This window comes from Plectropomus leopardus, chromosome 15, assembly GCF_008729295.1.
Source record: "Plectropomus leopardus isolate mb chromosome 15, YSFRI_Pleo_2.0, whole genome shotgun sequence".
Classification (NCBI taxonomy): domain Eukaryota; kingdom Metazoa; phylum Chordata; class Actinopteri; order Perciformes; family Serranidae; genus Plectropomus; species Plectropomus leopardus.
Genome location: NC_056477.1, coordinates 24,953,772 through 25,097,950, shown reverse-complemented (window position 1 = coordinate 25,097,950; position 144,179 = coordinate 24,953,772). Strand labels below are relative to the sequence as shown.

Sequence of the window (144,179 nt, the reverse complement as noted above, 5' to 3'; positions counted from 1 at the left end):
AATTTCTCTTCCGGTACAGATCGGCCAGCATTAGGTATTTTGAGCAAAACATTATCAGCTATTCCATAATGTAGTCAAGTCAAAGGCTCATTTTAATTACGTTTCTAACAAACAGCAACACGCTGGGCTTAAAAAATAAGCCAATGTGAAGTGACAAACACTGCAATTCCTCTAATGTCCACTTGAGGCTGGCTCAAAGAGCGAGTCAGTCCCCTTAGACCCCCATGTTAAAATGCCCAACTTTATAGCAGAAATAAACATGTTTACAGCCTGGTACTAATTATGATTTTGGGCTCTATAGATAATTTTCTCATTCATAAGTGTGTGGAGGGTGGATTTTATATAACTCATCCATTAGGCCTATTTTAGAGGCAGGGCCACTAATTGACAGACTGTCTCTGAGGGGTCACTACAGTCTATGAGTCAGATGCAGCCTTTACTCCTACATATTCCACCCTCTTGCCCAAATATGGACTCCAAAAATCCAAGATGGCGACAGTCACAATGCCAAACTCCAAACTTCAAAATGGTATACCATAATCCAATGGGTGACATCAGTCTAGCTACATTCATTCTCTTACAGTCTATGGTTTAAAATGTTGTAGAGGATAAGTCAAAGGTGAGCAGGTATTCTCAGATGCAAGTGAGCCACTGAGGGGTGGGTGGAGAAATGGGTGGGGCTTATTCATACATTTCTGCATAGTAAATGACCAAAAGGTGTAAAGTTACATAGAAGTCATTTTAAGCCATGAAGGAGTTATTTTTAAATGGAAAGAAACCTTCAAAATATGTAGTTTTGATGAAGTCAGCTTAGCTGTAAGTGGTCTAATGACAGCCAGGAGAGGAACTTTAACGTTGAGAACACCTTAAGCTCAAATCTGTTTTATTACATGATAATGTTTAATCTGCTGTCACTGCAATCAGGCAAAAAATATTAAATTCTCTTAAGACACAACTGTGTAACATAGCATTAATAATAATTCTGAAGCATGGGATATCTTTTCAGGATGAGACAATCACCAGCAATCAGATCTGATATTAAAAGGAGAAGATCATTATGGAGAGCTAATGCTGTACATTGTCACATTGCGATAATGATGACAACAGTGTAGTTTTCTTTTGATTTGAAGCTGGTTTGAAGTTTGCATCTTTCAGAGGCCCGTGTAACCTCACTGCTTTAATAATGGTGATGATGATGTCAACTCCTGCACATGAGAACAGGCATAGATGCAGAGAAAGAAGGCAGGCATGTGGATACGGAGCTTATATACAGTACAAAAGACTTTTATTTAATGCATGGAAAGGGATTTAAAAATGACATTAGTCGAACAAATATTCATTGCAGAGTGTGCATGTATGCGCGTGTGTGTGTGTGTCCATTGTTTATATTGCCTGTAACTATTCTATGCAGAGCATCTAAATATTTAATGGCATGTAAAGGCTTTTTTTCTGGATATGCTGTGTTTGCATATTTATATGCTTTTAAGGCTCCGCAAACAACTGTGTTGATGGCTCACAGTGGATTCAATAAAGTTGTGATTATGGGAAAGTATGGGGTTCTTGCAAATGGACTCCTTGTACATTTATCACTCATTTCACGGGGCCTATAATTCACTCTCTGGCCCATAATTTAAAAACACAATGCACAGCACATAATGCAAATGCACACGGGTCTTTGATGGATTTGTGTTATAATATGCATACGACATCCTAATTATTGCGGATGCTGGAAGGCCAGCACAGCCTGGGAAATGCAGAGCCAAATGCCTTTGTATTGATAGTACAGCAGGAGATAGCCCCAGGTAAACTTTTGCCTTTTTTCTTTTCTTGTCTTTTACAGTCAAGTTGTTATCGTGGTGGTGCTGGAAGCTGTCCAGACTAACTTTGATCATTTCTATAATCATGACCGTGGAGAAATCACCAAATATGATTGCTGTCCCGCATTCAGCTCTGCCCCCATCCCTGGAAATAAAAGCTGCAGAAAAGGAGGTAGGGTAGTACTTTTAGGGGAAAATGTGCTTCTTTTTTTTTCTTTGCTTTTTCTCTGACAGATCTTTGAAGTTATTTGTATCCTCAGGCACAGCAAAAGTACTGAGTGCGATAGCTTTTTATTTCACTGTAAGATTTGGTTTTTGTTTTGTTTCTTTTCCCGACTTTTTTTTTATGCAGCGCAGCATATTTTAGACACACTGATGGCGGCTGAGCCTAGGGGAGTTACAGCTTGTCTGTGTGCAGAGTGCACTTGTTAGGGTCTCTAGGTTCTAGCTGTGGAGTTCAAAATAACACTGTATGAAGGGAAAGATACAGAAAATGACATGACAGTCAAGTTTTAAAGGATATATTAAATTTTATAAACAAGTTTAGAAGTCTACAGTCGTGGTAGTGGCTCTGTGAGGTCACAGTGATGCTCTTAGGTAAGTGCAGATGTCATCATGTTAACATGCTCACAGAGGCAATGCTAACAGTTGATTCTTTACAGGAATAATGTTCTAATTCACCATCTTAGCCAAACATTTTTGTATGCTAACCTTTGATTAAAAGCAACAGACATGATTACCACCTGATAGTAATGGCATTTCTTGTTATCGTTTTTTTTTTTTTTTAATTATTATGATTTTTTTTATCATTATTTTTTCTTGGCTTTCTGCCTTTTTTGATGTTGGAATCAACGCCACGATCACTGCTTCAAGGACACAGCAGTAGAATGTGGGGTGCCCCCTCCACCAGGGACCCTGGGAGTGCCATTTTAGTAGAATTTTACATATTTGCCAATAAACCAAAACAACTGGATAATCACTAAAGTCAACCTCCTGTTGGAACTAGAGGAACAGTCAGGGGAACACCATTACGATATTTCATGTGATTCAGCGATAGCAATGACAAAATTTTGTGCCAATCCATTGAGATGTCAAGATATTTCACTGTATACTTGAAAACTTTGACCTACTGGTGGCACCACACAGATATTAGTGAAACGTCTGACATAAGACGAAGGGGTAACTTCCAGGGCTAACACCGAAGTGCCAATAACTGCAGTTCCTTGAATGGCCACTTGGGGCTGGCTCCAAAATGCCCAAATTTTATGCAGAACTAAACTTGTTTACAGCTTGGCTTTTCAGCTATTTCCTTGTTCGTGTGAACCATACAGGGGGTAAAGTTTTATATAATTCACCTGTGAAAAAAATAAAAGAAAAAAAAATTAAATGCTTGAATTATGCATAATTAAGGGTGTGGCTGCTTTGAGTGACAGGTGCTGTCCATTCGTTGGTAAGTTGCCACTATGGTGACAATGTTGGCTGACCCCAGTTTCACAGAGTATATGCATAGCCATAGCTCTCGTCATTTCGGTGTGCTTCCATTTCATGAAAGTTAATTGTACCATTTTGGTTGCCTAAAAGGTCTTGAGCCACATTTGGCTGTGCTGAAAGACCCTTTATTTTAATTTATGGTAAATATTTCCGTTTTAAACTTTTATTTTGCTAGTGAAAATTAGTGTTGGCTTTAGTTGACCAATAGATGTAAATGCACTATGCTAACAAGGCTAGCAACTGGCGTAACTTCACACTCTCATCCAAATATGGTCACTTCTTGCTCTAAAAAAAAAAAATGGCCAAAATGCCAAGGTTTCAAAACGGAAATTCACAAAGCAGTGGGTGAAGTCATGGTTGCTATATTCATCATTTTACACATTCTATGCATAAGACTAAAAAAAAAGCCACATGGTGGTTTTCGAGGAGAAGTCAGAGGACCACCAAAGTCATAGAATTCATCCTGTGACCATGAATGTTTCATGGCAATCCATACAATATTTGTTGAGATATTAGAGTCTGAACCAAAATGCTCGACCAAAGACCATTTTTGACGTCCCTACAGCCTTGTAACGAGCATCGCCAAAAATATGCAAAGCATTATATACAACACATTCATAATCACAACCATTAGTGGGTATCAATATGGTGTCATATAATAATGCAATTATGATATATTTTGCATAAAGATGCAGGTGTTAGATTGGTAAAGGGTTGGAGAGCATAATATAATTCACTGCTGACCTGCAGTATAATTAGATTCACGGGGAGCCTGATGTGGAAACAAGCTGGCAGCACATCAGTGGTCATTTTCAACAAGCTTCTCATCTCTGTGTCAGCTGTGAACTGTTGAGTGAGTCATTTTGGGCCAGAAGGGACAGACACCCCATAAGTTTATTGTTCAGACGGATGAGTTAAATACCAGTCTGAGCATACATGTCAATGAAATTTAAGGGTCATGAAACACTTTGTCACATTTTTGTGTTTGGTTTTGGAAGGTTCACGCTGCATAATTATGAATAAAGCAGCACAAATTTGGAACAAAAGGACTTATAATTAGCTTGTTGGCAGAGTTTTGGTTACATGTCATCTCAGTGGGGGATTCATAATGAATTCTGTTGCAGTCAGTATAACTCTAGTTAAGCATGACAGATGATCTGCACTCTATGTCATAATTGACCTCATCCTGTGTTGATACCACTTAAGACAGCAATCCATTTTGTCATGCACACAAAACCTCCCAATCTAGATCCTTCTCAGCGGTTTGATCAGCTATTTTCTCAGCCTGTAAAAACACGGCACCATGCAGCTTTTTTTGAAAGAGCTTTGAGACTTTCTGCATAAAGACGTCTGTATAGAAATTTCTCAGCACACTTGATATGAATGCTCTCTTAATCAAGGGTGAGTTTAGGTCTGAAAAGCTCTGAGTGTGGTTATAGAGGGGATGATTCTTCAGTGACAAAAGGTGCAATGTAGTTCACTGGAACATGTGTGTTGAAAATGTTTGCTTGATAACCCCAGGGATAAAACAGTCCTCCAGCCCTTTTTCTACCAGCCAAGCATGGATGGTTTACTCAATAGGGGCCTACAGGGAGCAGGCTGTGGGGCCAAGGACGCAGGGGGGCCTCCGGGCCAGTTTTAGTTTGAAGTTTAACATTTCTTTAAAGAATATAAAAAAAATCAATGAAAAAATAAGATTTGATTGTGTTTTGTTGCTTAAATACTGAGTATCTGCCAACAAAATACTTTTGATTTATGTTTGTTTTTCTTCATATTGTAGCTGCAAGGCATACTGAGGCTACAGTGACATTTGGTAAAATACAGCTACAACCTGCATGTCAGGCTTTCTTTGGTGCTGCCCTACAATATTCTGTACTGTGCTGCAGTATTTTGTATAATATCTGTAAAAAGGTGTGTTAATGTGCATCTATTGTGTTGGGAGGCTCTGGACAGGTGTGAAACAGCCTCTTTTCATCTCCACTGTGGACAAATACTGAAGCTGAAACGCAGTTTTTGAATCAGTGGCAACATGAGTATATATTTCACTTGCAAGACAAATAAGTGACTACAAAGAGACACGCAACAAATACAAAGTGACACAAAACAACAACAAGGTAACACAAAACAACCACAAAAAGAGACACCAAACGACCACAAAAAGACACAAAACAACTACAAAGTGGCACATAAGAAGTACATTGTGTCACAAAGGGAGTATAAAGTGACACTAAACCTCGCAAAACAACAAAGAGATGCAACAAGACTAAAAAGAGATGCAAAATAACCGACTATGAATAGAAACAAACAACTAAAAAAAACACACAAAACTACTGCAAAGTGACACAAAATGAGTACAAAGTTACACAAAAGGGATACAACGACATAAGATGACTTAAATGACACGCAAAACAACCATATGCAAAGCAACTAAAAGAGATACAAAAAGATAACAACTACGAACAGACACAATGACAACAAATAGATGTAAAATGACACAAAATGTGGCCACATCCTTTTGCATTGGGTCTCTTGCAGGTGGGGTGAGGGATCTTTTACATGTGTGTCCAGGGGCCCATTTTTCTCATAATCTGTCCATGCAACTGAGTATCACCGGATATAAAGCAATCTTTGCCTTACGTTCTAATATTTTTGCATATGATGATTGAAGCACAAACTCCAAGGTTAGCAGACACCCTAATCAGGAAATTTTTTCCAATTTGTGTTCAAACAAATATAGTGCCCTGCTCAGCATATAATAGTACCCAAGGTCTGAGACACCATGTCTGTAGTCTATGCACAACTTGATGAAAAGTGGCGGGAATAATGGCTTCTAATTGGAACTTTTATGGAGCCGCACAGCTTCACGTCTCATTCTTTCACAATTATATGACATCTGTATGGTCTAAAGTATCTGCCAGGGCCACAACATTATCAACATTATCAGGTGTGCTGATATTCAAGGCTGTTGACTTGGTTACGAAGAAAAACATACAAACAAACTATGAAAAAAAATTCTTCTAAATAACTCCAATAATGCATATGACTCAGTTCACTCACGATGTTAAATAACTATTTTCTCTGCTTTTTTGTTTTTGTTAGAAATGCATATTTAGGCTTTTGTAAATCAAATTTAAAGACTTGTGCAGTTGATTTGTCCCTGCTGAGAAACTGATTGTCATGTAGATCTCATTTCCTGTGAAACTGACTCCCACAGATTATAATCCACTTGATTTGAGAGTGGTTGTTACCGCAACTACAAAACAAATCAAAACAATCTGAAGTGCCACTCTGTTGTGTAACTACAAGTGCTGTTGATGCAACTAAATCAACCAAGTGCTCGTTACTAAAATTAGATTCAAAAAGCTTCATCAGCCAACAGTTCTCCTGTTTCTTTATGGCCTTTCCTCTTCTGCTCATGCATTTCCACACAGAAAACAGAACATACAAGCCATATTTTAAAAACTCTGTGCTATACTGTGTTTGGCCAAGTCACTGAGTTCCATAAAAAAACTTGATAAAACTTAGTCAATGAAAAAAAAATAAGTTTAATATAACTTCCCTGAGCATATCAGCTAATTAATTGATGGGGAACTTATCAAAGGAACCACAGTAATAAAGTTGCAGAAAATAATTAGTGCCTGCTTAAGCCTTCATTCATTTATAGCTATTAAGATTCTTTGATTAAAGCACTGTGTAGGTTGTCACTCATGGAGCGGAGGAGGAATTGGGAAATTAAATCTTTTTTTTTCATGTTAGTTAAACACTGTAAATGTCGACATCATGGTGCATGTTTCAAATCCACTGAAAGAGGTCTAGGTAAAACAACATAAAACCTTGCCCATGCTAATTAATTAATCAATTATTATTATTACCCTACATTTCAAAGTTATGAAAACATGTATTAAAGCTTTTAGTGCATCCACATAAAAGCAAATGTGGAGCATAAAGCAGGACATCAAAGAGGATGCAGCAATACCTGCAGATAGGATGGCAAAAAAAAAAAAATTCAGGCACCAGGGACGATGTAAAATGTCCCTAGAAATATGGATGGAAAGAAACAAAGGCAAAGTTGCAGGAGGGGGCTGGATCTCATAAAAACATAATTTATGTAAAATTGTATAAAATTGAATCTACCATAAAAAGGGGGCTGTAAAAACAAATAAAACAAAATGCTGCAAGAAAGCTATAAAAAGACAGTTGATAATGCAAAATTGTTCTTAAGCCGAAACTTAATATGGCTCCGACATGACATTAGTAGAGTGAACAGTAAATATTTAGGATGAGTAATGAGATAAAATTACAGTTTGGTACAGTAACGCTGGATTTTATGTATGCATCGTTGCCTGTGAATTCCTCATGCATGTGAAAGCAATCTGAATCCTGCAAGATAGTGGCGGACCCTGCCACTGACAATGACATGTGCTACTATAGTCTATCTTAATTAATCTATTTTAGTTATTTTAGTCTTTTATTCTGTCTCAGTCATGTTTAATTCTATTTTTATTACTATCATTTCTGTGTTCACTGCTAATAATCTCTGAATTGTGTTTACTCTTTTTGGTATGAGTTGTTGTTGTTACTTTTGTAATTCTTTCTCTCTTGTTAAATTCTACTTAAAATTGAGTCTGGTCTTAGTTAGGCATTATTGTTTGGCTCTTATGGCTATGTCGCCTCTGAAAGAAACCCTTCCTGCTTGTGCTTTGACTTGTTTTTCAAAGCACTCTGTGAGAGATGGAATTGTAGAATGTAAATATATTGGCGGGTTATGGTTCAAAAACATAAACAGTGTCAAAATTGGGGTTTGATTTCATGGAAATCTTCCATTCAATATTTTCTGTCCCTTTGTAAAAATTCCACTAGGACTACTTTATGTTTGAGAGAAAAGTGACAGATTGCTGAACGTATTTTCTAAGATAAGACAAATAACACCAACAAAAACAATTTTTGCTATTCATGCCAACACCCACACAGTCAAAGTCAAATCAACAGGTGCCAATAGCTCCTCGGGCTATCTGTGGGGGTTTCAAGGTCCACCTGCATGGTGCACCTAGGTTGTGAACTCTCTGTGACACCAACGTGTGAATGCACCTCGGCATCCATCCCTGAATAATTTGTGGGCTGCCAGCTGAACCAGGCTAAATGGTCTCCTAGTCCTTCAGACTGCACTCTGATCTGCAACTGGTCCACATTTCATGCATCTGGGACTGCTACGATGTTTGAAAAACACAACAGCATAACAGATTTCACAAATACGTGTGTGCTTAATAAATGATACACCACTCTATGGATGTTTTCCGAACCATTCAGTTTGACTGACGCGCACGGGAAATGACATATGCCCTACAACTTTAAATAGTAGCACTTATAAATATTGCAGGTGTCATGGCACCATACATATAGAATTTTCTGCCATAAAAAGGCAGATACATAAAGAGTAGTGTATAAATTGTGCCCAGGCTTCCTCCTACTTGCAACAAGAATTTTGTTACTGATATCTCTTTGGAAATATTAGTCATAAGATATTTTGTGTCATAAGCACAAAATCTTTAAAGTGTAATGTGCAGTGCATGAAAAATGAGAGAAATAGGCCTACATTAGAAACATGATAAGAAACATCCAGTGATTTGATACCGAAATCAAAGAAAAATGTTGGCAAGTGGGGTTGTTGAAGTCAGACTTTTTGTTTGTTTGGAGTTGCGTTTCTGGCCACCTGGCAAACTTAAGTTTAAAATTCACTTTTATTTTAGCTCTGTTTTTGTCTCCACCAACTGCTGAAGAAAATGTCTGTCTCTTGGGCTGCTTAATGCTCAACTTTAGTATGTTCACAAACTAGTTGCTAACTTGTCTGCCTGCTGTGGCTGAAAACGAGTTTGATGAGAGCAGAAAGACTAAATCAGAACAAGATGCGAGTCATGTAAGCAAAACAAAGAGCTGAAAGATGCTTAAATGCTCCATAAAGCCAAGGGGAACATAGTTGATTTTTTTCTGCGTGTTTGTCAATATAAGAAACACCTTTTATGCACATGGTCATTTGATTTGCTAATATACAGAATTTGGGAATAAGCACACTGCAGCTATTCCACTAGTTACAGCCATCCCTACAAAGCATTACCAAGTGTGCTGAGATTTTCAAGTGCTCCTCAAACTGATGTATTACAATCAAGACGTGTCTATAGGTTTAGAACAAATGGTAAGGGCTGCCAATCTTGAATATTCTCTAAGACAAAAGTGGTCATTTTATGAGAAAAAATGCACAAATGTGCTTTCAAAGAGTCAGTTGACTAATCATAAAGAGCGGCACAATCTATGGAAAAAGTAAGATATTTTGAGTCAATGAGTGGAGCACTGGAGCACAGGAGACTGGGGTTTTGTGTCCTGTGCTAGTCAGTGCTGGTTTATAATCCTAAAATTTTGTTGAGTTATTATTTTTAGTTTTCAGTGTGTATAAAGCTGCTGAATGCACACTGTGTATATGAACCTAAGCAAAATATTTTGTTAGACCTGTTTGTGTTAGCATCATACTTCAACATAACTATAACACCCATACATCCGTGTTTAAATAGTTGCATTGGCTGTTCACACTTCTGGGTGTAAGTAGTTGGTCATACACATAGGTGTTGATAGCATCGCCTAATTAATATTAACTAGAGCTACTTCAAGCATTTGTGGTGCATAATTTCTGTCCACATATTGTAATCTGCATTTCACAGTTTGTATTTAGCACCAGTGCCACCAAGACAAATTTCAGTGATGTGCTTGGTAAATTACCTCTTCTAAGAAACTGTGGATTGAAAAAGAAAAAACCAAAGGAGAAATTACTGATGCATACAGTAAGATGAACAGTTGTCAGGAGATTTAAGTGCCCAATGAGATATAACTCCATATTAGACTATATAATCACAGTCAGTTTTATCTCCCCTGAGTATGCATCACAAAGACATAAAATGCAGGCGCTTTTATGCTTTGTGAATTGTAACACATTCATTTCGAGAGCTTCCCCTACTGGGATTACTGATGCATGCTTAACCAACTAGGAACAATGGGGATATCAATTAGAAGAGGGGGCTCACCAACCTGTGTGGAAGCCTGATCAGCCTGGGCCATCTGCAGGCTTAAGCAGTCTCGCACATAGATCTTCCACTGAGCCAAAGCTTGCGGGAAAATGTTGAATTCACACCCCATTTAGCCCAATATTAACATAAATCATTCTGGGATAAACACTTCTACTAGACAGAACTGCACTGGAGCTGAGCAGTGTATAGTTTCCCACTTTACTACTTCCATATGGTTTGCCCATTTTTCCTTATTAATGATGCTTTTTGTAATTATGAGAAACTTTTTTTTAACTTTACAAACAACAAAGGATCTCAAATCTAAAGCCAGTGGGTTTCTCCACAAGGTTTATAGAGAATATTCAGTACAATTTTCACCACTTTCATGAGTGAAATACTTATTTATAAGCTAAAGCAGCAATTAGTTCCACCCAATCTTGTGTCATTTCAGGTAACTTGGAATATCCCAGCTTTTCCTTTCTTACACACAGTTGTAAGTGAAGCTTGAACGCCAGTGTAATTGCCCTGAACATTGCAATTGACATTCGCTATGAATACATTTGGCAGACGTGAAAATGATGTTGCTCATCTTTTATTTAGCAAACAGGTATCTCATGCTTGCAACATGCAGCATACTGTACCAGAGGCCCTAATTTACCTAACCTAACACTGTGAATCACCCCCAGGAATGTTACAGAAAAACAAGCCCAGGCAATATTACATTATAGGCCATCATGCTCTGCAGACTTATACATTTACTACATTATGAGTGTTATGCCATGTTTAGTATTATCTTGTCTTCTCTTACTTTTTAGATAGATAAATATGTGTGTCTTTTACAAAAACATATTTTGTACAATAAAACGTAGTCCCACATTATCCTTCCTGTTCTTTGAGATGTCGACGTTTTATACTAATGTTCTGGCAATGCCAGTTACAGGAGAATATTTTTCGAGTTATCAGAGTGAAGCCCTGAATTATTCATGTCAAGGAAGGTCTAAATGACAATGTACTCTCTAAAAGCATGTATGCATGTATTGGCTTTCCAAGGAAGCAAGAATAGCCAAGGACAAATCACATCTCTGCAGTCATTTGGCGGCGCAAGTCTGACGTGTGACAGCTACAATGACACAGGAGAGGCATTGTCGTTTCCTCTGTGATCACAAGCCTGATTTGTGTTTGGATTGTGGAGGGTCTTTGTGATAAGGTGTGAATACATACATTCATTTGATGTACGTATTACACAAGTGTGATGGTTCTTTTTGAGGGAGATTGAAGACAGCATTGTTGGTGTGAGAAAATGTTTTGATTACGACATTATGAAAACGAAAATAATATGTGAATGTGTTTCATACCAGTCCACTGATACATTTTACAGCCAGTTTCATCATTTGACTTAGATAGCAATCGCTGCTGTCTGTATGAAGTTCAATATGCACAGCACACATGACAGGACAAAACTACTTTTTTTTCCCATTGCAGTTAAACTGCAATGAGATTTTTTTTAATCTGATATGGGAAAAATCAAATAAGTAAGATAAAAAAAAATATTATTTCTCAGTGTTTCCTAGTCTGTTAAAGGTATACTGTGTAAGCTATGGACTGAACTTTAGTTTAAAACATTCAAAAAATGAAACACAAAGTTGTTTTGACATTATGTCAAAGATGTTTATATTGTGTTGCGGAGATGCTGCTGCTACTGAAATGAGCATGCTAACCAGCTAGCCATGGCCTGTTCTGTCTTGTAATACCTCTTGTACCTTGAGAGGCAGCTATGAGTCACTGTAGCATCCACTCTGCCATTAGTCAAACATGAGAGGATAAAGAAGTAGAGCTGAAGCTCCCAATTAATGGCACAGTAAACACATAAGTCGTCAGCGAAGAAAAGTTATATAAAGAAGCTGTATCAGAGGCTGATGATGACTACAGAGCCATCATTAGCACACTAATGATGGCTAATGACCTTTTATTAAATTAGTAAGATTTTCTATGAGGTGCCGGTGTTCTCTTTGTCTTCTGAATAAGATTTGCATCAAAACTTTCAGGTTTTTCTCATGCGCTGTCTGTATGAATACCTATAAAAAGTAATACTACTTGGCTGGTATGGCTGTAATCCCGTGACCAATGTGCTGATGGGAATAAACCAAGAGGAAGTAGTATAAGAAGTGGAAGTCTAGCAAATGTGGTAGCTTGGGATGGTGGAGCAAACAAGCATACACAGGAATTTCCCCTTTTGCCCTTGTGAAACCAAGATGGTGATATTTAGTAATTTAGGTAATGACACCATGTGGCCAAAATTCGATGTGAGAACGTATAATGCCAAAATCGATTCGACGTACAATACTGACGACAGATGATGTTGACATTTTATTAATTGTGTGTTGTTAAATGACAAAAATCTAACATCTCATGCCAATGATATCTTGATGTACTATAGTGACATTTAAGGTATAGAGGATAAAACTCAATGTCTGAATATTAACGTCAAAACAATGCTAAATTTTAACATTATCAGATCTTTAAAATATCATCAACCTGATTTTCATTCCAGCCAAAATTTAATGTCTGTCCTGACATCATATTGATGTTTTGTTTTTTTACCAAAACCTAATCTATGTAACTTTATTTAACGTAATAAGCTAATTTGTGTGGCAACAATTTATTAGATGTTGTACGAATGGTTGTATGAGGATACATTGAGACTTTTACATCAAAGTTACTCAAGCACTTTATCCGATATGAGACCAATATTTACACTGCCACAGTAACAAGATGCATTATTTGTCATTATTTATGTGCTGCTAAGAGAAACCTGTCTGGTTTGTTTCTTTGACTTCTACCCAAAAAATCCTCCAGTCAGCTGCAACCTTGAAATAGATGAATTGCCCAGACAGAATGAATATATAAACAAATACGTCTGAAAGCTGCAGTAATTTCTGTTATACTGAATGCCGATATAGGTCATTTAAGCAAAGCCGCTACTCCCACTCAGCAGTAACAGAAATAACCTTTATCATGATATCAGGACTCCAAGTAAAATGGATTTATTGTTATTAACTGAAATTACTTCAAAGCTCCACTGTAAAAACTATATTAGAGAAGACTATGGCTTTCGCTCATGTGACACAGTGTTATCAACAATAGGCAAGATGTCTGCAATCAGAATTATAGCCTTTACAGCACCCTCACTGAAACACAAAAGTTGTTAAATTCTCTCAGTTTTTTCAGTCTTGTGAGCCAAACACTGTTATTGTGCAACATAATGCAGCTCATTCTGCTCATCACAGTCATATTTCCTCATATCTTCCTCTGGACCCAGCACCTGGCCCACCGCAGCTCTGTGCATCTGCCTGTCCTGCTCCTATAAACAAAAGGTTCAATACATTCAGCTCTGCACAAACACTTCTCTCATTGCTCTACCCCGAGAAAAATCTAATCCTGCAGCTAATTTATTCATATCTTCCCATTTCTCTGTGGCCTGGCATGGAAAACAGAAAAGCAGGGAGGCAGTTTTTTTTTCTTTTGAAGGCCTTCCATTAAAAATAAATGGTCCTCTGATTCGGTAAAAAAGAAGGCTGGGATTGGGATCGTCTCCCAGGCAGAGTCAGGCAGAGTGAAGCCTTAACGAGTCCAACTTAAATATCTACTCCTCTCCCTATCTTTCTATTTTAGGTGTTTCTGGAAAAGAACATACGCGCTCAGCAAACCCTCACTGGTTAAAGGTTTTAAAAATGTAGTTGCTTAGTGACGACTCCGGCTGAGCTGGAGCAGAGGACTTCAGCAGCTTGCCATATGAATCTTCCAACTTCTATTAGTACAAATGAACCGGCAAAGTTATCCCCACAGTGGTCAGATTAAAATGTCAAACAGCTGTTTTATTATATTATATCATCAGTGACACGGCAGTAGATCTGAGAGTGTCACAACATTGTGCTTTGATTAGTTGAGCTTTGCTCAAAAAGACAAATAGTTTTCACTCCTTCCAAACAGTTTTATCTCTGGTGCGGGGGGGGGTAATGCTGAATACAGTCAAAAGAATAATCACACACTAAAACCTCACTCTAGCAAGCTTTATTTGTGCAATGTTTCAACTTGGCTGTGGAACTTTGGTGATGTCACCCAGAGAAGATCAGCACTGGGTTGAAATAGTGCCATATTAAAGTTATCTGGGAGCAGAAGGGCTTGAAAATAACTTGCTTTAAACAGATTTTAATCAGCAACTTTGTTATTTGCTGTGGTTGGCCTTTGTCAGGTGAACAAAGAGCATTATTGAAACATAACAGAGGTAAAGGCCATTTCGACCATTTCTGTTCCTTTTCAAAAGCGAACGTCTGACATTCTCACCCACTTTACACCGTGACTGGCCGTGCGGAGGTGAGAAGAAAAATAGGGATTGAACTTCTTTTCAGCTCTCTTTTTTTTTCATTTGTTACACAATTTATTCTGTACTTTTCATGTCGACAACCAAGTGCAACACATGAAGGCCTCGCCATTATCCTCGTATTTAGACACTAAATCGTGTCTCCAGTGTTGTAGCACTTGAGATCGGTCTTGGTCTCAAGACCACTTTTTGAAGGTCACAGTTTTATCTCACACTGAAATCCATATTTACTTGGTTTTTTCTTGGTCTTAGATAAAGAGGACTATGATTTTATTATAGGACCGGCTAAGACCACGATTGTGGGTAATCGCTAAACAGTGCAAAGTCTTGAAAGTCAGTGCAAGTCTTGAATAAAGATAGGTAAGTTGATTTCAGCTGCTTAGTTTTTGCATTTGTTTGGCAATAGAAAACAATAGAAAAATATTATTCATCTTGATTTTTGGGTATAAGATATTTCTAATAGTACACTTATGTAAATTCATTATGGCAATAAAATTAAGTGAATTAAGAGGAATCTTCATTTGTTTTCTGTGGATGTTTATGGTTAGGTGGTTCTTTCAGATCAAGGTGAGGAGTGCCTATTGTTTTGCACATTTCACATTTTATCCGAAGTGTATCATGCAGCCTTGAACTAACACTGTTCTTGGTCTTAACTCTGACTCAAACCCTCAAAGTCTTGGTCTTGGTTTTGATACACTCTGGTCTTAGTCCTGACTTGGTCTCTTGTCTTGGTAATGAAATGTTCTTGGTTTAGATTTAGAACTGTGCATCTCCCTACTCTCTACAACAAAAACACAAAACACTTTTGTCCCCAATGTGGTTGGTGTACAACATGGTGTACAAAGTTGTTAGGGACCTGGTTACCAATGAATCCCAAAACTTAAGATAGGCATCCCGGCACATCATAGCTTGACATGGCACCTAAAACATTATAGGCAGACATGGTAGGTAACTGACTAAGCATCACCATGTCACAAGTTTGGAGTGAGAATGAGTAGCCAGGGTCACTTTTTGAAAAAGAACAGGCTCAGTGTGGGAACAACTGTGGGCATGGTTTATAGAAACCAACATTGAAAGTTGACTGAAAATGAGAAACAAACAGATCCCAATGCTTTGTTACCCCAACCATCCACCACGACCTCCTCCCTGTGTGGACTTTAACATCACCGAAGAGAGCTCTGTCACATGAACATGTGCATGTGTTGTTTTGAGACAAAAATGACTGATGCTTTTTTCTGATCGGACAGTCTCATTCACACAAATTTGAGGGTTGTGTGCTTTTTATAAATGATCCATATGACTAATATAATAATAAATATGTATGGGCATTTTCTCATCTGCCAACTCTGTGGTTATAGTTTAGATAAGTTTAGGCAGCTAAAACTACTCAGGTAGGGAAAGCATAGGGGTATCTGTTCTTTGTGTGTTACTACTTATGTTAACTATAAATAACATTTTCCCTTATCAGTACCTTGACTTTCCCTGCTATACAGATGATGCAACTTTTTATGCCTCTGGGTAGAGTGCAACCCATACTTGATTCAGATAAGACCAAGTACACTGTGTTCTCTACATCTATGATTGAAGAAACCAGCTACTGTTGCCAGGAGACAGCATGTAAACTAAGGCCTCTTTCTTCAAAATGCGACACTTTCTATGTCCAACTATTCACCCTGACCTACTTGAGATGTTTCAGAACAACATAATGCTTACTGCACCTTTGCCTCCAAGTTAGAGTGGTCTTTTTTAGGCTCACAGGGAATATTGCCACATGCATGATTCAGAGGCAAATAAAGTAAGTGTTAATCAAGGTACCAGTCTGCCAGGCAAACAAATTCAAAACGGGCTAGGCAAAGGCAAAGTAACAAAAATAGTCAAATACTAACAGGCATGAGAAAGCTCACATCAAGAAACTCTGCTAAAACACTTGCTCCAAGAGACAAAGATGAACTGGCAAAGAGAGAGGGAACACTCAGCTTATACACACAAGGAGAGGGAAAGATAACAAGACACAGGTGTGGCAATCAGACACAGGTGAAACACATTAGGGGGCAGGGCAGATAATCACACAGGAGGGAAACTTGACAGGAAGTGGGCACCTAAAATGATATGAGACAGTGATTAACAAAATAAAACTAAGACAGGAAACAGACAAAATGAAGAAATAAACATGATACAGAAGCATGACATATTTTCATGGCCACAAGACTTCACTTGTCATTAAAAATTTTGTATTAAAGGCCCTGAAACACCTGAACTACTTTCTCTATCAATAGTTTTGGATGTTCAATATGAGATTGTTTTTTCTCTGTGCTCTTCTCAGTGAGAGTGAAAAACATGTTGTCACGCACTTCTATGCACCATCAAGGATTTGCATTCAACATTAACATTTGAACATTTGAAGTCTACAGTTTCTATTAACATATATATATATATATATAATATTGTGAATGCATAAAGTGCTCTATATATGAGTGCTCTCCTAAATTCGCAGCATATAGATACATAATAACAATGACGTGCTGCTAAGGCATATTTGTAGCTGTGAATAATTCATGTATTTTGAAGATTTAATGATGTGTGCATCATAGTGGATGGAGTATTCCTGGTCAGTCAAGGTCTCAAGCCCTGCCTGCAACTGGACTGCAGCAGAATGCCTAACACGACTGGCGGGCAGAGGATACCAGTGTTTTTGATGAGTGTGTGTGTTTTTGTGTGCCTGTGTGTCTGTGTCAGTGTGTGTGTGTTGCGCGAGGGAGCGGTCCTCAGATCACAGGGCCAAGGCTGCAAGCAAAATCCATCTTTAATTCCGACGTTGTTTATCTTTCCTCATGTTAGAAGTGCAAAAGTCTGTATAATGTAGAGGACCTCGGCAATAATTACACTCAATTTCAGTAGATGTGCAAAGGAAATAGCTCTCGGTAAATCCTGAAAACAATCTTTAACACCCTGAGAGGAGAGTGTTTACATCAAAGCCGCATCAATAATTCCACGCTGAGACTAATTTCCTACAGGTTAGACTTGTGTTTGTCCCTGACAAGCTCAGTAAAGACAGTGCAAGGGCAAATTATGTAAAGAAGTAAACCGCGTCTGAGAGTTTGATATATTATATTAATTTTCTTCAACTATTTTTCAACTATTTATGTAAATCTCTCATCTAAGGGAACACTTTTTGCAACAGCAGAATGTGCTTTAAATGCTTGTTCACTGTCTATAGAGGCAGTAGTAAGTAGGGATTGAAGCCACTGTGCCTATAACTGGATTTACACTGCATTTGCATGAGCCTTTTCCACACTACATTAGGCAGAAAGTGGAGATAGACCTAATAATGTGAGCCCCTTCTTTTACGACAGTGATGTGCTAATTTCAGCCATTACCCTTGAGAAATCTTTTTTGCTACCTTTAGGGAGAGTTTGCTGAGCCGACATGCCCTTTTTTACTGACGTTTTGCCACAGGAGTCAAACACACAAGTCAAACACGTTGACTCCTGTCAGCTTACCAGGGAAAACACAGCGGCACTGGTTACTAACAAAGGGCGAGTCTTAATGTTTCTCTGTGATTTTTAAGAAATATAATTTTTCTATCAGTGTTTTTAATTTCTTGCCATAAATGGCATTTTATTTGAAACACAGAGCTGCAAATGATGCATTATAAAAAACTGTGTTATTCTCTCTCAGATTTAGTGTGGTTACAATTTCTCAATATACACACGATCTTAAAAACTCATACACATACGTGCTATTGATGTTGTTTTGAAGCATGTCCTCTTATCTGTTTTAAAATGTCTAAAAGCTTTTTTTTTGATGTGTTGTTTTGGTAGATTGATTGCCTTTCTGCATTCTGGAGCCTTGCTTGCCTAATTAAAGGGGCAGTGCTAATTAGGTTTGGAGAAGGCTCCTTTGTTTGAGTATTATAGTCCTCTAAGTTTGTACAGAACAGCAACAGACAAGTGCGCACAGACACAAGTATACACACTTCTAAATAATATGATCCCGAGTTCCTGCTGGCAGTTCTGTCAGGAAAGGCAAAAAAGTTTTGGCAAGAATTTACAGTGAATACCGAGAACCTAATCGCTGGTAAGCAAGCCTGGCACAGATGGATGGGTGGATGCATGGATGGATGGCAGAAACTAAACCATTGACTTTAAAGCAGGACTAGGCAGAGGTGTGAGCAAAAAAACCCAAACAGAATTTGATAAACTCGTGCTCCTCCTGCACCTCTTCACTCTCTGGCTTAAGCCGCTCCCATCACACAACCATAAGCATATGTGCATGCTACAATGATGAACTAGCAACTTTCTCTGCAGGATCTTCCGCCATCAAATCAGCCTTTCAACAAGGGGACGTGCACGCACATCTTTATTTGCAGAACAGCCCATAGGATCAGCCTCTCTCTGAAATGACCTGTGATTGGCCAAAGTCTCCCATTGGGTACTTGATTTTCCAAAGCCTGAAATGCAGAGGAAGCGCAGATGTCTACTTTTCTTGCAGTCCATTTGTATTACAATATGCTCAAAGTTTATTACAGGATTTTTGCTCAGTGATGCCAAAATAAAACTGCCCGCCATAGCTTTAATTGGTTCCAAAAATCTCAGAACAAATGATTGACAGCTGCTGTATGCTCCAGGGAAAACCTTGGACAGAAATCAACTCAAAAATGAACATTATTATATATCACTAAAGTAGATAATTATAAATAATAAGTAGATAATGGTGGCACCATAACACCTGAGTTACAGCAATATTCACCTGTGCGTTGTAGGGATCTTTAGTCGTCTTTGTAAACTTCTGCGAAACTTTGGTCACATTCTTGATATGATTTGTGTTCTAACCTCTCACAGCCTTTCTGTCTTCATCAAACCAACAGTCAACATGGAAATAGAGCTGATGAGAATGAGTCCCAAATTACTGTTTGATTAATGGAATGAGTTCTTTTAACAGACTTTGCTCGTCATGAAATCGACAGATTAAGCTAATCTTAACCGTTGATTGAATGTAATGGAAACTAATGAGATCCAGAGATGTGCTTGTCTTTATTCACTGTGTGTAATCTTAACTTAATGTTTAATAATTGTGTCATTACATGCCATCTGTTATTGCTAATGAAAATCAAGGAGGGTTTCAAATTCTGAAGTTGAAATCATTCACACTATTACTAACTACTTATAATTCCCCAAAAGCCTTCATTTAATGCAGCTCCTTTCAGATAAGATTAGTTTAGCAGCTAGAGGTGAGGTGATGTAATCATTACCAAAGCATGTCTGCAACTTCAGTCCCCAATGAATTTGCCATGGCAATAGATCTTATAGACTGCTCATGCCCGCGCCACTTAAATGTCTGTCCCCCTTACCATTTTCATGAGATGCAGAGAAAATAGAGTCCAGTTTTTTTCTGACATCTCTGAGATTATTGCCAAATATTGGGTCATTTCCTTTGGGGAAGTACTCCTTCTATATGGTAGTGGACCATCTGTTCATATTGCAATTGGCAGCAGGGCACAGCCCAAAGGGAGAGCTGACCAAAAGTCTCAACTCCGGTTTGGCTGTGTCATTTTTTTTTACTTGTCATCGTCTACAAATTGGACATTTGATGTCCTGGGTTAGCAGCTAATGTCATGCAAACACCAGCAGTGTTCAAGTCTATATTACCTTTACACAGCTGACAAAACAGCATGTCTTTGTGCATATGAGATCACATGTTAAAGCACTTACAGGGTATTGATATTTGTCCGGCCTATATTTAATGTCAATTTGTGCTTTTCATCATTCATTTTCCCATGGATGGATTACTGAACAGGGCATAGGCCCAAGGGCAGAAAGTGTCATGGGCCGCCCTGGTCTTCGACTACGAAATGTCACAAAAGTAACACGTACTAACCAGAGAGACTTAAAATCACCAGAAAGAGATGCTGAGGAATTCTAAAAAAGGCCAAAACATAACTACAAAAACTGGCAAAATAATCACAAATTGCAAAAAAAATGATTACAAGGAGATACAAAACAACCAAAAAAGACAAACTAACCACCAAGAGACACAAATTAAATACCAAAAAAGGCAAAATAACCACAAAGAGCTAGAAAACAACTAAAAAAAGACACAAACTTACCACAAAAACACAAATGAGCAGAACAAACACAAATAGAGAACAAACAGTCGATAAAGACCCAAACTTGAAACAACTTGACACAAAAGGACTGAAAAAGTCACAAATATTCCAAAAAGAGACACAAAAAATGAAAAAGAGGAGCAAAAACACAGAGACAACACAGAGACACAAAAGGACAAAAACAAATACACAAACTAACAACAAAGAGACACAAGATCAAAAAAGTTACAAACTTACCACAAGGGGACACAAAATAAGCAAAAAAGACAGAAACGTACTACAAGCCCACACAGAAGGACTACAAAGAGACAAGAACTACAACATACACACAAAACCACAAAAGATGCATGTGACTACAGAGATACACAAAACAACAAAAATGAGGCAAAACCACAACAATTTATGCCTGTCTTGCTCCTATAGAGGTGGTGGGGTCTTTTGTATATATGCGCCCAAGGGCCCATTATGTCATTATCCGCCCAGGCATTTCTCCCATGTTACCCTCGGAAGCTGAGTCTCTAAAGAAATCAAATTACTTTGGGGATTTTAATGACTTCAGACAGCAATTTGATCAAGATGAATTCAAAGAAAGCAGTGGACTTTGATTTAAAACAAGATTTAAAACAATTTAATTTTGCATTGCTGCACGATGTACTGAACGATCAGTAAACAGATACGCTTGTTATCAAAAACACCATTACTCGCCATCTTCCCGCCTTAATTTCAGCTGTCACGGAGAGGCCCACAAGAGGCCTAACAAATGGCTGCGGACAGCTTAATGCCTGTCAGACTGAGAGCCAAAGATGTAATTATTCCACTTACATAGCATACTGCTTTCGTTATAATTGAAGTCATAATAGACAATGACTGTCGGAGAGGCCTTCCTGTCACGCATTAAGATCAGATAAATACAGTGAGAGACATCGCTGAAGAGGTTGGTGTTGTTTATCAGTATCTCATTAGGGAGGTCTGTGTCGGCGGCAACAGAATTATAGTCATTCTTTTTATTTCAGACAATTGTTCATTTAGATTTATCAATGATTATAAATATCAATATTTCTGATACGGTGTCAGTTGTGTCTTGAACTCATAATGGACTGCAGTAGATTATCCCCTGTCCTTTATATCTAAAGTGATAGTTTTTAGCTTCTTTTTTGTTATTGCTGCCAATAAACATAATCCAAGAATCAGTATGCATGTAATTTTTAGGAGTAGGGGTTGTCTGATGATGGATATAGCACAATAATAATAACATTTCTGATAATTAAGTGTAACCACACCCATCTTTCACATCTTACTTTGCCTTTTGCAGGTTATGGAATTACTTTTGAAGGAAAAGAAAAAAGGCAGTTTTATTGTCTTTTAGTAGAAACAAAGCTCTCATAGTGGTGAAAAGAAAATCATTCTCACTGTCCTCCCACTCATTGTCCTCCAGAAAGACTGAAAGAGAACAAACTGCCAGGACGAAAGGGAGCTGGTGGCAACATCTTCTTTGGGACAATGGCGACACTTCAACTAGAATTAACGCCTCGCTGTTGTATGCCTCCGCAGACCAGTCAAGATGCACTTAAAACACACACACCAACTGGATTTATACTAAAGTGCAGTTTTTCACAAAGTGCAATTATCTTGTTTGTGCAATTGATGTAATTATTTTTTAACGGATGAGTTTGCACCTTGTTTTTTACTGTTTTTTTTATTTTTATTTTGCTTGCTTATCTTGTACACACCTTGGTGCTATAACAGTGCAAATTTTCCCATTGTAGGACTGATAAAGGATTATCATATCTTATCATATCTTATCTTATCTTATCTTAAAGTTTAAGTCCATGTTTGTGCAAACACGGACGCTTCACATACATTTGTCCCCAGGCCGCACAGAAGATCTATACAACCAGCACAGTTTCAAGATTAGCACCCAAGATTAGTGTCACCAGTTCAGTGCCTCCCCTTCTGTTTCTGAGTTATAATGCTGTGTTTTTGCAGAGCATTATGATGTCACAGTGAAGATAACCTTTGACTATATGGAAATAAAATGTCATTGCTTCATAATTTTTTTGTGTGAAAGTTTGTCATAATAACCCAATAAAATCTTGAGTAATGCCAAAAAAAACTTTGACCTTTGGCTACTCAGTTCATCCTTAACTCAAAGTCGACGTTTGTGCCAAACGTAAGATAATTACCTAAAGGCTTTTTTTGGGACAGACGCAAGGTCACAGTAACCTTGACCTTTGACCACCAAATTCTGATCAGTTTATCACTGAGTCCAAGAAGAGTTTGTGTGAAATCCCCCAAAGTGTTCCTGAGATATTGTGTTCACAAGTTTAAGACTGTTTGTAAGACAGTCAAGGTCACAAGGACCTTGACTTCTGACCACCAAAATCTATCAGTCATAGTAAAGTCCAAGCAAATGCTTGTGCCAAATCTGAAGAAAATCGCTCAAGGCGCTCTTGAGATATTGTCTACACGAGAATGCAACAAACTGACGGACAGACAACTCAAAAACACAATGCCTCTGGCCTTGGCTATTTTATGCAGATGCATAAAATCTCTGGCAAGAGATCACTTTAGCTTTGTTCGTACTTGTTCATTAAACCCTAAGGTATCTCACATGTGTTGGAGTTATGATAAAAATATTTATTATACCTGTTTAACAAGCTATGAGACTCCTGTCCTGTCCTCCTCTATGTGCTCTGATTTATAAACTGGTTATTATCAGTTGCTATATCAGTTAATGTATTTTGGACTGTAGAACTTTTACAATTTGTGCAACAGAATTTACATAATTGGAAAAATATAAGTTTTTTCCCCAATGTCCATTACTGTAATCCAGTCTATAACCTTGGTAGCTAAATGTAAACTTTCTGAAATGTGACAGAACAGCCCAGACAGTCTGCAGTTTACTGCCAGTTCTTGTATCACTGAGCCAAATGCATTCAGAAACTATATCCATCCAATAATATCAACTTTTGGACCAGGATTTCTGTAGTTTCACCTTTGAATCATGTGAATGTCAGTGTCCTACTGTGCCTGGGACAGTTTTGGATTGTCCCTGTGTTTTCACAACCAGTCTATGCCATCTCTTGCATAATTATTAAGCATTAATAGCAGCAACACCATGAAGAGAAATTAGACTGAAAATGGTCACAAATGAGTATTACATGATCTACAAATTAAAGATCAGCTTTAACAATGTGCGTAATTTGTGATGCTCTCAAATGTGTGTTCCAATTCCATGCAAAAAATACCACACAAGTTGAACACATGCAAAACAGTTTCACAAATGCACACATAGCAACGTGTAGAAATATTTATATTTTACAAACTGACGTTTGACTTTGACTTCTTTAGTTTGATCCTTTTAGCATTCAAAAAGCTGTGAGAAATTGAAACTGTATAAAACTTTTGTGACATTCTTTTGTATTTATTCATCAATTGCTGAGGGAGCAGTGTGCAGGATTTAGTGGCATATAGCAGTGAGGATTTCAGATTGCAACCAACTAAAACGTCGGAAACGTGTGTGAAGCATTAACTCCCAGTTAGAATTCCTTCAGTGTTCATTTTCTGGAGGTTTGTACCGGGAGCCAAGTTGCAGCTCATTCTGAGGTAACAACTCAAATTACCACCAAGAGGTTGTGTGCCTCTGTTGCACTTTGCATTATGATATCGCATTTAAATTGAACTTTGACCTTTTGGATATAATATGTTTTCACATCATCATTACAGCCTAATAGACGTTTTGTGTGAAATTATGTCACAATCAACATATGAATACCATATGAAACCTATTTTTTGAGGTCACAGTGACTTTGACCAATAACCTTCGACCACCAAATTCTAATCAGTTCATTCTTGAGTCCAAGAGGACAATAGTGGCAAATTTAAAGAAATTCCATCAAGGTGTTTTTGAGATTTCCCGTTAACAAGAATGACACAGACAAGATCACAGTGACCTTGACCTTTGATGCACAAAATCTAATCAGTTAATTGTTGAGTCCAAGTGGAAATTCCCTCAAAGTATTATTGAGATATTGCATTCATGAGAATGGGAGAGATGCAAGGTCATCTTGCCCTTAGCCTTGGGCCACCAAAATCTAATCAGTTCATCTCTGAGTCCAAGTGGACATTTGTGCTTAATTTCAAGAAATCCCCTTAAGGCACTCTTCAGATACGTCTATGAGATGGGGATGGACGGACTGACAGAAAACTCAAAAACGTAATGGCATCAGCCATCGCTATTACCACTGCAGAGGCATAAAAACACAACAGTTTTTGTGTAATTCTACACTAAAGAAAACATACTTTTTATATTATTCTATTTGCTGCTGTATTTGTTTGTGGAGGTTTGTAATTCTTTTCATGATCTCCAAACCTGCAGTAATTTCTCTCTTTATATATAGGCAACATGACCTTTTGATAACTGTAAAATAATAAGCTTGAGTGGAGCAGAGATTTGGCGAGCTAATGGCCATTAATGGGTCACGGTGCACATGATGCAGGATGAGACATGGATAGGATACTGGAGACACCTGGTTGTTGATCCCACAGAACAAGAAAAAACATGATCAAATAAGCATGAGTCCAATCCCCGCTGAGCTAAACTCTAAACTGTTGGGGGGGGGGGGGGGGGGGGGGGCTGTTTGTTTTAGCTAGATTATTGCTAGATCCAGTTATGAGTTGACCTTGATGTTATTAAACTTTATCGACGGTCCTCCTCAGTAATTTAAAAGCTTATTTATCCACAGCGGTGTGCACACGGAGAGGAGAAGAGGCGTGGGATACTCGGGATAAATATTTGACTTTCTGAGTTTACACTGTTTATTGAGGATTATGAGTCTGAGAGACCAAACACTCCATGTGCAAGGTCTTGTCTTCCCCTCACCCTCCACCCAGATCTGCCTATATGTTTCTGAGTTCCCAAGTTGTCATATTCACTCTGTAAGACTTGATGTATTTTTAAATTATCTGCAGAGTTGTGTGTCTGTGTGAGAGAGAGACAGTAATATGGGAGTGGTTGGATTAACATATGAGGAGCAGAAATTTGTCACTCATTAGCACCGATACTACAGCGGTATTAATTGGCAACATTCAATTCCGAGGGAATCAGACTCAGAGGCTTGTTGAGTGTAATTCCATTTTCACACTGTTGAAAATAAATCTTTGCGTCTTTTAACCGGCACAAGTAACACTTCACAATTCATCTTTGTCACTTGTATTCCCGCTAAAATACTCACATGATTATCACAACTGCTCATTTTGCCAATGCCATCTGTCAAAGACCTCTCACAGTAAGTGACAGGTATAATGATGCGGTGAGAGCAAGAACCAATTACAGACCTCAAGGTAGGAAAGTCATTTCAGCACCTTTTCTCCAATTTGAAGGGCATTTTGCCTCTATGACTCAAGAAATCAGAGTTATTTGAAATAGTTGTTGTTTGTATTTGGGGAAAAAAAAGTTTTCCTGCTAGGATGACTTTATAGTTGGATTTAATTTTAAAGAATTAAAAATAAAAATATATTTTTATATTATATATATTTTTTATATTTCTATATATCCTTTTCATAGGGATGCAGCTCTAACATAAAAAAAAAGAAAAAAAAAAGGCAACACGATTAGACAATCAAAAGACAGGTGCACAAGATATTAAACTCAAAGTTAAAAGTACTAAACCAGTAAGAATAGTAAAAATAAGATAATTGATTAAAAAAAACACATTTACAAGAATTACATTAATTACAAGTCAGACTAAATAAATAGGTTTCCAGCTGTTGTTTAAAAGTGCTCACAGAGCCTGCTTCTCTTGTAGCTTTTTCGAAGGGTATTCCATCATTTTGGAGCATAGTTAAAAACTGCGCTGCCTATGTTCTTCTGTGTATAATTGTGTGTATTTAAAAGCCCAGCAGCAGAAGATCTGAGAACCCGTGAGGGATTATAGAATAACAGAGAGTCTGAAATGTAGGCCAGGCCCAAACCATTAAGAGCTTTAAAAACAAGTAAAATAACCTTTAAAATCTATTCTAAAAGATACTGGGAGCCGGTGCAGTGTAGCTAAAACCAGAGAAACATGCTCCCTCTTTCATGTTTTGGTTAAAAGTCTAGCAGCAAGATTCTGAATAACTTGACATCTCTCAAATGACTGTTTCGGAAGGCCAGTAAAAAAACACAATTGCAACAATTGAATCAATTTGAAATAAAAGCATGGTTACGTTTTTCAGCATTTTTATAGGATAAGAACAGCTGCACCTTTGCAATGTTTCTTAAGTGGAAAAAAAAGGTGTTTTGGTAACCTCTTTTTACGTGTGAAGTGAAACTTAATTCTGAATCCAGAATAGTGCCAGTACTTCTGATTTGATCTCAGGATCCAGATGTAAAAGCTTGCAAGACAGTAGATCTCTTTTATCTTTGGGGCCAACTATGTCTTAAAGCAGGTAAAGATGCTATATAAATACTAAGAATGATCAAAATACTCAATCCACAAAGAAATGTACACAATGAATTTTCAGAAAATTTGCCTTTAAATGAGCCATTGGGACTTCCGTGAAGTTGTGATGTCATAACTGTACTATGTACAGATCAAAACAGTGCTATTCCAGTCATTCCCTGGATGCAATGATGGTGCAAAGATGCCAAGAATGCAGATGCGGAAGACCTTGAAATGCTATCCAATCAGAGTGAGTTAGTCTTTATTGTTAGGGGGACTTAAAAAGACAGGCGCTACAACTGACCATTTCAAACAGAGGGTAAATAAAGGTGTTTTTTGGCAGACAGTATGAGAAAAATGTGCTTGTTTTTTTTTTATATATATATTAAAGCATGTCAGCATGTTCTCAGAGAAATTAGTAGTATGAATCTGAAAATGAGAAGATATGGGACCTTTAAAATATATCACACAAATAGATAGAAATAGTCCCTATATACAAGCAGTTGTCTCTGCTCCCTCTACATATGCAGCCACAATGCAATGAAAAACTATCAGTCGCAAGATGCCACGACTCACCTCACTGGCCCAAACAGGTCAGGAGTCACATGCATCTGTGAATATTTGACAACTTAATTAAATTAAAAAAAAAAAGACTCAACAGAAATGCAAAAAAAAGAGAAAATTGTTACTCCTAATTACTGAGGTATTTCTTGCCTCATTTTAATTTTATTGGCATTTTCTGAACTTGCCCTCACTGCCCATTAACTTCTGACCTGAGTCACAGGTCATTAAACAGCATTCATTTCATACAATTCAAAAACTCAGCCACTGTGCGGCACAATAACCTTTAAAAGGGTCAGATCCCCAGAAATGTATAATTAGGAAAGATAAATAAATAAAATAAGATAATTAGTGTCTCACAACCTTAAAGTATGACATTCAAAAGCTTATCAAGAGTCTCCTACTGCTTACATTAAAGAAGCACTAATCAATATTTTTAAAATGACAATGGGTCATGTGACTGTGCAATGGGAAAGTTTCTTGCATAGTTATGAACCCTGAGAGCCTTGCCTCTGCTGCACAGAGAATATTATTCTATTTTACTAAGCTGCTTTGGTTTAATGGCCATCAACCTTACTGTTTTGGTTCAGTCTAATTTCTCTTGGCCAAATCAACTTAATAATATGTTCGATTTAAAGTTTGTTACAGTGCTCCCTAGTGGCTAAATAATCCGATAATATTGCTAATGGGTCAGTGTTAGCTGATGTATAGAGTGACATATCTGATGCATACGATGTTTCCTTGTAGTTAGCTGCTATATATTTTGCAGTGCTGTTTTGACCTCATCTCTAGTTCTGTTTATAGGGCTACCTGGTATTAACATGCATCTTGCTTGATGCAATCACAAGTAAACAACACTAAATACAAGTGTAAGCGACCACTAAAACACACTGTGATCTGAACACTCAAACACATTTCACTGCATATCTTTTGTAGTGTTAACTCTAATGCGTCCTGATACATCCCAGAGAAGGACTACAGTACAAATATAGAACGTGGTGGTTGTTTTAACAACAGCTTGCCAACAATCTATAACTTGCCTATTTCACCCCGAGTTAGGCGAGGTGTTGCATGACCGGCCCCTGTTTTGCCCCATGAAAGGAGACGTTTTGAAATCTGCTGAAAGCAATATCTCCGGCTTTATCAGCACCATCACTATTATGATTAGCGAGCATGCTAGCAAATGTGTGGATGTTACGACTGTGTACAGGGCCCTTTGGCCCTCTGGGGTAAGTACCGTGGGTGGTAATGGAATCTGAACACAAGTGGTCAGCTGGAAACAGGACAGACACAGGTGTTAACTGTGTCTTGGCTGTTCACGTGTGTTCCGATCACCAAAAAACATATTTATACCACGTGTAAACAAGCTCTAAGCCTCATAAGTGACTGTACTTTTTACATGGAATATAAATTCTTAGAGTCTGTTAAGGAGATTAACAAAGTAGTATTATCAAAATAACTTAAATAGAGCCTATGTGTTATTGATTGAGAAAAAAATAAATAAATAAACATTAGCTACTGGCAGCTGCTGTCATTCATAATGTTTTTTGATTGAAACAGATGATAACATTAACTCAGTGCTACACTTGACTTAACTTGAGATTTGAAAGTATCACATAATGAGTAGTTCAAGTTCATGTTTGACACATGATTATTGATGTAATAGACAACTTAAGCTTCAGAATATCTTGTCTGGAAATTTAAAAAAATGGCAACCAAAATATATCTGAGGTCTAAATATTTCTTATTTAAGAATATTTTGGCATCCAATATACTGTACATTATTAAGAACATGTTTTTTCATTTTAAGCAAACTGGCAGTCTGCTCTCTTTGTTTTCTCTAGAGGCCTTGCTATCTGCAATTTGCAGTTTTTATTGAGAAATATTTACTACCAAACACCAAGCAGTGAGAACAGTAAAAACAAAACACAGCGGTTTCAACAGATTTTATATTAAGAAATGTGTCATGCTTTTATGGTTTATGTTTAAAAGTATAAATACAAGTATCAGATGGGATTAAGAGAATAAAGTTGCCAGTACAGAACTTGAGAAAATGCACTTCATTACTGTCCACCTCTGATCAATTTCTCCCAGAGCTGTGTACATGTGATAAAGGGGAGCGCGGCTTTTCTCTGCAGGATGCAGTCATAAAAAAGCCCATTCTATATTGGATGTGGGTATTGACTGTGTAGGCCTGTCTTCACACATGATCAATAGCAATGTATAATGTCTGCTCTCCGCTGCTCTTAATAATGAGCCTCTGACACAGCCAAATTCTCATTTTGTTTGGCTTGGAAAGAATAACAAGGTTGTTAATTATAAAGGTTACATTGATTAATATCCCTCCTCGCCCATCAATGGATGAGTAATTCTTGGTAATGGAACATGCTCTGCTCAAAGAATCGATCGGGGTTCATGGAAGTGGGGAAAAAATATCTAGCTGATATCAGAGAAATGAATTAGAGGACAATCACAAGGGGGTAATGGGCTTATGCCTTTTCCAGACATCTTAACTTGATGGAGTGGGAACAAATTTAACAAGACAGAGGGGAGAAAAAACATAAAACAAACAAAAATCATGCATCAACACTTGCTATTTTCTGCCAAAGTGGCAGTAAATCTACACAACTAAACCCTCCGGAGAGCTCGATGTACGAAAATCTACTGTATGTAGGCAGCTTGCTTCCAGCCCACATCCTGCTTGTGGACAGATTTATAATGACTCATTTGATTTGTAGCCAGAGGTGATTATACATATGGCAGATAATTCATGCTGTGCCTTCAGATAAACCTTCTTCCACACATGCTAACTGAGGCATATTTTGCTGTATTCAAACAAGAAATGTATTTATTTATTATTAAGTGGGTTCTTATTTTGGCCTCCATGTGTCATCCTTGAGTTGAGGGGGAGATGCCACTCTGATCATCTACTTCCCACCTTCTCCCTGTCAATACGCCACTCCTGCCTATCTCTGTGACTGAGGCAGACACCGGCGGAGGGCCAGATGGTGTGTGTTACACTTGTTTTGCTGTCATGCGATTGTTATTTATATGCCACAGAGGCAGCAGCAGCGGGCCCCCTAGACGAGAGCTTTTGTTTCGGAGCTTGAAGAGTAGAAAGGAGGAGAGGGGCGAGGAATGAGCGGGAGACAAAAACAAATGTCCCTATTAGATTATCACCTCAGCCCCTGTGGAAGAACTCTCTGCTCCTGTCTTGTGTGTGTAAGCTCTGTCGGCGTGGGTGTGTGCCCCCCGCTGCCAGGAACAGAAAACCGCGGTCTGATATCTCAATATCACTGGTATTAGTCTGGGTAAGAGGCCATGGATCATTTTAATGCCACCTCCTGTACAGGAAGCCCCGAGTACTGGATCGATGATACATGTCCCCGAGCCACCCATGACACCTTCCAAACACACACACACATCCCTCAACCCAGCCCTGCATTCCTGCCTTTTTCCTCTGTCGCGCACACATACCCCTCCCCTACCCTCTCAATAAACTGTGAGAAAAAGCAATATCTCTCTTGAAGGCAGAGGAATATGATTAAAGCTTTTGCGCTGCCGTTATCATCCCATGAGCCGTTAACAGGGAGCAAAATGAAGCAAAGTGAATTACCTCCAGCTGTCACTGTGTAGCCTGCAGACCCAGAGTCAAGGGCCTGTAATGTTCAAAGCATTGTTGAAGCTTATAATGACAGATAGAAGTCAGGGAAAGCACATTGTGCCTTTGTAAAAGAAACCATGTTATTGGGGCGAAAAGTTTCTGCCATTGTTTTCCTCTGAGAAGTTACAGAGAAAATACTGTAAAAGCTTTTAGTGTTTCAGTAAAGAGTGTGAAAACATCTTGACATCAGATAGATGTGGCCGTGTACACCTACACCACCGCTGAAAAGCTGTGTACTACAAATGCTTTATCTCTCGAATAATGGCTACTGTTTTCAGTCACTAATTATTCCCAATCACCTCTGTTTTGCCATTTTTGGCAAACAGAGGTTTGAGCTACTGTCAATAAAAGTTTTTGTTCAGATCATAAATCTTTCTGTGGCTCGAAGGGCCACAGAAAGGTGGTAGCAAGCTAATCAAGGTAGTCCAGATGTTCTTCTCACTGGCAACATTTTCTAGTTTCTCCTGGGAGATCCTGAAGTTTTCCCAAGCCAGATGAGATGTATAATCTCTCCAGTATGTTATGGGTCTACACCAGGGAGTCCTACCCATTGGTCATGCCTGGAAAACCCCTGAAGAGGGCTCACAGGAAGCATCATAGTCAAATGCCAAAAGCAACTCAACTGGCTCCTTTTTATGCAAAGGAAAAGTTGCTTTACTCCAAGCTCCCTATAGACCTTTGAGCTCTTGATCCTATTTCTCTGAGGTAAAGGCTAGGGTGAGCCAAGCCAGCCTATAGTGGCTGAACTAATTTTGGCCACTTGTATTCGTCATTCTTTTAGCGAATACCCAAAGCTCATAACCATAGGTGAGGGTTGTAATGTACAAGGACTGATATATCAAAAGCTTTGCCTTACTGCGAAGCTCCCTCTACACTACAATAGTTCAATACAACACCCACATAACTGCTGACACCGTACCAATCTGCCTGTTGATCTCTCGATACATTTCACCTTCACTTTTGAACAAGACCTTGAGATTATTGAACAGTGATCTGCTGATATAACTACAAAGTCAATCATCAGTCTTTGGGCTAAGATCATCAGTTTTTGGGCTAAGATACCAATTGAACTTATGAATCACCCTATGCTCAAAGATAGGCTTTGTATTGGCCAGTTCATGCCTAGCACAGAAGTCTAGTAACAAAGCAAGTCTCCATAATTGCTCGTGTGAGTGTTGAAGCCCCCCAGCAGAAGCACAGAGTCCCTAGGCTGTATCTTTTTCCAGGACCCTACCCAGAGACTCCAAGAAAGCTGGGCACTCTGTACTGCTGTTTGTTGCATAGACACAAATTTCAGCCACGTACTCCGTCCAAGTGACTCATAGTGGTATAGAGGCAACCCTGGCTCTCCAACACAGCAGTGCTCAGCCAGTGAATCGCAAGTATCCCCACAGCCACTTGACACCTCTTGGCAATTCCATGAAGAAAGAGTCCGACCCCTCCCCAGGAGCTTGGTTCAAAAACTAGTGCCATGGGTAGAGGTTAGTCCAACTATATTTAGCTGGTATCGCTTCACCTCCCACACTGGTTCTGGTTTCTTTCTCACCAGAGAGGTGAGAAAACCAGTGCGCCATGCCAGTTGTCAGCATCCCTAGGTCCCTAACCCATATCATCCGATTCCTGTTGGTGGTGGATCCACAGGGCATTGACTTCATGCAGTTCTTTTGGGCTGTGCCTAGATGGGCCGATTGTATCAAGGCCACCAGGGCACTCACTGGCGAGTTCCCTAGTTCTGGCTCAGTGAGGGGCCTTGGGTTATCCTCTTGTGAATTGCTCTTAGATTATTTTTGTATTTGGGCGAACTAACCATTCAATATCTATTTTCTATTCCATGGCTGTTTTGCCAGGACAGGTATTACAACACATTGATTTAATTCCCTTTGCTTGACTGATTGTCATCATGCTGGGTATGGGGTTAACAAAAAGACTGTAAGATCTGCATGTAAAAGAGAGTGTAAATAATGACTCCTGTCATCACACTGCAATATCTGTCTCTCAAGTCTCCTGCAGTTTGCTGATTTGTTGAATTCCATGTGAAAAGAATCAGTTAGCCAGTAAGGGGAAACAGTCATTTCTAACATGCCATTTAGTCCTTTATTCCCCTCCCTTATCAGTTCTCTTGCTATTTCCAGGCTGCACTTTATGTGGTGGGGTGGGAACATTGCAGAGAGAGAAAGATCACTTATAAACACTGTCATGAGAAAATGTTCACTCTGTCCTCTTGAACAGCCAATGATTTGCCATCCTTCAAAGATAACATTACTGCTCACCATCAAACAAAATATCATCACTTTGGCCGCTACGCTAATTGCTAGCAATGAGATGAGAGGAGTCTTAGACAAGACGAAAGAAAATAAGATAGAAGGAATAGAAGAGGTCTGAGTAGGAGAATGATTGCAGTCAGCTGTCTGAGCCCTGTCGGTTTCCCGATTGCAGCCCTGTCAGCGTGCCTGCTTTTTAAAAAAAAAAAAAAAAAAAAAACGCCAGCAGACAACATAATGGTTTACTGTGTGATCAGTACTGCAATGTAGCAGGAAGAGGTGTCTTGTCAAACCTCAGGAAGCATTAGCATTAAAAGTAGTGTGTAGGCACAAAGCAATACAATGGCTGTAACAGTGAGCTCTCCTGTGAATGAAAAGGCAGCGTGTTGATAAATTAAGTCAAATAAATTAGGACAGGGACTCTTTTTGTGCCAGACTGACAATTAAAGATGCCTTGGGATTAACCCAGTGATAACATCCATCTCCTCTTTTACATCCATTAAACAGGAGCAATCATCTAGATTGACACAATGAGTTCTTATGGAAAAAAATGATTAAATGACATCATTACTTGACTTTTTAGTAACCACTAATGTTCTATAATCTAGTTTTTACTGTTGTGTTTCTCAACAGAAAAAACATAGAGGTGTCCAAAATCCATACTGCAAAGTAGTTTTCAGCAAGATTTGAGTAGGAGTGTGTTTGCACTACAACAAGTATACTCATTACTACTACTCACTAGAAAATTATACTCAAAATAAGTCATTATGCATCCTTGTAAATGGTTGAGTTTTGAGTGAGCTGTTAATGGATACTATTGTCCTCACAGTGCAATGCAGACAATGAAGGCTTCACCCACATCTGCCAAAAAAAAAACAAAAAAAAGAAAAAAAACAAAAGGGGCAGGTGGTGGTGAGACGGCACCAGGGATATTTTGGAAAACATAAAAGCAAGTATTAAATCCTTAAAAGCTATTTTTATCTTACATTTACCCATTTTAAATGTCATCACTCTAGTGAACGGGCATTATCTGTGTATCACAGCCTCAAATTTATAGGTTACAAAGGTCTTGCTACACCTACTAGCTACTTACGGTTCAGAGGTCTGATGTCAGACATTAAATTAAATGGCCAGTATCAGTCATAGTTTTCTTATGTTTCACTATCATTCATATTGGGTTTAGGCGCTATTACTACACCATGAGGTTTAGAAAAAAAATCATTGTTTTGGTTAAAATATATAAATTTGTGGGGTGTCGGTGGCTGAGTGGAGACAGCAGGCACCCCATGAATGAAGGCCGTGTCCTTGCTGCAGCGGCCTCGGGTTCGACTGCCTCATTGATCTGTTTTATCTAATAAAGGCTAAAATGCCGTCCAAAAAAAACAAATATATATACATACATACATACATACATACATATATATATATATATATGTATATAAATTTGTTAGTGACATGCCTTGACCTGATTTGACTTGACTTAAAATGCGTCAAAGTTGACTTTTCATTTTACACAGGACGGAAACACGTGGGTAATTTTCTGTGTTTTTTAAAATATTTTGGGGCACTTGAATGAAGAACTAGAATGAAGACGCAAATAAAATATAAATTGTTTTACGTGTTTGACAAAACAAACATTTCTTTTCACATACTTAGACCTAGCAAGGACTCAGTCTCAGCATTTGTTATGAAAAGGAAATGGAGCTCATACTGCAGCAGCTTTTCATAACCATCAATATGCAATTTTAAGCTTATGTAAAGCTGAAATGATGCAATTATAACAGTGGAAATGAAGCAGAGTTTTACATTAATTTGAAAATCAAAGCTGTTTCCATTTGCGCTCTAAAGTATTACAGCAGATTTCACACCTACTCTCACTCCATAAAGCAAAATGTAAAAATTGACTGCACAATCATCTTGACAGTGATCTCAGCTTACAGCGATTACCCTAAAAATCCTGATTTATTGGTGGTAAAACTCTATTGCACTTCCTCTAACAAACAAGAAATGTTAAGATGTAACACAAAATAAGAAAGCAATGACACTCTAGAAATGACTTCTGTTTAAAGAAAGGTGTGGGCTTATCCAAAAAGGCTAAAGGTAACACTTGACTGGAAGGTTGTCAACATGCACACTAAGACCGGCTGTTGCTGAACGATTTATGTTTTCATTTTTTGCTCAATCTATCGGGGTGGCATGTGACTCGGCCCTCGAGGGTGGCCAGACGAAGGTGTTTATTCAGCATGAAATGAGGTGAAGCCTAAAAATACACGAGGGTCGAGGGGGATGCTGGGAGGGGTTAAACGGTTGGCCCCCCATTCAAAGAACCACAGAATGAACAGTGCTGCCTCATTAGCAGCCTGATATGGAAGCAGGTCCATCTGGAATAGCAGGCAGAGGAACTGGAGAGACTGGGACTCGGCACAGAGAGAGAAGGGTCAGAAATAGCTAAAATATGAACAGACTGACCGCAGGATACACACATGGACGCACAGAAGCAAGCAGACCAAGGAGATATAGAGAAGCACACACAGATGATCACTGTTACAATCACAGACAATGTCAAAGTTGGACAAAACACACACAAATACATACACTTAGACACGACAGCACAGAGATGCACACAAACAGATGCAGATGCAGATATGTTTGCACCATCACACCATCTCACAAACATGCACACACACACACACACACACACACACTGTCAGATCAACTGGTTTTTAAACCATTGTTGCAAATTTTAACTTGGTGCAAGAGACATTTACATATTTATATAACCAGCTTAATTATAACTTGAAGTAAAATGCATGGCGTACTTTAAGTTAGTTAATGGGTCCTCTCATGGAACAGAACAGATATGTGTGTGTTTCAATTTGCATGAATGCATGTATATTTTAAATGCCCATAGGATGATGCGGTAAATATGAATACTGTACATGCAGTATGTATGAGTGTTACTGAGAGGTTATGTTTGCATTTGCTACGCAAAAAATTAAGCAAACATCTCTTATTGTGGAAAGTTTGTATGCATTGCTTAAAGGGATACTACAGTCATTGAATCCTGCACTTCATTAAGTTGGGGGATTCTGCATATGCTTCACATAATACATATGTAATGTATAAGCATATTTTCAAAAGGCCCTACTCAACTGGTGAAACTGCATAGCTTTTAAAGTCCTTTTCCTTTGGCCTAATCAGTTCATCCTTGAGTCCAAGTAGGCATTTGTGCCCAAAAAAAAAAAAAAATCCCTCACAGTGTTCTTAAGATATTACATTCACAAGAATGAGACAGACAAGGTCACAGTGACCTTGACCTTTGACCAATAACCACAAAATTCTATTGAGTTCATTGTTTAGTCCAAGTGGACATTTGTTCCTTCAAAGCATTCTTGAGATATCCCGTTCACAAGAACAGTACAGATGGATGGAAAACCTGAAAACGATGCCTCCGACCACACCTGCCACCAGCATGGAGGCAGAAGAAGGTAGCTATAACAAGATGGCAGAAATGCTAAGAGAAAATGAATGTGAACGTGTATGTTTTTGTTTGGGAAAATATGGCAGGATTTACTCTACCATAGTCAAAGTCAGTGAAAGATCTTTACACTGTAAATATATGTACATATATAAACACACACAGTACAACCACATGCATAAGCAAGCTCAGATTCTCTGCCCCTGCCTGTTTGCCACAAAGCAGAAAGTGGAAGGAGGAGTGGAGTGTGGTGACATGTTGCAGCAGATGGCTCATCTCCTCCTCCTCATCCTCCTCACTTCTTCCTCTCATTCCTCTGCCACCTGTGGAGGAGGACACACACACTCCAAAACCGTCCGCCCTCCCCGAAATCGAGGATGCAGGTCATTTATCATGAAAGGAGCAGGTCACCTCAAATTAAAGTTTGCCGTGCGAGTGCATGATTCTTCCTGTGGGTCCTGCACATCACTCCATACCTGTCAGAATGAAAGAGTCTGAAAGTCACAGTGACACCCATGGGAGTTTTTCTTTTTCGAGCAAATTACCTGTAAGAACATGTCTTCTGATCACACAAATGTTCAGTTTCATTTCTTTCTTTGCAAATAGGCATTGTGTTTTGTAGAAACTTTCAGATAAAATAAAAGTTCTCAACTTTTTTTAAATTATAATTTTATCTTATAGTTGTTATATATTCTTGTATATATCAATACATAAATGTTTATGCACTTCGTAACTATGTGTATGTGCTATGTGAAAAATTTCTCAGCTTTATTAAGTCAGACCAAATGTGATTTGATCAAAAGATCTGTGCAGAATTCTAAGTGCAATATCACAGGCAACTTGACTTGCTCGAGTTTCTTGAAGACGTTTGTAACACCTGCCAAGGTAATTTATTCATTTAATGTTTGTTGTGGGGACATAGCATATTAATGAGCATCAGTGTAAAACACAAATGTAAATATGCTGGGGTTAGCAGGACTGCTGATTTACATCCTTAGTCCCTTGGCAGGTGACAGAAAATAGATATAAGGGAAAAAAAATACAGGAAGAAAGAGAAAAAGAAAATAATGCAAAACAAAATATAACAACTCATAGAGAGGACAAAAGTACATTAAACGTGGCAGTGCAAACTGTATGGCATAAAGTGCATGGGGCAAAGTATTTTGTCTGTGTGCAGAATGTAGAATTCAAAACGTATTGGTAATACAAATCTGCAGCTTTTTAATGTAATAATACCAGAAACGTAATAGCAGTTGCCTACTACAAACACAAGACGTAATTTCCTGCAAATGTAATAGCTATTACAATGTTTCTGTAAGTTACAAAATACTCAGAGCACTGCTCTGCCCACAATAATAAGCTGACTCAACCCATTGGCAGGTGTATGAGTAAATAAACAAGCAACGATGACCACAAAGATCACTTTTTATTTTCATATTACATTTGTGAGAAGTTATTACAATTTTTGAATTTGAATTTTTGAAAGCTGAAGATTTTCACCACAAACATAACAAATCCATGCAAATATAGTAGTTACTACATTTGCAGGAAATTACTTATTACATTTGTAGTAGACAACTGCTATTGTGATTGTGGGAAATTTATTACAATAAAAGCTGCCGATTTGTGTAATGTTTTTGGTTTATTATTTTGTGGGCTGTTATAACGATGGTGGGTGTTACACCTAGAACTGAAGGTGCTGCTTGGACGAGAAGTGAGATGTCTTCAGGGAACTCAAGCAAGTCCAGTTGCATATGACATAGCATCTAGAATTACCATGACCAGGATGACTGAGAATCTTCACCAACATCTTTGCAGAACTTGTATGTGAAAACAGGGCCTAGAACTTTTACAAATATCCTTTGAAGGTCTTTATTCCTATCTAATGTGGATGTCTCACAGTGCACAGTCTTCTCCTCACTCGGTTGTTTTGTTTCAGAGCTGGCCAAGGCCATGCATCGGCTTCACTTCTCTCCGGCTGAGTTGACATCGTGACAGGCCTTGAGAGGCAAGGATACACATTGTCCTTATTCTGTCACCTTCCCCCCATTGGCTTTGACTGGCCCCAACACATGCATTCAAGCCCCTACAGCACAGCCAATAAATCACTGTCTTCTGATACAATACGAGAGAAAGTTTGCTCAAGGAGCTCGGCACAGGCGTTATCAGCATTTGGTCCTGATCTATTTTGGTGCTCTCCTTTTCAGTCGTTGGATGTTTGACATAAAAGGATAGATATGCTGGTGGATCAAACTGTGATGTAAACCCTGATGATCGTCCCTGCATTAATGGTTTGGATAACAATCAAACTGATCTGGATTTGTGTCAGCTCCTTTTATGGCATTTCATTCACAGATGCTTGCTCTCACTTCTGAGGTGTCCACACAATTACTCACATTACACACTCACTCACTCATTGTTCATCATGACCTTTTGTCACGTAACTTTGAGATGTGACACTTCTATCTTCAGACCATCCCTGGAGAGGCATTATGGCTGATGCATGTTCCCCCGGGTACATATGTCCTCCTCAAAGAGTCACCCATTAATCTCTGAGCACTTCCTATCAATGCAAACCGTCCCCATATCATCGGCTCTCTCAATCAACCTCATAATATCTGCGGTGACAAATTGACAGAGCCGCAGAATGACCTTACATCATTTTACAGTGCAATGCATCCATGGATGAACTATGGGACAATGGGCCCCAATAGTCTGTTTTCACTCATTTTGCATCTCTTTTTGGACACTTCTGTGTCTGTTTATTATTGTTTTGTGTCTCTTGAGGTCACTTTGTGTCTCTTTGTGGTCAATTTGTCACTCTCTGTGGATAGTTTGCGCCTCTTTTTGTCATTTCTTTGTCCCTTTGTAGTTACTTTGGGTGCTCTTTGTAGTTGTTTTGCATTGCTTTGTAGTTGTTTTGTGGTTTCTTTTGCATCTCTTCGATCATTTTGTGTCTCTTCTACAATTGGGCATCTATTTGTGGTAATTTAGTATCTCTTTGTGGCTGTTTTGCATCTCTTTGTAGTCATTTTGCGTCTCTTTGTGGTCATTTTATATCTCTTAGTAGTCATCGTGTGTCTCTTTGTAATTGTTTTGCATCTGTTTGTAGTTTTTAATTATTCCTTTGTAGCTCTTTTTTGTAGCTCTGCAGTTTTTTGTGGTTTATTTTGCATGTCAATGTGATCATTTTAGCATGTCTCTAATCATTCTGTGTCCCTTCTGTAATTTTGCATTATTTGTGTACAGTTTGTCTCCTTGTGGTACTTTTGCATCTGTCTTTCCTTTTAGCTGTTTTATGTAGCTTTGGGGTTATTTGGCGTTAATTTTGCATTGCAGTGTGGTCTTATTTTGTCTTCTGTAATTAGGCATTTTTTGTGTGTTTTTTTTAGTCTAGATTTTATGTAGTGTCTTATTATCACAATTTTATGATTTATACTTTTTTAAAGACCCATTTGTATTAATTTACTATGATGTTCTTGTATGTGTCCAAACTGCAAAGTACTCTGAATTGCATTTGATTTGTTTGAAAGGTGCTATCTGAGTAAAATTTGATGATTTGATTTGTTAGTCTTTATTCATCTCTTTGTAGTTATTTTGCACAGCGTTGTAGTTATTGTGCAGATTTTGTAGTTATTTTTGAGGTTGATCTTGCATCTCAACTTGCCCATTTTGCATCTGTCATCATTTTGTGCCCCATATGTCATTTTGCATCTATTTGTGGTCCTTTTGTGTATGCTTTGGGTTTTTTGTCAACTCTTTGTAGTCTATGTGGTTTTCTTTGTGGTCATTTTTTTGATTCTTCTTCTGCATCTCAATCTTTTTTTCTTTTTTTCCCTCATTTCTTGTCTCTGGGGTTCTTTTGTGTCTCTTTATAGCCCTTTGGTTGACTTTCCAACAAGAAATGTTAACAGTAAATTTTAACAAGAGTCTCTGGTCCAGGGCCACCTTGCTCCCTTGGGCCCCTGGGTTTGTACCAGTACGTAATCCATCCATGACTTTATCCCGGTGCGCATGCTTGTTAAAAGGTCGGGAGGGAGGCTGTGATGTCGCAAGACACAGAATGAATGAAACGTGTCTGGCATATACCATCAAGGTGTCAATATAAAGCTCCTGTGCCATGATGGATCTGGCTGTGTTAAAAGAATGGGCGTCAGTCTGTAATGATTGAAGGCTTTTGGCGCTGAAATGTCACTGAGAGAAAACTGGCGATTGGAAATGATTGCATAGGTAGAAATGAAAACTGATTGGATGGCAAAATACATTTTTGTCAGCAAATCAAGCACTTTTATGCAAATTCCTGCAAGCAATTTTTCATATATTCACACATCTGTCATCTCAGTCAGACCTCAGACATCAAGCATGCAAAAAAAGTGCTTGCCAGACTGCGAGGAGCCAAAGGCGGTGATTTGCATAGAAAATAGCCACATGTGATTGGCTGAAAGTGATGAATAAACAAATGAGTTAGATCTGAGGCTTTAGAGACGGACCTCAGCAAAAACAATTTCTCTGAGTAAGATTGAAATTTGGACAGTAATGAGTTAAAAAAATTGTCAAGTCACTGCTCCAATAAATATTTAGCCTGTGTAGAGCAACAACAAATAGGCCTAATTCTTTGTCTGATAACTGGTCGGAACTCCTTTGTAACTTTGTTTTTATTTGTTTGTATTTAGTTTTAAGCATTTTATAAAAGTCAATGAGCTGTTTTACTGGAGGAGAATAAAAATAGAGAGGTAATGTAGATGGTTTGTTACACAGAGGAAGCTTAGTTTTTAACTTTGGTAATTCTTTTTGTCAGACAGACAACAGTTTGCACAGTTGTTTGTACTTGCTCTCTCTTTTTATCTCTTTCATATCCACACACACACGAGCATGAAAGATATGATATATGTTTATATAACTTGCCTGAAACTTTTTCTCACTTTAAACATATTTTTCATTTAACTGATGTAAATTTGAACCTTGTCACATAATGCGGAGCAGGTGGACCCAAATGCAGGAGACTGCAGACAACTGGAACTCAAACAGATCTATATACTGGGTCAGAACAGTGATCCAAAACACAGATCCAACAAAGAATGACCTGAAAACCAGGACTTAAATACATACAAGAATGACGAGGGGATGAAGTGCAGGTGGCAACAAAGGGGTGGAGAAAAACTGGGAAAAACTGAGGAGCAGGACAGGACTAACGGGGATAATATAGGACAGGTGTGTCGCTGGCTGGGAGAAACTCAGGAGCAGGAGAGGATCAACCAGACTGCTGTAAGGCAAGTCTGACAGGAAATAGAGGGGGAAAACACAAAAAGGCAGGAAGTAACACAAGACATGAAACATATAAAGGAAACAGAGTGACTGTGATGAATACATGAAACAAGGACAAACACAAACAGGAAACCCTTAAACAAAGTCCAAAAGGCAACAGAATTTCAGCAAAACCCAATATCAAGATAAGCCTGTTGTTTCAGTCTCTATCAAAATAACCCACTTTTACAGGAAAGACATGGTGCCTCTACATAGAGGAAAGACAAGGGTGTTAAAGGGGCAGTTCAACCCCAAATCAAAAATATAAATTTTTCCTCTTACTTGCAGTGCTATTTAAAAATCTAGATTGTTGTGGTGTGAGTTGCTGAGTACTGGAGATGTCCAACGTACAGCTGTATTCCTTCTTTCCAATATAATAAAACTAGGCACTCGGCTAGTGGTTCGCAAAGTGCCAAAAATATACATATGAAAAACTCAACAGCAATGTCTTCTTCAAGAAATCATGATTCAGTTACTCAAGATAATCGACAGACCTTGTTGGGAGCAGTTTTATGTGAGAACTATTTCCTTTCCACCGAACCACACCCGCCAACTGTATCACTGCACAGAAGGAAGCATAATAGCAACAATAATGATAAAAACGAAAAGTTTGATATTATTATTATTATATACAGCCTCACTGAACTAGCTAATGTTGCAGCTAAGCCAAGGAGGACACCATTTATGTTTACGGTTCTTTTGTCCATGAGTAGATACACTCATCCTTCTGTGCAGTGATACGGGTTGTGGGTGTAGTTTGGTAGAGAGAAAATAGTACCTACAAGGTCTGAGGATTAGTGCATTTTTTTGACATTTGAGCACTGCAAGCCAATTGCCATCTGGTTCCATTATGTTCAATAAAAGGAAAGCATTTCTACAGGTGATATCTCCAACACTCGGTAACTCACACAAAAACAATCTGGATCGATAAATATATGTATAAAAATACGTATTTTTGATTTTGGGGTGAACGGTCCCTTTAATATTGATAGGAACAGTTTGGCACCACCTTATGATTTAGAAACACATCGGTATCCAAATTAACACCTGCAGTTTGTTGTTTCATCCCAAACTGAAAGTAAAAGTCTGTGATTAGACTAAAAACGTCTGTGAAGTGCACGCTGTGCTCTCTAAATCAATTTCTGCATTACAAATAGTAATTAGCTGAGTTCACTGAGGTTAAGTGTTGAAATACTCCAGTATAATCAGTTATATTGTTAAGCATTCACAGCCATCTCCTACAGTTCAGTGAGATAAAGTGAGAGAAAAGACGGTTTCACTTAATAAAGTGTGATAATACCACGCTAACGCATCGCTCCATAGGGAGTGAAGCGGAGGACTTTAGAGCAGATAGTGTTACTTAATTCTTTGCTTTTCAGTTTTACAAACACTTTAAGACCAAAATAACAATGTGTGAATTCTTAAATTGAGTGCTACAGCCTTTTAATCCCTTTACACTCGTGAATATTTAATGTGGAAGTAGAAAAAGATCTCATTCGCACTTGAAAAACAATTAGGAAAAAGAGAGCAGGACAAATGTAAATTTATTGAGGTCAGCTCAATGGTTTTTTTTTTTTTTACTCTTGAGAGATCTCCTATTTTTTGGGAAGAATTCATCCTCGCTTTAAAGTGAAAACATTAGATAACCCAGGAGACCAGGGTGCCGGAGTTTGCTCCATCTGGTTAACAGTGCAACTCAGAGCCTTTAGAGTTTGTTTTGTGTCAGCAAGAGATGCACAGCGGGAGAGAGAAAGACAGAAACTAAGAGAGAGAGAGAAGACGGGGTGGTGGGAGGAGGCCCGGGTCGAGTCCTCAAAGTGCCGGACTGTTCTACTTAAAGATCTTTAAATAGGGTGATTCACCAAAATGCCTCGCTCTCATCCGTCTCTGCTCTTGTTGAGGCGCCATGGGATAAACCGGGGGGGGTTGCTGAGCATCATGGGGAAGTGGGTTGGGGTGCGGACAGCAGTGCAGTTTGTGTCATCACTGAAGGAACAGACTTTTGCCAAATTGCCCACAGGGATCAATAAAGTTTCTTCATTAGTGGATCATTGTCCTACAGAGCCACCGTACGGAAAAATAAGGACACAAATATAGAGAAGCAACCGTCATACATAAAACATAAGCCAAAGTCAAAGCAATAAGATAATGGATGTTTTATGCACTGGAGCCAGAGTCGCTTTGAATGCCAAGACCCATTCATGTGGTTAGTGGACTCATTTACCTTCCGTCTGAATTCTTCATGATTTCCCGGTGCAGCTGATTGCCTCTAATTTCAGCCGAGCATCTGGGGGAAGGGGATTCATTGTGGAAACAAGAGCGGAGACTGTGGGTCTTTTGGATTGCCGCATGCCAGCTAAATGATCTCCAGTGGACGTAGGCTTAAATGGAGGCTAAATGGCGACGCCGAACGCTCCTCTATCTGAAGCTCATTACCCGCCTCTCAATTCCCCCGAGACCTGGCTCAGCTTCACGTCGAGCACTTTCCTGCCAGGAGGAGGGTGATTACAACATTTTGCTCGACAAAAGCTCCCCTTCCCCCTCGTTTCCTGTCTTCTCCCTCGCACTCCCTTTCTCTCCGTTGGTCACCCCCTTCCCTCTTTTCTCTCTCCTATGTGTTTCTTGCTTTCCTGCACCTCGCAAGCACCCCAGGCGATTCAAACTCAGGCTGATTTCTCTTTGTGTCCTGCCTATGATTACAACACATAGAGACAAGCCGTGAATGGTATAGGAGAGTGTTTACTCGCTAACAGACAATAGTGAATAAGCAGAATTATGAATCATACACCAGCCCCAGACAACAACAACTACAATGACGGTAACAACTAAACAAAACTGTATGGAAATCAAAAGCTGTTTGAAAGTGAATCACAGTAGAGGCGCAGAACGGCAAGCAGATGGGATAAACACTGATGTACGCACAGGGTATCATCCAGCCAGGGAAGAGCGGAGGCCTACGCATTCCGCTGCCAAGGCTCGATGTACTCGAGACCCAGATGGGCAAAGATGTCCTTTTCAGTCGTAGCTGCCAGGAACTCTTTCTAGAGAGAGGACAAACAAACAGAAGTCGGTGACTTGTGCAGGAATGTGCAGGAATTTGTCTCGGTGACAGCAGCACAAATTCACAAATTCCCAATTTTAAGCTTCATTATTCCTGAAAATGTCCATGCCTTAACCGCGCTTGTATTTTGGACTCCTATCCCCGCCGCAAGCTGTCAATATCAATTTAGGGTTTTATTCACCCAGTTTGTGCCAAGGCTCAAACATGCAGAGACTGTGCAGATTTACATTCGACCGCCCACCTCCCTCCCACCCTATAAACACTCTAACCTTGCTCTAAGTGATTGAACCCTTCAGCGGATGAGTATTTTCCCTGACAAATCACGACAGGGCTATTAACTGCTGGCCGTCTACCAACGCCATGTGACGGGTTATGTCTCTATAGGAGTGGTGACGAGGCCTGACTCACCTTGAGAGCGAGACAGCCCGAAGAGAAAGAGGGCTGCGATTCTGACACATCCTGCCTTCAAGTGCTAAACTAGACCTGACACGTTGTGAAGAGATGGCAGGAAAACCAAGAGCACGCCAGCTCCCACTGCCAGCCGAAGGCAGAGATAACTGAGAGCAACTAGTCGGCAGCCAGGAGAGGCAAAAACACTACAAGGCACGTCTCGCAATATACCGGCTTCTTATTTATAATGCAAATGACAGGTTAGCCATGTGGCGGGGAGGTGTGGTTGCGCACTATATGAAGCTCTCTTCAAAGCACAGATCCTCTAACCTGCTTTATTTGGAAGTAAAAGTGAAAAGTGAGGGCCAGGGCTGAGTATCATGTGAAAAATTACAACATGGGTACAAACATCAACAGTTAATGTGATACTTTACTTTACTTTACTACCAATAGAGTACTTTTTTGATAGAATTTTTTTCTACTTCATTTGATACCCGTCATGTAAATGAAAGCATTCAATTGTGTAAAATACCACCAGATGTCACACGCCTGTAGTATAGCCATATTTTCAAATGATTTGGTGGCATCCCGGCACCCTGAACTGTGAAATATCTGTGCTCAAAATCATTACACCGCAGACTGTGTGGGTTGTAGCTGCTGCTGTAAGGGTCCAAACACACATTGCATAAAATCAAAGAATGCTTGCAATGATTGGCTGCAGCAAAATCATACTAATTATTATTTGTTTCTAGATCTGGGAACCACAAGAATTGACTGGCTTCAGCTGATAACTTAAAGGTATCGAGTACCGATACCCAGCTGTACTGAGTGCACAAAAATCCATCACTCAACAGAGAAACAACATGTGCACAACTACTGAAGTGAAGTATTCAACATCAAAGCAGAGAGTCAGTCTATAGGCTGATGGTCTGGACTGTTTGGGTGATAGTTTTACTTTTCACCTTCATTTGGACCTCTGGCAAACTTGAGGATTTGGTTAACTCTTTGAATCACTGCCTCTTTTGGCACAATTTTGACTGCCATTATTTATCTGTTATGAACTGTTACTTTTAAAATCAGTTTCACTACTCATAAATGCCATCACTTAGCATGTCAGTGGCACTACGCATGTTCTGGAACCATTTAGCATTATTTTTTCAGGTTGTCTTTATATATGTCTGTCTGTACGTCCATCCATCATATTCTTAAGAACAAATTTCCTCAAATTTGGCACAAACGTTGGCTTTGACTCAGCATTTAACTGATAAGATCTTGGCTGTCAAATGTCACTTTGATCATGCGTCTGTTGTGACTTCTCACAAGGGCTTTGTGAGGATTTGCACAAATTTCGCACAAATGTCCACTTTGACTCAAGGATGAGCTGATGAGAATTTGGTGGTCAAACGTCAGTAGCTAGGACTTCACAATACAAGTTTTTGACCATCAAAAATTCACATTCTAATTAAGAAAAAAACACAACACAAATGTGTGACAGGAAAAAAATTATGAAGTGATGACAAATTATAGTGGTCAAAAGGTCATAGGTCAGCTTCACACTATTACATCATGATGCTATGCAAAAACACTTCTGGCCATTATTCAATAGCATAACTCAGGAAGGGGAGGCGTTGGGTCAGATAATGAATTGGGGACACTAATCTTGGGTTCCCACCTTGAAACTCTGCTGATTCAACATTTTAGAATTTGCAGCTTCTATGTAACATCCATATGTGAAGTCAGGTGTCACAGTTACATGAGTCTGGACAGACATGGATGTAAACTGGGACTTGACTGGTTGGCAGAGGCATACAGCCACAAGGCAGTAATTCTAGTGTTAAGTCTATGTTTTTCTTTTTTGTGTGTTTGTTTACACTTTGGCAAATCTGCATCCTGAAAAGTCTTGCTGCATTCACTGCTAGCAGCTTGTGTTTGCACTCAGTCACTCACTCAGAAGTACTGAAAGCTATCACTTTTGACTACTTTTGATTATTAACAAAACATCTAAACATGAATTATTATTAGGGGAGATCTAGAGTAATGAAGAGTAGCTGTTTATGACTTATAAGCAAATTTATGGATGTTTATTGTGAAGGACATCAGAAATACACAATCTCTGGAAAGATGCAGACTCTGGGTGTTTCTGTGTAATGTGTAATGTCGTCGTTTTTAAATGCAAATTGCATTAATAAGGTTCAAAAGGTAAATCTTTTTCAGACTTGCTGAAATAGCTAGGGGATGATAGAAATGATGGTTAAAACCCACAAAAAAAAGCCCCAAGTTGTAATACGCTGTGATGGTCCTTGAGGATCCACTTCTGAAAATCGGTGGACTCTGAAGTTAGTTTTGTTTCTACGTGTCATCTTTCCTTGCACACAAAAACATCTAATCAATGGTATCCAGAGAAATATTATATCTCTTTCACAAAAAACAGCGTATTGTTAGCAAAACAGTATTATATTTGACTGGAACCATCCGGAGGCCTATTATGTGGTCCACCACTGCTTGTATTTCTCACTGTGCTCATAACCCTGAACCCATTTATTGCCCTTACCACTCAAAACACATGAAATGCAGACACAGATCGCTGCAATTTATGACGCAGCAAGCCATACTGTATTAAACACACGGGTGATAAAAAGTGTAGGCAGGAAGGGAAGCTGAATGAAAGAAAACGGGAAAGAGAGGAGACTGCTGGACAAGGTTGATGTGATTTGGAGTAAATCCACATTTCCAACAACACATGGCAGGGCTTAGTGTTCAGAGGAAACAGAGGACAACTCAGGAGATCCAACTAAAGGAGAAAACACATAGCACATGAGATTCTCAACATTACCAATTTAGCCATTGTCCTGGATCAGGGCAAAAGCCCTCTCTCCGCTGCACTGCCCACTTTCCTCAATTCCTGCAATCCGTTCATGCCCTCAGGGAGATGCTGCTTTATTTACTTAGCGCAAAACAGTGTGGGCTCTGAAAAAAAAAAATCCACAAACCTTATGTACCTCTGAATCCTCCCCTGTAGGCATACACTGGGAAACTTTACTTAAAATGGCAAAAGCAGCTTTTTGGTATATCAAAAGGAGCTTAGAGTTTAAGAACAGAGCAGCAGTTAATTAGAGGGAGAGGTTATCTGTCTGAGACACTCAGGTTCTCAGTGACTGGCACGCCATCAGCACCACAAGCCAGATAGGAAGCCGCGTGTGTTAGTGCGAGCCAGTGTCCTTGACTTAATAAGCTGCTAATCAGCTACATGTTTCTCTGTCCGCCGCGTAATGACATCCCTCGTGGATGTGAACACATATCAGTTCCCGCAAAACATCTGCCCCTTCTCTGCTGCCCGTCATCCTCTCTCTGCCACCCGGCCCACTGCTTGATGGATGGAGCTGATGGACATGGCTGCCTGCCCGGCTCTGGCCCGACTCAACTGACACATCAAAGAGAGAGAGGGAGACAGAGAGACAAAGAGACAGAGGGAAAACCTGGATTGCTGTTCTACACTATCCTGCCAGCAAGCATTTGGAGGACAGAAACATGGAAGAAGCTCCATATCAGCCCAAAAGACCATAACCACAGCCAGAATATGTACCCGTGTATAATATTGACTTGATGTGTGAATATGAACATTATACAAAATTTTATTGGGAATAGTGAAATTAACTTGTTTAACTTTTGTTATTAGTACCACAACAATGAACAACTGGTATTGTTTTCACCTTGTGTGTGTGTGTGTGTGTGTGTGTGTGTTTGTATTTTTCTGTATCATCCTAGCAACATACCGTCCTGTTGACACCTATTGTAGTGGGAACTACCATAGAAGCTGTTCTGAGTATTTTTAAGGTGTTCCTTTGTCTTTCTGTGGACACATTTTGCTAAAGTAATAATGTTGTAACCATGTAAGTTGCAGTCACAAAATTTTAGAGTTCAAAGATAGGTCTGGCCCATGCAAGGAGGTCACTGCATTCGGCACTGTATTCCTAGTCACCTGCTCTTTTCTGCATGCCCAGTCACCCAGCTCTCAGTCAGTAATTTTTTTCAGCAATAGTAATATAGCAATAACCACGCCCACTTCAACCCAACCAACTTAGTTCACCTGTTCCTCATTACTCACAGCCAGCATATATACCCCAGCCTCATCGATCGTCAAGTGCTGGAGATCGCTCTCCAGCACTTTATACCAAACTGATTTCCCATTGCCAACCCTGTCTACCTCTGACCTGCCGGCTTCATCTGATTCCTGGTAAATGCATCAGCCTTCTGTACCTGACCACGAGACCTTCTTCTGTGTCCTTGGTTCCTGTTTTCCTGTGGATTTTTTCTGCCTCCATGACTATGTCCCCTGCCTGTTCCTTCATGGTACCATTGCCTGTTGTGGAACTGAACTGTGTTTGTGGTTGGGCCAATGCCACCACTCACTCGGCTGCCTCTCGGCCTGGTTTGGCTTGCCAACTTTTTGGAGAGACTCTAGTATTAATCTGTATTGTGTGCTATTTATTTGCTCTGCCCTGTACCTGCTGAGTTGTAACAGTAAATGTTACTACCAACTGTCCCTGGTGTCCTGTGTACTGGAACTGGGTCCTAATACCACCCATTACAGTGGGCGAGTCATGTAGCTACTCTAGCCTGGCTGGATCTGCTTAGAAGTTGGAGTCAAAGTGCACTGGATAACAAGACTCTAACGTACTGCTAACGCCTCGCTTCTAATGGGGATTCCCAGTGTGTGTGCACTTAAAGGACTAAACAAGAAACAGAAATACATAACGTGATGAATTATCTTATATAGACAGGGCAAGCTTAGAGTATCAGGCAGAGAGAGATATCTTTAGAAACACAGTGAGACAAGAGAAAACAGAAATCTGCTAGGAGAACCAAGCTAAAGGTCATGTGGAGAGGTATGCAAACACAAGTTGAAATCCATGCAAATTCACTTCTAGAAACTCTGTGGTAGTAAAATGTATCTGAACAAAAGTCTCGGTAAGAGCAGTCATCTCACTTTCAGTGCTGACTGTCTGCTTGGCCACAGCAGCAATGACCATGTGTCAAGAGCTAAAGTATTGAGGTCAGACTGAATGGCTGATGCACATAAAGCACTCAAATCAGTTTCAACATGTTGTATTTTTTCACGTCGAACGGTAAAAGGGACATATTCAGAGCAAAGTATTTCATGCTTAAGGATGTCCACTTTTTTTATACACTTTCATCCCTTACACTCAAAGACAGAAAGACATGAGTTTTTGGGGTTTTTTTCACTTGAATTTCAGATTATCAAATCAGCTAATGTTCTTTTTTTTCTATTTGGACTTTCCTCTTCTCATTGACAGTTAGAAACAGATTACTTTATTGCCAAGAGATCAAGAAGAAAAATCCTTTGATTGCCTTTAAGTTAATTTGTCTTTATTGCAGCACACAGGAAAGGGCTGACAGGGGCAGAAAAAGTGGGAAGTCGATTATGCCCCTGTGTCTTCCTCCTGCAACGATCCGCCGCACACCCACACTTCCCCTGTGCTCCGGTCTGCGAGAGCTCGGTTCACAGGACAGACGGAGCAACCAGAGAGGGCACAGACACCTCACTAATCACACCAGCAATTAGTGCAAGCATCATAAAGCACTGCTGCCTATAAAACAGCTATTGAGTTTAGTGTTATCGTCATTACCTATCTGTCCCCAGCTTGCTAATCAGCCCATGCACTGGGCAGAGAGGCAGACGGGCAGCAAATAATGAATTCCTAATCAGAAACAATGGGATCCTCACTTGACGTCCCTGGTGTTATGGCTCTTTGCTCCCATGGAGGAGTAAACATTTGCAAATCAAAGTTATTTAGTTGATTAGGCTGCCCAAAGGTAATGAAACAGATACAGCAAAGAGTCTGAGAGAAGTGTAATAAAAGCTCTGTGTTTTTCCAGTGTCCTTGTGATGTTGCCAAAGTAGAACTTCATAGAGAATTTATATTGCCATGCACATCATTGTCATTGAGTAAAGGAATTAGAATGAAGCAATGACAATTTATGACATATTTCCTCAGTATGTTATGGCTGCCAGAGTCTTGGTACTATAAAAGTTTGCAATATTTCTTATTGTTTGTGGTGTGTATTTTGTGTCTTATAATGAATTTAGTGAAACAGTGAAGGATGTTTATATTAAACATTGCCAAAGTTTCAAATAATTAGCTAAATGTATGTAAAAAGTAATATGTGTGAAAACCCCTCATTATTCCTAACTTCTGCACTGCAACAGTTGTGAAAAGTTAATAGCTGTTACTACTCTGGCCCAAATATGAGGTTATAGTGTGCCGAATTTCTTTCTATGGTCATCTGCTTCAAGTACGCCACTGCAAGTGTTAATATTCTGTAGCCTACACTGCTACATGTAGCTAAAGGGTACAACAGGGAAACTTCGTTTTGGGTCATATTCCTAGTGTAACATGTCCTGTTATGTTTAGAAGCTTTTATTGGTGATTTTTCACTGTAAAAGTGCCACAATTCACAATTGCAGTCATTTTTCCTGGCTTTAAGTACACTGCTGACATATATGTTGCTACCTGCTAAAGCCAGAGAAACATGTTAAATTGGTTGACAATGTAATAAATAGAGATGCTGAGATACAAATCGCTGACCAATCAGAGCAGACTGAGCTTTTTTGGAAGGAGGTCCTGAGGAGACAGAATCTAAACTGAGCATTTTCAGACAGAGAGTGAAGGTGTTCCAGCACAGACAACAGGAGAAAAATTGGGTCTTTTGTTCTAGAAAAAAACTTTGAATACAAGTATGAACCTGGTATTAAGCATAATAGGTCCTTTTTAACTCCCTTTGTTTTCCTACAAACATACTGGCCCTCAAATATTCTCTGGTTTATGTCTCACTCAGCTCCACATACACAATGCTCATGTCTGTACTACATACATAACTCTAAGTCACATCACATGACTTGACAGGATTGCAAGAAAGAGGCTAAGTAGTCACGTCGTCTTCACCTCGTTAGTGGAATAATTTGTAATGTTTTCAACACAAGATCAGTATGACTTCTCCCTGCGCATTCAAAACTGCAGAAAAACTGGCAAAGAAGTTTTTGCAACTATTTGTTTTTGGTATGCAATGAAAATGTCACTGAATGAATGTGAGCACAGATGCACTGTTTACTGAAGTAATAATTATCGGCATTGTTAAGCGGACTGTTACAAACCGACAAACACAATCCACATATTTTCAGCTGAAACGACGGAAATTCCAACCATAAAACATCTTTTTTTCGCACCAAAATCCAAAATACATATTGATATGACAACAATACATGAATCAAAAAAATGCTTCACCTCTAAGCTGAGAAAGTCAATGTGACTTTTGAAAAAGAAATAGCATATAAAGCTGAAATCTAAAGCAATCACCCATTTCAAATGTAATCACTCTATTAAGAGTGATTACATTTGAAATGGGTGGCACTGGTAAGTTAGAATCATGAACCAGTAATTCATGCATAATTGATGCATGTATTTTGGAAGGCTGCGATCACATGACCAGTGCTCTGATGGAGGTAAACAAGAACAGTCATGTAGGGAGGCAGACTGGGGTCACAAAACCACAGACGCGTGTTCAGAACTGCGAGAACTTTGAGTCATTTAAAGGTACATCGTCGCCATGTTTCTTTGTTCTGAACTCACCCACATTAACTTCACTTGCCTAAGTCGAACCTCCGTTACTTTGCATTAATTACGTAACTTTAAGATAAGGACGTAACATCATTTGTGGGCCGCTAATTTGTAGAATATTATACAAACTGTTGTGTTTGTTACATTGCTCATATACACATCACTTTGTAACAACAAACGTGGCCGTATAATAGCTGATAACGGCATTTTAAACATGCTAGTCAGTGTAGCAGGGGCCTTCTAACCTCGAGGCTATCTATAACATTGATAACCACTACTAACACCTATTAAATGAGGTAAAATAACGTTCAAACTGGGTGAGGCAATACAACACACTGTCCTTTAGTCTGATACACTTAGAGGTTTGAACTAACTTGATCAAAACATTAGCTCATGGTAGCTAATGTTCGCTCACAAACTTTAGTTGGGTGTTGCAGTATAAATGACATGACAGTCAGCTTATTGATTTAATGACTCTTCTCTACTTGTGCTTGTTACATAACATTTATTTAACAGTTACATATCATTTATCACACAATTACCACATGTGGCCACAGTAACCCCTGTTCAGCAAGTTATTAAACTTATAATTTGTTTAGTATTAGTATTAAGTATTGTTGCAGTTGTATGTAGAAACTGCTGAATCATTTGTAATATTTGCAGCTTAAGAGCAGGTTAACCTTGAGTGGTTGGACTTCTCACTGTGTTGCAGTAACGTAGAGGTGTACCACAGGGTGTGTCAGTACCCTTTGATATCACAGTTGGGTGTGGTTAGAGGTGCTGCAGAGAAAATGTACATCCAATGATACGGCTATTTATATTGTGTTTGACTTGTATGATCTGCATACACACTAATTTCATCATGCAATGCACATCCATAACTGCTGTAAAGATGAAAGCAACAACTGTTTTAGGCATCAAAGCTAAGTTATGACAGAAAAACAACTGCTATTAGTTTTTCTCCAAACTCCACAATATGTAATATTCATACATGATGGCAATATATGAATTTGAAAGCTCCCATTTCAAATGAATTTATTCACTTCATTATTATTGGTCAAATGTTTTAGCAAAATGTTTATTTGTTGCTCTCACCCTTTTAATTTGCATTTATTAGTCCATCATTTTCCTGAAGTTCATAACTGAAGTTTGGAGGCATCTTGGGAACCTGTGAAGTGTGAGAACGGCTGTCTGCCACAGTCGTGTGAAGTTCCCTCTAATCTGTGGAGCCTGTAATTGTAGCTTGACTCTTCCTCATATGGACCCAAACAGAACACTCTTCTAATGATAACAATAAATTAACTTTCTCTGCTCCACTGAAGCCCATAAATAATTAATTGGTTTGTTGAAGAGGGGCTGGTTTTGCATGACCAATTTGTTTCCTGCTCCAGACAGTGTGATCGGATGCTGCTGCCTCAGCACTCCTTTCATTCTGCTCAATTAAAACGGCACATTGGCAAAATATGAGCTTTGTTTGAGATTTTAAATGGTGCGTTTTAGCAATGATATGAGCCAGGATCTTCTGAGTCACTTGATCGGTCACACTACTGGAGAAGCAGCAAATCATGATTGGGCAAGAGAATGCTAAAGGCTAGCAATGCAGGTTGTAACCACAAAAGAAATAAAAATTACCTGGTAACAGTTTCAGTTATTTTCTCCAGAGAGGCAACACTTGAGGAGACACATTTTATAATATAGTAAGCCGTTATAACATTTCTCTCTTGCACTTACTGGGGTTATATATGTATCCATGTATAAAAGCTGCTTTTACTGTGGTGGCGCCTCACTTTTAATAGGGCTTGGTATCATTTAATATCATGTGTACTACTTCGATACCCATACTTCTGTATCCCGTATCCCTTCCTACCCATACTTCGATATCGTATCATTCGATACCCATAATGTGAATGCATTATGCATTAAAACATTTTGGAGGCATCTCAGCCCACCGAATTGCCAACTCCATTAAATACACAGCGCTTTAGTTCAACACACCACAGATGGGTTGTACCTCCTACTGCCTGGAGCATAACCTCAAACCGCACTCACACAGTGACAGGGATAACTGTTAGCATCACATTGCTAATGTTAACTAATGGTTATTAACGGGTTTAAAGTCAGAGTCTAATCATTTCGGTGTCAGTATAAGTTGGGACAGTGTACCGACTCAGTGTTTGATATTAGTCGCTACTGCTGTGTTAGCTCGTGCTATCCAGGAAGAATTTCTGCAAGGAGTGCGGCTCTGGAGATGGCAGCAATGGAGAGTTTGCTGATTGGGCAGGAAGTTAAGACAGTCTAGGATCAGCTCCCAATGCAAGAAAAATTAAATTCAGGTTTTGCTTGACTGAAGCTATTTCAATACTGCTTAGTACAGGGTTATTTAAGACAATATTTTAGGTAGATACCAGATAGGTATTGAGTACCAATACCCAGCTTCAACTTTTAAACTTGCACAAAGCTTTAACGTACAACAGGAAAGTACTTTTTAATTGCTTTTGCCTACAAAGATGAGATCCAGTAGCATCTGTCACAACTGAAAATACAGTTATCAAAATGCTATTGAAAAGTAGCTTGTAATGCAAAACATGTTTAAGATGATCTTAAGTGTACTGCTAGCTGGGCAGCTTTGTTTTGTTTACTACTTGGCCAAATTTCCACTCTTTTAATAGGCTATTACGACAATACTGTAGGGTTGACTATTAGTGTGACATTATTGATAAATAATCATCATTGATGCAATATAATATAACGACTAAGTAGGTAAAGACAAATAATAGAACAGTTAACAGTCTGTTAAGATCAGAAAATGACATCACTTTACTGTAATGCAGCCTTTAATACCAGGGTAAGACAACACTTTATTACCATTTTAAAAATCTGTGACTATATCAAGTGAATGGGCCCATTTTGCAGTATTAGTATAATATCTATATATTGCCCAGCCATACTTTCAAGTAGCACTGCCAAAAAAACAAACACTTTTTTTCCCTCAAAGCTGTCAAAAACAGTTTCAAACTAGTTTTTTGACACTGAACAACTTCCACATTCACATGGGCAAGTGGGGGAATTGCTGACTGAGATCAACAAAATATCATCAAATATAGCCTCCACTGTCAGTGAATGTGTTAAGTTTGATTCTGCAACAGAAGGATTGGCAGTGGTGAAAGCACAGCACATAAATCATCCGGCGGGTTCGTCTACAAAAGCACTCAGGGTTCTATTTTTGTGACAGTGCATTGGTGGGCTTTGTGTCGGCCTTTTGGCCAGATGCACATAGCTTTATTTTCTTGATAGCAGTCATTTTGTATTTTGGTAACTCACTGTGATGGTGAATGTCCCATTGGGGAGCCAAAGGTGCAATATAGTGTGTGTCAGTAATGATCAAGCAGTGCTGGGTAATTTTGGTGTCAGGGCTCTGGACTGTGTGCTTACAGAGGGAGCAGTCATTTTCTGTTTTTTTTTTTGTTTTTTTTTTTTCACGGCTTTACAAGCACTGCACATAAAACTTCAAAATAAACCACATTTTTCATTTGAAACGCTTTATTCTTCCTGGCTGTGCTACTAATTATTATCATCCAACACAGAACTGCCAATATGCGTCATGAGTTAAAAGGCTGGCAAAAACCATCCTTCTTCTTCTCTATCACTGAGCAGTTTCCTACATAGGAAAAAAAAAGGTTTTGTTAGGATCCAGGAACATGTAGGCAATGTGCTATCTCCTCCCACACCAATTTAATTTAAGGTACCATATATTTACTTCACAATCCCATTGGGAGAGGCTTTTGTGGCAGAGAATCTTTTGTGGTGGATTTTTGCTTTCGACTGTTCTCTCCATCACTAAATTGTCAGAGTGCGGCCGCTCAAAGTAGACTGCTTTTAAGAGAAAAGAAAAAAAAAGTGATCTGATTTGTCATGACTCATGTCAGGTCCGACACCGACTGATTAATGTATTCCTCTTAATCACACCCTGGTTTCAACACCGTGTCACTGAGGCCACAAGGTGACAAAAAATCAGTCGCCACAGCCTGTCCTTACAAAAATAGAGCCCTAGATGAACTGCAGCCTCTTATCTTTGCTCTGTTCTCTCATATTACATCCAAACAAACAATCGTTGTTGGTTCTACAAACAAGAAAATGCATTACCTCTGTGCAGGAGGGCTCATATCAACAAACAGTGCTCAGAGAACATCATGTGCATCATGAACTGAGAACAGGCTATATTAATCAATGTATGGCATCTGACAACAGGTTTGCTAAACAAACATTTTTATATGAAACCCTTACATATTTAAAAAACAAAATACTCTCAGCCTTTTCTACTAAATCCTAATACAGATCTTTGATGGCTTATGGTTGTCAATCAATAATTATATGATTGTGGGCTGTATACATTACACTGATACACCTTCAGAGAACATAATTACTACTCGAGGTGGCAATTAAGAATCATTTTGCTGATTCGAACCTCTTTGCTCAGTCTGGTTCAAGTCACTGTTTGTGTAGTTTGGTCACTTTTTTAAAAACTTAGTGATTGTATCAGCGTTCAAATGCACTTTAGTACATACACTGATAAGCAAATGCATCAGCATTCATTCCTATTAGAACCAAGGCACTGATTCAATTCCGCTCTGTAGTATGTTCAGTCAGCTGCATAATGTTTGAAACACTTTGGTTAAAGTACACATTTTATCCCTGTACGGCTTACTAGTTTGTTTTCAAGTGTGAAACGGGTTCATTGCTGTTTCTGGAGGTTGATGGTGAGATTTCACCCACTGCATCTGTGGTTCTGTTACTATAAACTGTATTTGAAATGGTTGTTGCAGCCTTGGCGCACCAAAGTGAGGTGAAGAAGATGTTGCTCTTGAAAATGTACTTGCCAAACATAGGTGAGATTTATGCGAAATTGTTAGAGCTTTTTAATGCCATATTCACATTACAGCAGAGAAGGGAGGCTCTTGCATGGCAGTAGTGGGGTCTATGGGTCTGTTTGTTGAAATTTGCAGAAAAGATATGAATCATTTGCACTTTTTTTTAATCTCTCACTGTCTTTTCTGAAGAACCGGAATAAACTACTGACACAAACGTTTCCTACCTAATCTGAAGGCTGACATTTCACAAACTTGGACTCATTATGATCATGATTTGTGACCGTACACTTACATTCAGAAACATTCTTTATTCATATGTCTAATATTTAACAAGCAGCAGCCATCAGCTGCGCTCACAATCATCAGCACAACTAAGGTCAATGTTCAACAAATGTGAACTTTTGACACACCGCAACCCTGCAGCAGGCACCACAAACATGGGTGCAGGACCGTCACAACACACTGCATAAACAACAAGGGAGGAGTCGTCAGCAAAAAAAAAACAGTTTTTCTGTGATAGAGAAGGATAAGGAGTAACTGGTTGGCAAAAATATGTCTGGTTAATACCCTTTTCCACCAAAATTACAGAGTATATCCTCTTTTTTTTAATGTGGGAAAACACGCTGATAACAAGTGACAGACTGCTTTTCCATTCCCAGTAAATAAGTATGCCTTTCTGATTTTTTTATGTTTTTGTTGTTGTTTTTCTGTTGTGTCACATTCAACGTTACGAACACACCGGAAAGCAGGGTCAGCACACAGAAGAAAGCAGCATGGAGGCAAGTGAAATGTTAGAGTGGTTACTTCTTTTTAAAAGCTGTGACTTTTTCAGTCTCTCTTTCAAACTCAAAGCCGACTAATTGGAATGATGTTCAAGTGCTGCTTGAACAGAGGCTGACAGAATTTGTGGCTGAGCTGACAAATACTCCCAGAAGTTACAGATGATAAAGGGGAGAAAATTAGAATGTCCAGCCGGGTATCATGTTTCCATCACTGCAGATTAGAGCTGGAGGCGATAAATACATGTGACTTCTGCAGAGTCACGTGTCCCGGAAATGAATGCTGGTTGTAACCTTGGTTACTAAAGAAAAAAAGCCATATGTTAGTGGGTGTTTTCTCAGTGGGAATGGGCTTAACGTACACACCTCTGCTGAAGAGCACTGCATCCCACAGAAAAGCTAGGCTGATACAAGTTCTGTTTATAATATAAAGTTATCACATCATGGTGTATCTTTTGCTGTTGCATGTAAGCTTTTAAACAAGTAATCATCTGAGTTGACAATAGTACTTTGTCACCAGTGAGGGTGAGTCACTGATTCGTTCAGTGACAATTATTTAGCACAGTCAGGTCAGTTTAAACCGTCTGTGAAAGATTACTTTGTACATGTGCTGAACACCTCTTGCAACATGACTTATCTTCTTTTCCTGGTTTTCTGCAGTGAGAGCAGCCATGCTTTTGAGAGACCACAAGATAAGCCCGAACCACCCCAATGATTGTTCAGTCGAGTGTCCCTGTAAATAAATCATGGTGCAAACGGAAACGAGAGCCCCGGACAGACGGACGGGTGCCTGCGCCACCGCAAGGGCTGTGTCAATTAATGTTACATGACAGGCGGACACGGCCCAACACCGAGCCTTTCCTGAAACCTTCTGCCATTCACTTTCATCAATAATGGAGCGGAATCTGTCTCCTGAGCGAGCCGACACCCCGGTGCAGCCTAAACCCCACGCAGCCCCCACCTCCAATATCCCCGTCTCTCTCATTATATTCCCTTTCTTTGTCCTCTTCTTCCATCGAACAAGTTCAGAGTCAACTCATTTCTTCTCTTTACACTATAATTCCAGAAAAATAGATTGCAGGTTGCAGGATGTTGGGGGGGGGGGGGGGATAATAGCCTGCTATTGAATTTCATTTTTTTTAGTGATGCAAAACGCAGGCTAAATAGAATCTATAAATACTTCCTTTCCTTCATTTCCACCCATTAAATGCTGGTAGCAGGCACTGTGTGGGTGGATGGGGGGACTGGAGAAGTTGAGACAGAGGCACAGAGGGTGAGGCAGCGATGAAATGGGTGAACAGATAATATTCATGCAATTATCCGAAACGTCTTTCTCTTCTCTTAAAAAATGTTGCCTCCTCTGGCTGTGTCCATCACTCTTCTTTCACATTTAATTCCCTTTAAATTCAGTCTATTTTTCAACAGTTCCATATTCCCTCCTCTATCATTACCCCCCCCTTCGGTCAGGCAATAGCTGTCAATATGATTTATCACTGATGCTAACTGATGTAGTTGTCCCACTGTGAAGGCTGATTAGATGACCATCCTGCTGATACAGCCTCGTCAGGGATAACAGTCTGCGAGAACGGCGACAAAAACCTTCCTGTCTTTTTCTCGCTCTTCATGTGTCACTCTATCTTTCCCTCTCCCCTGTTTTATTGTCATGACTGTTTGCCTTCCCTGAGCACATTCCCACATCAAGCATCACATGCCAGCCCCTTAAAGCTGCACTGGGTAACATTTTTATGGAAAAATACATTTATCCTGTCAACATAAATCACAAATTGAAGCTAGAAATAAATAAATGTATCCCCTTCCCTGTGATGTTGTCGATTTGCCCTATTTGCCCCAGAAAAAAACTGTGGTGTCAGGCGTGAGCTGAATCGTCTCCGACTACAGAAAGTGATAAATTGAAACATAAGACTGAAGTACAAACAAGCACTCAATCTAGAGAAAGTGGAAGTCAGCACTGTTTTCTTGCCAGTTGCATCCCTTTGCTATCATTTGGTATGAAGCATCCCATGCTATCAGCTATCTGATGGCTTCTTACATGAGATCCAAACAGTTTCATTTCATTTATTTTTTTCTTTATGTTTCTGAAGTGTTTTTGCAGTAACATGTTGGTTTTTGTTCACAAAATATTCTTATACAACACCCATTGGCCAAATGAGTGCTTGAATTTGATTTTTGTAGCTGGCTCAAGAGATAGCAATATCAGTTGGTCCACCACTTTGACCCAGACTTAAATATCTCAACAGCTATTGGAATGAATGCCATGACATTTGTGGTTATCAGAAGATTAATCCTATGTCACCAAATGTCACCACGAGGCTGACATTTAAGTGAAATATGTCAACAATTTTTGGACGGACTGCCACGTATTGATTACTGTATATACATTTAGTGATCCCCTGACTTTCCATTCAGCGGACCCAGCAAGTCAAAGTTTTCACTTGAACTACCCCTAACTTTTTCCCAAAAGGTTGACATTTTTCGTTTTGACTGAAATGTCGCAAAAGCTATAGGATGTATTGACATAAAATTTGTAGCAAAAAATAATGTTGCCCTCGGGGAAAATCATGTGATATTTAGGTCAAACTCTGCATTTGTCAAAATTTGTCTTTGATTTATGACCAAAACTAGGCCATTCTATCAGCCTTAGATGTACTTTGTTTTTAGTGCTATTAGCAAATGACACGCTAATCTAAGCATGTGAACATTATAATTCTAAATATAACCATATTGGTATGCATTCAATTATAGCCTCACAGAGATGCTAGCATGGCTACACTGAGACTGCTGGAAAATCTTATTTGTTTCTCAAAACAGACCCTGAAGACGGACTGTCTGCACTGTTATTTGCAAGTGATCAAATCGGATTTGTGTGTTGAGGCATAACCAACCTATCTGTATGACTTGCTGTGGTAACATACCCTTATTACGTATCTATGCTTGTAAAGCAGCTTTTCAGAGTGAAAGCATGAGAAATGGAGGTCCATTATTTCGTCCTCCAAATGATTGCGCTATCAATTTCGGTGCAGAAGCCTCCTCCTTGAGCGTCTGTCCATGCACTGTCGTTGGTGCCATGACAACTGCACATAATTCCGAAGCCCCGACAGTCTGACAAATGTCCCATTGGAGTGGAATTCCATATGGCTGACAGCCAGTTATCCTTAAAACAAACACAAACTGTTCTAAGGGGCTGCTTCCCCTAAAATATGCAACACACTCTCCTAAACAGAGGCAAATGGCGAATTACTCATCGGACTTTTCTACTAGGGTGAAGGCACAACCCATCCTACTCTGCCTCTGGTTGGCTCACCCTAAGACCCTAATCCTAACAAGTCTCTCTCCTCATACCTAAACCTAACCAACCAAACTAAGCAAGGCAAAGAGTACTAGCCAATCAGAGGCAGAGTAAAGTGAGTCATGCCTTCATCATAGCGTTAGGTCCAATGACATCATTCTGTATAATAATTAGCTGTTTCTCTGTTTGCATATTGTATTTTTAGAGAAACAGGCCTTTCAAAGCAATGCACATTATTCCCAGTAAACAAACAGACAAATGGAACATTATAGGAATATTAAGGCTTTGAAATTATGAGTCATCTGACCAATGGGCAGTCCCCCTGCTGCTCCCACGTTGTCCTCCATAGTGCCCTGCTGTTAGCAGCGTGGCCTCTGCTCAGCTTCCGTCGCTTTGTAATTGACGTTGCTGTGTGTCCAGTTACGCAAATGGCACTTTGAAATCGGATTTGAGAGGCCACAGCTGTCACTGAATGCTGGTGGACCATTTATTAACTGCCCGTTTAATACTAGGAACTGTGCCTCATTATGACATCAGCCCTCCCACATCACTCTACCCAATCATTCCCATAAAGTCTGGTAATTTTTCCACTTACCTCTGTGTAAAACAACCCAGTCACATAGCAACTGTATCTTAAAATGAATGTCCATATCGGAATTGTTCGCTTGTCATGGGGGCGTCATTACTTAGATGGTTGGAGTGAACAGGCCTCTTATTCAAGGGAAGGGAGGACAAAAGAAAGGGTTCTCATACATATTTTGATTTCTTTAACAGCCATACCATAACATAGATAGACATGATGAACTGATAGTAATGTTTCAGCTTTTCTGGTGGCCAACTGCATCTCTAGCTTCCGATTTGCCATACTAAAATGTGCCATTTAAGTTTTCTACTTTAATAAATTCTCAGGTTTTGTATCTGTCCTTTGCCAAATGCAAAACAAGCTGGGACTGGATAAACTGTCAGCATCCAAGTTAAGAGTTAAGATGGCATTTTTTTTTTCTTGAGTCAAAACAACAGTAAAGCACGAATTGTGATGACGGACCGGTCAGAAAACTGCAGTTTTCACACTGAGTGGAATTAGACGTCACAACAGCAAACACATTCACATTACACTCAATGAATGTTGTCACTGTATAATCCATCATACACACATGCTGATTTACCTGTCTGCAATCATTCGACTCGGCTTCTGTCTTACAGTCAGAGCCTTTCAAGACCAACTCAGGGACATAGCAGAGAAAATGTCCAAACTGGTGTGATCAAAGTAAATCCCTGAAGTGAAAAATTCCTTGAACCCCTTTTTGACTGGCAGAAGAAAAAGAAAAAAAAGGGAAATATGTGCAAGCTTTTATGGCGAACCAGCAAACTCCTGTCTTTGTAATGCTGAGTGGCAGCTCCCTCGGAGGAGAACAGGGTTCTTAATCAGAATAAATGCAAGAAGACACTCAGACCTGTTGCGTGGCTATGGCATTAACATGGGCAGAGAATCGACAGAGACATTTCAGTATTGTGATTATAGCACCTGCACACAGACTGGAAGCATGTGAATCAATAGAGAATAACAAGCAGTCCAACATGCAGCGATAAATGATCAAACTAGGAGGTTTCTGATGTGTTGAGGAATCGTATCAGCACGAAAGAAAAAAATAGGAGTTTCCTCACGTCTCTTTTACCAGCTTGTGCCTTTAAACAAAGCACTTACATACTGTGCAGAGTCCCAATGGAACTGCTTTCTTGGTGAGTACATAAACACCAAATGTACAATATCTGCTCACAATAAGCTCATAGTCTCCAAAATTAACACGGTATCTAATGGTTTCTTTCTCTCTTCTTTCTCTCTCTCGCTCTCTCTCTCTCTATACCTCTATGTATCGTTTTGTCATTAGGATCTGTGTAATTTTATTGTGTTAATCTGTGCTGTACACAACATCTAGCAGCACGACATAAGTATATTCATCTTGGAAGAGGGATCCCTGCTCAGTTTATTGTTATTTCCAGGTTAAAGGGTTTTTTTAGTCCAGGACAGAGGGCTGTAGTATGTTGTAAATTTCTGTAGGGCGTATTGTGTTTTTTGATATTGTGTTTTATAAATAAAATTTAAGAAAATTTAAAGGAACAGCTACCACTAAGGCTGCTGCTAAAAATCGCTTTGTCTGATCGAGTTCGGCGTCAACAAAAAAAGGCAGAGCGACCTGCAACATGCAGGTCTGATCATGACCTAAAGAGTGCATTCTCCAATCAACTCTGACATACAATATCACAAATCATGACTCAGAAAGGGTCCAGGAGTGTCCCATTGTTTAAACCAATCAAGTTTATCCCAAGGTGTGCAATGGAATTAACATTAGGGGATTGTTTTGGCCTGGTCAAATTGGTTGTTGTATCTAACAGCTGCACTGTGTTGGTATCTTGCTTCTTATGTCCTGAGCCCTCCAGCATCTATCATGTTTGTGATTCAACGATGGCCACCCACATCACCAACATTGGAGTTTGCCACCTTCAAAAAGCCAATCAGCTTTTCGGTGTTGTGATACTCGGACTGATCTTTCTAGCACATATGATCAAGTCTTTATCTGTTAGGTCAGGCTTTAAACCCTGTCACAGTAGTTTCTTCAGTAGTTTTTAGACACACTGTTGCATGCATCTTTTAATACAGCAACACATTTGCAAATAGCAAGGGAGGCCTTACTTTTTGCAGGGTTGTTTGTTTGTTTTGTTTGTTTGTTTTTGATCACTAGGTATAGGCTGTGCGTCTGAAACACAACATCTGCCCACAGCCAAGTTAGCGGCTACATGAGGCTGTTTGAGCCAAATACGAGCAGCATGCTAACATGCTCATACAGACACTGCTAGCATGCTAATGTTTAGCAGATATGTTTGCCATACGCACCATCTCAGTTTAATGTGTTAGCATGGTAACGTGTTTATTAGTACAAAAACACAAAATGCAGCCGATCAGTGTCACTTTAGCAGGTTTATGGTACTGTATAAATTACATCTTTGACCTGATAATTGCTCCAGATGAAAAATCATAGCTTCCCCAAATAATTAATCGTGGGAAGGGAGATGAATGGGTACACCAAATTTTACAGCAATCTATTAAATCATTGTGATGTTTTACTCTGAGCTACAAAGGTTAACCTTAAAGTAGTGCTAGTGCAAAAGGGTTTCACTTGAATTGGTGAAACCTAATCCAGCCAAACCTTACCTGTCCCATACTGACAATCTGAAAGGCATCACCATGCAGCAGTAAACCAGGGGCCCATTTCACAAGTAATTTAGGAGCTTCCATGCAGATTGCCAATGGTAGCAGTGTCATGGCTCACAAATGATTGTCTCTTGCAAATTGCAGATACATCTGCGAGTCATGCATAGATGGTGAACATGATGTTTGCTTTGGTTAGGGAAACCTGTTAAAATTAACAGGAGAGAAAATTATCTCACATGCACACTGCAGCTTGCATGTTGCAAATTTGGTGAAACTTATTACTGTCATTATTCTTTCTTTTCTCAAATAGATATAAACACTTATCTAGTTTGTTTAAAACAAGCCACAGCATAGCATCATATAGTAGCAAAGCAATACCAAACTGAGAAGAAAGGTCACAGCAGCAAGGGTAAACATCACAATTAGAAAAAGGCCATTATCTCAAAATTAAACACTAAGCGAGCTTTAAACTCTTGCCAGGAAACCCAAAGTTCCTGGTGTCCACACTCACACATTCTGTCATCCACATTTTCTCACATCACTTTCCCTCCACAAATTATGACTGCAGAGATTTTACTGCTGGCCTAGCTCCATGCTCGTTTTGAGTCTTCTCACCACAGATTGCAAGAATGCACAAGTTTGCAACATTCGAGATTGTCCAATTTTCCAAATCCTATTTACAAATCCGAATGAATCTTGTAATCTGTAATTTCCAGTCCTTATCTCACGGCTAGGTGGGCGCTTCTCTTGGAACGTGAGACAAGGCTTTATGAGAGAAATCTGGAGCGGACGGCCTGTGAATATGAGATATGTTGAGATTCTTTAAATCCTGTAGTCTGATCCCAGCTTAAGAAGCAGCTCCTCATTCAGCTCTGCACTGCGCCAAGATGTCTTCATGCAGTATGTCGGTCGAGTTTTATTAACTGCCCAATTTCTCCTGGACAGTGCTGTCACATCACTGTCCAATGTTTCTCTGAGTTTCTTGTTGGCTCCAGGGATGATAATTGCCCATTTTATGATACATGGCCAAGAGAAGGGGACATAGTGTGTGTTATTACCTGAGATGACGTTTCTACCTGTAGTGATGACATTGATACCCAAGGTGATGACATTTCTATCTGTGGTGATAATGTTTGCACCCACAGTGATAACTGTTCTACCCATGGAGAGGATGTTTCCAGCCATGATGATGACATTTCTTCATCACATTCTCATGGCAATGATGGTTTTTGGCAAAAATTATGACATTTCTCAAAACACTGATGAACATTTAACTTGCAGTGTTGTGTTTCTCCTCTGAACTCTGACTCCAACAAGGTGACTCCAACAGTTTCATGCCTGTTAAAATGGGAATGGTATTTTTTCCCTCTAATTTCTTTGCTATTTCTGTTTTTCCTTCATTTCATCTCTATTTTTCTTTCCATATTTTTGATAAACAAAAACCCTTCTGTATGAACCTGGTATTGGGTTCCACCAGTTTAAACACAATTATTAGAAAATCACAGCACGATTTTCAGTCAGTGTACAGCAAGCAGTTTTTGCGGTAGTGTGTAAATCAGCCATGTCTAATACTTAAAACAGTATGCCTTTGTTGGACTAAACATATCAGCTAGAGCTAGTTTAACAGCCTTTAGTATCAGTGGTTTTTAGCTACAGTAGTGGTGAGGCTCTTGGGATATAAATATTTCTGTTCAACATTTTGGATTACATTAAAGCACCTCAATTATATGGTATATAATCTCTATACACAGATATCTGCATGCATGCAGACTCTGTAGGAACCTGATGTTGTTTTACCTTGCTCTCTTATATTGTATGGTTTGGTATTGTGAAGCACTTTGTAACTTTGGCTTAGAAAAGTTCTATAGAATTAAAGTTTCTTATTATTATTATTATGAGGGAACTGACATAAGAAGGTACATGTGGAGAGGCTTTCTCACCTTTTCCTGTTCAAAATCACTATTTACTCAATTATAGTTGATTTATGATTTCAAATAAGCACTAATTAGGGTTAAGGTTGATAACACACATTGCAGCCAAAGGAGCTTATTAATGTAAACATGTTGGTTTGGTGTGAACATTAATATGTGTAAAGTAGTCAGAAACACATGGCTGATTTGTTTCTCAATGTCATGTTTCATTTTAATGAGCACCTAGGCAGCAGCAGGAAAGCAAACACGGAGCCACAGCAACTCAGGTGAAATCTCACAGTGGATAGGTGATTACAGCCAGCAATGTAAGGTCATTGCTTAATAGGCTTTACTTTTATAAGGGGCTTATGGTGTCTCCCTTATGTATCATTTTAGTTGCTGCAGAAACAAGGCAAGCACACTACAAAACTTGTTCAATCCATCACCAAAAGCTTTACCTCTCCATTTATATGACACAAACAAGTTTAATACAGACGAACTAAACTACTGTATTCTGTGAGATCTGGTGTTTTATCTTGGATATTAATATATTTGACTATCTCTATGATGAGATTTACTCTTCACGTTGGGTTTGAAATGAAATAACTTGGATGCATAACACTTCTGGCTGATCTGCTCACAGCTGAATATGACTCAAACACATTACATCTGTCCCGTAATTCATGCTCAGAATCAGATTCAGAATCATACAAACTTAAATCAAATTGCCATCATTATTGTTACTCCTGGTTCTGGTATTACATTGTATTGCAGTTCTGCATGTGATTTGTCCAAGTGGTGTTGCCATACTCCAGCATAAGCCGTTGCTCGACTGCTGTGGGTATGTATAGTGAATGCAAAACATTGTACTGTCTCTGTATTTCATTACTTTAAAATGTTGGTGTTTTTTTTTTTTTTTAAGAAAACTAGAATGTAATATAAGTTTTACATAGGCCATTTAACTGACAATTGTGATAGAATTAGTTTGTCATAAACTAGAATTATCACCTTGTGGTTGTTAACCTGCACAACCACTCAAGTTACACTTACAGTTTACATCCATGTCTGTGAAAACATGGAGGCTTCACACACATCTACAGTTTGCAACGTTTCATAGTGTGATCAGTGTCACCAAATGACCAAATGATTCCCGTTCTGTTCCTGAGTTATGCCGTTTACTAATGGCCAGAAACATTTCTGTGCAAAACATTATGTCACAATGAAGTTGACCTTTGACCTTTTAGATCAAAAATGTCAGCACTCCATCACTGTCAATTAGATATTTAGGTCAAAATTGGCTTGTAAATTCTTGAGTAGTGACCCAAATGTTTTTTGTGAAGTCACAGTGACCTTGACCTTTGACCTACCATAACCAAATTCTACTCAATGCGTTCTTGAGTTCAAATGAAGAATTGGGCCAAATTTGAAGACATTTCCTTCAGCTGTTCTTGAGACATCACATTCCCAAGACTGGGAGCCAAAATTTAATAGTGACCTTTACCTTTGACCTATGACCACCATATCAGTTCATTAATGAGTACAAGTGGATGTCTGTGCCAAATTTGAAGAAATTCCCATGAGGCCTTCCTGAAATATTGAGTTCATAAAAATGGGATGGATGGACAGACAACTCGAAAACATGAGGCCTTGGCCACAGCTATCACCAGTGCAAAGGCATAAAAATGTCATTAAAAAGTCGCGTAGTATGTCATTAACAATAGATAGCATAATATACAATAGAAAATCTTCTAAAAAAAGTCACACTTTATTATGTCATCAAAATAAATTCCAAGAAGTCGGAGGGAAAAGAGTCAGTGTATGTACTTTTTCTGTGCAGCCCTCAATCATATGCTGGCTCCCTAACATGGCATGTAGTCAATACAACTTTGAGAACCCCAGATCTAAGATTTTTGTTTCAATATATTTTAAACGCAAAGTTTCTAATTATTATAAATGAGCTTGAGGCTGCAGCTGCCACAACCAAAGGCATTTATTAAGGTCTAACTTTTCACTTCATGCTGCTCTAAGTTCTTGACCAATTTATGTGGCTTGAAAAGAATTAAAAGAAAAAGGGAGCACAATCCAATACTGAGTGCAAAATCAACCTCTAACAAATCACACAGAGGCTATAAAAACCATCCACAAACATGAGGAGGCCTAGAGGAAGGAAAGAAAGAAAGAAATACAACTTAAATCAATTTTTGTTTCTGAAAATAGAACACCCAGTGTAGCAATTACCAGTGTAATGTTCCTGGAATACTCCACTTCCGCAACAATAACAAACAGTGACGATGATTCGACTTGTAATCCACTTAGTGTGCCTAATGAAATGCTACATAATGTTTGCACGCATGTAAGACAAAGGAAAAAATAAACTTTCCCTCTGGCTCACACTTCCCAACCTACATTCAACCCTCCTCAGTCAGATTTCACATGAATATTATGAAGACACAGAGCAGAAATGGGTGCATGTCTTATTTTGGCAATTTGATTTTTGCACTCTTTGCTATTAGTTGCTGAAAATGCAGGCAACAAAGAGGAATAATTTGTTTGTTTTCTTGCTTATTATAAGCAGAACTGGATTATAACTGTCAGCTTAAGGTTTATAATGGAAAGGGAAATGGCAACAAAGTAGCATGAAATTGCAGCATGCGTACAATTTAATTGGCGTGGGATCATATTTGTTTCTTTACAATCAGAGGCAGAAGGGTAGGTGGTACCTTCAATGTGAATTTGTAATTCTCATTTCCTCTGGAGAATGGTGGCACCATGTTCTCCTTCATCCTCACAAAGATAACTGTGGCTTTTCAAATGGTACGTGAGCAAGGCATGCTCATATCCAGCCCAGTCACAAGAATAAATGGCTTTGTAGGTTTTTGAGAACCACCCTGTTACATTTGTCGGATTCATACATATTATGTAGTTCAGATTATATGTATATGAGCTCAGTTTCTCATCAGGAGAAGGAGATGGTGGAGGGAGTGACAACTCGGCAGCTGTGAAGACCAACAAAAGGTGGTATTCTTCAAACAAGATGTCACATTACCAGTCATGTTTGTTGCAACAAAAGAGTGTATTTCTAAAAAGGTGTCACCAAATTTTCTGCTGTGTCTTCAGCACCAAAAACAGTTATATTTTAGCAAGATGTGTAGACATTTCCAACTGTGTTTGTCACAACAAAAGCAGGTACTTTTTTATTAGATGTGACAATTTCAGCTGTGTTTGTGTGAGGAAAGCAGGTATTTTTTAACAAGTTGTTGCAATATTTCCAGCTATGTTTGTAGCAAATATAGCAAGTATTTTTTAAGAAGATGTTGTTACATTTTACATTTGTAGCAGCAAAAGCGGGTGTTTTAAGACAAAATTCATTGTTGTTGCCTAACTACACATTATCGCACACAGCATTATGGTGACATAAAATTGTAAACTTAATTGTAAACTTTCTATATATCCACTACATATAAAACTTAAAAATGTAACATATCAGTTATTTGCAGAAACATAGAATGGCAACATTTATTCTGGCAACTCGGTTTGCATATCTGTGTCTGTGTGTGCGCACGCATTTGCCTCCTTTTACCTCAGATTTCTTTTCTTGATTTGCCTAAACCCCAAAGCCCTTCTTCATACTATCACTAATAAAAAACAAAACTTTCACTATTGCACTGAATGCAAATCCATTAACCTGGGTTGAAAGCTAATAGCCACACACTGAGCGCTGACTGAACCGCTGACAACTTCTGACCTTGAAAAAGAAAAAGCATCACAATGTATCCCTCCTCTTTCAAATTCAACTTCACCAGGTCTATTCATCTACCTCTGTTAATTAGAATTCACGAGAACAGACATGCCACCAAGGTCAAGAAGAAACGTTTGCAAATGTGAATGGTGAGTGAACAGCCCTCCCCCGCCCACTCCACACATCGCTCCATTTAAAAAAAAAAAAAAAAAGAGGGCTAATTTCCCAGCTCTCCCAGCCTGCCACCAGGATGTTTGGAGGACAGGGGCCGCACCTTCCTCGGCTCGCTTGTCTGTCACAGCGTACGCTCAGGTATGTGTGTCTTACAGTATGTGACGCCCTGAGGGTCCCTGCGCCACCATCCGCTAAATTAAACCTCTCCTCCCCTTCCAGTGCTCGCAGAGAGGGGCCTCCTTCCACGCGGCTCCCATCCTGCACTGCAAACACTGACTGTGTGAGCGCCAGCCAGGCAGCCAGCCAGGGGAGCGTTCGAAAGCGCCACTCCCCAAAGCCCAGTGCAATTGCCCTGTTATTGTCCACTCATCCACTGCTCAGAGGGTAGAGGAGGGTGGGGGGTCGAAAGAGCTGTGAGCACTCTACATCCAAGATATCGTAATTTGACAGTGAGCTTCGTATTATATGCGGCTGTTACCCCGGTGGACAGAGGGAGAGAGGAAGTGGTGGTGGAGCACAATTTTGGAAACGTAGAACTATCTGTGATCACCTTTAAATTAAAGATTTTTGAGAATGAGAATTTAAAATTTTAAGAGGATTGCCGGTGGATCTCCACAAATGAAACACAATGCAAGAATCTAATATTGGTACAACCAAAACAAATCGTTATTTTGTTTTGTTTTGTTTATCAAGCTACTATGTGTACATACTTTTTGATTTATTGCAGCATCATTAATATTTTTCCATGGCATTTGTTTTTATTGTAAAAAAAAAAAAAAAGAGTGTAAACACTCTATGTGCTGCTTTCAGCCAAAACATTTTACAAGTAGCTGCTTTGAATCTACTACAATCATAAATGTTTGATTCATCCAAAAAAGTTTTTAGATCAAAACCATGGAATCTTGAAGTGAGATTTAAGGAATTAATATTTTTTTATGTTAGTATTTAATAACATTTTGAGATTGTTATATGATGATGATGATGATGATGATGATGATGACGACGAAGAATGAGAATAATTATTGCATTCAATCTGTTTTGGTCTGGGCCATTTATTTATCCAACTCTTAAGTGATAAAATGGCATAATCCTTCAATTTTATGCCTACTCATAAATTTAAGAATAGAATCTATTTATCAAATAACCTTCCACTGAAACTTTCTTTTTATATTTGAAAACTCTCTTCAATTTCAAGAGATTTTCAGAGGTCTCCTATATTAGCAGCCAACAGTAGATCAAAATCAAGATTATGTTCTTGAGTAGCTCATCAGTCTATCAGCAGAATAACTTTCCTGCTTCCATTTGGTTTTCATTTTGTTTTCACTTCAGTCAGTTTAATATTATTTCAATCATATTTATATATTGTAAATATCTGAGATTGCTATTTATCTGTTATTATTTTTAATAGCAAGATATTGCACGATATTACGGTAAGGATACCCAACCCTTTTTGTAGGGGCCACTTGCGGGGGCTATTTTTGCTAAATGACAGAAGCTAAAGGCATATTAATAAACAAAACAATAAACATGATCAGTATTTATAATGATCTGCCTGTTTTTTAACCTTTTATTGCAGCCTTAGCAAGTCAGGTGTATGCAGGGGCGTCTGAAGGATTTAAGGACAGTCGGGGCTTAGCCTGCACTTCTGCTGAATCTTCCTCTGGCAGAGGTTCTTTTTAATAAACTAGCTCCATTTGGATGTGAAATATAAAATGGTTGGCAGACCAAATTTGGCCTATGGTCTATGAGTTGAAAATCACTGAAATAAGGTTTAAGAAAAATGACATCATCATTTTTCATTTAAATTAATTTTTTTTTTTTAAGAATGAATGATGCGAAAGGTGTAGGATATATCGTGTCAAACTGTCTCTTCTTGCTTTTGGCATACATGCAGTCAATCATGTGATCATTTCTTTTGTCGTATGTCATTTAATATATGCGTTGTAGTACTCAAACTTAGCAAATAATTGTTCATGCGTAAGTTGGCCTTTTAAAACATGCTGAGGTGCAATAGTTGTAAGTTTGATAAATACTGGCCTTGTTTTTGATACACATACAATAAAATAATGAAAAGAAAAATAAACAATTAAATTTTTGTATAAAGTTGATTTTATAATTCTAAGATGTCTGGAGCTTTTTTTATTGTTAAAAACTGATATTACATAGGCAAAATACTGAAAGTGTGTGTGTGTGTGTGTGTGTGTGTGTGTGTGTGTGTGTGTGTGTGTAGAACCAGAGGAGTGTCAGGTAAAAAGAATATGAATGGTGCTCTCATATCAGTAACTGTGCTTCAGGACCAAAGCCAGGACATCTATGCTTGCTGCCTTTTGACCAGAATCTCATTAATCACACTCCTACAGATGACATAGAGTAATTACCCTCTGAGAAAGACACATACTGATACACACACTCCCACACACAGTATATAACACACCTAATGCACACGGTATGCCAAAGTATGCATAAATAGGCAGAACAAACGACGACGAATTGCATTTACATGAACACATTTTTAACAGGTGTACTTTGGTTTGCAGCCTGGGAACGCCTGAGCTGCACCGCTGAGTATTCACACACACACAAACACACAGACAGAGTGAATTTCAAGGGTAGATCCCGCCACACATAGAGGGGTGTGTTTTTTTTCGAGGTGCTGGGCAGGTCATGGATCCCTCCTGCCCAGGGAGGGAGTCAGTCTGTCTAGGCATGATGAAATCCTCCACCTGTCCTCATTCATCAAGTCCACTACACGTATTAATTATCACAAACCTTCAGACTTACAGCAGAGGACACACACACACACAGAAACCCAACTCCCTCGCTCGCCCCTCTCCCCCAGCCGACAACCACTCCCTCAGACCTACAGTTAAAATTCAACGGTGGTGGCCAGATACTGATGCTGGTTGTAAGTGCCTGTGGCACTACAAGTCAGCAGAGTATTTCCAGAGGACGCCTAGATGTCAGTTATTGCTAGCAGGGTGTCCCAACCCAAACCTGACAGTGGAGGTGCAGTCATATCGATCACACCAGGGTGTGAAAGATTTTCTGGTTCAGAGTGACCAATTATATGTAAACCCAACTGACTCAGTGGGTTCTTTATTTAAAAAAAAGTCATTTTCCACACCAGGAGCTTTTCCAAAAAAATCCCACAGGAACCAAGACCTGAAATTGGGTACTTGGCCACAAAAAGACTCCACATCAGTGTTGGTGCTCTCTGAAACTATGAGATCACTTTCACCGAAGACATTTTATCATGTCACAGTAGAAAAGCCCAGGTGTGAATAATAAAATGAATGATGAAGTCAACGTAGCTGCTTCAGGGTCAGGGTCCTGGTATTGTTCATGCTGGATCACTGTCATGACTTACTGAGACACTTGAATAGAGCAGAATCAGTGTTACTGTTATCGGTATCACCTGTGCTCTTACTACTATGATAAGTCAAAATGTCTGCTGCTACAGCGCATATTCATACAGTAATGAAGCACTAGTTGCCAGGATGACTAATGGTGAAAATAGGGCTCCAAAGATGACTATATAAAATGAATCAAATGACAGTGTGAGAATGTGAAAAGTACTGGTAGTGCTGAATCTACAGATAATTATCACCTCAGCATGCAGCTGCTCTTGGCGTCACAGAGCTTAGAGAATAGTGAATTTCTGGTTTAGACTGTACATAAAGATGAACAACATGAGAAAACTAAATCCAAAATAAAGGGGCAACCTTAGGAAGTGAAAAATGAAGCCACTGTGAAGCATTAAAAACTGCAGTTCTACTAATGAGGCTGGCTCCAACAGTGAGTCAATCCCTCTAGACCCCAATGTAAAAATGAGACAAAACATGTTTACAGCCTGGTGCAAAAAAACATTAGGGTCTCTCAAGTTCATTTCTTTTGATATAACTGACTCGTTACCTTTTTGTTAAGGCTTAAAGTTACGCATATTTAAGGGAAGTACCGTTCTGAGTGACAAGCTGTGCAAAGTTAAGCTACAGTCTGAGTCAGACCCACCCCTCACTCGATCACTCCACCTTCTCTTGTAAATATGCTCAATTCTGGCTCCAAAAGTCCCAGATGTCATCTACCAAGGTGCCAAACTCAAGGATTCAAAGCGGGAGTCCACAAACCGATGGCTGATGTCATGTTGGCTATTATCTTAGACAGTCTGTGGCCAAACTAACAAAACGAAGTATTCCCTCAGATATCGTGGCGTACAGATATGGAATGATAAAGTACGTGTTGTTATGAGCTCATCATCTTTAAACATTTTGAAAAAGGAAATTATCATTACATTTACGTCATGATGTTTAAATATTTCTGGATGTTTGGATATAAAAATCCTTTATTCTTTTACACTGTATTGTGTTCTATGTAATTCTTGGTGTTTATTGGATTAATGTTTACTGACTGGTTTCTTTTTATGTTCTTTGTTGTCATTTATCTTTTGTTGTATTTTTCTGTGAAATGTTAATTTAGGGCGTTTTGTTTGTTTTTGTCTGTTTTTCCCTTCCAAGTGTTTATTTTTCTGACAGGTTTGTTTGAAATCTATACAAAGAGGGTGTGATTTCACGATTGATCACTGTGATTAACTTTAGATTAGTCTGGCGGGTTTATTGGCTGATCGCTACTGCACAAACACTGGCTCCAAATGGCATCATCAATGCTAGGTGGCAGCACGTGTATCTGCAGTATTTTGGCTTCATTTTTGTACAGTGGGAGGAGATGGAGATGTGTCAACCATCTTTAGATAAAGTCTGTGGTTTCAGCTCATTGTTTAGCTGTCTGGCAGCAGGCAGCTGTTTTCAGAGAAACGTCTCTTTAAATCCAACTGTACAACACCTGCTCAACACCAAATGAACAAAGTTTGCAGCTGGCTGGTAAACATAGTGGAGCATTTAGCAAATTAAGAGTCCGTTATTTTCCTTTAGGATTTGCTCAAGACCAAACAGAGCTAAAAGAGAGTCAATATTAAATACAAATTTACCAGAAACACACAATTTTAACACCAAATTGACTTAAAAGGTAATTATAAATCAATGTATTGTTTACAATCTTTTTAATTTTCAATTGACAGATTAGTAGTTTAGACTATAAAATTCCAGAAAAAAGTTAAAAATGACCAGCACGACTCCCTAAAGTCCAATAAGACATGTTAAATTGCTTTCTTTGTCTGACCAACAATACAAACCTCAAAACTATGCATCTCACTGTAAGCTGTAAACACTTCTGCGTGATACATGACTTACAGAATTAATCAATTATCAATCTTACAAGAGTTAGCTTTTTTGTCAATCGACTAATCCAGGGGTTAAGTTTACTGTAGAGGAGCCATTTTTGTCCAAACACAACAACGACAATAACAACAACACATCTACTCCTCTGCAATGGAATATTTCAGATTAAGTAAACTTTGAAGCATTAGTGGTGAAAGCAAACAAATCTTTCCAAGCACATTTTTTTCTTTTCTTTTTTATGTTTGGAATCTATAGCTAGCAGCTAACCTAGTGAGGAAGACTCGGGACCAGCCCCTGCTATTGAGGATTGGCAAAATTTAGAGGAAAGGTTCCCCTCCACAGACATATGATGCGCATTTTACATGATGAAATGTTAAACACACTTTAGACCTAAAACAATAAAAATCAAAATGTTAGAAATAACCATTTTTTGTGAAGATGTGATTTTTTAACAAAGGTACAGGGAGCAACTAAAGACTGACTGAAGAGCTGTATGTGGCTTGGAAGCAATAAACAACAACAAAAAAACATCAAATATGCAACACCCGATTGTTGCCTTCTGAAGACTGGTATTCTGGCGTTTTACTCTCTGTCCACTATATGCAACAAATGAATAACAATGCCACTGACAAACTGCCCTGTCTCAATTGTTCTTCAGATACCATGGAAACGGAGGAGAAGGATGGTGGCGGCAAAATGAACTTAGCTTAGCATCTCAATCTTGCTGTGTAGCTGTGTGCCTCAGCCCATATTCTCGGCACAGGGTATAGTGCGCTCATTTTGTTATGCGAGGCTTTATGAGCACGAGGAACTCCAGCTGTCAACACCCATCTCCTGATACCCATAAAGCCTTGTGTTGTGGGGTCATTCCCTGTAATTGGTTTGGATAATGCTCCCACTATGGACCAGAACCTGCACTTTCAGCCATTTCACTGCTGTTCCTTTGGTGTCACCTGTGTTCAAATTACATCATTTTCACCTGAGCGAGCAATCTGAATGCTTCAAGACTGGAAGCATGTTTGGCGAGCATGAACCCTAAGTCATTGTGTCTCCGTGTGACAGTTGTCTGGCCCCCTCCCAAAGCGATTTTAGGATTCCCCCTGAGACTGTTCTTAATTGGGAGGAGATCATTAGCTTGAGTATGGCCCTCTAATCTTTTTTTAAGCATTTTATAATAAGACAGAGACCAGTTTGTATCCGCTGAGAGCCTCTCTGAAGCCCACAAGATTAAAGTCCTCTAAATGACCGCCTTTGGTCCTTCGCTGGGATGTCTCCCCTTTAATCAGACATCAGTACTCATCGCTCCCCTGTTTCTCTGACACCAATCACAAGAGCAGAAGAGCTGAATCTCCCCAAAACCTCTGGCCAATTAGAAGGGACACGAAAAAGATGAAAGCGGCATTACCGCGGCGTCCTCAGCCGTACGTCGAACCAATTAACGTCGGACAAAAAGAGGGGACGCACCACCTCTCCTGCCCAACAGTCAGCATGTGCGCAGGCAGTGACAGAACAGACTCCGGGACAGTTAATTGATCTTCATTGCGTTAATTATGGCTGTGATGTGGAGCGGAGGATGAAAAACGGGTCATGCTGTGGTTCGATTCTGTCTGAATGTACCCCGTTAAGCTATCCGCTGACCTTGAAACTAGCCTGGGAAGTGATGGCGCTGCTTAAATGAGGGAGTGTGCGTGCATAAATAGTTTGGCCTGTTTCCTTGCACTTTTAATTCTCCAACAGGCTGATAGCTATTTGTGTAAATCTCCAGTTGTGCTCACACCTGTCTCACTTTGTAGGATCTACTTTTCTTCAGAGTGCTTGGCATACCTTCCTAACTCATCAAACTCAAAAAACACACAAGATTTCCGTAAGACTGAGTGAGTGTGTGAGTGTGTGTGTGTGTGTGTGTGTGTGTGTGTGATTTCCTCCTGTCCAGTCCAGTGCACGGATGGCTGCACTGTCAGCAAAGCCTGGCTCTGCCCTTGCATTTGAATAAACACCATCTGAGTTGGCTGCTTGTGTATAATATCTGTCAGGAAGCTGCCACCCCCGTGATCCCGCCGACTCTGACCTCTGTCCCCGGGGAGCTGCTGACGGGACGCTGCGGTGACAGGGTGTCTCCCCTGTCGATCCGCGGCGCTGATACGCCTTACACCCTTATCCCGCTCCACTCGCAACTCAAACGTCTTGCCGCTCTGCCCCATGCATTGGAAATGAGCTGAGGCCGCCTTACAGGATGCAATGAAGAGTCTCGAGGATGGGATAAACACGAGCTTCGGCGATGCCTGTCACAAAGATTGATGGTTCCCTGGATTTTTTGTTGTCGCCTTGTCAGTACTATAAACTTTTCCCTGCTGAATAATTGAGTCCTTCAGCTGAGGAGTTGTGTCAATCTTTTTTCAAGTTTACACTCACGCGCTCGTGCTTTCAGGAGTGTATCTCACTGCCTGATAGCTGTAAATCAGAGCGGTGTGGATAAAAGAAAACTGAGGTCCTGAAATTCCAGCGGAACATACAAATGACTCGGATTAAAAGCAAAAAGTGAAAGTGGCTCCATCAATCAGCACGTTTAAAACAAACTTGGTTTCAGTTTGCTAAATCCTATATTGCAGGATATTCAGACTCCCTGACTTGTTGCTCTCTGCACGGAAAATGTAAATCAGCAAATCAGAGCTGCACCCATTTTAAGCTAAAGCCTAAAAAAAGCACTCCTTGTAAATTACAAAGGTGTAATTTGGGCTGTACCCAAGTCACAATTGGAGTTCGTATCAGGCTATCCAATATAGATATTCAACTATTTGTTCCTTTTTTCCAAGTTTGATCATTTAAAGTTTAATTTCAGCGGGAAATTTCGGTTGACTTGTGACGTTCACGTAGCCAAATTAACCTCCCAAGCTAATGTGTGTTAACTAACTGCCAACAATGAAGCAGAAATGTGAAATAAAATCTTTTGCAGACACAATATAACAAACAAAAGTCAGACGTATTAAGTTGCTGGGAGCTTTAAATTTACCACTTCTAGGGAGAGAAAAGGATAACATTATCTCTGAGCCTGAACAGGCAAAGCCGGTGTCAGAGGTCAATATCAGAAAGACTCTTACTTGGACAGACGATACATTTTTGGTTGGAATAAAAATCAGACTGACGATATTTTAAAAGTCTGCTGATGTTAGAGTTTCATGTTGTGTGGATGACGCCTTACAGATAATGGGTTTAGTTTTCCATATCTCACGACCAAATGTTGTTATATTACATCAAGATGACGCTGGCATGAGAATACCAGAACGCCATCTGTCGACAAAGATTGAACTTTGGTCACTCAATGCCACAACCTTAGATAAACCAAATATCAACGTCTAACTAGGTGGACCCGCAGCTGTCTTAACCGGAGAGCAGCGTGAGAGCAAAGAGTGTTCACTTTGCAGCTACATCTGGGGACTGAACGTCTCTTTGCAGGTGGCAGAAGTCACTTCTTCTGCCAATATTTCAACAGACGATACTTTTTTCTTCATTTACCTGTTTCCTGATAGCCTTGCACCCACATTGTGTGCATGTTATTACTTTCGTTCAAACTGTACAAAAATAACTGCTGTACGCGCCCCCTGCCTCCAAGCTCATCAAACGTAATTTCAGAACTGACTGTCACATGTGGAAAAAGATTTCTCGGCATGGCTATGAGAAAGCTTCTGTGCCTTGACTACAGGTCTGACTCTGTCACACCAATTACTACCACCACTGCATGAGACCTTCAAGTCCCGGATAAAAACACACCTACCCACTGTTTTATCCCTCCTGAAGCCAATTATGTACATGATTCCAGCAAAGGCAACACGTTTCTAAACGAAAGCCTAATTAGCGCTGGCATTGCAGGCAAGCAAAGAGTTAATTGGTTATTAAATTGCATGAGTTATGGTGTAAATAGATTTTCTCTGCTTTACTGTGTGCCTTTATATCACTGTGTAAGGTAAGATGTGGTTTATTTAATTTGGAAATGTGTAAATGAACCTTGGACTCCCCAATGCAATTACCTTTACGTTAACAAGCTTGGTGCTTTCATATTTTGAAACATTAAGATGGATTTTGTTCACTCAACCTGCTCTGATGTACCCATGTATATGGTGCATGCATTTGTGAGTGTTTCTGATGGAGCATTGCTCTGCATCCAGCCCGCCAAAGCCTGCCCACCTCCCACTAAGCGCTGTGCTATAATTAAAAATGTTGTTCTTCTTCCAGTATCAACTTTCTGCTCACTCAGAGTTGAAACACATATTGCATTGAATAATTTGGGATAATTTGTGTAAGTTTTCGCATGCTGTGGTATTGCAACATGCCAGCCCTAATCTTTCCAAACCCTTAACCAAAGCTTTGGCAGTAATTCACTATCCAGATTCATAAGCGCATACTCAGAGGGGAGATGTAGCAAATCCCACCTCACAGTGTACCTCTGATCTAATGGCCTTTGCTCTCATTGCTTTCTGTCTCTGTCTCTGTCTCTGTCTCTCTCTCAGCTGAGGAGGAGTCTGTACTATTAAAGTTTTACTGGCAGTAACTTACAGAATAAAGCATTGTACTTGCGTCCTACCTCGGAATACTCTGGTAGGCCTCTGAAATGCCGACTACTGTGCATCTCTAAAGCTGTTTTGCAATTCAAATAAGTCTGGTCATGTTTCATTGGCTGTTCCTCTCCAGTTGGGGAAACAATTGACCATTAAGAGCTCAGCAGAGACCATCGAGAATGGGGCTGTCGGGACCACTCTCGAGAGGCCACAGCAGTCATGCGGCCAACAGTTGTAGCCTAGCTAGCTCTGTTGTTAGCTTTGAATTTGGGACTTGAGTGCAAAGATTTAAGACTTACTTGTGACCTGCAAGACAATGACTTGGTCCCACCTCTGGCAGACAGCCAACAGGACAAGTCAAAGTTTGTAAGTTTGCCATACTAACTTATAACACTGATGACATTCTTGCTGGCAAAATACCTCCACTAATAAAATCCATGCATTCTCACCACAGCTTTTCTAGTCATTTGACCACTCAAAGCGCTCACAGTACGAGTCACATTCAACCATTCATACACCAGTCATATACTGGTGGCCAAGGCTACCGTAAAGGGGCCCCCTGCTACTAAATTTAACATTCATACACAATCATACATCGACGACACAGCCATCGGGAGGAATTTGGGGTTTAGTATGTTGACCAAGAGTACTTCATTCCATTTTAGTCATGATTCGAGTGTGTTTTTCAGGAGTGGATGTAGTCATTTTGGGGTCCAAGAAAACATTGTTTTGTCTACTTTTCAATCTCAAACTGGAAATGTTGGTATTGGAGGTGGTTGAGGAAGTGACTTTGATTCTGCTGAGGCCTCAAAATGTTCTTGCTCTACTTACTCTAGCACAGGGGACGGAGCTATGTCATGGCAGGTGTATTGCTTATGACCAAAGAACGCACAGTGTCTGATGTAAAGTTGTGTCTATGAGCGGTTCTCAAAAAAGCTGCAAGCAGCAATACCACAGACGAAGCACCGTTCCAAACAAGCATGTTTTGAACAGGCATCGCACCTAGTACAACAAAGTTTTAAAATCTGATGAAATGGATGTTACGTTTGCATGAATATTAATGAAGTATATATATTGGAAAGTGGTTTGCATGCCTACAGAGGTTACAACTCCAGCAACACTTTTAGTATATAGAACAACTTCACTACTCTAAACAGCACTACTCTAAACATCTCAATGGCACAATGTAGTCAAGACAATAAAATACTGCATATTCTGGGTTATCAAGCTCAACACTTGAGTCTTACCTGCCTTTATATGACAATGTGGCTTTTAAAACTTGTTGGGCCATTGCAAGTTAAACCACGAGTTCTCTCGATTTCTTTCGCCTTACAAGTCTACAATGGATGAGTTTTTGGCACGAAATTGCTACGCAAAATGGAAAACTGCAAGTCCATCTAATAGCATATATCATATGTCAGAAACTAGCATAAATATAATGGAATAAATCTGACTTTTTGCACCTTTTTGAATGAGTTCCAGATGTTGTGTATCAAATGTTGTGCTCGGTACCTTGGTTTTGTCGTACAGGGCGTGGTTGTCCAAAAGCATGTGCCGCTTCACTTGAGCAAACCTCCTCAGGTCTCTCTCAAACTGCTGTGGATGAAAAGAATCAACAGTCTAAAACCAAATATATGATTCACTTCTCTGCTTTTATGGCATTGAAAGCAAAAAGGTATGCCTGAATGCATTTTTTCCTCCTGAAGGATTTTATGTCTATTTATGCCATGACAAAGAGGGCACTTCACATCAGATGTTTTTATCTAATATTATGTACTGACTTTTTTACCTTCAAATTTCTTTGAAGGTGCTTCTGTTGTCTAAAATGTCTCCTTAGAGCCAGAATCCCACAGACTACCGAGACCTTGATGTAGTTCTTGTAACTAAGCAACATTTCATTACATGGTGGTGCCACACAAGAAATGATTGTTTATGAACTACAGTAACTTTTACATATTTCTTTTATCTAGCCATGGATTCCACCTGCAGTTACTGTTCACTGTCACATAATCTGTATAATCTTCATACTGTACCCTGGAGCCGGTCCAGCCTAGGAGAGCGTAGGCATAACGATCCACAGGTGGCGACACCAAGTCCACGCGCACTGCCCTCCAGCCCCTGCTGTCTCCCTCAGCGATGTGGAGACCTCCCTCTACTCGGCTGCCTTCCAGCCGCAGGATCAGGAAGCACTTTGCAAAATGGTCCATGGCGTCAAACCTTTGGCTGGGAAGCTTCGATATATCAAAGGTGGAGGCCTGGTATTCACAGTACAGCAGAATGCCCTGGTGAGGAGAGGAGAAAAAAAAACTCAAGACACATTTACAAATACTGAAAAACATAATTAATTTGTGAATGTTTAACATGGTTTTCCCACATAAAAAGTTTTAAAAAAAATAAATTAATTAAAAAAAAAGCTCTGAAGTTTATTTGTAGGCCAATGCTGACATGGCCCTGCTTCCCTCATTAAAAAGCCACTGGGGTTTTCCATTTGATTTCAGATTTGTGCAGAAAATAAGTTCTGTGACAAACTCAAGATTATCATACTTACACGTTTTGTTCAGCAAGATAATCTTCACAAATGAGCACGACCTTTATGATTTTTAAAACCGAAATGCCATCACTAGAAGTAAGAGCCTAACTTTAAACTATAAACAAACTGCACTGCAGCCACATGATTAAACATTCCTACCACAACAAAGATGTAAAGCCGCGTCCAGTGTGATGATGTTCTGGAGTCTCATTTCGCCACTTGTTAGCAAACACCTTTTTTTATGACACATAAGGACTTTAACATTAAAGTCTTTGGGGTATTTACTGACAATTTTTTATATCGTAGAACAAAACGTGAAAGTCTCTTAAGCTTGTGTTAACCACAGACCTTATTTCAGGCATCTAACATACAAACAATTCAAAAAACCCATTAAGTTCAAGACAAGAATACCAGGAGTGCAAAAATGCCAACTCAATTCTGAGTTTTAGGACTCATCAAGATACCTAGCTTTAGCATGAGAGGTAACATCAGAGAGACTCAGCAATACATGTTTAAAGCTTCAGTCAGATCCAGACTCAGATGAGGAGTCTGTTGTGCACCAAAATCTACTACTAGCAGACATCACAGGCAAATATAGTTCTTTTCTTTGTTTTTGTTGTTTGTTAGCTTAAAACTTGCAGAGGCTGACAAAGTGCAGTTGTGAAAGATACAATTACATCTGCTACAATGTCACATTGAGTTCACATCAATCTGATCTATTCAAGACATTTTTGTTTTGTTTTTTCTTTGACCTGACAGAGATCCAAGCTGGATGGAAACATTGAATAAACTTGTCTAGCGTGGAGTAAGTGTGCAGGCGTTGCCTTTTACTCCAATTTGTAAAAAATGATCATTTAGGCTATGTTGACTGGGTTTCATAAATCTTTTTTCTTTATTAAACACTTGCTTCTACTATATAGGCTGTTAATCTTGTTTGTCCAAGACAAGCATCAGTCCACACTTCACAATTCTCTACAACCAACCAAATAATAACAACGTTATTTGTAGCACTTACAGATTAAATAGAAACATGAATTTAAGTAAAAGCTATGCAATTAAAAATATGAAAAGGCCATTTTGCATGGGTCTTGGCGAGCGACTACAAGTAGGCCAGCAGCAGCAGCCAGGGGCCCTGACAGTAAAAACCCGGTCACCTTTCATCTTTAGCCCAGACTTCAGAGCAGCCAATAACATCCCTACTGTAACTGAAGATCAGAGCCTCCGCAATGGCTCATGGAAGGTTAAAAGTGGAGGAGTATAATCTGTAAGCAAGGTGCTGATGAGCCTCTACTTTATTCATTAATTCCAAAATTGACACCAAAGTGAGAATGCCACATTGGGGGTTATGTGGTCTTGCAATGAGGATTTTACCAGACCTGACTCATGCCTTATTAGCATTATGGTAATCAAGATGGGAGAGTATCAGAAGCCTGAGTGATTATTTCACTTACTGGCAGGAACCATTTAATGTTTTAATTTATATTTAAAACAGACTCAATTACTGGAATACTGACTGAGGTTTAAACTTGGATCAAAAAGCACAGTTACCATAAAATGTTTAAATTAATGGCTTGAAGTTACAGTGGCTGTTAAAGGAACCATCTGATTCACTTTTGTCCAGGCAATTAAAACAACTTTTCTATTGTCACAGATAATAGAGAAGTTCAGTCCCTTACATCTGCCAAAAAAGTGATGTCAATATATTAAAGTAAAAGTTTTTACTGGAAGAACTGTTTGAGTATTGTCGGTGTGGTGGTGTCTGGCAGACAAGGACGACTGTGACTTGCTCCCACAGTCTGACCTAGAACTGAGTCATTAAATACACCACAGTCACTTTTTCTGCTGTTTGACAAGAAGGATGAGAGTCCAGCCACAGAGAAAGCAGCCCCTTAGTTAAAGCACAGTGAAAAAAACTGGGATCATTAGTGGCCTAATGTCATAATAGCATGGCAACTCCCTGTTTTTGAACTCATCATGATATCATTTAAAACAAATTGTTTCAGTATTGTGGTTCTTACAGAAAACTGAAAAAAAAATCTTACAAAATGTTATTGCATTCTATGAGCACAGATTTTTTTTTTAAACCTGGATATGTTGGAGATTAAAGGCAGCTTAGAAACAGGCCTGAAGGTGTTGAAAATGGGTGAGTCAGTGAGTCAAGGTTATGTTTCTTTAAACAAAGTTGGATATTTGCCATCTTAAAATGCTAAACAAGGGATTATCTGTTGAGGATCGATAGTGGACTGGTCGTCTGATTTGTGGTTCATTTTTTATAAATCTTCTTTGGGTGACAATGTAAATGCAAGGTTTGTGTAAATCCCAAAAACCATGACAATGTAACATCATAAGAAATCATTTTTATCTCAAGCACAAGTAAGGGGCTGTCTCACAGAAATAGCATACTGATAGAAAAAATAATTTGTTAAGCAACATTAAATAAAACAGATCACAGATTACTATCGATATATTTTGACTCTGGTAGAGCAACTCATTACAGTTTGCATGATTGAGCCGTTTTGGACAAATGAGAAACATTTGCTCCTTTTATCACTTACTAACTAATGGGTAAAATTAGCCGTCCCTGGGAAAACCCTAAAACAGCTAGAAATGTTATCAGCAACAGTAATAAAATTCTTAAAGTACTTGTAAATTGACATCAGCACAGCATTGACAAATATGACTGTATCTCATAAATTGTTGTTTTCTTTGTGATTACAAACTAAATACCATTTACTGAACAAAGATCATGAAACTGAAACATAAAACACACTTTAATGCCTGAACTATCCTAAAATGTAGCATTTTAAACTAACAGCAAAGTGAATGTTTTGTTTTGTTCCCACAGAAAGACATTTGGCAGTCATGTGACGAGGATGCAAGCCAATAGAGAGGAGTATTCAAAAAAAAGGCATTTCACAATTTAAGAGCTAATGTGAAACTGATGTGTTTATCATTGTGGATCAAGGTAGGTATTACACATTTTGATGTGAGACTGGGCTGGAAGATCTCCTCACAGCACTTTTTTGTATGCTTTGTCCAAATGTTTGTGTTTTACAGATCACAAAGTAACTGATGTTGAAATCAAGAGAAAAGCCAACTTGATTGTTTAAATTAATCTCTTTTTTTTAATACACTAAATTTTGTCTTGGCTTGGTTCAGAGGTAGCCACAGAGCTTTGGGTACCATTAAAAGGACATGGGGCAGTGTGTGAACATGTGCTCAGACTTGTCATCAGTGTAATATGAGCCCAGAGTGGCGAAAAAAAAGGGGATGGCTGAAGATCCAATAGAGAGACGAGCCTCCAGTCAGCCATAGTATGGCTGCAGCCCATTCCCTGGTAAATGGTTCCACTCCTTAGATAATGGAAATCCTTGCCAAGTAAGATGTCAGTGTGTTGAAGAGAAGAGAAGCAGAGAGGGTCACTATCGAGAAACAAGGCCGTGAGTGTAGAAAAGAGTGAAATGGAGTGAGTGCGAGATAGTTAGAGAATAAACCTGTAAGAGAAAGTGAGGAATAGGTGGACGGGTAGATAGCCAGAAAGACAGAAACGCAGAGGGCGGGAGAAAAAAAAAGGACAGAGAGACTGTGAATTGATTTCCTCTGAGCCCCGGCCTGGCTGATTGTGCCTCTCCCTGGATGCAGGAGTGTTAAGGCGATTAAGATTACAAATTGTCAATTTAATTCCAGCGCCAGGCGTAATTGTTGGGATACCGCTCTCCTCTCACTGGCCATAAATCTGCCGCACTCTCCTTAAAGAGCAATAATTGGGGAGGCGAGTACAGCGAGGAGCCACTCTGCCCGTCCAGCCAATGACTGAGGTTAATCACAAAGCATTAAACACCTAGTCAGCATAGCCCGAGTAGCTGCTGCTAAACAGTTCTGCCTGACCGCTGAAAGATATCAGATGTGGACTCTGCACAAGGCACTGAGAAAGGAGGTAGCAAGAAATCCAAGGTGGTGAAAACATGAGCGACACAGAAAGCACATCTTAAAGAAATCGCCAGCCGCCCCCTCACTTTTCCACCTCTAATCATCTTCGGGGTGGACTCGTTTGTCGCGCAATTGCAGGCAAAAAAAATTCTTGATTTCAGCCTCCGCCGCACCCCTGGACCGCTCCGCCTCTGCAATTACAGATAACCATTCACCTTCCAATAATAGGCAGGGAGAGGGATCCTTAAAGTCCCCCTTTAGTAATAGCTTAGCTAAAGGCAGTGACAGTCCCCACTTAGATAATGAGGCCGGAATGACAGCATAAAAGCACTTAAACACTGACTAATCTGAAATTAAAATCCCTGCGAGCCACACTTGAGACAAGTTGTGGGAGAAGGTCTGCAACCCATCTCATGCACGAGGGCCTCAAATGTAGGTCACGTCTTATTCCGGCAGCTTTTCAGCTCTCTCCTGGCGGTGTGTTTCTTTAAGCCTTGAATCATTTTGATGCCTTTGGAGGAAAGTATTAATGAGTTATGGTGACAGTCGCACGGGCCGTTAAGCACCTGAATACGGACGCCCTTTGTTCAATGAGGTTTGCGGCCCTCCTGCCTACACACACACACACACACACACACTGTAGTCGTAGCCTCTTTTTTTCTACTCCTTCTCTTTTTCTGTGATACACACACACTCACAAATCCGGCATAAAAACAGGATGTCATGAAGTTCCCCGTCTCAGCATCGCTAGGGGCTGTTTAGCCCAATAGCGCTCTGTAATCATCTCCCACGCAGCAGGTAATGTCAGCGAGCATCTGAGAGTAAGCTTATTCCACCAGAACTGTTTACAGAGGGAATTACAGAGGAGGACAGCGGGAAGATAATCTTTCCCCAAAGCTTTGCCTCGGAGCGCTTGAGAAAAACAGTAAAGGGACTTTTGATATTGTAACAAAAAAACTGTTTTTTTTTTCTATTTGATTATTTACTCTGGGTCTTTGCTTGAGAGGGTGCGGGTAACGGTCGCAGCGGCCACCTGCATCCAGAGGACGATGATGTCAAGGATGCGAGGAGCTCTGATCTCATCTCGCAATCTCTCTGACTCACAGAGAGGGACTTCAAACCCTGCCTTCAAGTCGCAGATTAGCGCGCGTTAGCCAGGGCCGTTTGAACTGCGCTTTCGACTTTGATTCGGAGCTTCGGTGGAATGAAAGAGACTGATGGCTGAAATTAAAGTGCGGCAGTTTGTGTGTGTGTCCTCTCAATGTCAGTCAAAGTAGCCTTTAGTGCTGGGATTTTATTTAGGTCTCAAAGTGACGAACTCTATGTGACTGCAAAATAACCTCGGCCATACGGGCAGCGAATCACTTATTCAACCGAGGGGAGAACTCGCCGATCCCTAACCACATCGGCTCACACCAAATGCAGAACAATAAGAGCTGAATGGCATTATAATGGTGGCGATGCACAAAGAGCTCAGCCTTCAGAAAGCAGCACTTATACAGTATTTAGAGACAGAGATGATAGATGGATGGAGGATGAAACATGGCCCTCTCCGTCTCTCTGTTGCAATTACCAGGGCCAAGCTGAATCTCATCTGTCTGCCACGGAAGCACGGAGGCTGACCTTGCCTCTGCCCCCAAGTTATGCTTTCAGAATATCAGCAGGAGGAGGGAGGAGGGGGGGGTGGGAGAAAAAAAAATGATGAACCCGTTTTTACAAGGACGTTTCTAGATAGATGTATTTTTAACTCCCTGCAGGCTGAGGAGGGGGTGCCTGTGATATTAGGCCTGAGTGAAGACACGTGGGTCCCCGGGGGCTTGATTGCAGATGACAAGGTTACACGACTTAAAGTCAACCTCTGCTACCTCCACTTAATCACTGTCTCTTGTGTCCTCGTCCCCCCAGGCCGGTCCCCTCTGCATCCCCTTTCCATCCTGCCGAGAAGAAAGCTTCCGGTCGGATCGCGCCGTCCCTTCTTCTGGCTCTTAAAGCCTTTTTAACACCTGCCCTTACTTGCCTAATTCACTGTCTCACATCCATTCCACCTTATCCTCAGCACCTTCATACGTGCTTTCGCACCTTCGCCTCCTTCTCTGCCTGAGCGTAAGTGGCTGCAAGAGGTGAGAGCTCCCCCGCGATAACGTATAGAAAGTAGGAGGTAATTATCAGCTGGATGGACCGCTGAAGGAGTAGAGGCATGTGGAGGTGTGGATGGAAGAGGGACGGAGGGATTTATTTTTAAACCCAGTGATGACAAAAAGAAGCCGACAGCTAGACTAGACAGAGTGGTCCTGCTCTTCATCAAATACTTGTCTCCTCTCATGACCCTCTCCAACTACGCATTTATCTGAGGCAGGAAACTGTGTTGACAAATCCTCTCCCTTTTTTATTTTTTTTTTTTACAGAATGTCATGTACTGTACAGTCTTTGTAGGTGATATTGTCCATGATGTATCTGCACTGGACTTTGACGATCTGGTTTTGATGCTGCATGTTTTGTCTTCATGCTCAGTGCAAAGATATCAACTAATTGTAAGACATTAATAGGGGATTTAGTTAGGCCTGGTTCACACTGCATTGATATGCTTGAAAAATGTGGCTTTTTCTTTGTGTTTTGGCCTGTTGTCCACATGCAAACTGAGTTTTAGGTCAGTGAAAATGCACCAGAGTGTGTGCCATTATCACCTTTGTGAGGCTTCATAAATGAGGCAACATTGTGTGCAATGGCAGATGTAGCCAAAATAGAGCTGGCTCGAACCTTGCTAACCAGTTATTTTGCATGTTTAGGCTAGAGATGGACATGAGTACCCGAGTGATGGTATGGATGCCAGTATTCATTCAATGTATGGAGTGCTTGCTGTCACCACCTCCACATGTGAAAGTGAAGCCAAAACCAAGTGGCAACCTCAGAATCTGAAAAATGAAGCCAATGCAAAGTGCCAAAAACTGCTTGAGGCTGCTCCAATCCCTGTAGACCCCCATGGTAAAGCACCCAACTTTATAATAAAATGTATTAAAAAAATAAGTAAAATCTTATTTTATTTTACAGCTGCAGTCGCTCTCTCTCTGTCTTTTCTCTCTCTCTCTGAGTTTAACGACAGATCTGAGTCGTTTCTGTGTCAGTTTGAGTTTGTTGGGACCGTTAAACGGCTTGGCGTGGGATGTTAACCACTGTTAGTGTGTTAATTTGTTCTTACCAGGCAGGAGTTGAAATGACAGCGGCTCGGGAGACAGTCCTTTAGCGCTGCGTCTAACATGTGTAACATTAACAGCTGCAGCATAACGACAGCTGATTTATGTTATGTTAACTCTTAATTGAGGACTAGTTCAGATAATGAATTCAAATTTGCATTTGTTTTCTGCTGTTGTTAAATGTATGCTACTATTCTAGATTAGATTAGATTTAGATCTATTTTTTGCAAGTATGCTATAATAATTTAATGCAAGTACTTGAATATATAAATTATCTAAAATGCTCTTCCTTAATTTGAAGGGAGTCATGGAGTCATAAAGTCAGCGGCTGGCTGCTGGCAGCTAACAGCGCTAACAATAGCAACAGCACTGACAAAGCTAACAACATTACACTTCCGCAATGACGCCGTCCCATTAACAGCAGTAACTGCCATCTGTGCTCAGAGCAGAACAACGCCAATTAGTTAGCCAATGGGATACACACACAGAGACTCACATGGACTAACACGCACAAACAGCCATACCAACAAAACTATATCTTAATACAATGCAAACATCCCATATTTGCAATGATCTCTCAATGATTCAATGTGGTCATAAAATGATCCCTTCGTGGTGCGACTATACTGTAAGTATTTGGGGTCTGGGGAAATCCACAGTTCTTGTTCTGCGCAAGTTTCTTTTTAAAGTCCAGGCTACACAGGAGCCATTCTGTCAGTTGTCCATCTCTCTGAACTGTCGGCCTTCTATTCTAATCAATACAGCTGTCTAGACAGTCACGAATAGCTCACATGTATTTTCTATCATTTAATGGTCATTCAATGGACGGAGCTCTGTTGGTCGAGGCATGTTGCTTCAGGTTCCAGTGAGAAAATGAAATCCAGTTAGAGAAACAGAGAAATCAGACTGAAAGCTCATCAGATGCTAAAACACTGAACAGTGGGTTATAATACAAGGACATGATTTCACAACTCAGGAATTTGCAACAAAGTTTTTTTTCTGTAGGGTATTGCTTTACTAAGGTTCATGTTTCATGGCCATAGACAGAGGAGGAATGTTTACAGCAACCCTCAACTCTTTCAATGTCACCTCACTGTTCTGCGAAAACTACTACATACCTCTAAGACTTACAGTCCTGGTTTCAGATAATCCATTGTAATGCAGAGTGAAATGAAGTAAATATGGTAAATCTTTGGTAATCTATGGTAGATCTTTTTCAGAGCAGACGTGGACTTTTCACACAAAGGTATACTAAAGTTATTAATTATTGCATTGCATTTCAATAATTATTGGATCATGGTCTAATAGCTCCACCTGTGCTTTTCCTTTCCTTGCCATGGCAATTCCAAATGCCTGCTGTGAATGTTAGATATATATATATATATATTTAACGAAGGTGTTGTTAGCAATGTAAAGTACAAAACAGACATATTTCTGACAGGAAAAAAAAAAGAGTAACAATGCACATCAAGCAAACACATCAGTCAGAGCCTATCTTGCTCTCTGGTTCACCCTAAATACAGCAGACGAGCCTTTTGTCTTTTGTGTGAAAAAACTCTGTCAGATACAAGAAAAAGACGGCATGAGAGAAAAAGAACCACCGCTCTAAAGTCTGCCTATCCTCAAAAGTCTCAAATAGCAAGGTCGTTATTCATGGATAAAAAACAACCATTAACATTTTATTTTCATCAAAAATATTACATCTTTACTTCTGATTTATGCTCGCTGGTTAACTCTCTGCACATCTAATCAATGTTTATATAAATGAAGTTACAGAGGTTAGAGTGACTTGGCTATTACCTTCCATGCACACAAGAAATCTTTTCAGACCAACAGACTTTTTTCCCCTCGTCTTTAAATGTAAACGGTGCTGTTGTTGGATTTTCCACTCTCATACAGTCTTGTAAAGTCGTAAAGATGAACAAGGTAAAAGTGGTGGGTGTAAAAATGAACATGCCGGACTTCTGTTTGCACGATTGTGATTAAAACCTCAGTTTAATGTAATTAGGTAAATGTGTTTTCATGCGCTAAGTTTTAATCTCACACTTCTGGAGCACATTGATATTTGTCACACAAGTGTGATATTAGCAGCAAATAATTGTCATCATTTGAGTACAGCCAATAATTAAACCATTATGTGTAGGTAAACACAGTCTGCCATTAACATAGCCTGTCACTGTGTTTTATCTCTCGCTCGCACATTTCCTCACTTGGTACTCGCTTTCTCTCTGCTTTAATCAGACGCTATCTGTCTGTCTGTCTGTCTGTCTGTTTCTCTTCTACACTCATCTTCTCTTTTTCTTCGCTCCTTTTTTTTTTTCAATAGAAGGATCCATTTTCCATTAAGGAGTCTCCAGAGCTGCTGATGGTCCTTGAAAACCCAACTATTAGTCCTTAAAGTGGGCACTACTATTTCTCTTTTACCTGAATCGCTCCCTTTTTTCCCCAGTCTCTTCCCATTAAAGGCAACTAACTCAGGCAAAACCTGCTGTAAGTTTCCAAGGACAGTTCTGAGTGATGGAAAAACCTCTTATTATTAAAACACGCTACATGCACTACAGTCAGAGATGTATCCTTCAGACATGAAATGCTATAAATTCTTCAGATTTTGCTTATAGAAAATCTTAGAGTGTCCTATAGTGACAAGGAATGTCAAGGGAACACATCTGTTATAACTATAGTATGTATGTATGTATATTTTTTGGAGTATCTGTACTTAATTTGAGTTTTTATATTTCTGTCAACTTTTATTCTCTTATATATCCTAAATAAAATGTGTACTTTTGCTCTAATATATTCTCCCAAAGCATCTTAGTTACTTACTATAAAATAGAGAGGGAAATGAACAAGGGAGGAGGGAGAGAATGGGAGAGAAGGAAGAACTATATTTTGTTCTTTAAATCCTTTGAGTTGTAAAAAAAGACTTGTAAGTAATGTACGCTCTGCTTTTACGTTGGAGCATGTTACAAAAACACAAACTTTATAATCCTTTGAACAAGTACATAACATCATAACATTCATTTTGATACCTAAGTACAGTAAAAATCAGACACATTGACACTTTTACTCGAGTAATATTCTAATAGGTGACTTTAACTTCTAGGGAGGTCATTTTTTGAGGTCATTGTCGTAAGACATTTGTATGTTTACTCAAGTATGGCTTTCAGGAACTTCAACCACCACCAGCAATGTCTGACCCAAGAGAAATCCTCCGAAGCCGAATGTACCTTAAACTGCAGTAGTTCAAATAGCCACTTCAGGCTGGTTCCAAAACAGTGAATCACCATAGACCCCCATGTTAAAATGTCCATCTTTTAACAGAAATAAACATGTTTACAGCCTGGTACAAAAACAGGTTTTGTCTATAGCTAAATGTAACATTCATGAAAACTGTATAGGGGGTAAATTTTTACATAATTTTCCGGTTTACATTTTGTTAAGAGCAAAAGTTACTAAGTTACTAAGTTATCTAAGAGCAGGGCTGCTTGAGTAACAGGCCACCCACAAGGCATTGCTACAGACTATTATACAGATCCACCATCTTTCATCCACAGCCTCAATCTCTTGTCCAAATATGGTCACTTCTGGCTCAAAAAAAGCTATGCCCATAATTTATACACTCTATGGCCTGACTGGCTCCTGCGCATTATAATGCAATCAAATATCACAGCTCTACAATAAATATTACCTTATGAGATTTGTCGGTTCAACTCCATAGTAATTCTTGCGGCTATAGTCTGTGGTTATGTTGCACAGGATTGCATTATTTTGTAAAATTGAATTCATGTTATTGTGTCCACCTTCAATACACTGTCTGCTGTATCTTCTTCAATTTAAACAGAACGGTGGGACATAGGCTAGGTTTAATTAAAAAGAGACTGCTTATGCATTTGGAAACACAGATAGCCAGATGGACCCTAAAGTTTTGTTCTCTTAAAACTCTATACAACTTTCAATAATTTAAATTAAATGAAAAGTGTTGTTCAAACTGTGTTCTCAACTCCTACTTATTACGATGCTCCACTCGAGCACTCCAAAAACACAGGTTTTCAAGCAGATATCCTAAAGTGCTGTGTTTGGTCTATTATTTTATCCACAGAGGTCTGCCTTTGTGTTTACTTTAGTCTATAATAATGTTATTCAGGAGATATTTCTCCAAAATATATTTAAGTAATTTTGACTTGAACCAATATTGCCTACTAATTATATAAATTGTAGGGAAGGCACAAAATTGTAATCATAACTGCTGGCTCAACATCCTTATTACTACCATTACAGTAGAAACTGACAATTTTTCAACCCATCATTCTAAGGCAATTACATTATGCAATCAATATTTAATTAATAAAGATAAGTAACAGCAAAAAATGTTCTATTTCCACTGTAATGCCCCCCAAAAAAGTAAACAATAAACTTACTTGCTTTTTCAGTTCATCAATAACTTCGTTTAGCAGATTCTCCTCCATGCCCAACTCAGTTGTGGTCACGATAAAGTCCACGTCGTGGCCAAACTCCTTTCCCCTGGAGATAAAGTTATAGCGCTGTTATCCACTCACTGTGTCCAGGAAATAATGAAAAGAATTATCTTTCAGTCACAACCCTTAACTGATGAAGAGGGAAGGTGGCAGACGGAGCTATTAAAAGCACGGGCCATACTAATGGCATTGACTTCTTTTCATTTTTTGAACAAGTAATTTGTCCTAAGTTGTTAAGTGTAAAAAGCCTTTTTGTTGCCTCAGCTGTCAGAGCTTTAACTTTTATTAGAATCATCATTTTCTGCTTGGATCAGTGTCATAAAGCACACCCATATGGAGCCTGACTGCGCTTACCGAATGCACTCTCTCCGTCAGCACAATGGCCCTGTAGTGTTAGTGATTATCAAATGATTATCAGGCAGGAACATATACAATGAAAAGCTCAGCAGAGAACCATATGTGCGTGAGATATGTACACAGAAGGCATATCAAAGCTTGTGTCTGGAGTCAGCTCACTGAATCAGTTACAGCACTCAGTTTTCACCCCTGTTACCTCAGGACTATGATGTCTCCATTTCTAAAGATGCACCTTGACATGATTGATGTCTAACAAATTATTTCAGTAGCCTTCTCACTCACAGGTTGACGGTATCAGGGTTGAGATTTGTTGATCTATTCTCCCTTGAATTCATGTTGCGTCCTCACTGAAAACATCTTCGAGGACAACACTGTCAGAGTATGTATTGAGGCAAAGTAAAATGTAAACCCATGACATTTGGTTATCAAAATCTTATTCTGAATATCAAACACGTATGTTGAGCCCTGTGTGAATATGGCACCAGGATTATTGGGAGGCTGAGAGTTTCTAAGATCCAGAGGTGTGCCTTCTTGTTGCACCCTCATTCCGTGATGTAAAGATACAGCCCACCTGTACTTATATGTGTTGCACAGTCGACCTATACCTCCTCTGCTGGAGAAATAAATGTTCCACAAAAAACACGTGGTTTGTAGACATCTCTTGAACTCCCATTAGCGACTAAATCGCTGACAAAGAAGAAACAATGGCAACTGCTGATATTGTTTCAATGTGGTCCTGAAGACACCAGAAGTAGTTTAAATTACCACAGAAGCCATTTTGAGTATTTTACCATGTGTTTATACTGCATGTCTGTCTGTCTATGGACATACTTTATTCAGTTATGCTTTGCACCGCCCTCTCAGAGAGTGGAGGTTACTCTCGGCACAAACGGAGCAGCAGAACATCAGGCACAGTGAAAGTGAAACTTATACGTTAATTGCGCTGGATCTAAAAGTTTGCATTCACTTCACAACAGCTGCTCCTCTAACCAATCAATCTGCAAGTCAACTCCATAAACTGCTGTTAAGGAAAAAAAAAATTCATGAAGTTACCCCTGCACTGCATTCGAGGATTCCCAAAAAAGTCCAAATTTAGAGAGGGGACACAGAATGATAAAAAGAGGGAGGCACACAAAATTAAAACACGGAAAGTTTGCCGAACCCAGATTCATGGAAATTCAGTGTTGGAGTTTCCTAAGAAAGTGTGGATCATTCAAATGATCGTAGAAACAAGATTTCTTCTAGTTATGAGGACTCACTGTTTTGTTTTTTTTTTTTTGTGGTTTGGTCTGCTCATTGGCATTCAAAAGGGACAACAAGAAAATGATGGCCTAAAAATACAGTGACAAATCAGCTGAATTGGAAACAGCTTAGTGTAACTATGAGAGTGAATATGTTTGTGGGATTGACTGTCACCTGTCTAAATGTTTGCTTTCACTCGGTGCAGTCTGGGCTACAGAATGACAAAAAAAGCAGTCAGATGGAATGATGAAAACAAAAGTGTGGGTTGCTGTGATTATAGTAACCAACTAAAACAAACTCATGTTGCAGCTATTTCCACAGTTGTGACAGTGAGAACATGGCAAAAACAAACACACAGCAAACACTGAGGCTGAAGTTGCCCCTCAAATGACAGAAGCTTCCCCCTGCCAGGTCGTGGCCTACGCCAGCGCTTCCTGCTAAAAGGCCAGGCATCATTTCAAACTGATCGTTACCCAACACCCACTGACACACACCCACTCACCAACCTTTTTAAACAATAGGCGAAACCATACGAACAAAGTGCCAACAAGGCGAAATGAAAACAACGAAAGGTGGTGGCGCTATGGCTGCAAAGAAGCCTCCGCTACTGCGAGCCTCCGTGTTTGATCTCTCCTTACCGCCTCTAACAAATGAGTGACGGCAGCAAGCGAGAGGAACATTAAAGGAGGCTGTGAATGGCTTGTGGGAAAGCTCGGAAAGGTCAGCGAAGCTAATTCAGGGAGCAAGGAAGTATTAGAAAACAGCCATTAGAGCTCCACAAGGCATGATAATGTTAATGGTAAGCGTTAGTGGCAGAGAGCATGTACCCCTGTGGCATTAACAGAATGAGTGCCTGGCTTCACTCAGGTTCACTCAGCAGATGCTGCTTTAGTCACAGTCGTTTAATTTGCACTCTGACTCTGTGTAATTTATTCTCTTTCTACAATAATAGAAGATGTGGGAGTGCTCACTTTTTACGCTTGTGTTTACACTCAGTGGTATTTATGTAGGCTTTTATGTGAGAAGTTGACACTTCTTTAATGAGTTGACTGGTAGGACACAGCTATTTGAGGCTGCATCACAGATTTTCCATCTGCTGAATGAGCAACTTTTCTCCTGAAACCCTTCCGACGCTCTTAATTGGCAGGGCTGAGATTCCACAACAGCTCGTACAGCGCGCTCAAGTTGTTAAGTGAATCTCACTGCTAGCCTCTGCTGCTGCGCTGGCAAAACTCACTCGAGTGCACTGCATAAATGTGTGCCATGAATAGCTAAAAGCAGGAGAGGGACAGAGTTATCATCAGCATAAATTCACCTCACCTCCAATCAGAGCTTACAGACAGCTTGATTTTATCGAAGCGTGGGAAACATCGGAATTGGTGTTTGTTTGAGGAGAGACACTGTGGCGTTACACTTCGTCCTGATTGCACTGGAGTATTAGTATGTGTCGGAGTCTGTGCACTTCCTGTAGTCAGCAGAAAAGCAGACGACAGCACGTCATTCTCTCCAGGTTTTTTCTTCTTCTCTGCCTCTAATGGGTGCACCTTCAGAACACTGTTTTTATTCAGCATTAGACATCCACTCCTGCTCAGCGGGAGATATAGCTGGGAAGGCTGTCGGCTGAAAATATTAACTTTGATGGGCTGTTAACACACTGTGCACACTAACACCGCCAGTGTTTCTTTAAATTAGGCGCAACAAAAGAGCAGAGCAGTTGAATTTTGCCTACTATTTTATTGCGTGAGGGGAAATGCTAAATTATTAATCCTTTCAGCACAAAGCCTATAAAATATACATAGTTATTTACAAATTTGTGTGGACGACATGGCGACATGTATAAATAATACAGATGTGTGAAGTGTTGCTGCTGCTGGAAATTTCATAGAATGCATTTATGTGCAGGAAGAAGAGTCAAAAGTGGCTGGTCAGGGAAAAGAAACAGGTTTGTGTGCACTCATGCGTCACTTCACCTTGTATCTTTCTTGCCATCTTGCTAACACAGAAAAACAAGGTGATAATCAGGAAGATATAACAAGAAAAAGCACTAAGTGCCAAGCTATACGTCATGATCAGACAGCTTGTTTTGCTCTTTTCAAGCTGATAATAGAGTTGGTTTTAAAAGTCATGACACCCTGAACGAAACTGATAAGGATTACTGATCTCGGGGATTGTTGGAAGGAAACAATGCAGCGAAACTATTTGAGGATTTGTGAGCAGACACCCCTCATCAGTGTCACTTTGAGTCGTATTCCAGACAATCTGATGTTAAATAAGATCCACAGCGGGGACATGCCGGCTTCACGCTGAAATAAATACACACTCCGCTGACACTGTGTGAGCCTTTCACACGCAGTGGTGGTGGAAGCTGTATTTTCGAGCCTAATCTATTTTTAATCCCCCCCCAACAAAACCGCTTTAAGACTCGTCACCCGCCTTCCACAGCTGTCCTTTCAATAAGGCTAATGTCAGTGGCATCAACAAATCCTCGCCATGCTGTTTCCCTCTGAAGTGGGTGACAGCTTGAGTTTACTGGTGCGCGGCGTGTATTCCGTGAAACTTTCGGGAGCCGACTTGTTTCTTTGTGTGTATGTTATCCAGAGATGAAAGCCGGAGCCAAGTACATCTATTTAAAGAGGTATATAGTATATGTGCAACTCTATTTTTTGACAAGGGCTATCGGCTGGAAAGATTCATCTAAAAGGAGTATACATCACGCTGGAAATTATAGGTAATTAAATCGAGCTTTGACAGGACTTTAGGAGGGAACATTTTCAAATATGTCACACTGGAGAGAATTAGTGGGTTATTAGCGTTGCTGTTGGCATCTTAGAGAGATCATGTGAACTATTTAGGTGTAATAGGCCTTATAATGCCTCCCGCTGTGTTCAAACCATGTCTCGGAGAATCTGCTTTTCAGCGAGATAAAGGTAAATGGCTTACTTACTGGCTGATAATGTACAAGTCATCGTTCTTCAATTATAGCTCCGCATGATTCCAATTAGGTCTCACGTATACTCCCCGAGCCTGCACCAAATATGAGATGAAGTAAATGTGTGCTTCGTCTCCCTGAGTTTGAAGTCATAAAAGCTCCCTCACAGGCCCCCTTTACACTTCACAGCAGACTCCTGGCCCATAAATCTTGCACTGTTCCTCCCCTTCATTCTTGATGTTAACTATCCATGATGCTCTAATCACTTTCCACATCTCTTTTACCAAATTATCCCCTTGAGGAGCAGTTATTTACATAATCAGATATCATTCCAGCTGTCATTTATCCTTTTGAAGATAAGAGATATTGGATTTATTTTTTCTTGTGCTTTTTGATACTATCTTTACTTGGGAAAGTTGTAACTGCCGGGACTAATTAAATATACACCACAGTCCAGGCATTACAGCGAGACTGTGTCCTTACTCGCACGGGACTAGTATTACCAGGGGACCTCAGGGGATTTAGAAATGTCCACCCCACGACTATGCTTTGTACGGCACATTTGCACAGAATGAACAGTGTATGGTTTACTCAAATTTGTTGTCATCATCCCCCAGAAATGATGCCAAGATTGATAACTGTCTCTTGCCACCATGGTCATTGTTTAGTAAAAGTTACTTTATCTCACTAAAAATCCCTCTATGATCATTTTGTACCAAACACTGATAAACTGTAATAATTTAGAATACAACACCTAGAAAAAAAAGTTAAACATCCATATAGTTTTTTGGAGGAAAAAGAAAACTCTCTGGCAACATGTAATGTTTGTAGCCCGGGCACTATTAAAGACCATCAGCTAAGCTGTGGCAGCTCTGTCACCCCTGTTGAGAGGCAAGCGGCTGTCCTTACTGCCAGACTGCTTTTGAATTATTTACCGCACACACCACTGGTTATGGCTGGATTTTTACAACACCACAGAGCAGAGTGCTCCACGCTTACTCAGGCATAAAGCAGCACAAAACCACGCACATTAAAAAAAAAAAAAAAAAAAACAGAAAAATAAATAAAAAAGGACTAACACAAAGAGGTGGTGACGGAGGGAGGCTCTGGCTGTGAGCAAATAGTTGCACTCAGTAGGTAGCTTTACAAGAGCACTCACCGTGCACTCCAAGATTAACAATTGCAATTCCAAAAACAACAGCAACAAATTTTAGCGTCTTTATGTAAATGCTATATGCTGAGTTTGTATGATATTTAATCTACTAAGAGACTGTTTACTATTTATGAGAGGGGAGGGTCTGGTGCAAATGGGGGAGGCGCTTCAAATAATTTTTTAAACACTGGGGAGAGAGTTACACTTTTTTATCCAGCTTAGGGCAGGTACATTAAACCTGAAATGACTATATTTTATATATATTTCAATCATGCTCAAAACCCCAAAACCCCACCACCCGCAAGTGGGTTTGAAAGGGATGTTTTCTTTGAACGTATTCACATAGAACAGGTCATACGATATGCTACAAAAATGCACGCACAACAGTTCTTATGTTACACAAATTAGAGCCCCACAAATTGTGTAATGTCCTTACAACACATTCTCATCCCAAGTGGTTAAATGTTATCCTAGATGTCGTGGCACGTAGTTATGTTTACAAAACACAAGCACATGGCAACCACCGCTGGAACGTCAACAAACACACATGCTGGCGCAATTAGGGGAAGGTGACACATGGTGAGGTGCAGAAAAAAAACTCAAGCAAACACGACTCCCGTATGAAAGTTCGTTTGTAGGAAAGTTTATGGGACCCATCCGCCGCCTGCCCTCTAGGCTCCTTCGCACTCCTTATATGACATCATTACTGTCCTGCTGTGTTTCATGCTGACGCGGTAGGTTTCACCAAGCCGCCCACTGGCAGATTATAACACCGAGACTGGCTTTGTCCAGTCGCATTCTCACGCTGTCCAGCAACATTTCATGCACACGCAAAGGTTGTCTTTTGTTATCAGGAAGTTATGTTTTAAGCACTGTCAAAGCAGCCTTTACAAGTTCAGAATGAAAACGGGCTGGTCCGTATCATACAGTTTCATAATATACATACAGTTACAAAAACAGCTAGGTGAAGGCAAAAAAAGTTGCTTTGGCTAGGTTTAGAAAAAGAATTATGGCGAGGAAGTACCTTAAAATTACTCAAAGTTACTCAGTTCCAAACATGCGTCTCCAGAGGCAGTCCGAATTTTGTGACCCATCCACCAACCCAACCTGCCTCCTTACAAGAGCGCTCGGGAACTGCCTCCTTGTTTACTTCCGTTAGAGCACTCGTCACATAATTGCAGCTTTTCAAATTACATGGGATATGTACCAGTTGGGGTGCGTTACTTTTCCGAGAGCAGTTTGTGAGACCTGCCTGTTTCTTTAAAATTCTCTTAAATTACACCAAAAAAGACACCACAGCCAACCCCTATTCTGATAAACAAAGCGCAGACCCTAATTCATATCAACTGCAGGATGCCTCTAAAATTTTTCAGGCAAACACTGACTTCTTGTGTGTGCCAGCAGTCCTCTTGAGAGTTTTCTAATATCTTTGCATTCCCTTGTGCATAACCAAAATTTAACAACAGTGGAAAACGATAATAATTCCAGATAAGTGTTATTCTATTTCAACTCCCGTATCAACACTGAGAGGAGGAGACAAGTCATGTACCTGCGAAAGCCACCTGTCAGTGCTAGTATGGCGGCCGGTGTGATCGCATGGACAGCTTCGTCAATAATGTTCCTCAGGGATTGGGCCTCTGCTTTACTGACAGCCCTGGAGATGTCTCCATAATGCAGAAAACCTGTAGGGAAAAGCCCACGTGGTTATTAGTCTGGGAGCCAGCCATCAATCATCACCATTTGCTCTGGAGAAGTGGCGAGTCAGAGTGAATTAAAAGCAAGGTAAAATGTGATATGTTCTGCCGGCTGATGGAAGGCGACTAGCGGTACTCGCCTGCCGCAGACACAAGAGGATTACAGCCAGTGTAGATACTGAGCTAAATTGTGATTGATGGATTGATGGGTATCTTGTTGATTTCATGCATCTCACTTTGTATTTTTTCTTTTTTTTGTGTGACATAAAAGCCTTGATACTCTTTTTCTACCTTTAGAACAGCCAGAGCCAGATTTTTAATTACAAAATCCTCAATGACATTTCTGTCTGTGCTGCAATAAAATAAATGGGATAATTCATGGTTCTGCTCTTTCACTGAATACAGTGGAGAGATCACAGTTCAAACACATTTTCCATGTCAAAATCTGGCATTATTTCTCTGCACGGAGCGGAGACTGCAGTGTTCCGAATGATGGATTATGACCAGTTTGATGAAGATGTCTGTCAGCATAATACATCATCGGATGGAGTTTCAAACTGAATGGGAACCTGCGAGCGGCCTAATATAATGTTTTGAATTACCGCCTCATGCAGCACTACAGTGTATGCATGCAGCCCCATCCTGAGCAGCTGAGGAAGCAGACAAATGAAAAAGCCGCGTATCAGTGCTTCCCTTTGAGACATTTAACCACGTACATTAAATGCTCTGTGGGATTTCTGTCACTGACAACAATTGAGGCTGATGTTATCTACATGTCTGGATGCTGTTATATTGCCTTATTCCTGTTCACTCAGCTATTTCTTTCAGATGTGGGCACTGCATCGCCTCAAAGAATAATCACTGCAGATATGCTCTAAACTTAAACTTCTTGAACTGCTTCTTTCACTTTCCATTTTGTTTTTTTCAACCGAATACTTATTTGTTTATTTTTAGCTCTAAGCATGGCAACGTCAGCCTAAAGGTCAGTCAATCTCTCTGGTCCCGACTGAAATAACTCAACACCTATTTGATAGACGGAAATAAAAGTCAGAACAAACATTCATGGTTTCAGGAGAATTGAGCCCTCTGACCCCTGACCTTTACTCCAGCACCACAAAGTTTGCGTTCTTTGGTTCAGTGAGTGAAATGTCTTGCCAGCTATTGGATGGATGCAGCTCAGCGCAGAGGTTCGCAGTTTTGTGGACTTAGTTGGTGTCATCAGGTCAAAATTTTAGGTAGTCTAACACTTTGGTAATGAACAAATACACATTCTCATCAGCCTTAGCTGCACTTTGTGCAAATTTGCAAATGTGAGCAGCTGATAGGAAAGCAATTTGCAGGTATTTGTCCATAGTGAAATTTTGACCTGATGAAGTTAAGGGATCGCCAGAAGAATTCATTATTAATTTATCCTGAGGGGAACATAAATGTACCAAAATTCACAGCAATCAAGCCAACATTTCAACAACAAACATTTCACCAAAACCACATATTTTAATCTCTTGTTGTTGATAAAATTCACTCTGACCTACTGGTTGCACTATAGGAAAGGTCAAGGATTTTTAAAGTCTGTAGTTTTCACTCTCTGGCAACCATGAATGTCTGTAATTCATTTGAGCTATTTATGTCCGGACCAAACATGTTGGACCGACCAAAAACCATCTATCTGACAGCTTGGTTTTCTCTTACATTCTGTTTACACCAAGTATGAGAATACGTCTTGAGTGACTAATTGTTTTGAACCTCCTTTCCGCACTCCATAAGCAATGAAACTAGTGCATTAATTCATTCACCATCATTATGAGACTGCTGCTGCAAAAGTGAGGGCTGAGGACAGCCATCCGCACACAAACAGTGACAGGGCTAACTGTTAGTATATAAATATTACTGAATGGTTATTCACAGACTTACAACAGAGTTAAGCCATTTAGGTGCAATTAGTTGGGTGGGGATGTTTAACAGCTGCTGCTGCTGTGTGAGCTTGTGTTTACCAGGGTTTACTGGGTGTTGTGCCCTTAAACAGGGGGAATTGTATGGGAGAGATGAAGAGAAACCCACACGCTGCTATCGCCTTCACTAGTCTGTATTGAGTTACATTTTAAACAATGCAAAAAAACCCTAACAAAATATACATTTCTTCATATGGTGTCAACAAGTCAATTTCAGGAACATAATTATCATTACAAAAGTATCTTAACTTTCTCTTATTTATCTAAATGACTTGTTTCAACCATTTGAATTCTACTACTATAATATGGAGTCTTGCTAATGGAATATATTTTAGCTTTTTAGCTCGCTCTACACATATTCATGCTTTTCCCGCAACATCTGCTATTTGGATACTATCTGTTCATATTATTAAATTGTGTTTTATATAAATAATTATTGTATAAGGATGTATGTAAATGTTTAACTACACATGTGCCTTTTTATCTAAATGTTGCTTGTCTTTAACCATTGTACATATAGCATCTTCATATTATATTTTTGTATTAGTTTAGGATGCCTATAACAAGAAACTACTGATGAAAACTAGCTCCCCAACTAACTTGGGTGTATTTACATTTGTGTAATTGTGGATAAATTGTTCCTTCTTAAATAAATAAATTACAAAGTACATGGACATGACCGCTAATAATGATAACATAAACACTTAAATATCCATAAGAATATAACCATGCCTTGCTTAAATCCTAAAAACAGCAGCATAAACAGAGCTGACAGTGGGACCGCCGGGTCTCTGTCAGCTAGCTTAAACACCAGCAGCATTTCAACTTTCAAATAACATACACGTTAAAATGCGTACGTTTCTCTCACAATGAACCAGAATAAAGGATAAGGAATTATTACCAACATATTTGATAAAGTTAAAATGCTTTATGGACGGCAATTACCTTAAACAGGGGAAACAGAGACGCAGACAAACGCTGCTCTGCCTTCACTAATCTGAGGAAGAGGAGCGCCAGCCAGACGCATCAGGGCGCGAGCCCTCTACTGGAGGCCCGAGGCACTACCAACAGATCAACGCACAATCAAACAGCATCGACAAATCTATCTGTGTTCCTCTCTTTGTTTCACTGGCTGCACAACCTCAACAGTCGCAAATCCTAACACACATTTACAGCCCTTAATGACATTTTATTTCCTGAAAATACTGGAATTGATTGAGATTAGAAAAAAGTAGCTTTTGGCTGAAAATTGATTATTTTTGCCTGTCAGACGGGTAGACAATAAGGCCTGTGAAGAGAGCGGCTATGGAGAGGGTCATTCAGTGCCTCATCTAACCTGTGTGAAAGCAGCAACAGAAAGTTTGCTTATCTGGAGCAAAAAGTTGGATGAGTACAGAAAAGGTTGGGGTTTTTTTAAGTGTAGCCTATGTGTGTAAGCATCAACAGAAAGAATTACTGATGCAAAACCAAACCTAATCCCCAAATCCAAGGAAAGGAATGTAAATTGTCCAACACCTTAAAATAGGAGTGATTAAAACTAATTTTTTAAACAACCAGGCTCGAAATAGTCTACACTGTAAAATCTGGCAAGTTGATCTCACTTAAAATAATCTTAGAAACTGATTGCCTTGAAAAAGGAAAGTAAATATAACTTTTAATCTTAATTTATATCACGTTTATATCTAACTAAGTTTTTTAAAATTTATCTGTATTAACTTGATTTTGTGAAGCTATTGCAACTTAAAAATGGAATTACCTTATTTTTTGTTGTTGTTTTTTAATCTTGGCAATCAATTGCCTTGAAAAAGTTAATATAACAAAATTTTAAGTCAAAGTAACAATTATATAAAAAGAAGAAAATTAAGACTAATAGGTATATTTACCTACATTTTTTGAGGCAATTGTTATTTTTCAATTTGTTATTTGCCATGTCATAAATTAGCCGCAGTGCTGAAGCGGCTCTCCTTCTGGCCACCCAACACAGCAGCAGCAGCGGCTGACATCCATCACTGAGACGTTGAATGGTTCCAACAAACTCACTCCAACACCGAAATAGCACGGCTTTCTTAATAAATCTTTAAATATCTGTCAGGTAACATTAGCCGATTGATGCTAGTGGAAGGTCCTGACACTGTGTATGTTTGTGTGGGCGGACTCTCCCCAGCTGTCCCAATGTAACAAAGTTTTACGCATTTTAAACTTTAAGAAAATAGGACAGTCATGTTGAACGAAAACAAATTGAGTACTTGAGTGCAGGTGTCCATCCCTAATTCACACCTGTACTTAGAGCTGTCCTCTTGTGATCTGATCACCCAGGACACTTGTTAATAGCAGGTGTAAACAGGGCCTCAGTTGCTCTAGCACTAAATTAATTTACTAGTGCTCTGGAAGCTGTCCAAACACCTTCATCCAAAATCAATCTGTAATTAAACGTAATATTGCAAAAGCAATAAAGGACAATTCCCCACTGAAGTATGAACCAAAATCCTCCTTTACAATCACCTCTAATATTTGAAACAACTCAAAACTCTCTCAGTGTAAGTCAGGACCTCTCACGCTCTTTACTTTGACGGCCTGGCTGATTGATGAGGGCTCATGGGAATTCCACAGCGAGCGTTCCCCGTCACAGTCACTGTCCATTGATTTTTATTAAAAATACCCCTGCTGCCTTCTCCATTGTGTTTTCACTGTAAACTCCCTGCTGGTCACATCTCATCTCACTTTAGAGGAAACACATTACAGCTAGCGCTTCACATAAGGAGCTTCCTATGGGAGCAAAAAGGACAAAAAAATCCCAAATGACATGCAGCTCCCCCAGAGAAATTTAACGATGAGATCTTTGAGTCTTTCTGGGAAGTGAACTCGAGTTGTCATTTTCAGTCTGTAATTTGTGGAGTGGCAGAGTGGAAATGCTGAGATGTTGATGTACCACTTTGTTGCATCCGGTTTAGATGGATGCTGCGGTCTGCCAGAATGTCGCTGAATGAGCGCAGCCCTCTACGGTACCACTTCTCCGCCGTCTTAGGTCCAACCCCAAACACACTTGTGAACAGCTGGCAGGAAACGAGGTAAGGACGTAATCAAGAAGACATGCTCTGAAATGACAGGCTCTTCTCACAGGGGGGGGGGTTAGTATTCAATGTTTTCAAGAGCTCGATGTCCTTAAGAGATGGCAAATGCAAATCATTTTCACAGCAATCTCAAAGAAGGAGAGAGCAAACGAACGATGGGAGTCATTTTTTCGCCCACTGACCTTAAGTGTTTGATACCTTTCATCAGAGAGTATTTTCTCGACTTCAAACGCACGGCCATGTTGAAGGATCTCCTGCAAAATATAAAAGTAGATGATGTTATTAAGGAAAACGCTCTCGGTGTCAGCATCGGCGTGTTTTCCCCTCTGGTTTCTGTTCCATCAGCAATTAACAAATGGCCTCGAATTGCTGCTCATTTGAAAACAGTTTAAATCAGGTGCTCCTGGTGTCCTCATTTCCATTTTCTTTTTAAGAAATAACGACTTTGTTGTTGTGAAAGCTGGGATTAATACCACTTTTATGGCGTTCATAAAAAGCCCAAGGTAATGTTTTCCCCCAGCTTCTATTGTTTGCTCTGGAACAACTTTGTTGTTTGGCGTTTAATTGTCTGCCGCTCTCAGCAGAGCACGACTAATTTGCTGGTCACATTTTAACTGTCTTCATTATGTGAACGCATAAAATGAGGCAGCGCTTATCTGGTTAAAATCAGCCATCTTCCACTGGGGAAATTGTAAAAGTTGTTGGTGTTGAAAATGAGCTTTGCATTTTACAATAACAATCTTTGTGCTTATTAACCCATTTTTTGTGCTGCTTTCAGACACCTTTTACAAGTATTTAAACCTTTGAACCCCTGAGCAAATTTCTTTAAAAAAAAAATGAAAAAAGGCAACTAGGTAAGAAATGTTCTACAAATTACGAGAAATTAATAGATTTACAAAATTTCTCTTTTTTAAAAAAGCTGCACGAACTACTTTTATTTAAAGCAAATGTGTTCTTCAGTATGTGATGTCAAACTGTGGAATTCTTTAGAAAACTATTTAAAGGGTTATATAAATAATTTTCAGTTCAAAATTATATATAAGGAGAAAACAATAAGACAATATCCTACAACATCCTTGCCAAATAATGTTTTTTTCTTTTTTTTTATTGTGAGTTGCTGTGTATGGCTTTTGATGCTTTTTTCTCTCTCTCAAGTATTGATTGCTAAGTAACTGATGGTCAAATCATCTATTTCTATTTGTTGATTTATTTTTGAGAAAACGGCTGATAAAATAAGATTTTCCTCTCCCTGCTCCTTTTCAATCATAGAATGTAATGTAGCAAATAACTTGTGGGTGGATTTTATACTGTTCTGTTTCCATGAGCGGAACAAATTAAAAGTGACATGAAAGAGGAAAATCTCTAGGGAAAAAATAAAAAAAGCTAGGGAAAAACAATTTTTTTTTTATAGTTTTCACACTTAGATATTTTTAAAATTATGTAAAAGAATTATTATTTTCCAGGTCATTTCCTTGTTTTTTTTGTATTAATTTGCTCTTTTTTTCTTTTCTTTTATTTTTTAAACTAATTTTCAGGTCATTTTCTTTTATGTTCTACTAATTTTTTGCAATTAAGGGGTCATTTCTTCCCCTGTCACTGATTGCCTTTTTCCCATGCTTTTGAAAGAAATTAAGGCAATTTGCTCAGGTTTCATGACAGGATGACATCTGGTATCAATAAAGCAGTGAACCTAAGATCCACTGTGAGTACAGTGCAGTTTAAAAGCGGCCTTCACTGCTCAGCGATGCATCCACCCGTCCACCTCTGCTTTTCAACCCTCCAGCTAAGGCCAACCTCAAACGCAAGGATAATGCTCCAACACACTCTGCGCTCCAGGGAGGACACACTTCTTCACATGCACGACGAAAAAAACACATACTGACTATTCATCCCTAACTCTGCCTCAGTGCTCCCAGACTTTCATGTCAGTAGGTTTATATCTTTTCCCCACTTTGGCTGTTCAGTCAGCAACGAGCGGTTCAGTCGCTGCTGACAGAGTGTCACTCCGATGTTCACAGGCACATCAAGCATTTTGTTTTTACTCTGTTTGGTTTCACTTTGTTTTTCGTGTCGTGTCATTTTCTTGTTTTGAGCCGCGATCTGTTCAAAGAGACAACCTAGCGGAAAAAAAAAAACCTCACCGCTGGGTGTACGTCTGAATCATGTAAGAACAACAACAGGGAGAGGTCATTCACAGGCAGTCTAATTTAGTCTCCCGAGACATTTATGTTATTTTGTTTAATGAATTCGCCTCAGCGCTGACAGATTTGACAGATTTTGAAACTTGCTCTGAAACCCGCCGTGTGTCTGTTAGGTTTAATGTGTCAGGGAGTTGGACTGCGCAGCTCACCTTGTTCTCCTACAGGGACTTGGCGTTCTCTCCGAGCAAACACTTCTCGACACTTTCCCTGACAACTTGCCGTGATTTCTGCCCTGAGCAAGACTGTGGGTGAGGGGATGATTGCCAAGTGACCCAGTAAGACTCCCCCCACCCCCCAAAAGACGAGATACACTGGTGTGATGCCTGTCGGTGTCTGTGCTCATGTGTGAGCGTGTGTTTTGTCTGTCTAGGACTTCAAATTTCAAAACTATTTTTGATATCTTTGTGAAAGACTGAATTTTTTTAGCCTTCAATAACTCCCAGCAAATGTGTTCTGCGAGATGAGATTCCACTTCGGTGTCACCTGAAAGCCTTTTTTTTTTGCAGATTGGGATTGTTAGAAGAAGAAAGATTCGGCTGCATTCTGCCTGACAGCACACTCAAACAATCTGCACAAAATTTGAAGGAACATTCCAAAAAGTATGAAATTCTTCATAAAGTGGGGGAAAGTTTGGATCTTGTTCCCCACCTTTATTATCTCGTATAACATCAAAATGTGAAGTGCTCATGACGAGTCTTATGATGAGTGGTATTAAATCGGTGGGTAATGGTGTCTTAAGCATTGATAATTGCGTTGAACGATACTGGCTGCATGTACTCCAGATTTTATATCATGCTTTTGTACATGTTCCACGTGAGCTATTTCACACATTTATATCATATATTCTATGATTTGTATTTATTTATGTAAGTAGTGTGTTCAGTCTGTGCATATTCTATCACTAATCTCGCTCCAGTTTTTTTCCCTTGTAACAAAAAAAAGTTGTTGTCAGCATGGGATTCAAAGCAGTTAAACTGGATTCACGATATAAAATCAAATAAATAAATAAATAAATAAATTAAATGTCATGCCCCTCTCTGACACACTCAAACAAGCTTTGGCCACTCCGAAAAAAAAAATTATTAGAATCTGTGAATTGTTAGTTTCATTCTTTTCATGGGAGGGTAGGTGGAACATGTTTTTATCAAGGCTTTAATATGTTTTGAATTTTTTTTCACTGTGATTGTTGGTCATTAAAAATGTTTGTGAAGCCAAGCTGAGTATTGCTGCATCCTTCATGAAGGGATGAATGCATCATATCCATCAACTGTATAAACTAATGGACATAGCCACTGTGACGTCACCCACTGGTTGTAAACTTTTGGTCATCATCATCTTGGATTTTTGGCGCTAGACGTGACCATATTTAAAAGGCAGGGAGGAGCTAACCCTAACACAAGGTGCATTCACAGCTTCAGTTAAATGCAACAATGCTGCTGTGGAAGCCATTTGGACCAAAACCATTTTTTTGTAGCAGTCTGTAAACATGTATATTTCTGCTGTAAAGTTGAACATTTTAATATGAGGACTGACACGCATATGGAGTCTGCTTCAAGTGGTCATTCCAGGGACTGCAGTTTTTGGCACTTCCATATGAGCTTAATTTTTCAGCCCCAGTGGTTGTTGCTTCATCATATGTTGAATTATGGTAAGCTACATTAACACAGTCAAAACCTGTGTGTAACATTTGCTACAAATATTTATACAGATGGCTTTTATAGTCCCATAAACTGCCACTACAAAATGGTCTGTGTTATACTGAACTTGGTCAGCTCTCAGTATTGTTGCACTCAGCAATAAAGTCATGATTTGCTGCTTCATTAAACCACCATCCTGCTGGTTTTGAGTGTTTTAGCTCATTAATCACATCAAATACACTCAGCATTACTGCTGACTTTATTCAAAAGCATTTTCCAAAGTGTCTAGCATGACTTTCACCCTCTGACGCAGCTACTGGTTTTAGATCATTTCGCAACAGTGTGAAAATCAAGTTCGAGGGACCTAAGAGTTGTGTGGTGAGAGAGGTAATCCATCACAGTAAACATTGCATTATTTATTGTTTGCACACACTGACTGATGTGAAAACTCTCCTTGTTTGGGATTTTGAGAGTCAGCTTCTGAAAACTTTGCATTCCAAAGCTATGTTGTCAGAAAATCAAACTGGTATAGCTGCCCAAATAAAACAATGCTGTTTCGTGGCAACACTACTTTCAACACATAATACAGATGGATTGGCTGTCAGCTGGACTCTGCTTGCAGACTGTGGGACTTACCTCCATGACTGCTTTGGTGTGTTCCCCCAGGCAAGGCAGATCCTGAGTGCCCCCCAAGCACCTCACAGCCCAGGGCAGACTCTTTAGGACGGACGCGGCTCTCCTGAAGGCCAAGCATGGACCCTCGATCTCATTGAATTCATAGTTCTCTGCAAGCACTTCAAAAGCATCCTACAGGTAAAGGTGGGCAAGGGCAGGTGAAAGGAGAAAGAGGAATAATGTAGGAGAGAAGACAAGATAGAAATTATATTGTATAATATGGCGAACTTTTTGCATGATTCTAAAGCATTCAAACAAGAGAAAAACAGAAAACCCATAAGAAAGCAAGATCGCACACAGATGTGTCAGGTGTGCACTCACATGTGAGATGCACTGACCCGTACAGGAAACCAAACAGGGAACGGAACTCCCTCCGGTCCCTTCCTCCCCCCTTTATCACTCCTTCTCTGTCCCTGTCACCGTCACTGTACAGTAGGACGTGCTGCATGTTGGTTTTCTTCTGGATGACCACACAGAGACATTAGAGGCTGGCGAACACCAAACAGAAACCTATTATTTTCCACTTGTTTAAAACAGGGTTCTCATGGGGGCAACCACGGGCTCTCCCTTTACAAAGGCACAAATGCTTAAATAGTCTGCAGCTAGGATCATGGAAGGAATGAATGTACAAGAGAGGACTAATCCTCCAAACTAAACTGATATCATCAATGTTTTCAAGTAATAATTGATGAAATTTGGAGCATTTAGCAGTGAAAGAGGGAGATACCCAGCTAGCAGGGAGCATTCCCTCAGCATTGGCTGACGTTACCTACAAGTTGCAACAATGTTTTAAAGAAAAAAATTGAATCTAATGTTCAAAGAACCTTATAAGGATGTTTATCATTTCAAATAATGTCACTGTAAGGTTAGATGCTAATTCAGACAAGAATGTTATCGTGACTTTAAGAATGGTAAATGGAAAATGGACTGTACTTGTATTGCACTTTTCTAGTCTTTTCGACCACTCAAAGTGCTTTCACAGGACATGTCACATTCACCCATTCACACACACATTCACACACTGGTGGCAGAGGCTACCATACAAGGTGCCACCTACTAGGTAGTAACCATTCATACGCATGCACACTCCGATGACGCAGCATCGGGAGCAATTTGGGGTTCAGTATCTTGCCTAAAGATACTTCGACATGTTGCCTAGAGGAGCTGGGGATCAAACCGCTGACCTTTTGATTGGAGGACGACCCACCCTACCTCTGAGCCAAAGCTGCCCAGAAGAACATTTTGGGAACTAAGAGAAAACTTGCCGCTGAAAACATTACTGAAGCATTGCATTGGTTGCTTTGTACCATTCTCAGAACGTTTTAAGAAACAAAAATTGCTAGCTAGCTATTTGTTACCAGAGTTAGTGGTCACACATGGAGCTAAAAGGAGAGTGAATATTTAACTAGCATATGTTGGGTGACCAACAATATAACTAAATGAATGTAATAGGCCTTTCCATAGAAGGCAATAGCATAAAACAGGACTGTGTTGTAATTCAAGCATGTCAAGCTAAGCCCTGACAGTGTGACAGTGAGCCAGCACGCACAAAACCACACAGGCAGTGTTAATTGTATTGTCTACACCTGTGCTGTTCCCAAGATGACAAGTCAAAACGTCTGCTGTGAAAAATGCCTATGTTGCTCCATGACAACTGCATGTGTGAAGAGTCTGCTAAAAACGTTTTCATCTTCATACTGTTCATATTGCAATGTAATGTGGAATTCACTACTTACTTAAATGGTAGGAATGCTAGGATTTAGCAAAAGGATTAAATGTTTAGGTATTTAAGTGAGTGCACACTCGTGATTAGAGTTAATCACATACATTTCTTTTTTACGATTGCTTGCTCCAAGTGGATTAGTTTATATCATATAAGTCATAACCACAAGAATAAAGCGACCTAAATGGTATGGTTTATCAAAAATGAATAGAAATAACTGAAAATAATATATAAGTGAATGGATGGCTCTTCTCAGGCTTATTGACATCTGGTAAATATTTGATTAAATATTTGTATATGAAAACATTTTCTGCACCTGGCAATGTTTAGCCCGTGGATTCCAAAATCTAGCAGACTCAATAGCTTACCATTGATATATTTGGCTGGTGTGTGAAGTGTATATAGTAGCCACTTGCAAATTTTACCAGCATTCGCTTGTGAATGGTGTTTATTTCCAGCCCTGAAGGAGAGGTTAAACAAGAGTCTACAGTCGTGCTAGAGGTTATGAGGCTGTAGGCACAACTATACTATGAGGTAAATGCCAACACCAGCATGCTAACATGCTTACAATGACAATCTAACATAGGCCTGATGTTTGAAGTGGAAACATGCAATAGTGTGGAATTATTACTGCTAAAATGTTCCGAAAATATAATGTGTACATTAACTATGCTTAGACATGCAAACAAAGTCAAAATGAAAGCAAATCTAATATTCCAAACAAAACCAAATACTACACACACACACACACACACTTTTACATAGTTTCTGAGTAATGAGCGAAAAAAAAGGCTTCATTAATGGCCACATGATGGTGCTATCCTCACCAAACATAATGAGTTATTTCTTTCTTTTCTGTTATTCTGTCATTTGTTTTAGATATCCTAGTGGGTGAATTAGCCAATATAAAGAATAGATTATTCTAATAGATAAATGTTTTCAAGCAATAGATTGTTATTGCACTTGAGGGGAATAAAGTGAGAAAAAACACTTCAGCATCACATTTTGTAATATTGGCGTGCAGCTGAACATTTGTGCTGCCGCTGAAGTGATGAGCTGCTGTTGCGGAACCAAGTGGAGGAAAACATGTCACCACATGAGAGTTGGATCATCAGTACAGCCAGTCATTAGCTAAGCAGGTAATATGTGGGCTATGACAAAACATTTTAAATGAGACTGCTATCTGAGTGTCTCTGAGACCGAGCAAGGTGGTGCAGTGGGATGCAGGTGGGCTTTTTGCATGTAATAATTTGAGAACTGCCATTATTTCTAACAGGCAGCACTTTCCTGAAAAATGGAGCTCATTTTTATTGAGGCAAGAAGATGGAGTCCTCTGAAATAAAGTGCTAGATGTGGGTCTTTCTATTCAGACACCAGCCTAAAAAAACACCCATTAACGACAAATTCAGTATATAAAACTTCAGTATATATATAAACTTTTTTTCTAAGTACTCACAAGAGATTTGTGTAGCACTTCTATAATTTCATGGAGAAGTTACTTGATACAGTCATCATATTTCACTTTATTGAAGCACGTAAGAGGAAATGCTAATGTGTCGCTGCATGAAAGTCCTCAGGGTATTGTTCTTACTAACATCCCCCAACTATTTTCTGTTATGTGCTTCTTTGTATGAGCCAAATGTGATAATTGTCGTGCTTTGTTTTTTCTTTAATTCTTGATGTGCTATCTCACCACACAGTTTTAATTTGGTGAGTTATTACACTCAACACCTATAATAAAAACTGTTTTCTAACACATATATTTTATTAATAGCTTCAAATAAAAAATTGCCATCTTGTTATTAATTCTTTTAGAAAAGCTATTCTGCTCACCCAAAATCCTCTACCATCCTTCTACCTTCTTATATTGAATTCTGTGTATTACTGTGAAATATTGTCTGTTATTGTAAGTCTGTTTTTATATAACAATAATATTAGACAATGACTGAAACACTGCTGCAAAGTCTATTCATAAATAAGTTGTCTTTTTGCACATGATAATGGTTTTTCTAAATATTGTGAAAAAAGCCACATGAATCGATTCCAGCGTTATTCTGACGAGATTTTGACTGACATGTTAATAGTCCATTGTGTTTTCTTCCTGGTTTTGTTCACCAACTTCTGAGAAAATAGACAGTTCTTTTTGTTATAATGTTTGATTCACTTTCAGCCATTTACCTTATCTGACCACCTTTTCATATTAGTCAGGTGTTGTACAAAAGTCTGTTTTAACAGCAGCAGCTGCCAGAGGAAAATATTCACATTGTAAATTTCTGCAAACCACAGATATGTTACAGTCAATCAATCAATCAGACTTTATTTGTATAGCACTTTTCATACAGATGAACTGTAACACAAAGTGCTTCATACAAAAAAAACAACCCCCACCACCCAAAACACACAGACACACACACACACACAGACATACACACACACATGCACAAGCATGAAAATAAAAACATTAAAACCAGAAACTGAGGAAACGCTACCATAAGTGAGGAAACACCAGAGGCAGGATAAAACCAATTGATAAAAGATGAAAAAGCAAATAAATAAGGAAGCAGATAAAAGGATTAATAAATAACATAATGATAGCAATAAAAAGAAATAAATAAATAAGTAGATGAGTAATTTGTAAAATATAACTAAGACAGAAAGTAAAATGAATAAATATGTAAAAATAATAAAATGATAAAGAAAGTAGTGAAACTGTAAACCAGACTAAACTAGACTACCAGACTAAAATATATAAATAGTCACATAGTGACACAGTGACATAGTATAAGAGCAGACTTTGTTATTGATGGGTGGAGGGGATGGTGGATGGCATGACACCTAGGTGAAACGGCTGCCAAGCTGCAGACTGCTGTTCACAGCCAACAAACAACAACAGTGTTTTTTTTTTGGCGACCCTTGGTGGCTTTCTCACGGGTGATTGGGGTGCCGTGCTTCCTGGCAGCGTATGTGGCACTAAACCCTGGTGTATTCTAACGAACCTAGATATTTTAATGTCACATCGCAGCATTTTCCAGCTGCATGGTTGGCAACAAACCAGGGTGTTTTTAATCAACACATCACGGCGTTTACCAGCGGCATTTGTGACACTGAATCTGGGTGTGTTTTTTCTGAAATTGGGTCACATTGCAGCGCTTCCCAGCTGCATCTTTGACAACAAACCAGACCAGGTGTTTTTTACAGACGTATCAAGGAGCTTTCACCAGCAGCCTTTACCAGCTGTGTTTACCAACTGTATTTACCAACTGTGTTTGACAGCAGCATTTAAATCACCAAACCTGTGTGTTTTAAGCATAAATATGATTTTTTTTCCTAACCATAACCATATGGATTTTGTCCTTAAACCTAACAACTCATACACCATGGCGTTGTTGAGAAATATAGGCATAAACGTATCTGCTCCAAAATGCATGTTTGCTATCAATCTATTTGCCAAAAAAACAAGCGTACCTATTGAATTTTTCTGTAGACATTTTGACTTGTTAAAGTAGAAATAGCATTAACAATGGCTGCATTCTATTCAAGTATCACAGTAAGACTTGACTGTGTGTGCACAAAACCAGGAACTTCAACCTGAAGCTATTAAATGGAATTTAGTCATCTTTTGAAAAAATCTTTTCACCTGTGCTTTTCATACTATTGTCATGTTTTTCAGGTCATCTATCTGAGGTGTATCCTAAGAAATAAATACCAACCAATACAACTACACTGACCACAGAACAGTTTGTACTTTACCTCATTTACAAGTGTAACTACAAGACGGCGTATTAGACTGTGAGAATTGTCAAAAGGCCTCAGAGTACAAACAGTGATGTGTTTCAGCTGATCAGTGACACCGGTGGAAGATTGCAGGTGCTGCTGATGTTCTGTGTCACTATGTGGCCCAAAGCAGACAATGTTTGGTTCTCACTGGGGTCAAGACTACAAGCGACCCCTTCATATTTTAGGGATTCATTGCATTCAGCATCATAACATAAATATTGCTCGGTGAAGCTTTCAGAACACAAGCAAGTGAGTGTGCAGTATCTTCTCTAAATCCTCGGACAGCACAAGGAGCTTAGAATTAGTCAGTAATCACGTGTGACATTTGGGTAAGCAGTTCACATTATGCTAATTCTAGCATGCTGCTATTCTGCCCTTTATGGAATGCCTGAATCAGTTATGTTTAAGCAGAATACAATAATAGAAATATGTATCAGTGAAATACCACACAGCTGATAAAAACAGTTTGCTCGTGTGCATTGCCTAAAGGAAAAATACTGAGAGCTTCTGATTGGACCAAAGCTGAGCGATTCTAAATTCAGGACCTGGGCTTGATGCAGCCTAGTGTGGCCAGAGCTCAGGACAGACTCAGACATATTTATGCCTTCGTTTCCTCTCCCGTAGCCAAGCCGCCATCTGAGGTCACTGCACCACCCGCAGTCCTGTGCAGACATGCAGCCTCAGGTCAGTGAGCAGCAGACTTTAGTCCGGCTCACCCAGGAGACGCACTGACCCGTTTACTACAGCACATGGAAACAGAGTGACCCTTAACATCTGTACACACACACACACACACACACACACACACACACATACAGCCGCGCTCTCTTCACAGCATGCAACAAATAGGAGAGGCAAGCTTGTAATTGGATAGGTGATAGGGCACGCTTGTGTAAGTGTTTAGTGTGCAGAGAGTGTTGCAAGCAGTTTGTCTAGATGTGTTTTGGCCATACTGGTTTGGGGTTCCTGTCACCTCACTAACAATAAGCACAGGGTAAACTATAGATTACCAAAAACTGACAAACCACTGTACAACATAAAGCAATGTAAGAATGAGCCCAGCACAAGGGAAGGAGAATCAGTATAAAAGCAGTGGTGGCAGTGCATCTACAACAGATATGCAGCTGGGGGCACTGTGGTTATTAACTAGTCATTAGCCCCATTAACACTGCCTGCAACGCAGTGTGGGAGATTTAAAAAGCATCCTGCAGCTGATAGCAACTAACTTACAGACGAAGAACAGCAGCAAAAAATGTCCGCAAATTGGGAAAACAATGAGGTCCAAGAGCTCCTTACCCTCTTAGCAGAGGATGAAAGAAAGGGCTTTATTTTGGAAAATAAGTGTTGCATATGCATTTTTTTTTATTTAGATGACAAAGTTTTGGCCCTCAGGCCTTCTTCAGGATCATCAACTATACTGATGCTAGAAACATGCATGCATGAGCAACACATGACAGCAACTCCAAATTGCAGCGTGCTTCACGTGTTGTTGCCGTGATGCTGCTGCTGGGCTGCCTGCTGCTGTAAATTCTGTATTTACATATTTATAACCATAAATTCCAAAAGATGACAACATTGAAACTGTAATAAAAGGTGGTATATAGTCAATATAATTATCAAAACGGCAGTCTATTTCTGCTGACAACCGCATGAGTATTTTGAGAGCAAAAAATGTAAGTATCACAATCTTTTGTTTTCCACATTAATCCAAAATACAGTGGAATAATTCCATAGGCTTTTTTAAAGGAACCAGGGTGACACTAGCTTGTGGACTAGCCCAAAAAAGTGGCAACATTGGCCAAAAAAAAAAGATTTATATCAGATTTGTCTTTTGGAAGCAAACAAGTGAATTTCCCAAAATGATACTTCTTGATGCTCGTGGAGTGACATGATTGCAGTATTGCTTCTTGTTGCAAAATCGCACTCAAGCAGATCACCCAATTATAATAATCTCACCTGAAGAAAACTGGATTTTAATATTATACAAACAGACACTCACTCTCTGCGGCTCCTCTGTCAACTGTCATGTTGTCTTAGCAGCTGCATGGAGTCAGCGCTGCAGGCTCAAAAAGCCACCCTGAATATGTGTTCATCTAATTAATGAGGAGTTGTGGTTGGTAGGGGGACTTAGTGCGCGGGGGACATTGATATAGCACACCGATTTACCCCCCGCCACCGGATATCACGGACATGCCTGCGAGTCATGTCTAACCCAGCAGCCCGCCTCGCTGCATGCACAAAAAGAAACTATAAAAGGAGGTCAGAGAACCCACTGAGAAGAGTTTTAACACGATTAACAGCTGGGAGATGGATATTATCTATTCCATATCTAATGACTAACTGGTGGACATTAATTCTCAATTCTCAATGCTTTGCCGATTTTTCAACCAGCTTTGTATCAAAACAATGTGTATGTATACATGAACTGTGGTAAACCTCCCTCCATCTCACCAGAAACAGTAAAACTAAACAAAAAAAACTAAACAGTGCTGATTGAATATAAATTAAGATTATGTTACTGCACTGATTATTTCCTCTCCTAAAATGTTCTTAGAAACATATTTGAGTGCCCTGCGTAGTTGTTAAAGCAAGATTTTGTGAATGGAAGCTGCCATGCTGCTTTCTGCACAGTGAAAAGGGGTCAGAAAAAAAATGGAAAAAACAGCTGATATCAAAGAGTAAAACTAAGTAGGACTGATCAAATATAAACCAAAGATTTTGTGACTGAGTTGCAAATTTCCATCCTCAAATGTTTCCAGAAATATTTTGGTTTACCTTTTTAATGTAATACAAGATCATTTCATTCTGGCCGCCATTGTTTAACATGTACGCATTCGCATTACATCACCCACCAGTAGGAGCGTTTATTGTCCTGGTGCAGCACAGTGCATTCTGGTAGTTGTAGGTTTTCTACCTCTGAGCAAAAGTGTCCCTTTTCTCTGTTTTTTTCTGATCATGCGGTACCAAGTATTTGTGTCTTTCTACTGCATAGACATAGTTTAATTAAAAGGGCATCTCTCTAGCAGTAAAATATTTATTAGTATTTATTATTATTATTAGTATATATTTATTAATTATTATTAGTTTTACCTCAGATGAGGGAAACTAACTTCTTTAACATTTGTTTTTATGCCTGGCTTTAAAGGAAAGTTGAAGATGTTTTAATATGAAATCCAAAAGTATGAAAACCTTTATTCATCTTTTCAAAACACAAGTTCTGAACAATCACTGCTTTCTGATCCTTGCTTCTTTTTGTTTGTTAGCTCTTTAAGTCGAGGATGTTAACTCTACTGGGGAACGGAGGGAATCAATTTGATGTATTTAAGGTTCAGTGCTCCCATACCCCCTCTGCCCATCTCCTCATCCGTGGTGTTGTTCCTATCAATACATCGGAGGCCTTTTGCTGAAGGGAAACAAATTCAGGATGTTTAGCCATTTCTCTCTGTTCCCCTTTCTCTCTCTCTCTCTTTTCTTTTTTTTTTAACTTTCCCTCCCCTCGTTAGTTTGTCAGAATGTGTGTGTTTGTATATGTCGGTTTGTGTGTCTATGTGCCATCAGAGAAAAGGCATCCGATGCTGCACGTCAATCAGCTGAGACACAAATGTCAATTTTTGTGTCAGCAAGCGTCAGGCTTATGGTGAAATTATGACAGCAGAGGAATCATGGCTAAGCAGATTTTTTTTAAAAAAAGAGAGAGGCTTGGCTTGTGTGTGTGTAGACGGTGTAGATTTCCCAGTCACAGCAAGAGACAAACAAAAGTGAGAGAGAGCACAGTGAGGATGGATAGACTGGGGGGTGTTAGACATAACAAAAGGGCAGGAGGAAGTGGTACAAGTGTGAGGCAGAGATGGTGAGGGATGAAGAGGGAGCAGGGATGAATAAATCAATAGTGCATGGCTGTGGAATGAAGGGCTGCTTGCTGCCAGTGTGTGATTGACACCTCACTGGGGTGCTGTTGCCGAGATGATGCTCATCCTCTCTTCCTGATCCTGACACCTCCCTGCACCACCTACTTCCTCCCCCTCTTCACCAGCACACCCTGCTGGCCCCCGGATGCTCCTCTCCTCCCCTCCCTGCTGAAAATCATCGCGGGTTGTTTCCTCTGACGCTTCCTCTGTCTGTCCGTGGATCTATCTACACACACTTCGATGCACAAACAGCATACACTAAGATGGGCTCAAAAACACAGCGGTGCACCTATACACATGAAAACACATCATTTAAAGCCTCTGACTCTTTGTCTCAATATATTATATCACTGTCAAGGTAATTGCTTTGGTTGGTCAAATTTAAAAGGTTTTGGTAGTGGTGAAAATGGATTTATGTTTGATTTTTTTTGTCCTCCTACCAACACAAGTAATGGTTTCATTTTTAAATGATGCTTGTTTATACAAATACTCATACAAATCCAGATATAATGCAGCCCCACTGAGCTTGGGAGTTTGTGTCTATCTGTTGCAGTAAGTAAAGGACTAGTTTGACAATTTTTTGAAGGACACATATTTGCTTTCTTGCATTAGAATTAAAATTCATGTAAAATGCTGCTCCAGAGTCTTTTCTACTTTGTACAAAATACAGTGAACTGATAAAACAATGAATACAAATTGTGGTCATATTTAAAGACACTGAACACCAAGGCACTGCCAAAACTTTTGATGTGTCAGCCCGTTCTCACTCCAAACTTGTGAAACAGCACCACTCTCAGTGCTTTTGGAATGCGAACATGGAGCCGAAAGCCACCTTGGTCGTCCAACTAAAATGCAGCTGGATGGCGTCAGATGAGAACACACATGGACAGAACTAGTGGTGTTGTTATTGTATGCTGGCAGACGGACAGATGGCACCAGGTGCATCCATATGCAACACGCACAGGTGATGTCACTTGAGAACACAGAACAAGTCACATGTGCATGAAACTAAAGGACAGCGTCAGGTAATAACTCTGCTGGTAACCACATTGATAGGGAACGCAAGTCCACTCTATGAAAGTTTTACAAATATTAAACCTTCATGATTTAGAAATTCAAATTATAATGATAAATTAGCAACAGTGTGTATGCCACTGAGGGATTATTTTGGTACAACACCAGAAGTGGCCACAGTGGCTTCAGTAGTGGTGCCATATCTAGCTTTTCTAAAAATACATCAGCTAACCTGCTCACTCAAAAAAACAAAGAAAAATTGTTTTTTTTAAAATGTTAAATAAACAACAATATTGCATTGTTGCTTTTAAGAACAAATAACCATTCTTGTATTTACAAGCTTAATAGTCTGCACCACCAAATGTTGAGAAAGGTCATATTCCAGAGTTGCTGGAGTTTTAGCAATTTGCATTATTTCAAATGTCAATGTGATTTTGAATGATGTTTTCTTATTTTCAAAAAAAAAGAACTCAAAAATCACAAAATAGAGCAGCTGCTTCTCTTGCTAGCTCCGACTGTTTCTGTGGTGGCGCTGCTTTGATAGTACTGAGAATATTAAATGCATTGTAATGTAAAGACATACATTTATAATGCAATGCTGAACGAGCCAGGAGAGCTTAGTTTAATTGAGCAGAAAGTTTTCAATTTGACTGACTGACCTGTTTTTGCTCCTGATGAATACATCTCTCACCGTCAAAGAAATAATTGTCCTTCTAACAAATGCTTTTCCCAGACAGTTTAAGGTTGTGGAAGTTATGCAGATTTGTATTCACTCTGCAGTCTGCAAAAGTGACATAATGGGGCTCACAGGGTCACCAAAGTCCTGCAGTTTCAAATTCTACAGGCAGATGCTTTAGCTACAGAAATCTGCATCTAAAATCATGCTGTTTTCAGTTCAGTCTGTTGGTATACATGTTATGTATTGTGCAAAGCTTCTCAAGTTACATAAATATCAAATAATTGTAAAAAAGAAGTCCATATCAGGGCCTAGATTTTAAGTGAAGTGCAAATGTTTATAAAACAATATAAAGATAGACAAATAAATAATAGGAAAAAAAATACTTGAAGACGAACTCATATAGTAGCAGTTGCTAGGTGACAGTGGCACTGGCTAGCCATGACACATCAGACATCAGTGCATGTAGCAACACCATATTGCTTGGCCATACACTAGTCTGCCACTGTGTGTTGGAGCCGGATGAGCAGCCTGAAAGGAGTCAGAGAATAATGCAGCCACATGGCAGCTCAAAAATTAACTGAATATGACTGTGTCCATCAAAGTGAGGGGATTTAACAATGTGCTTTTGTCCTTTTCTGCATATAAACATCCTTTCTGTCACAATAACGTTCGTACAGTGAAAAGTTCTCACCTGTGTCTGTCACCAACATACCTCTCCTCTGACACTGCTCGTCACTGATATCTAATTTGCTAATAAATTAAAATGAACTCCTTAAGCATGTTATTGACAGTGTTCATGAAGGAGCAGCAGTAATCAATACCTGGCTCTTTCCAACACTGTGACATACATGACTTGACAGTGAGGACACCAACCAATTAATGTCTGCAAATTCAAGTTTTCCTGCACTGTTAAAGCTACAGCTGGTGACTTTTAGGAATAATAACTAAATAATAATAAACTGTTATATTTTGAAAGAAGTACATAAGACAGAGTCTGTAAAAAAAAAAAAATCATGTGCCTTCTTTTCCTACTGCTTCAAATGTAAATCGCTAGAATAAACCACACTGCACCAAAAATAACCAATCAGTCGAAGGGGTCTCTAACACAGCTGGTAAAACTTTACGTTCATTGTTTTGCACCAAAACAAGTCAAATTCCTTGTATATGTAAATGTACCTGGCAATAAAACCGGAATTCTGATTGTGATTCCTATCAAATATGAATCAAGATTCTGGTATTGTATTGCCTTTTTCTCACCTTAAATGTTTTCAGAGAAATATTTTAGTGTGCTGTTTAGCTGTAAAATGAGGAAGTTTGTGAGCCAACTACCATGTTAGATACAGTCAACCGATGTGGGCTGCTGGTAGTGCCTAGGGCAAAATCTGAACTGGGAGAAGTGCCTTTTAGTCATTTATGAACTACAAAGATGTAACCAATTGCTGGATGGTCTTAGGAATGCCCCAGTATGTTTTTTTCTTTTAATTATTTTTTTTTATTTTCTAAGTTTGGTGTGAAAAGGTGGGGATGAAGAGAGGATGATATGCAGCACAGGGTCGTGGGCTGGAATCGAAACCCTGGGCTGCTGCAGCAAGGACACAACCTTTGTACATGGGGTGTCCGCTCCACCAAGCTACTGAGCACCTCAACCATTGCAGTTATTATATTCAAAATGAAAAATTTACTGTTTTATATCTCTCTTTTAATTGTATTGTTTTCACTTTAAATTGAATTGTTCTTTTGTATTTTGTTCTTTTAATTTCTCTGTACAGAACCTTGAACCTGCCTCTGTGTATGAAATGTGCTTCATAAATAAAATGGCCTTGCCTTTCCTTAGTGAATATAGTGACATTTCCAGCAAATATGTAAAATGTTGGAGTTTTTAATACAAAAGTTACTAACTGTAGCTTAAAATCTGAATTCTTCCAATTTTCCATTCCAATTTTTTTTGGTCATTTGTCTGAAATATTTGAATTGGGCACCCATGTTAAAAAAAGTGTCCTTTCAGTCAATATATGAGATGCAGTGCACTAATGGGTGCCCTTAAATGGAGAAAAAATGATAGGGTGGCCTTATACAAGAGAAAAAGTGCCACACAGGCTATGTTATATGCTAGCAAACTGCCTCTGTGTATCCAAACATATCAACACATACCTCAGCCCTCTCAAACTCTTTTTCATTTGACATGTATTCACAGGGACTAGATCATTAGTGTGCTGTGCAATCAACATAAGGGATTTCTTTACCACTGTGGATCAATAGCCTGCCCCTCATTAGCACGGCAGTACAGTTGCTCAACTCCTGGCTCGCTTATTTCTAAAAGGAGACTTGGTTTGCAGTCAAAGGTCAAAGCAACACATTTTCTCCTTCTGACTTAAATATTTCAAGTAATTTCTTTTTATCTTCCTCAGTGGAGTGTTTTACCTGTGGCTTTCTCAAGACCACATCAAGAACAACCTTTCTCACTAATCAGAAAGTCTTCTTTGATGTGGCTTTATGCGGGGATAATGAGTTAATCATGGGGATAGGGAAATTGAGTGGGATTGCTAATTATGGAGTTAATGCTGCGGAAAGTAACAGGGGATAAGAGATTGAACAGCAGCCCTCCCCAGGTGAGACATGTGTGGGTGTGCGTGTCTGTACATGTCTGTCCGTGTGGACAACACATGCGTGCGAGCACGTGTGGGTGAACTGCGGCACACGTGCATGCGTCTATTATGTACATTTACTGTCACCGGGAGGTAGAAAGTCATTATGTCATAACAGATGCCTCTCAGGCCCTCAGTAAGCTGTGCTTAATAGGTCTAGAAACTCATCAGCGGGTCCCCACACTCCCACACACAACACACACAGGTTTGCCAGTCACTTCACAGTGATATTGCACATCTCAGACCTCCGCTTTCATATTCTGTGCCGAGAATGGCATCGAGACAGGACCACAAAAATCTAAATGGAAATGGATGAAATGCAAAGTGTATACCAATGTTTTCTTTAGGTGATAGCATTGCTGTTAAATTTACAAGTAATATTGTCCTTCTTATGGATTAATCTGCCAATTATTTTATAATTATTGTTTCCTAAATGCTTTTTTCAGTCTATAAATTAGCAGACAATGGTTAAAACTGTCCATCAGAATTTCACAGAGCCCAAAGTGATGTCTTTAAATTGCTAATTTCTTTCCATCTAAACAATCAAAAAACCATTAATATTCAATTTATAGCCAAGGCAGCACAACCTCACATTTATGAGGGTGGAAATAGTTCTATGTTTAACAAATGCCTTTAATGATTACTCTATTAACAAAAAAATTGTTTAATTTATGTATATATATACACCAGGTATTTAGACATCCCAAAGGTCTCATTTTCAATATCATCCAAAATTCAGACATTCCTCTTTCTATTAAACTGATTGGAAATGCTATATTGAGGCGATGTACTGTTGTGCACAGCATGCACCACCAGAGGTCAGCTTCCTTTTGTATTTAATGGGAAAGGTAATTTAAGCTTCATCACTGGCAAGATGCAGTAATGGCACTGCCATAAAATACTGTCCATTTCTGTCCAAGCATCACAACATATTTCCAAATTAGTCTGCACCAAGTTTGAAAGAAATACTGAATTAGTAAAGTATATTAAAAACATTTTCACTGACCTTCATACTGCTTTTAACTGTTTACTAACCTGTAAACCACACACACATAAATACATGCCTACTTGCTGCTGAGTCATGTACCAACTCTGGTCTGTTAGCAATGGGAAAGAAGTCTATCGCCTATTGTGGCCCGGTTTTCCCGTGTTTAAAAAAACCTGCGTGCACACGTTCATTTTGGTGGAAAAAGGGTAAATGACTACAATGACTTCTTATCACCAAAAGCTCAGTTTATATGTCTATTGTTTGTTTGTTTTGTACACAAATGCCGCCATATACGCCCTGAGGAAATGTAAAGAAGTTATGAAAGAATAGATACAACCCAAGCCTAATGTAGACACTGCCTTGTTCCTACTTTCTGACTGGTTTCTCATGCTGCACCTGCAGCCTCAATGCCATTATCTCAATGCAACATCCTTTCCCAGCTTCCACACTCATCAACACCTGAGCCAGTTAGCCGATCAACCACTTCCCCATCCTGTGTGGGAACCTGAGGTTCTGGGGCCCACCCCTCCCCTCCCTACCACACTGCCCACCAGATGGCAGGGGGACGGCTCCATCATTGCTTGTGAGGAGTGTCACGTCCATCGCCCATCTTGGCATAGCGCTTGGTGCCTCAGGGCGTGTCCGTGCCAGCCCCGGTGCCAGGGATCGTGGGCATATCAGCTGTTGCACCTCCAATGCGCCACAGCTGCAGATGCTGCTCATTTGCAGGTTAATGTATTTTGGGGAGAGTTGTGTCAGAGTGCTCATGAGTGAAGCAAGCCAGCCATCCAATTAGAGCAGAACAGATTAGGAGGCTTCTTACATTGGAAAGACGGAGCGACAGCCTCTGGTGGGCGAACATGTAAAAGTGCAGTTGTGTCCAGAGTGAGGTTAGATGACAGTTTCTTACTGTGAATATCTTGTTATTGTTTTCTATGGTAGTCCGTCTCTGGCAGGCGTATTGAGAAACGGTGGTCACTGGGGTGGCTGACGAACCTTCTGGCAATGTGGGCAAGGTGTCCTGTGTATAAAAATAACCAGAGATTTAGCATATACAGTCATACATTACTGAGATCTTCCAAAATTGTTGACAGTCTCAATGTGTAAATGTGTATAAGGCTATTCCTGCCTGCACGGAGCCAAGAGTTCAAATTGAATTATATAAAAATGTAGCCGTTTGCCTTGGAGAAGTTATTTTTATGACTGTGTGTCTCCAGGGCAACAGGCTAATGACACTCATCTCACAGTCTGGTGGCATCCAAATCCATTACGCTACCTAACCCGTGGCATTACAAATCTGCTTGCCATCATCCAATTTGCCTCCTGTAAATTGCCTTTTCATTCTATGAAGAAATGGTTCCCCATTTGTAATATATGTGTCAAAAGGATTACCAATGTAATATTAATATTCTTGCAGACAATTAGACATCACAAAAGGGAACATTGTGTCCATAAAATTACCCATGTATTGGGTGGGAGAGTGATACAGCAAGGGGAGGAAGAGGAGAGAGAGGAAGATGGAGAGATTGTCACCACACAGTGTTGACTGGGGGCCGATGCTGCTGAAGGAACAGGGTGTCGCAAAAAGATAATGAAAAGAGCTAGTACCTCTCACACTGCTGGGCTGAATCAATCAGTAAGGGATTCAAAAAATGTTCATCATTTATTCTCTGCCAGGAGCCTTTCCTGTTCTCAAAAAAAAAAGAATAACTTTGAATACATTTCACGGCACAATTTTTCTGCCAATCAAAAGTAAAACTGTCTTAGAAACTCCCTAACTGTGCTCCTTCTAAATACAACAGGGGGCTCTCCATCACTTTTCCACCTCAGCTGCAGTTTGTTTAATCCAATATGGGATTGTGGGTCCATGGAGACAAACGTCTGTGCATCAGCATGCAGAGGCTGGTTATCCCCATCTGGGCTCGGTTATTATACAGGCCTATAACTCTGTGGAAGTTAAAGCTCTCAGACTGATCTCAGAGGCAACGTGTTCCCGCCTGGCATTCCCCTCTCCACCTTTGCGGTTGGGTTTTAGTGATATTTATACTTGCATGTAAAATCAAAGCTGTACCTATGGCCCAGGCGCTTTGTAGACATACACCCTACGCCGTACACCATCACCTTAAATACACCTGCCTCAGACATGTAACTACACGTTACGCAGACCTGTTAATTTTGGAAACTGAAAAGCATTTTTTCTCAATGGAAATAAAGCTTTTATTTACTTTTTTTCACAGATAAGGAACAATAAATTGTGAAGACAATAAAGCCCACACACAATGGCATTTTCAAGTATTGACTGTGATCCAGGCTTCAGAAAGAAAGAAAATCTACTAGTCACTAAGGCTAATTCAATGTAAAACACCATAGGCTTGCACTAATAACATTAGTATGTTGTATTCGTGGGGACAAGTTTCTGGTATACCAAAACTGTTTTGCTGCTGAACCTCATGACTTATAATGGAGACAAACTTGTAACATAATGTAACATAACGTTACCTAAGTGAAATCAGTGTTTTTCACACAGAATTAAAATCTGTGTGTGGCATGGCATCCTCTCTCTAAATTTGGAGGTTTTGTGCAAAAATTGTATGTAAAATTCCATACGCTTGTATGCTAATAACGTTAGCATGTTGTATTTGTGGGGAAAACGTGCCCATTAAAAGATAAGCTTTTTGTCTGTGAGTCTTACGGGTTATAATGAAGCCAATTTGTGTAGTTGTGTTCAAAATTGTTGCTGTTAAGCCATATTTTATGCGTTTTAGGTGTGTTTTGAATCAATCAAACTTCACTGCACTTTACAGAAAGCAAACTGCCAGCTAGTATTTTAAAGGGGTAGCTGCATAGTGACACAGACACATCGTCGCACATTTGTAAAAGCAAACGCTCCAGCTTCATTTCTCCACATACCATCTACTGAGATGAAAATGTACAGTAAGCTGACTTCACCTACTCCTGGACCCCTCCTCCAACCGTAGATGCCTCCATATTAATGCCAGTCACGCAGGCAGAGAAGAGCACTCAGGTGGGTTAATGAAATCCTCTTGGGCCGCTAAGCAGGGCAAAGGTCGCCCCACTCCTAAGGGAGGCGCACCTACACACTAACCTACAAACATCCTCCCCAGAAGCCCAGCCCACCTGTCTCCTAACAGAAGACTGACGGCAGATACATGTTCACAAGCCAGATGCAAAAACTAGAAAATCCCTGGCAAATCAATCCCATTTTTGTTCCTTTCAAGCTGCATACTCTTACATCTTACCACCTCTCCACTTAAACACGCTAAACTGCCTCTCTGCAAGCCAGGAAGGAATGGGAAATATTACATTTCAATGGGTTTAATACTTAAAATTCCTCCCTGACTTCGTGTAGAATATTGATGATAGTAAAACACGGTGCATTTCCAGACTATCAAGAAGAGCCGCAGGCAAATGTGCTCAAGAAGTGGCCTGTTTGGGGAATATTTTATCTCTACATGGTAGCTCCTTAAATGGATTTATGACTCATAAAAACAATCTACTGGAAGCGCCGTGCACATAAATGCCACCGTGTGTTACCTCGTTGGCTTCAGAGAGGAATTGCATCACAAAACATGACGAGAAGTGGGCTGGTGGTTACCTGGGGAGATGGGTCAATAAATGTCAGCATGGCATCATTAGCCCTGTCACTTAATGATGCAGCCGAATAGGAGCGCAAGGCTGATGTGCCACGCTCACGTAGCCATGTGGAAACAACGCTCAGACAAGACAAAAGCATTTTTGGGTGGGAGATATTTCACATGAGAGCACACACACGGCGAGTGTCATTGCGACCACTGATGCCGTCACAGGCGGTTAGCAGAAAGCATAGATGGAGCTTGGCGAACTTCAGGAGTGTTTTTCCCTCTCCACTGTGGGAGGAACAGGAGACAACATATTTCTTTATTTTGGATCCATATGCTGCCAAGCTCTCATGGTGCCATCAACGAGGGGAAATATGTGTGTGTTTCAGTTAGCAATCCGCTCGGAGCCCTGACGTCCAGCTGATGGGTTTATTTGACTCTCCCACGCAATATGGGGGAGGGTTCTGTTGCCATCAGCGAGGTGAAGTGTTGTAATGTGAGCCGAGGCTGAGAGAAGTTAGATGTGTCCTATTTTCAAGAGCTCTCTGTCAGGGGGGTTGACATTATAGATTTACTGGGAGAGGAAGAATCTCACTACATACCTTGCCATCGCAGAAACACCTTCACAACATGCATATGTATGCATGGGGGAGTATTCCATTATCGTGTTTCCTCAAGTACTGCACGCATGTTTTTTATACAGAATAAAAAAGTTCCTGTTTGGTCCGTAATGCCATCTAGTGCTTACCCCATATCTATCTAGATATTTCTGTCTGGTTTATGACACACACAAACCTGAATGACGTGTCTGGTCTCCACAGCAACAGGTCTCCCCTCTCTCATGCTGTCAGTGAACCAGCTGATGTCCAACACATGCATGTTGGGTAGATTCTTCAGAGCATGCTCCTTTAGCCATTTCCACAGGGATGAAGCCTGGCTGTCCTCTGACACCACATGAGTGACCTCATCACTGGAGAGACAGAAGAAAATAATTTGTCAGCGGAGTTCGTTGCTCACTTTTTGGTTTTATTTCATTTTGTCAAAGTGTAAATGGTGGTGAGTTTAATTCACTGTAAAACTGACGGGTTCAAGTTTCAAGCATCTGTATTAGAACCATGAGAATATATTTAATGAAATTCTTGCACCAAGGCTATTTCAATTCATTCTCAGTTCATTTACTGAACTGTATCATCATTCACTGCAGACTGCTCACTCTTAACCGACTTGTAGGGGCTGTTTTCCAAAAACTAGCTAATCTAAAACCAAAGAGCCTTACCGTCTTTTGTTGGTTGAAAAACATCCATAGTAAAGTTTGGTCTCATTCTGAACTGGAGCGTCTGAAGATTAATTCCATAATCCTTAAGTTATTATCTACTCAAGTTAGGCATGTTACAAAATGAACAAATTACCAATTTTGTTACCCTTGCCCACATCTTGTGTGGAAGAAGCCACGAGGGACAAATTTCACCGGGCCCAGCTGCGCCACATTCAAGCTGCAAACTATTTTTTTTTTCCATGCATGGCGTCATACCACTGCAGAATGTTTCAGAATTAAAATGTTTTGTCTGCCTGATTTTGTAGACTTCTTGATGTTGTAAGTTTTCATTGATGTTTTTGTACTCCTAAGTTAGTAGTAGTTAAATTGTTTCTTGGTTTGTCTGTTTTAATTGTCTTTATTGGGGTTTTTTTTTGTAGCCTACAGACAAAGGTAGTACTGTTCAAAGACCAGGTATGAATAAAATGGATCAAAGATTTGTGGCTGTGTTTTATCTAGGGTTGCCGTGATTAGCTGACTGAGCTTGGAACATAGCTGTCTGATGGAGATCCACACTCTACTGAGCGCACTTTTCTAGTTTAATCATGTGGTCATATATGACAAAATTGTACATAGTGAGAAGCTGACTGAGACAATATATGTTCAGAGCCATTAAGTTATTCAATTTCTCTTGATGCAAATAATAAGATGACTAAAACCTTTATACCATGTCTACGGATTAGGATTCCCAGGATACTTTGAATTGTTTGACTGAAAGATTTCCTTCACTGCTTGATTGAACAAAAAGAACTTTCCTGTCTGCGTCTCAGCGGCCTTTAGAGAGTGCAGAGGTTCAAGCGAGGCTTTTGAAATGCAGTTCAGATCTTAGCATCATGGTCTTACTCATGCTGTTTGGGGATCAACACTGGGTGAACAACAATCAGCACAGACCCTCAATGCCTCCCTCCACTGTTTGATAGCTGAACTCACTCAACCGGTGCCTCCTACTGCTCCGCCGAGACTTTCTCAACAGACTTTTTATCACAGCCTCCTCGCCTCTGCTTCCTGCCACGGAGTCTAACTACCATACCCAATCAGGGCGCCCAGCCGTGCATAATTACCCTCCGCACGCTCCTCCTCTTCCTCTCTCCTGGCGTGGGTAAATCAGTGGAAAGACTCTTTAAGGGATGTCCCAGCAGAGCTCAGGCTGAGGCCTAATTGGCCAAATCACAGACGAAACTAATCCTCTATCTCAGCACACCAGTCCGGCCACCGATCATCCGTGTTTAAAAAAAAAAAGCCCTTCCTCCCAGCCCAAAGACATGAACAAAGAGCCTCTCAGACAAACACATTTTAGGTTTCCAAGGGACACAGCTATTATCTCCAAAAGCTTAAATTCACCTGCAGTGAACAGTTGTCTAACCACAGTAATAGAGATTTGGCTCCTGAGGCCAATTTCCCTCTAAAATCACAACAGGTTCAGCTCCTATGTTGGAACAAGATTAAGATCATAGGAAAAAGAACTCCCTCTCTTTGTGCCATGTTTACCTAGGTATAATCCAGCCCCTGAATTGGGATCTTTATCTTGTGCGTAGCTGTACAGAATGTAAAATGGCAGATTGACATGCAAATGAGCGAGAATGCAAGCCCAGCACCAGATTGTACTTCCCAGAATCAGTGAGACTCTGAGCCCAGACACAAGGACAAGCTAAAGTCAATGGGCTTTGATAGGGAGAACCCTCTTAAGTCGTCTCATGTCAGCAGCTACCCTCCTATTCCTTCCAGTGAAACCCAACAGGCACATCAGAGACACAGTATGTCTATGACTGATTTTTACACCGTGAAGAGGTTTCATCTGTTTGCCTTTTACAGCTGCCCCCCTGAGACATCTTCTCTGAGATAAACATGTACCCAGTGAGTAGTAAATTAATCATGATAAACACAACTGGAACTAAATTACATTAAGATATGATTTAACTCATTTAAAAAGAGCTGCATTCATGCCTTATCAACCAAAATGTCCCATCGCACGTAATGCATGAGGAAGTGGCCAATTGAACAGCTCCAAACAGCAACTTATCAGCCTGTTCCAAAGTTGTCAAATACTGCTGCTTTTGCAGTGCTTTAGGTGTAAGATCCAGACGCCAAAAGCCATCGTCTAGCATGCGTCCACATGATACGCCGCTGAGCATTGTCAGCTGAGAACACAGCCAAACACAACCATTGCTCTGTCATCATAAGCCCCTTAACTGCCAAACAGCACCTGCCGCTGCAGCACGATACCTGGTTGGCGTCAGTACACAATGCGACCAAACGGAACCTGTTGTGTCTGCATGATGCACAGGTTGAAACGCTGTCAGTAATGATGTAATATGAGGAGCATGAAGGTCCAAATAGGGCAGGCGACTGCCCATTTTTTCATATGGGAGTCCAGGGTTTGCCTCCTGTCTGAATGTGATGTTTTTTTTATTTTCAGACCTTACCCTGTGCCATTTTTGCCTAATCCTAAGCATGTGTGATGTCCCGCATTGGTTGCCATGTACTTTTGTTGTCTAAACATAACCACTGGCTTTTGTAGCGTAATCCTACTATGTGCTTCTTTTTTACATCCCTGCATCGGCAGCAGCATCCCAGAACATCAACACCAGACGCAGAAGGATAGCTAGAGCGTGATTTGTAGACGTGGAAATTCGACTGACAAAACAGCAATATGTGACAACTTGGGATATGAACCAAATGGAAGCTATTAAAATGTTTTAGTATTTAAAATAATTTTGCAACAAAAGATTTATTATAATAATTTATCATAATTTTGTGGGCAAGTCATCATGAAGGTATGAACCAAAACATCAGTATTGTGTCATTTTAATAGTATTTTTTTTTTATATTCAACCACTAACAGTTAAGTGGAGGGTGGGTGATGATCTAACCCCTCTCTTACTGTCAACACAGAGTGAAACTGAGAGAGAAGACGCCTGTCGAATATTCAAGTTAAAACTGACTTCATGGCGGTCATTCGTGAAAGAGCATTCATTGTAACTCATCAATCAGCCAGGACAAACATGTCGATATTTGGATCCATGTTCGTGTGCATCACACTTGAAATCAGGCCAAGGGGAGACTCTGTGTGTGTGTGTGTGTGTGTGTGTGTGTGTGTGTGTGAGTGTGTGTGTGTGTGTGTGTGTGTGTGTGTGTGCGTGTGTGCGTGCATGCGTGTGTGTGTGTGTACAAGCACATTCCTTTATGTACAGAGGAATACACACAGTGTTTCTGACCATATGCTTAAGGCAGTGTGCCTATAATTTGTGTAAGACTAGATACGGAAGGTGTTGCTATCAAACTGCAGCTGATATCAGTTTTGTCGGCTTGCTGAATTTATGTCAGTTTGAGGCAGGCATGCTCTACTTCCTGTCGTTGGTTTCAAACAATTGTATCAAGCCAAGTGTAACCGTAGGAGCGCTCAAGCTGTGTTTCTGGGAATGCTGCCATGGCCAAGCTGGCGCACGACTGGCAGGCACACTTAGACACGCATTTAAACACTCTCACACACATGTTGGTTATACTATACCTGTGAGGACTCTTCACCTAAATCACATGCTAACTTCAACCATTTTTTTAACCTTCAGGCAGCATAAATTTGGAAAAAAAACTGCCCTCACTGTGATTCTCAAAAAACTTACATTGACAGTGACAGAAGCAGACAAACACACACACACACACACACACACACCTGCTAACCACAGGAGCTCAAAGTCTGAGCTGCTCAGCCCCAAAAAACAAAGTGGACTTTTAAAAATGTGGAGGCTGCATCAACAGTATCACTAGTCTCAAAGGAACCTGGCTCTGAAGCGTTGCGGATGTCAAGCAGAAGACTTCTGCTGTGTTCACAGTTTGGGATTTAAAAGATACTTTCAATCAGAGGCAGAAAAAACGAAGACGGCATGCTGCTTCCATAATTACTGCACAATAGATGATTCATCATCGCGAGGAACAAGCTCACAAAACATCTCTCCTTAAGTGTGACTTCAGAAAAAAACTTCAGCCAAACTCATTAAAAAAAGTTAAAACTTACCTTTTTCCACTGCTTTTAGTTTTCTACAAGATGTAGCTGGGTTAGCCAATTTCTTCCCTGTCCTTAACGTATTTATGTTGGAGCTGTGAGTTATGGCTCAAGGGGAAAATCCACTAAGGTGTAGCAGAGACAGGATAAATGCCCTAACCTTTACTAATGAAGTATTCATGAGACAATGGAGGCTCTCTAATTAGCTAATTGGATCCTGAACCTCTTTTAAAAAGTCATGTGTTTTCAAAAAATGGCACAAAGTAGCAATGAATCTCTCACTGGAGAACTGCTCAATAATGTCCTGAGATTTTTTTCACAGGAACAGACTGAACTGTCGTTATTGTAAAAATGGTTCGCAGTAGGTTGAAATTCAAAAATCTGCATAAATCTGGGCTTTTTCTGGTTAAGCAAAAAATAAAAATCTTACTAAAATACTGGAACAACTTCAGAAATTGTTGTTCCCATAAGTAACTTCAACACAAAAACATGGAAAAATAGGGTCCAGGTTGAAAAATATCAAAGTTTCCTTTTAAAAATGAAAATAAGTCTTCATTTGCATTTAATGGCCCAACTGCTAGACAGTCAGCTGGTTCAAATGACATCGGTGTATTTTTTCTTTTTTTTTCCTACCTAACTCGTCAAATTCATTCAAATGTAATCATATAGCTCACACTAACTTTACTTGATTAATTTGGCTTAATCAGTGGTTTTTAGCATCTTAGATATTGTGCAGTGTGTTAAATGTTTACTGTGATGCAGCAACGAAGGAAGTCATCTGACGTAAGGTTAGTATAAAGAGCAATAAAGTTCACATAGGGAGTTTGGTAGATATCGTGGACTATTCAAACACAAGATGTTCACCCAGGAGACAGGGGTTTATGGCTCATGTGAAAAAAAAAAAGTCAAATAATTTCAAGTACATGACGTACGTCCAGCCCATTCTCATTCCCAGGTTGTGAAATACTGATGCTTTGTCACTACCAAAAAGACACAGTGTCTGAATGAGATACACTGCGCTTTCAACTTACTCAAATGTAAACTCATTCACAGCAGCACTTGATGCAAGTGATGTAGCATAAAGTCTGCATAGGACGTAAGGTAAGAGAGGTGGATGGGTCAAACAGAACAAGACTTTCACAGTGGAGACAGCAGTTTGTGTCCCATGTGAAAACAAAAGCCAATATTGACTTATTTTAGATATATGTCCAACTCGTTCTTATCCCCAGGACGTCAAATACCGACCCTTTTCCATGCCCAAGAGAAACCCCTTAGCATTTTTATGAGATGTGCTGCAGTTTTAACTAACTCCAGTGTAAACCCCTCTGCAGCAATATTCGACCTTTGGAGCTACTGGCATAGTATAAAGAGCAAGAAAGTCTGCATAGGGCAGAAGGGAGAGGAGGTGGATGGATCAAAGAAAAGCAAAATTTCATCCTGGAGACCACGGAGTGTGTCACATGTGACACCATAAAATTAACGTTGTTTTGATGTAACGTTACATAATTTCCATACAGTCTTCATGCACTGATGTCACCCACGTGGTGCCCCATGCTTCACTATGAGATGCTTTTGGGGAAAAAAAGTAGCAATATTGAAGGACTGTGAATGAGAATGGATTGGTATGCCCCGTAATGTATGTGACTTATGATATATGATACACATAACAAACTTATATTAAGCAAAACCATGTGTTTTTCTAAACTGAACCACATAGTCTTTGCACGTAAACCTAAAGACAGTGTAAGTGAAATTAAATGTTGATGTTATTGCCCATTTAATGCACTGATAACAGCATTCTGAGTATAGTAGTTGGTTTTACAGGGCCCCTTTAATCCATATATATGGCGCTGATAATTACTAATCACACCCATTTAATCAAGCAATAACATTCAAAGTGGGCGAAATGAACAAACATGTTCATACAGGCCTTTAATTAGTATTGTGACCTTCAGTTTCACTAGAGTTATAATAAAGGCCTTGAAGGCCAACCACAAGGTAAAAAAACACAAAAAACACAAACCCAGAAAATACTCCTGCACTCCTCTGCTCTACATTAACTTGTTCTCTTGAGCTTCACTCAAAAAAGCTTTTAGGCAGCAAGCCCTGCTCAGTCAGTGAACAACAAAATGGCAAGCTTTTTCCAACCTGAGGATGTCTTCCACTATAAAGCCCTTTGACCTGGCCAGCTGGGTCAGAAAACTTCTCCTGCTGCGTCCCATTTTCCTCTCCAACAGGTACAGTCTGACATCCTCAAACTTCACCTCTTCACGCCTGGGAACACCGGCTTCTGCTGGTCTCAACCTTTTCCTCACCCGAGGCACAATGGGAGTGTGAAACATGTCTTCTGAGGTGAGCTAGCCAAAGTGTCCCTGCACCTCTAGGAATTTCTGCTTTTTTGAGCTATTTGTTGTTGTTGTTGTTGTGTGCCACTTAACTTCGATCCAGGAAAAAACACTTTGGTGATGCCACAGTTGTTTATTGCACAGTTGTAGCTGTCTGTTTTTTTATTTGCCCGACAGTGGGGTGGAGTGTCAGTTAGAGCAAGGTTGGTTAGAGTTGGCAGAGAGGAAAAGCTTCTGGCAACAGGTGTTGAGGATTTGGTGTTTACCAAAAACCACCTGCCAAGATCGTATGATTGAGGATGGGAGAAAGGAAGATAAAAACACCCTGCTGGCATGGCATGATTCACTTCCAGTAAGAGCTGTTCTGCAAACACACGTTTGGAGGAAGTAAACAGCACCTGATGCAGTCGCTTCTTGAAAGGCGACTCAGAAAGTTTTTTTGTTGTTGTAACTTTCACTCTGTTGGCTGGAGTAAAGCATCACTCCTCCTGGGACATGCCTTAATTCTGGTCACCTCACAAACCCCTCACAGCTGTCCTGCCATGTCCGGTTCGTCTCGCCACTCACCGGCTCATTATGTCCGGACCAAGTCTGCACCATCTGCTCCACTGCTTTAATTAGCGTACTGCCTAAAATGAGAGCCTTTGTGGGCATTTCCCTTGAGATGCCACAAGCTCATACACGGCCTTTGCACACGCATAGGTACTGTATATGCAGGCCATTGATGATAAGGGACATTTATCCGGGGGAGAAGAACTGCATGTGCTATGGTCAGGAACACAACCTGAAAATGGATTTAATCGTTTTAACTTCCTTTTATTTCCAAAGAGGTAATTACAACATGAGCAATTGCCTCTTGTTGTTTTGATTTCTCTGCTACGGTGGTCAACAATGTGAAAGAAAAGGTTTAAATGTCACTTTGCTGTAATTATCTACAGTAATGCATCTGCTCCAGTAGACCAAAAAGGAATCATTTGTTGATCTGGGCAAAAGGAAAGAAACATCTCTACAGGCCTTAATTCTACTCTAATTACAAAGCCTCTGTTCATTTCTTCACTTTAATAAGCACACCTTGCCTCTGTCATCCAGACAGAATTTATTAGACTGCTCTCATTAGTGTGGAGTTCCAAGGGTTAACAGGTATCACAGGGCAGACGTGACTAATTGTTTGACTATTTAGCCCCCCAATCACTCAGCTGTATATGAGGCTGCTGGCCCCTATTCAAATGGAGGGCCGATGAAATTCTAGCATCACTAAGACAAATGGCTCTGACACTGCCAGCAGCAATCCTCGTAAAGAGCAATGAACCCAATTTCTCATCTAACTTTCTTCAGCAGCTCTGTGGATGCATGATAACACAGTTCGATAACTGTTTAGAATCGTCGTCAAATTGGTTTAGAAAGGACAAGTGTGACAGCGAGTGAGACTGTAAGCCACACATTTTGGGGGGATGTGTCTAAAACAGGGAATATTGTTCTTTTTTCTTCTACTGTGATTACTAATTACACAGTACTAAGTTACTACAAAATAAACTATAACTCTATAGCTCAAACTCAACCAGTTGTAACATTCAATTGCTACCTCCACATTAACCTGTGATACTTGAAGTACCTGCTAAGGTACTTCTGTTCCTTCAGTGCTGGACTTTTACTTGTGAAGGAGTAATTTAATTCTTCTTTTATTGATACTTTTACCCAAGTAAAGGGCCCAAATACTGCACTGAATATCTGATGGAGTAATGAACCCATTATAACATTAAGCATAAATAGTGGTGTATTGGTAGTTGATGAGGTGGTTGTACTACTATGTAGATAGGTAGGTTACCAAGGAGAAGGTAGGTTTACTTTTTTGTGTATTCCATGGCTTCTTGGCTGATAGGCGAGTTGTAAACACACAGAAAAAGAGAAGGGCACATCCCCTTACACCTGCTAATACCCTCCTCTACACCACTGTGTGCAAACATCATCTACACCATTAGTAATGGAGGAATAATTAAAGTTATTTACTTAAGTAAAAGTAGCAACACCAAACTCTACAAATACTCCATCACAAGTAAGAGTCCTGTATTCAAAGTTGTACTGAAGTTAAGCCATAGAAGGATGACCAATAAAAGAAATATTATACGTGACATTATGCACATAAACCCATCAGTTGATTATATAGACTATATAAATAATGGACATTATTTACTGTGATGTAACACTGGTTTGTAATCTCCCAATTTCAAGCCTCTAGTGCAGCATTTCAGATGTCACCATCATGGTTTTTTGTGCCAGAAGTGACCATATTTGGACAAGAGGTTGGAACTGTGGAGAAGTAAAGGGTGGATCTGACTCAGTATGTGCTGACTCCTCGCAAACAGCCTGTCACTCAAGCAGCCACACCCTAAAATATGCGTAATTTTGGGCCTTAATAAAATGTAGACAGGTGAGTTATAAAACAATTTGCGCCCTGTAAAGTTGTCCTGAATGTTGACTTAGAGACCAAAACCTTTTTATTTGTACCAGGCTGTAAATATGTTTATTTTAAGTTGGGCATTTTAAAATGGGGGTCTATGGGGATTATCTCTGTTTTGGAGCCAGCCTCAAGTGTCCATTTGATATTGGCTTTATTTTTCAGTTCCAAAGGTCGCCACTTGGGTAAGAAGCTGTAAATGTAGGCTACTTGATGATTTTAACAACCTTAAAGTCAAAGTAATGTGTTGGGTTACTTCAAGGCGGCAGAAGCTAAAAACAATGCATCTGATGTGCTTCGCCGTTGAACGATATGGCTAACTTTATAGCATGTAGATTTCAAACTCATTCAATAAACATGGAGCATAAATAGTATTCATTTGGAGTGGTGTTCTTGACAACTTGACAAACAGAAGTTTAATACTCACTCTCCTTTTAGGTCTGTTTTGCTCTCCGCCAACTCCTGAAAAAAATATCTGCTCTTCGGATGCTAAATGCTACATTTAGCTAACTAGCTTGCTGCTAACTTTGTCTGTCAACATATAGTTGCTGGGACGGTAGCATAAAGTTAGTTTATTAGAGCTTTATTTTCTTGAAAATACTTTGCTGCTGCTTGAGCTTTGGTTAGTGAGAAAAAAAATCCTTAAACAATTAGCTAAAAAACACTAAAATTCTCGAGATAAGTGGCACCCCTGTAGCTCTCCTGCGGACAGGGGTTCAGTCAAATCTTTTTTTTTTTTTGAGAATATTATCACAACGGGAGCTGCATAGTCAGGTAATTCTCTGAGTGGCTTTCACTACAAATATTCACAGTAGATGTCGATGTTTAATTTCAATATTAATATAAATATCGATTAGTGCAGCAAATTTAAAGCTACTTAAGGGAAAACTCAAGGTAAAAGCTGGATGTTAAGGGGTTTAATAAATCAACTTATCTATTGATTTGTCTAGATAGATAAAGACGTGCCAGATTCAGTAGGCCTTCTGCATTAAATATTTTTGAATCAATACTCAGCAAAGCATCAAAAAGAGAGAAAAACACAGCCCGAAGGTAGGTCTATCTCGTTTTCTTGCTGAGGAGTTTCTGTTTTGTATCATTAATATTTTAGGCTGAGAATGCTTCCTTACAAAGTAAAAGGCTGTCGTGAAGAAATACCCCGCAAACAAAACAAAGTGATATAAAAAGAACTAATGGTTTCCCTTTGTTTTATTGGATGTACTTCGTCATTAATTTGCATGTGTTTAGGAAGTGTGCGGCTGTGTTTTAAAGTTGTATTCATTATCTGGGCAGGAATCAATTTGCTGTTTGGTAATGAGAAGATCAAACACATGCACACTATGACTGGAAATAATTGGAAAATGTAAAGTAATTGCATTCTTCTATGTGGAAAACTCTTCAGTCTGAGATAAAAGGAAATGTACACAAACACACAAGGCTCCTATTCCTCTTAGCCATCCTGCCTAATGGAATACTTTGACATTTCAGGAAATGTGCTTTTTTACTTTCTTACCGACAGTTAGATTAGAAGATTGATACAGTTCTCATGTTTGCGTAAATTTGCCATTTTACAGAACTGACTTTTCACTAAGCCCCGCCCTCTTAGCTCACCCAGATAAACAATTGGCACGCTGCCTAAACTAACTATGGCGGCTGTCAGTGTAAAAGACATATCCAAACATGTTATACATTACTTTTCGGAACAGAAGCTCCTTATTTCACACAGAGGCCGTCAAAAGGGTCTTCACTATGCTATGGTTTTAATTGCTTTCTTTGGAACGTTGCAGCTAGGGTAACATTAATGGTTTTCAGTTAGGTGGGCTTTCACTAAACCTTTTGCTACAGTTAACACTGATGTCCAGTTGTCAAAGAACAAAAATACTAAGACTAAGTTGAACAGATGACACGATGAGCTAATGTTACGAAGCTGAAGTTGGCCAAAACATTAGCAGCTATTAGCTACCTTAAGCTAAAGCAAGTTTGCTGCGAGGTGACATCACGCAGGATGTTGCTGACATAATGTACGAGGTTATACTTGGCATTTTGCAGCAATTTTTTGCAAACATTATGTTGCCTTAACTTCTTTACATGCCACGAGGTTTAAGGAAAAAAAAATCAACTCCATTCCCTGGCCTCTCAGGATACCTCGTATCATTATTGTATTTATCCCATCCACATCATTTGACAATTTTTTAAGTTATAAGCGTATTTATTTATATGAAACCACAGGAAAATCAAACTTCCTGATGCTTTTCTATGGCAGTGATGCTGCACGAAATGTGATTGGCTCGAGGGCCGGACTAAGCAATAGGCTAATTAGACATGCTAACTGGTAACCCCACATGCTAACAGTTATTAGCTAACAAGCTCACTTCATCAACTATTTTTGATTCCTCTTAAATCTACTCTTACCTTTTAAAGTGAAGAAGTGTAGTATGATTTGTTGTACGGAGTAATACAGCCCTTTGTAGTTTATTCATGGAGTTAAGAAGGATGTGAACACATGAACACTGTCTGTGTTTAATGTGGCTTATTGTCAGGGCCACCAGGAGTCTACTGTCTAATACAGAGGTATGTCCATTTATATGATTATTTTCTATTTTATCATTTGAAGTTTAAACAGTCTCCAAGATTCCTTAAGGGATAATGCCTCACATATTCACTTGTTATTCCTGTGCCCCGGGACATCCTTGGTGTAAATTGGTTTTACTCAGACCTCGCAGGCTCATTTTAATGTTTGTGTGAGCTTAACAAAACAGCATAACACTCTTTAGTGTGTGAATTTTTCCTTTCTGATAGGCCTACTGAATCTATTTACAGACCTTTGGTGGACACAAGGGCTCCAAAGCCTGACAGCAACGACTTAATATCGGTGTCATTGTCGAGCTTTTTTTCTTAAAAAAAAAAATTAAAAATAAATTATTATGATTGATTGGAACACTTGTTATGTCTTCAGTAATAAATTACGGTAATAACTACCAACAAAAAAAAACAACGAACTAAAAACGAACTAAAACTATGACTGACTCACATATATATATATATGTGAGTCAGTCATAGTTTTAGTTCGTTTTTAGTTCGTTGTTTTTTTTTGTTTCTTTGTTTGTTTTATCGTATTTTTAGATCTCTGTTTTCCCTGACATGTCTAACCACAGTCTTAATTCTGGGTTCAGAGATGCTGGTCAAAAAAAACCTCACTCCATTTCCCGTCTAACTGAAAATTTCCAAAAGTTGATTGAACACACTCTCCACACGACTTTCATTACAGATAGTGCAGCCATTACTACCACTCCAGCAATCTTT

General features: G+C 39.6%; 1 protein-coding gene across 2 annotated transcripts; it reads right to left on the bottom strand.

The window, feature by feature from the left end:
• Nucleotides 1-44,746: 44,746 nt before the first annotated feature.
• On the bottom strand, nucleotides 44,747-138,552 carry dntt (deoxynucleotidyltransferase, terminal). Of its 2 annotated transcripts, none has more exons than XM_042502674.1 (11): nucleotides 138,228-138,552; nucleotides 131,560-131,734; nucleotides 128,076-128,186; nucleotides 112,393-112,563; nucleotides 108,101-108,172; nucleotides 107,777-107,900; nucleotides 102,754-102,886; nucleotides 95,467-95,569; nucleotides 83,431-83,679; nucleotides 82,910-82,993; nucleotides 44,747-45,578 (listed from the first exon to the last, which is right to left on the bottom strand). In XM_042502674.1, the coding sequence occupies exons 1-11, from the start codon at nucleotides 138,419-138,421 to the stop codon at nucleotides 45,492-45,494; spliced, it is 1,503 nt and encodes a 500-aa protein (XP_042358608.1). In that variant the 5' UTR covers nucleotides 138,422-138,552; the 3' UTR covers nucleotides 44,747-45,491. The 2 variants fall into 2 exon arrangements, with proteins under 2 accessions (XP_042358608.1, XP_042358609.1); XM_042502675.1 differs by having other exon boundaries at nucleotides 82,910-82,990.
• Between the last annotated feature and the right edge of the window lie 5,627 nt (nucleotides 138,553-144,179).

Bases quoted from the DNA above. Each gene is read 5' to 3' on its own strand.
- dntt (XM_042502674.1), bottom strand. From the start codon at position 138,421: ATGTTTCACACTCCCATTGTGCCTCGGGTGAGGAAAAGGTTGAGACCA. The intron at 83,680-95,466 runs GTAAGTTTATTG...TCTCCTCACCAG, and splicing joins TTGATGAACTGAAAAAGCAA to GGCATTCTGCTGTACTGTGA. The intron at 45,579-82,909 runs GTACCGAGCACA...TCCTCTCTCTAG, and splicing joins CCCTGTACGACAAAACCAAG to AAAGAGTTCCTGGCAGCTAC.